Consider the following 135,041-nt stretch of genomic DNA (forward strand, 5'->3'; position numbering starts at 1 on the left):
AAGCACAAAAAGGCTACTGATCGGGGTGCCGCGGGACGGCGAGGAAGCGATCCGGGTCATCGTCGTCGTCGTCGTCGTCAGACGGAGGATCCTCAGTGACTGCCGGTAGCTGCTGGTCTGAAGGGCCTGCTGGTGCTGAGCTGACCGGAGGTGTAGCTGTAGTCGAGGCTGTCGTCGAGGCCCTGGTGCTAGCACTGCCTGGGAGAGGGTCCGTGGACGTAGTAGCTGGCTCAGCAGAAGATGTATCAACATCTGAAGTGGTGAGTGCTGAAGCTGCCGGCTGTGAAGACTGCTGGGCTAAGGACACCTCTCCGCCTCCCCCTGAAGGTAATGACTGTGGTACTGCGGGGAGGCCAACTGACTGCACCGCTGTGGGTGACTCCTGGAAAAGTGAGGTCGCAGGCAGAGGAGAGAAGATAGGACGACTCGCAGACCCGAGAAGTGCTGACAGTGAGAACATGATCTCCGGAGTCGCGGAAGAAGCTGGAGCAGTAGTGGCCGGAGCTGGTGTGACTGCAAGTGGAGGTGCTCCGGTGCCCTGAAGGCCTGACTGTCCTGGCTGCTGAGGGGCGAGTCCGGTGTGAGAATATAACTGTGAAATCATCCCGAACATCGCCATCATGCCCTGCTGCATCTGCTGGAACTGAGCGTCCGTCCTCTGAGAGACTCTATCAATAAGGCCGACGAAACGCTCCTCAGTCGCAGCTCGCTCTCGGGCGGCCTCCCTCTGGATCTGTGCAAGCTGGGCCTCATGGGCTCTCCTGGCCTCCTCCTGAGCACGGCGATCCTCCCTCTGCTGTGTGACCAGCTGCTGTAGTAGTGCGGTGAGCTCAGACGGCTGAGACACCTGAGACTCAGAAACTGTAGCAGTAGCAGCTGTCACTGGAGCTGGCTCTCCTGAACCTCCTGCCTCATGATCATGACTAGCTGGGGCTGGTGCAGGGAAGTACTCCTCATCCTCGGAGGAGTCTGACTCTAGGTCTGACCAGTGAATCTCATCATCTCCTCCGGGAAGCTGTGCCTCAGCAGCAAGCAGTGCCTCGTCCTCCTGGGCCACTCGGGCCTGTACCTCCGGTGACAAACGTGCCATGGCAGCTCTATCTGCCTGCCTGCCTCTCCTCCGGTCCGAAGGTGCTGTCGGTCTGTAGACGGGGAACCAGGGAACCTCGTCCTGTCTGTATACGGCACTGATTGGTGACTCAGCTGGCACTATCATGGAGCAAATGAAACTGATCCAGTGAGCATATGGGAACTGACGCACGACTCCCATCCCATCAGTGATGACATCCTCAATCTCTGCCAGTATGAAATCAACAATATCGAACGGCTCGTGAGTGAGGATGTGCAGTAGAAGCAGCTGCTGCAGACCTGTGAACCCCTCTGGGTAGCCACTCCTCGGGAGCAAAGTCCTCCGGAGTGCCATGTGAACTGCGTAGGCCTCAGGGGTCAGCAAGCTGGGGACTCTGGCGTAGGAAGCAGGGAATGGCTGACGGAAGCACTGAGAGATCGCCTCGTGAGAAGGTGCAATCCCGCCAATCATAGCCCTGCGTGGTGGATCGGCATCACCGTAGACCATCTCGTGCAGAGAGACATCAACAAGATCAACTCCAAGTATCCCTGCGAGTGTCGCTCTGGACAAACCAAACACCTGCCCCCCAAACATGAAGTGAACAGCTCTGCGCTCTGGGGCTATCCAAGCAGTGGCATAGAAAACTCTGACCCAGTCCTCAATGTATCTGTTCCTCTCAATCGAGAGCAACCTGGGCAGACCTCTGAAGTGCACAAAGTGCTCGCGGACATCTGCTCCCCCTGCTGCTGTCCTCAGTGAAACCCAGTCAAGTACTCTGTGCGGAAATATCCTGTGGCCCCGCCTCTGGTAGGTCTCGTAGAAACTGGCCTGTAGAAGTGTCCAGAATCTGCGATCGACCCTGCTGTCTCGCGTCACGGGGAACCACTCCTCCTCCTGTACACTCCATCTGAGCCTCTTGACCTTCGCCGCATTGGCCTTGGTCAAGTTCTGGAGCAGTACGCCTGGCTCCAGACGCACGACAGTGTCCATACGGAACACTGCGCGCTCGGCCGCTAGGGCCTCGGCTCGTCGAGCTGCTGCTGCTGCTGCTGTGGACCTGCGAGGCTCCTGTGGCTGGTGGCCTCCTCGCGTCCTAGGTCCAGTGCGACGCTCGGTCGCAGGAGAAGTCTCCTCTGGGGACGTCTGCCGGGTGCGGCCAGAACGTCGTAGAGCTGGTGACTGCTGTGTGTCCTGCCCCTGAGACTGCTCTGACTCTGAAACTGAATCGGACTCGGCCGCTGAAGCTGACTGCCCAGACTCAGACTCTGCTGCTGCTGCTGTCACGGCTCTGGTGGCCCTGGCACCCCGGACTCTGCCCATCCCTCTGCCTCTGCCTCTGGCTCTGCCCCTGGCTGGCGTGTCCCTGATCTCGAACGGACGAGCACGGCCAGACGCCTGCTCCTCGGCGGCCTTAGCCACCATCTCGGCCCTCTCGGCCTCCCTGGCTGCGCGAGTCCGCTTGCGCGCGGGCTCCTCGACCACTATCTCCTTCCCCTTCCTCTTGTCACGACCCATCTCGATCACACGACGCGACGCAACAAACTAGGGCAAGCGAATGGAAGCGCGGCGTGAAAGAGTGAATGCGGTGCAAGGCACGTGGGCTGCGGCACGGTGGAGGTGTGAGGCGTGAATCAGGAAATGCAGGTGCGGGCGCGATGACGTGCGGGCACGGCTGGGATAGCGCGAGCGGCGATGACGCGGAAGTGGCGGCGGGGGCGCGCGTGAAGGCACGGGCACGGGCGGACAGCGGCGGCGTGGGCGCACGCGGGCTGCAGGCAGCGGCGCGGGTGCAAGCGGCGGCGGCGCGAGGGCGGCGGTGTGGCGGCGGCGCAATGCGGGCGGCGCAAGGCGAGGACGACGGCGGTGGTGGTGCGAACCGAGAGCGGCGGTGGACTGCGACGGCGGCGGACGGCGGCGGCGAGTGGTGGCGTAAGGGCGGCGAGAACGAAGGCGTGCGGGTGACAGAAGGCGAGGGGACTGAGGTCGTGGGCGGCGGTGCGGGAGCAAGAAAGACATATGACATGTGGACCCCGCAATTTTTCTTATCGCCGGTTGATCCGACGCTTAGGTTTTGAGCACCGGTTGATTGCGTCGGTGTAGTTTACCAGAAACCCTGTTAAAACCATATCTGTACGCCGGTTGAACCGATGATCTGAAAAGTGAACGCGTCGGTTGAACGATGCAAATAACAGTTGATTTTCAGGTCAGAATTGTGTTCTGTTCATCGGTTGATCCGATGCTGCAAACTTTGTATACGCCGGTTGAACGCCTGAAATGACTGAGCTGTGGCTGTCACTTAGTAACGCCGGTTAAACCGATGGGTATAGATCCATTGAACGTCGGTTTAACCGGTGAACCCAAAAAACCCTCTCTCAGCTCACTTTTCTATGCTAAGTCCAATGAACTTATAAGATTCAACCAAACTCAAGTTAATGGACTTGCATAGGCGACTTTACCCCTCAAAATAGGATAGCTTAATAACTTAAATAGTTTTTCTTTTCAAAATCAAGGGTAAGTCGCAAGAGAGACAAAGTGTCAATTTAAAATGTATGAGCCATGTCATAGGAATATTGAAGGAGGAAAGCTTCAAACTCACAATGACCTTGCTCACTAGGCAATAACGCACCTAACACTTTACTCTTTTCACTTCTCATGAATTAAGATCTTGCACGTAAAACAAGTCTCATTTTCATCAAGTGATCTCCTTTGTGACCTTTACGCATGCAATGATAATGCAAATTACAAACACATGCGAAACAAAGGTAAACATGAGATGCACAACTATATGACAAGAAATGCATAACGAGAATTCAAGATCTACTTGTCAAATTTGATCCCATGGAAAGCTTCATCATGATGAGCCTTTCTACAAGCCTAGAGGAAAACAAGTGGACCACCACCTCTAGCTAAACCCTTGCTCATCACTATCTTGCCATGGTTAGACAAGTGTCCTATATGTATGCATTTTTCTATATGACATGGCAACTTACATGACGTTTGCCGCATCTAACACATTTAGCTCATTTCTTAGCCTAACAAAGGTACTCTCGTCTAAAGGTTTTGTGAAAATATCCGCCAATTGCTCCTCGGATCTCACACCTTGAAGGGAAATGTCCCCCTTGGCTTCGTGATCACGCAAGAAGTGATGGCGAATATCAATGTGCTTTGTGCGAGAGTGTTGAACCGGATTCTTGGCAATTTTTACGGCACTTTCATTGTCACAAAGGAGTGGAATTCTTCCTAGTTTCACACCAAAGTCCAAAAGGGTTTGCTTCATATATAGAATTTGGGCACAACATGCACCGGCAGCTATATATTCCGCTTCCGCGGTGGACAAAGCCACGGAATTTTGCTTCTTACTCGACCAAGAAACTAGAGAACGCCCAAGCAAGTGGCAACCCCCGGAGGTACTCTTGCGATCCACACGGCTTCCGGCAAAATCCGAATCCGAGTATCCCAAGAGATCTAAACTGGCGCCTTTGGGGTACCACAAGCCTATGCTAGGAGTGTGCTTGAGATACCGAAGGATCCTATTCACAGCAGAAAGATGTGATTCCTTAGGGTTAGCTTGAAAACGGGCACACAAGCACACACTAAACATTATATCGGGCCTAGATGCGGTAAGGTAAAGCAAAGATCCTATCATAGAGCGATAGAGGGATTGGTCAACCGGTTTACCGTCCACATCCAAGTCGAGATGCCCATTGGTTGCCATGGGTGTCTTGATTGGCTTACATTCATCCATCTTGAACTTCTTCAAGATATCTTTAGTATATTTTTCTTGATAAATGAATGTCCCTTCCTTCATTTGTTTGACTTGAAAACCAAGGAAGAAGGTCAATTCGCCAATCATGGACATCTCGAATTCCCTAGACATCATGGTAGCAAACTCATGGCTTAGTAAATCATTAGTTGAGCCAAAGATAATATCGTCAACATAAATTTGACAAATGAAAAGATCCCCGTTGACGTCTTTTGTGAACAAGGTGGTGTCCACCCTCCCGATCTTGAACCCTTGCATGATTAGGAAGTCACGAAGCCTCTCATACCAAGCCCTTGGAGCTTGTTTGAGCCCATAGAGTGCCTTGTGCAACCTATAAACATGATTAGGATTCCTCGGATCTTCAAACCCGGGAGGTTGCTCAACATAAACAAGTTCGTTAATAAAGCCATTTAAGAACGCACTTTTCACATCCATTTGATATAACTTAATATTATGATGTGAAGAGTAAGCAAGAAGGATGCGGATAGCTTCAAGTCTTGCGACCGGAGCAAAAGTTTCACCGAAATCCAAACCTTCGACTTGAGAAAACCCTTTTGCCACAAGTCTTGCTTTGTTGCGTACCACCACCCCATGTTCATCTTGCTTGTTTCGAAAGACCCACTTTGTGCCGATGATGTTCTTGTCTTTCGGAGGAGCTTCGAGGACCCAAACTTCATTGCGGGTGAAATTGTTCAACTCTTCTTGCATGGCCATCACCCAATCCGAGTCCTCAAGTGCTTCCTCTATGCTAGTGGGTTCAATACAAGAAACAAACGAGTGATGTTCGCAAAATGAAGCATGCTTAGAACGAGTTCTTACTCCTTTGGAAGGACTACCAATGATTTGACCAATTGGATGATCCTTGGAGATGCGACCATGCTTCACTAGCGGTATTTGCGTGGATGCTTGTTGGGGTGGATCATGAGTGACTTGTGCTTGTGGTGGAACATTTTGCTCTTCTTGTTCTTGGACTTGGGGTGTTGGCGTTGACACATTTTCTTGAGGTAGTGGATCAATTTTATCTTGATCTTCATCCACTAGGGGTGCCGTGGAGGTGCTTGGTGTAGATGAGGAAGGTCCTCCCCCTTGATCATTGCCTTCATGCATCTCTTCCGGCTTGATATCCCCAATGGACATCTTCTTCAAGCCTTCTTCAATCTCTTCATCCCCTACATTCTCATAGCCAACAACCTCCTCTTGGGAGCCATTAGATTCATCAAACTCCACATCACATGTTTCTTCAACTAACCCGGAGGTTTGATTGAATACTCTATATGCTTTGGAGTTTGATGCATAACCAAGAAAGAAACCTTCATCACATCTACTTTCAAACTTACCGAGCCTTTTCTTCTTATAAATGAAGCATTTGCAACCAAAGACCCGAAAGTATGATACATTTGGTTTCTTCCCGGTGATGAGCTCATATGGAGTTTTCTTGAGGAGTCGGTGAGGATACACACGGTTGGATGCATGACACGCCGTGTTGATTGCTTCCGCCCAAAACTTCTCGGACGTGCCATAATCATCCAACATTGCTCTTGCTAGGGTGATGAGTGTCTTGTTCTTTCTTTCCACCACACCATTTTGTTGGGGCGTGTAGGTGGCGGAAAACTCATGTTTGACTCCTTCTTCATCGCACCATTCTTCAATCTTCATGTTTTTGAACTCGGTGCCGTTGTCACTCCGAATCTTCACGATTGGGGAATTGTATTCCCTTTGAGCTTTTCTTGCAAATGTCTTGAAGATTTCCGGAGTTTCACCCTTATCGCCTAGAAACATGACCCAAGTGTAACGTGAAAAATCATCAACGATTACTAGGCAATAGAGGTTACCACCAATGCTCTTATATGAAGTTGGACCAAAGAGATCCATGTGTAGTAGCTCGAGCGGCTTGGAGGTAGACAACATCGTCTTGATAGGATGATGAGTTGCTACTTGCTTCCCGGCTTGACATGCTTTGCATAGCTTGTTCTTGTCAAAAGTGACGTCCTTTATGCCGGTGATCATCCCTCTCTTGTGGGCTTTCTTGAGGTTGCTCATGCCAATATGAGCAATTCTTCTATGCCAAAGCCACCCAAGAGACGACTTGGTGAAGAGGCAAGTCATGGTGCTTGTTTGCTTTGAAGAGAAATCCACCAAATAAATATTGCCATGCCTAAACCCCGTGAATACCAATGACTTGTCTTTTTCATAAGTCACTACAACACCATTCTTGTCAAAGGTACACGTTAGTCCAAGATCACACAATTGTGCAATAGAAATGAGGTTAAAACTAAGTGCTTCTACAAACAAAACATTTGAAATGGATAAATCTTTTGAAATTGCAATTCTACCCAAACCTAAGACTTTCCCCTTAGAGTTATCACCATAGGTGACATGTTCATGATCGCCGGGGTCTTCAAGTGAGGTGAACATGCTATCATTGCCGGTCATATGTTGAGAGCAACCGCTATCAAGTACCCAATGTTTTCCACCGGCTTTGTAGTTCACCTACACACATGAGAATTTATTTTTGAGTTTTCGGAACCCAAACAAGCTTTGGGCCTTGCACATGTGTGACAAGAGCTTTTGGGACCCAAAGTTGCTTGGGGAGCTTCTTCTTTGACTCCTTAGCAATTTTGCCAATGAACTTGGCCTTCACCTTGCCCTTCACTTTACTCAAGAGAAAATGATTATTTTGAAACATTGATGAGTAATTCTTGGGTAATTTAGGAAGAGGACGTGATGGTAAAGTGCACTCCCTAGTGTGGTGCCCGGTGACTTGGCAATGTTGGCAATATGAACCAACTTCCTTGATGAAGCTTGTCTTGATCTCCGGAGAAGGAATTGTAGCCATGTTTGGCTCCGGAAATGAACCAAGACCTCTCTTACCATAGTCACGGGCATTGTTGAAGAGAATCTCCTTGTGGATGTATTCTCCCCTTGAGAGTTTCTCCACACTACTCTTGAGGCTTGCCACTTGATCCATCAATTCCTTTTCCCTAGAAGAGGCAAGCTCGGGCACAACATTAGTGGCATATGCATCAATGAGTAGGTCATCACATGAAGTAGAAGCATTGACCGTTTCATTTACAACTTTCTCAAGACTTGGGTCAATTACTTCATAAGCAAATTCGAGTTCTTGATACTTGTGAGCCAACTCCCTATGCTCTTGTTTAAGCTTTTTGTGGCTCTCTTCAACTTGCTTAGCAAGTACAAGTGACTCATTGTGCTTTTTGAGCAAGTCATTGTACTTACTAAGTAAGTCGGAGTGGGCAAGCTCTAACTTAGCATGAGTGCTCTCAAGAACTTTAACTTTGCCCTTTTCCCTCTTGATGACGGATGTGTACTCATTGATGAGGTTAGTAAATTCATTAGGATCAAGCTCTTCATCACTATCATCTTCACTATCTACCTCACATACCTTGGTGTTACCTTTTGCCATGAGGCACATAGGAGGCGGAGGTAGAGATGATTCTTCATTGGTGAGGGCGATGGTGACAATGTCTTCTTCATCACTTGAGTCTTCGCTTGATGAGACATCGGTCACCCATTCTTGTTTCTCCACCAAGAAACTTTTCTTGGTGTGACCTTTCTTCTTTGGGAAGAGCTTGGTCTTCTTGTCATGGGTCTTCTTCTTCCCAAATCTCTTGTTTTTGTTCTTCCTCTCCTCTTCTTCATCATCGCTTGAATCATGGCGATGCTTACTCTTGTTGTCCTTGCTTCTTTTGTCCGGCTTGGGGCAATTTGGACGGATGTGTCCTTTTTCGCCACAATTGTAGCAAATCTTGTTCTTGACATCCATTGGCCGGAACATTCCCTTCTTGGAGTCAAAGTTGAAACCTTTCTTGTTGATCTTCTCATTCAAGCGTGTGAACTTTCTCATCATGAGAGCAAGTTCTCCATCATCTTCAATATCGGATGAGCTCTCATGATGATCATCTTCTTCATTGCTTGAGCTTGAGTCTTGTTTGACCATCTTGAGCTTGCGGGATTTGTTTGTCTTGGTTTTTAGAGCAATTGACTTGCTTGATGTTGGCTCTTCGGTCATACCAAGAATGCTCATTTCATGAGCGCGAATTTCCCCCACAAGTTCTCCTACTTCCATTGTGGCAAGATCCTCCTTTTGAAGCATAGCATTGATAATGTTATACTTGGGCTTTGGGAGGAGCATGAGGATCTTGCGGTTGATGGATGCACTGTCAATTTTGGATATTTCAAGTGCATTAATGTCCTTGACAATGACGTTTAAGCGAGAATACATATCATTGCAATTTTCATGAGCTAGCATTTTGAAGGAATCATACTTAGCTCTAAACAAGTGATATTTTTGTTCACGAACTTTGGTGGAGCCTTCATGTATTTCAATGAGTTCCTTCCAAATATCACTTGCTAGGTCCATGCCATTAACTCTAGCAAAGACCTCCTCACTAATAGCTTCGAAAATTGCATTTCTAGCTCTAGCATTCCATTTTAATTGGTCGGGGGTGGGTTCTCCGGTGAATCCGACTTTAGTTGCCAACCATACTTCGGGGGCAATCGCATCAAGGTATGCGGCCATGCGAACTTTCCAATAGGCAAAGTTCTTGCCCTCGAAGTGAGGCGGCGAACCACCCATCTTGGCCATAGCTCTAGGCGGTGAAGCCTAATGATCCAAATGAGCAACGAGGCTCTGATACCAATTGAAAGGATCGATGGACCAAGAGGGGGGGTGAATTGGGCCTTTTTCAATTTCTAAAACAAGATAAAGCAACCTTAACCTATGCAAAACTAGAAAGGCACCAATTCACCAACCGGATAACTAAACAACCTACACAAGCTAGATAAGATGAAAAGAGATAAAGCCTAGCAAGGTAGAGCTAACTAGTGATCCCTAAATCAAGCACATGAACGAATTGCATGAAAGATAATGCTTGAAAAGGTAAAGTGGACAAGGGACAACCGGATTTTTCCCGTGGTATCGATGTGTTGGCACACACCCCTAATCCACGTTGTGACACTCTCAAAGAGTATTGTCACCTCCCAAGTCACCAAGACGAGGGCGCTCACTAAGAGTCTCCGTTCACCATCCCGGTGTGGTGGAGATCAAGCCACGTACAAATCTTATCTCCGGGCTTCCACAATCCTTGGCAAGCTCCGCGAGAATCACCTCGATCACCAAGATCGCCTAGGTGATGCCAATCATCAAGAGTAACAAGCTAAGGCCTTCACTTGAGCAAGAACCCAATCACCAAGAATGGATGCACACAAGCTTCTCTCTACTCAAGTCCTTAATCTTGCTTCTTGAATGATTGAATGAACAAGTGTATGAAATGTTGAAGCTCAAGGTGGCTCTTGACTATAGTATGTGTGTTTGGATGTTGCCTAGTGTCAAGAGTAGTAGAATGACCCATTGGAGGGGTATATATAGGCAGCTCACACGAATAGAGCCGTTGGAGAAAAAGCTGCCAGAAAAACTGCGTAGCGCCGGTTAATCCGACGTCCCTCCAATAGTCATCGTCGGTTTAACCGGTGAATGTAAAACTCCCCTTTTGAAAAACTAGCCGTTACTGTTTGGGAAGATTAACCGTCGTTGCATCGGTTTAACCGGTGAGTGTAATCATCCATTGATCAACAGAAATACCAAGTCACTGGACAACTGCACCGACGTCAAATTTCAAATAGCGTCGGTTTAACCGGTGAGTCTATTTGTCCAATGATCAACTGAAAACCGAGTCTCTGGACAACTGCACCGACGTCCAATTTCAAATAACGTCGGTTTAACCGGTGTATTGACTTGTCCAGACCAGCTGACCTCGTTTAACCGACGTATAGAAAACTTGAGGCGTCGGTTAATCCGGTGATAAGGATTTTTCTGGTTTTGTCTTTTCTGACTTGAGTCTTGAATGAAATCCAAATATTTTTGAGATATAAGTTGAGAACCACTTATTTGAGCTTCTAGAAACCTGAGTGACCATTGTGTGCATCCATTTTCAAATGACCATGTCCATGCTCAAGTTACTAAGCCTAAACCCCTCTTAATAGTGCGATCACTACAAAACTATAAAACCTATACTAACCTAAGTGTCCTTCTCAACCTTATGACACTTAGGACTAGAAAGATCCTTAGTCTTGACATGTTATAGAGTTGAATGCCGAGATCGCCTTTTTGAATAATGAAAGTTAGGGGCCTCTTTTGACATATAACCAAATGAGCAATAATGATTTATAAAGCTGCACAAACTCATTAGTTACAATAATGGTTGTCATTAATCACCGAAACATACCTTAAGGGCCTAGATGCTTACAACAAGTGTTAATGACATAAGAAGATGACATAGGTTTGTGACTTCGTTAATCTTAAGATCTGTCGGCGTCTTTCAGAGGTCCTCTTAGGGTAGGGTTGCATATGTTTCACAAAAGAAACACAACAATATATTGTGAAAATATTTCATTATGGATCTAGCAATGCTAACCTTACACTATCAATCTGTATTTCCGATTGGAAGAAGTAGGGTAATCAAAATTAACTCTGGCATTTTGTAATGATTTCAAAATAACTCATAAAACATCATTAGAATTCTCCACAATAATATTGATCATAGATAATAGTTTCTGTTTCATCCTTGAGCAAATGTTCATCCTACAAAATGCTTTTTGTCTGAGCGTGCAAAAGGGAAACAGACAGACTACAGAGCGGTTGAAGACATTCGCCGTACTCTGCTACAGTACACCATCCCTTTCCCGAGTTCAAACAACCACTGATCCAGCGGCGGGCCGGCCTCCCATGCCGCCGCCGCCACGGGGACCACCTCACCACCGAGGTGCCCCCTCTCGGCTTCCCTGAGCTGCGCCCCCGGCCGCGGGAAATGGTCCAGTCGCGGCGGCGCGGCGGCAGCTACCGGTGCCCGCGCCGCGCCGCCGGCAGCGCGCTCCTGCTCTTCCTCCTCGCCGCCGTCGCGCTGCTCTACGTCTCCCCGCCGCCGGTCTCGGACCACCCCGTGGTCGCCTCCTCCCGCCGCCGCCGCTCGGCCCATGCTTTGGTATCATATCGCACTAGTGACCTAGCTGCTTCTACCTTTTTCTTTTCTCCACACCTCCCGATCTAACTCGTCTTGCTTTATGCATCTGTGCTCTCCTCGCGCGCAGCTGAACAGCTCCGGCGGCGGCGGCATGGACGAGTCCGAGCGCCGCGAAATTTCCCGTGTTCCGGTAAGTATAGTCTTCTTCAATTAGATTGAGCGCATCAGGATGTCATAATCTTTGTTCCATTTAGTAGAGTTGTGAGTTAGACACACTGCACCAGCACCTGTTTCACTGAGTTAATCAGTTTGGGTGATGTTTATCTAAGGAATTGGTGGGAAAATGAATTGGGTTCCATTTCATGTGTCATTTTTGGCTTAGAGATGGTGACAAAGCTAGTGGATTAAGTTACTTTTGTTATTGTGACTCTATAGGACTATAGGAGTAAACGTTGCATGCTCTAGTAGATGTTTGAGTTTAACTAGATTTTATTTATGTTGCCACGGAAAATTATTTTAAAATGCACACCTTTTGTCGGCAGAGTTACTGCATAATGATTTGGTTGCATTTTTTCTAAGCATGTGAAATTTAAGTTTTACTTTTGTAATTGACGAATTCATTGCAACATTTTCTAAAATGTAGATGAATGGTTCGACCGGCAGGGATGACCTTTGGGGTTCAAAGCTTGCTAGCAAATTTTATGGGTGCAGCAACTCAAGCAGCAAGTTCCTTGGTAGGCAAAATTTTTAAAACCATTTGTTGATTGAAATGTGGCATAGCTGCATAGGCCTTTTATCTGTTCCAAAGTTCTACAATGCTACAAATGCTAGGTGTTTAGTTGTAACTAATGCTTTTGAAATTCTAGAAATACTTTTGATGGTATCTCTTCTTTAATGGGCTGAGCTATTTTGACTTTATCTGAAGTAGTCAATGTTTCAAATTGTGCAGATTCAAATATTACTACACAAACAGACCGCTATTTGATGATTGTTACAAGTGGAGGCCTGAATCAACAGAGAACAGGGGTAAATGTCTCTTTTTCCAGAAATAATATGGAAGTGGATGGATCGGAGTATAGGGCAAAGCATGTGTTCAACCTTGTTATACATGTTCATGCACAATTTTACGGTCTCACCCTCTAATTACAGTAAGCCTTAAAGCTCTTGAGTTTTATTAGAATCTGCTCCAAATGCTGGGATTCTTTTGCCATGTTTCATTCTGGCAACTTTCTTATCATTTTCAGAATTTGGAAGAATAGGGATTTTTCAGGCAAAGTATGATACGTAGACCAATATGTAACGGCCCATAGCCATGAGTACAGAATTAACTGTTTAAACATAGATTTTGGTCCTTTTATGAGTTATGTTGTCCTTAACTTAAAATATAAATTTGGAGATTATTTCCTCAATGTACATCAATAATCATTTTTTCTCGAACACGCTATCTGTAATCATTAGAAATCATCAGTTGATTCTTATATTCATCCATACTTTTGCTGAGAGGTATATTTGTCATTACAGTGACATACCTCCTGACCAGTGCCCGAGAACATGTTGAAGCCTTGAAATTTGAGGCTTATCTCATTTTTACTGTCATGTTCAAATATTGAACCTGGAGGAGTGATTTTTTATGCCTTATTGATAACTTGTTGTACTTATATGCCTTCTGGTTTCATACTTGCTTCTATCTTTATAAACCTAATTACATATGTGGGCTCTTTCAGATAATTGATGCTGTTGTTGCTGCACGCATTTTAAATGCCACACTTGTTGTTCCCAAACTGGACCAGGCATCCTTCTGGAAAGATTCAAGGTTAATTTCGGCTTCTCGTGTTTCTAAGATGACTTGAGTGCATTTGGGCTGTATTTAATACAACTGTTGTTGCAGCAATTTTTCTGAAATTTTCGATGCTGACTGGTTCATCTCATCCCTATCAAAGGATGTAAAGATTGTGAAAGAGCTTCCTCGGATAGGAGGTAAACTTCGGGCTCCTCACAGAATGCGTGTTCCTCGAAAATGTACTGAGCGGTGTTACTTGAACCGTGTGTTGCCAGCACTTCTTAAGAAACATGTAAGTCATTGTATTGTAGCTGTGTTTGTCACCAAGACACATTAGTTTTACATGATGTTATCATGTTCCTTAACCAATTTCATCCACTTATGTATATCCTCCTAATTATATTATTTTTACTCGCCAACATATGTATGAAATTTTCTGTAACTATTTTAGATATTTGACTTTCTTAATTTGAGTACTAAGATTATTCTTTCACTTGATGCAGGTTATACGATTGACGAAATTTGATTATAGATTAGCAAACAGGTTGCAAACTGACTTGCAAAAGCTGAGATGCAGAGTCAACTACCATGCATTGAGATTTACTGCTCCAATACAAGAGATGGGTGAAAAGCTAATACAGAGAATGAGGGAGAGGAGCAAGTATTTTATTGCTCTTCACTTGAGGTGTGCATATATAAATTTCTCGTGTTTTAGCTCACATATCATTTCCTTTTAATACTAATTGAGAGTAAAATGGGTCTAATGCAAATAGTTTCTTACTTTCATTACATCAGTGGATCTTGAAACCCATTTATAGGTTCGAAGCTAGAACATAGGGGGTGCTTTCATCACCTGAGCTAGGATGGACACAACTTTGGTTTCCCTCTAGTGCCAATCTGATTGCTGACCCGAAGGCCTCAGCTCGTTGATGACAGAGGAGTTGAGGTGGTGATAGCACCTGGGGTGAAGTCAGAGTGACAACTGAAATGAGGGTCTTGATTTCCACTACCTGTGTATTAGATGGCTGTTGGTCCTATTAAGGCAGACAGGTATTCTGTAGCAAGCTGTTGTATGGATGCAACAAATGGTGCAGCATTGATAACTTTTGATTCGTACATAGACCTCTAGGCGCTTGGCTGTCCCGATACCTAGAAACATTTGTGCCAATAGTCAATAGACCACTACAGTAGAAGGGCACATGTGATATTAGTCTGAAGTTGCACGAGTTTTATATACCAAAGCTAAATCCTACAAATACCTTTTCCCAGTTCATGTACATTTTCTTTCCAATTCTTAATGATATTAGTCTTTTCCGTGTCCTTTCCGTAAACATTGTTCCTTTGGTAATGGCAGATTCGAACCTGATATGCTTGCCTTTTCGGGGTGCTATTATGGTGGTGGAGAAAAAGAGAGGAGAGAACTTGGTGCTATAAGGAAGAGGTGGAAAGGCTTGCATGTATGTATGCTACTGTGCTATCATATGGTAGGTACCTTGTAAAGCCCAGATCAAATTACCTAATGCAACATCTGCTGTTCTGTATTTCAGCCTAACCCAGAGAAAGGAAGAAGGCAAGGTAGATGCCCCCTAACTCCTGAAGAGGTGGGTCTGATGTTGAGAGCACTGGGGTACAGTAAGGATGTCCACATTTATGTAGCTTCTGGAGAGATATATGGAGGTGCAAGGACTCTGGCACCGCTTAAAGCTCTCTTCCCCAATCTCCACACAAAAGAAACAATATCTAGCAAAGAGGAGCTGGCTCCATTCTCTAAATATTCGTCTCGCATGGCTGCACTTGATTTCATTGTCTGTGATGAAAGTGATGCTTTTGTGGCTAACAACAACGGCAACATGGCTAAAATTTTGGCTGGGCGAAGGTGACCATTACTCTGTTGTTTGCACTTGTATTACTCTGTTGTACTGTAAGTGGTTTTGTCACTTGTCCTGACCATGTTTAGTGCTCACTGCAGGAGATATTTTGGGCATAAGAGAACAATCCGACCAAATGCCAAAAGGCTCTATCCCTTATTTTTGAGCAGAGGAAACATGTCATGGGATGCATTCTCCTCAAAAGTACGCATGTTTCAGAAAGGGTTTATGGGAGAGCCCAAAGAGCTTAGGCCAGGGAGGGGGGAGTTTCACGAGAACCCCTCTACCTGTATCTGTGAAAGGACTGATGGCAAAGCCAAATCTCGCAACGACCAAGTCTTGGATAGTAGCAGTGACCGAGGCAAAGCCATGGATGAGCAAGCAGTTCCTAATTATACTTTCGAAGAGGTGGGCGAATTTGAGGATGGTGACGAAGATGCTCCTGCAGAGAAAGGGATGGTTGACTTGGAAATGGACGATGATGCGTTGGTCAGACCAGAGGATCCTGAGCTGGAACAGATTCTTTCAGACTAGCTAAGTTACAAAACCGGCGTCAAAGAAATTTCCCAACCAATTTTGGGCTGAGTGATTAACGAATTTTGACCCCATGAAATTGTACATATTTTTTTTTGGCAATGTAAATGTACATCCTCCACCAGACTTAGCCTTCCATCTCAGTAGCGCAGTGTCTGATTCCTCAGTTTGTAAAATTGTGTGGCTTGTTGCCTGTTTTAGCTTGTAGCATGCGTTTTGCTTCTGTTTATTTCCTTGTGCAAACCTGTCAGTTCATGTTTGTTCCGCAGCAGGCGCAATTGTATGATCGAGTGGCGTTGTTACGCATGTTTTTCAGCATAACATGTTACCAGTGATGTCAACTGGCATGCCCTTTTATCCATGAACTTGGATTCAAGGACCAGGCAGTGAAGTAGTTTAAAACTTGTTTAACTTTGAGGTTTGGTTAAATCGAATTCAAAGGTTTTGTTTGAAATCACTGATTTCGACCAGGTGCCTTTTCCAAGATGGGATCGGACGGGTGTTTCTATCTGAAAGAAAGGCGATGGTTTGCGAGGGATCAGGAGAGGCATGTATCCACCGGCACGGCGGCGCTGCCAGTAGAAGTGACGGTCCAGACATTGAACGCTGCCGGCGGTCGCCCTCCTGGCTCCTGCTGCACCGGCACATCAGCAACGCCCAAGGAACCACGGCCGACCAACTCTACACGGCCATGGAGGCACAGCAGCAATGCTCCTAGGCTCCGTGGCAACTGGCTGTTCGTGGAGGCCCTTCCGCCTTGCTCTTGCGCTCGGCCCTCTCTCGCATCTCCGCCTGGCTCCACGGTGGGCTGCGCTGAGCCGCGGCGCCGGCCGGTAAGTGGCGCGACGCGGGCTCGGCTCCGATCGTAACGGCGGGGTTGGTCAGCGGCACCTCGACGGCCACCTGCTCCGGCGCGGCGCGGCGCGGCGCGACGCACCCTCCAATGTCGAAGCTTGGGCTCAGGGTCTCGGGGAGGAGACGGAGGCGGTGGCGTCGACCAAGCCGCGCCCCATGCCCGGCCGTGTGAGCCCAGCCGTGCTCTCGGGACAGTGGCGAACGGAGCGCGCGTCCCGAGTCAGCTCTCAGCTGCTGGAGTAGATCAGGCGGAGACGGCGGGGAGCCGGGGAGGACGCCTACGCCGGAGCCGGACGGCCCGGAACAAAGCTGCTCCGATCCAGGGGTCTATCTGCAAAATATTAGGGGTATATTTGTAAAATAACGGTACCTATATGCAAATATTAGGATCGCGATCAATTATCGCGATCGCGATCCAATACGAGGGTATTTTGCAAACTTGCTCCGGCTTCACGCACGGCGACCGCAACCAGCCGGCCCGCCAGGCATCCAACGCGAGACGCGGCCCTGCTTCCAGCAGCGGCGCCGGTCTCCGGCACACCCCTGCCTGGGGTCCTGCTCGGCTGCTCCTACGATTCTCTGCGTTGAGGTCCGGCTAGGTGAGCCGAGGCACACCTCCCGATTAGGCAGCAGCCGCAGGCCTGCGAGACATCCGGCCATCTTTCCTGCGCGCCGCACCCTCCGATGTCGGCGTCAGCCGTCAGCGATGGCACGGCGGCGCGGTGCTCGGCTTAGTTCCCAGCCGGCGTCTGCTGCGAGGGACACGCGCACGCCAACGAGCGACCGTCTTCGAGCTCCGGTGCCTTCTCCGTGAACGCGCTGCGGGGCTAGCGCAATGGGCAGCTACGTCACTGTGGAACTGATGGGGAGTTCGCAGTGGAGCGGAGGTCGATCCTGGACGCCGTGCTTCCTGCCGGCGAGGTCAGATAGCCAGTTCCACGCAACAGAATTGAGATTGGTAGGCTGAATGGCTGATTCGATCTCTTCTCTGCGGGCTGCAAATTCAACAACATTGATCGGTAGGTTGGATCCAGACGAGGAGTTCATCTGAAGCTAACAATTTCAGAGTTCCTCATGACGGCCGCATCTCTGAATTTCAGGATCTCACCTCACTCAGCATCAATGGAGTTTCTGCAGGCCAAGCTAAAGACAGAGAACCAAGCGAACCAGGTGGCCACAAACACAAGCTTACGACGCGTTCCTACGCTAACTGCAGAGCAAACGAAGCAGACGGAGCTCGCTCGGCGTGCGTCAGCGGACGTCCACCACCGGCTTGCCGGCGGCTTCAACGACAAGGCCCGGCTCGCGTCCCCGGCAGGCCGGCACATAGCACTCCGACGAGCGTCTGCTCGGGAAGGGCTCGCGTTCGAGGCGCCGGGGCTACTTGGTTCTCGTCGACGGCCCCGGCGAGGTCGGCGGTGACGAGGAACGCCCGAGCCCGAAGGCAACAGGGTGGACGGTGTTCCGTCTACCGTCCGGGGTGGACGGTAAATGAAATGCCGTCAACTACCTGGGCTTCTCGTACCCGTTGGATAGAATCGTGCGGTCTAGATCCCCTGCAAGCTAGCGAGGCCCTGCCGAGTTTCTCACGGGCTCTCGTCCGCTTGCCGCTGCCCCGGCCTGGACGACGACGCCAAGACACCGTGTCGCTAAGAGGATCGTCTTGCCGTCGCTGGCAGCCCCTCCAGGCCTGCGTCTTCCTTTATACTCATCCTCGTCGCCACTGGCGAACGCCTAGGCCTAGAACGCCGGCTGCACCTGGTTACCGCCCGGTAGCGGGAGCTCGAGCATGCGGTCCAACGCCGCTCGCCGGCGTCCGGCGTGCCCGCGCGGTTCGTCGCCGCAAGCCTGCAACAGCTGCAAACGCCGTCGAACGTTTCCATCTGGGCGAGCAGCCTCCCTAGCAAGCGATGCACCTGCAAGTCTGCAACACCTCGCGGCGCGGTCGGCTCCCGCGCTGCGTTCAAACGCGCGCGCCGCGGCGACAGGCGACTACGTGCACGGTGCACCTCGTCGGCGAAGATGATCGAAGCCTCAACGGCACGGCGCAGCAGGCACACTGGTGGTACTCCATCCGTGGACGTTCGCGCGACCGGTGTGGTGCGAGCCCGCCCAAGAGGAGCACGAGGACGCGCGTGCCGCTAGCTGCCTCTTCGCCGGTGACGCCCAGGAGCTCTATCGGCTAGCTTCGGTGGATCAGGCATCAGCTCAAAGACCCCTAGGGCATCCATGTCCTGCGCGGAAGCCGTGGACGCCCGCGATGGAGGTCAGCGCGGCGTGGTCGCCATCGATGGCGCCGGCCAACCCGAGCTCGGGGGGTGGACGTCGTTTCAATTACCGTCCGGGGTGGACGGTAAATGAAATACCGTCCACTCCCTGGACCTCTCTTGTCCGTTGGATGGGACTCGTGCGGCCTGGATCGACCGAAAGGCAGCGAGGCCCTTCCGCCTTCCTCTCGTGTTGACCCGCGGGCCGCTGAAGAACGAAGAGCTCCGGTGGCCCACGGCGGGGTTGGTCAGCGCGCAGCACCTTGACGGCCACTGGCCTCTGCACGGCGCAGCGCCCCCTCCAATCATCGTCGGCGTTCCCCAAGGCGCGGTCCTCAGCTTTACGGCGTCCGCGCGCAATAAGCGGCTCGCCGGCGGCACATGCCGGGCTCGCGGCGCGCTTCATCTGTCGGCCTGTCTTGCCGTCGCCACGAGATCATCCAGGACAGGCCGACGTCTCGCTCATCCCCGCTGCGATGTGAGCCGAAGCACCGCACGATTAGGCCTGCGTGACTTCCGGCCATCTTCCCTGCGCGCCGCACCCTCCGATGTCGGCGTCAGCCGTCAGCGATGGCACGGCGGCGCGGTGCTCGGCTTAGTTGCCGGCCGGCGCACGCCAACGAGCGTCCGTTTCCGAGCGCCGGTGCCTTCTTGGAGTACGCGCTGCGGGGCTTGCGAACACAGCAGCAGCTATGGCCTGTGGAGTCCGCGGTGGAGTGAAGGTCGATCAAGACGCCGTGCTTGCCCCGGCGACTGCCCCGGTCAGATTGCCAATTCTTCCACGCAAGAGAGTTGAGATTGGTGGGCTGATTCGATCTCTTCTCTACCGGCTGCAACTTCAGCAACATCGTCCGAACATCTTCCAACAACACTGAGATCGGTAGGTCGGATACAAACGAGGAATTCATCTGAAGCTAACAATGTCAGAGCTTGTCATGACTCGTGATGGCATTTCTGAATTTCAGGATCCCACCTCCTCGGCATCAATGGAGTTTCTGCAGGGCAGGCTAAAGATAGATAACCAAATGAACCAGGTGTCCACAATCACAAGCTTACGACGCTAACTACAGAGCAAACGAAGCGGACGGAGCTCGCTCGGCGTGTGCCAGCGGACGTCCACCTCCGGCTTGTCGGCTTCAATGACAAGGCCCGCCGGCCCCGGCGCACGGCATGCCGACGAGCGCGTGCTCGGGGAGGGCTTGGGGTCGGGGAGCTCGCTTTTGAGAATTGAGGCGGCGGGGTTTCTTGGTTCTCGTTGACCATGACGAGGAACGCCCGGCCCGAGCCCGACGGTGGACGGTATTCCGTTTACAGTCCGGGGTGGACGGTAGATGAAATACCGTCCACCCCGGGCCTCTCGTATCCGTTGGATTTGACACGTGCGGCCTGGATCGCTCGCAAGCTATCGAGGCCCCGGCTGCGGGAGCTCGACGCTGCGGTCCAGCGATGCTCGCCGGAGTCGTGCCCGCGCGGCTCGTCGCCGCATTGCATCCAACGATTCCATCTTGGCGAGAAGTCTATAGCACGCGATTCACCTGCAAGCGTGCACCACACCTCGCGGCCGGCGCAAGCGGTGGCGTGCATCAAACGTGCGGCCGCGGCGAGACTAGGGACCGCGTCCAACTCGTCGGGCAAGACGATCGACGGCACGCAGGCACACAGGCGGTTCTCCAGCCGTGGACGCTCGCACGGCCGGCGAACGCCGCCGCGGCGCTGAACCGTACCGTGTAGTACATCCGAGCAGCCGAAGAAGCAGGCGGGTCTCGGCATTTCAATCGTGCATGGAGGCACGCTAGCTGCTCCGCGGCAACTGGCTGACAGCCTGTGCACGGCTATCGCCCGAGGCGGCGAACGCCGCCGGCGTATGACGGGCGGTCGCCGGCCAGCCGGGCGAGACCTGTGTCGCGCTCGCGCACGCCGGTGCGCGCGTGGCCGTGTCCAACGACCGGCCAGCAGCCAGCTGCGGTGGATCAGACAGCAGCCCAACGGCCTCTATGTTAGCAACTCCAGCCCAGCGCCGAGCCTGCCGAAGACTGGGCCGAGACGTTCCACCAGGCCCGCAAAGGCAAACACCCGTGCGATATGCGTAACTGGGCGAGGCCCATGTAATGAACTATTAACAACTAAACCACTTGCCACACGCAAGCTGCCCTCTGCCTGAATCCAATCCCATCTACCTGTGCTTCCTCCCCAAATTCCCTTCTCTCTTCAATCCCTGCTGCTGCTCACACTCTAGGAAGCCGCGAACGCCCGCGGTGGTGGTTAGCGCGGCATGGAGCCGGCCAGCCCGACCTCAGGGGCTGGACGTCGTTTCGTGAACCGTCCGGTCCACCCCTGGGCCTCTTCTGTCCGTTGGATGGGACTCGCGTGGCCTGGATCGACCGTATGGCCGCGAGACCCTGCCGCCTTCCGCTCCTCGCGTTGAGCCGCAGAAGAAGGAAGAGCTCCGATCCATGCCCGAGACGCGCTAGTCACCACGGCGGGTTTGGCCAGCCCGCGGCACCTCGACGGCCGCCTGCCTCTGCACGGCGCGGTGCTCGGCTCGCCGGCGGCACATGGCCACGCGCACGTACGACGCCACCATCGCCGCCGCTGACTGCAGGTCACGACTCACGAGTCACCAGAACACGTACGGCGGCGCGCGGGGGGCACCGGAGCACGACGCCACGATTTGGCTTGATTCCCGGCCGGAGTCCGAGGCGACGGACACGTCACACTCGCACGTACTACAGTTTGAAGTGCTGGACACGTACCATACTCGGGGTCAGTTAGGTTTCCTTGTTGACACGGACCGGCGTTGATATATAGTACTACACGTATACGTGCACCCTTTCATCATCATCATCATCACGTATATAGGACCTTGATGATCATCTAAAGCACGGATTAGCCGGATTGTGGGACCCCTAAACTCCTAACCGGATCGTCAACTGGTGCGGGGGCGCTGCCGCCCATGGCCGCGCCGAACCACGCCGATCAGCCGCCGGCGTCGCCCACGGCTGGGCACGATGATCATCAAGGTGCAGCGCCGGATCAAGACCCTACTCGACTCCTGACCGAGCTGTTCGCCGGCACGACCCTTGGGAGGGTGCCAATGGACGCGCCGGATCACGTCGAGCAGCCAGCGGTGGCCGGCGCGTCTTCAGCATCTCCCGCGGCGGGCCACGATCCGGGCGTGACGTCATCAGTGGGTGAGGACCTTTCTCGGGACCTAGCCGCGGTGCTGGCCAAGGCGCGGCCGCTTGCGACGCCAGCGGCCGCGCTGAAGCACTTCTTCGAGCCGCCGCCGGCACCCGCTTCCGGCGTGGCCGCCGGCCATGGAGCCCCGCCGTGGCCGCGTACGATCGCGAGGGCGCTGGCGGCTGCCGGCTACTACCAGCCTCCTCCGGACCTCGACTGGATCAACGCGCGTCAAGGCGAGCCGGCGGGCGGCAGCACCGAGCGCGCGGCGCGGCGGCGCGAGGTCCGGCGTCTCTCCAAGCTCCCCACGGACTGCCTGCGCGCCGGGCAGGAGAGCCGCGACCGGCGGCGCCGGAGGGGGATGGTGCGCCGGTGCGTCCGCACGCTCCTCTCCCTCCACGAGGACCGCCGGAACGACCGCGTCCTCTCCGCCATGATGGCGCGCCTGGCGACGACGGAGTCGGGCGCGGGCGACGGTGGCACCACCGTCTCCGCTGCCCCTGGGGACGCGTCGGCGGCGGAGCAAGCTGAGCTGGCGGAGATGATCGAGAAGATGGAGCTGTAGTTCAAGGACTGATTGATGGAGATCACCTACTACTGCTAGGGTTTATGCTAATAACGCCATGGTTTGTCAGAGGGCAGATGGCATCAGAGAAGAGATTTACAGTGCACACACAGAACTACGTGCAGAAGTGGGCTCTGATTGCAGAACTGAATCCAATTTAGCCCACTGTGGTAGTATCCTCATGTTTGTTTTTCACTTTGCTATTTTCTGAACAATACTGTTGGTTAGGATTGGGGATATGATAATATTGTTGGACCAGTGAGCAGAGTGATTGTGACAAATTGTGTGCTCCTGCATGTATCCATCATCGGCACTACCCAACTCCAGTGCCAACCAGTGCAAGGTTTGACACTTGACAACATCATGCTCCAAATCTAAGTGGGTACCAAACTTGTTAGAAATCCTGTGCACTTTGTTTCTGAGCATATACTCTCTCCGATTAAAAAAAACTACTTATGTTTAGAACATGGAAAGATCTATGTGGCTTTGACTAATGTTTTCTATCAGACATTCACAAAATTTAATAGAATTATGAGACAATGGAAGTATCTTTCTAGACAACTGCATGTATATGCCTTCCATGTTTCTAGACAACGGGAATGCTGGATCGAGGCACATGCATGTTAAGGTCCTCGCTCCATGGATTCTGGCCAAACAATGGGGCTCTGATTATTTTTAATAGATCATGGCGCTGCGATAGTACCGGCCAACCTTGTCATCACAGTTGTAAATCGAAATAAATCCTGTGGCTTTTCTCTGTCGGAGTCCCGTGCCTTCCTGCTTCGTCGACCTGTTCGTCGTGCTGGTCAGGTGAGCCAGCAGGGACTCTGCAAACTCCAATCCAAGGTACCATGCCGCTATACTAAGCTCTCGTGATCCACTCCACTCCAAAGCTTGTCTGAATTTCTAGGCGGTTCCTGCTCATTTCATTTGATTTGTCTCGGCCTCTTGGTGCATGTGCTCCTGATGGACTCTTGGGTTTCTTTCTCCTTGGAAGCTTTCATCCTAATACAGTAACTAGAAAGGATCAGATACATGAGCACGTCCTGCGCATCTAGTACCCAGATAGCTCGCTCGCTTTCTTGGCTAGGCGACAGTGCTCTAGCCTCTAGGCAGGTAGCAGCCCGTGAGCATGTCACAGAGAAGCCAGAGAGAGAAATCCAAGAGCACTGTCCTTTCCCCCAAGCAGCCCAGTCCTCCTCTGCATGATCCATGGTGCAGGAGCGAACAGGAGGAGAGGAGAGATCAATCTCGATGGTAGACTGGTGCCTGGTGGAATGCTCCTCCGCTCCAGGAGGAAGACGAGGCCAGAACACTTTCCCAAATGGCCATCGGCCTCCCAAGTCTTCCTCCTTTTCGATGCAAAGTCCGCAGAGACGACGGCGACGCGTGGTGCGCGCGGCAGTGGTCGGCTTCCACGCGTCGATGCTGCGCCAGGATCCGATCCGGATGGCCGCGCACAAGTTTAATCTCTACCATTATTTATCTCTCATTATTAAAATAATCAGTAACTTTTTATTCGTCAATCGGAGTTATAATCAAAATCTAGGTAGAAAATCATTTCGGAAAAAAACTCAGATCCTCATTATATTATTATAAAATATATATAATGTATAATATATATATATTATTATATGCTAATTAATATATTTATATAGCTTCTTGTAGTAACGCACGGCTATATATACCAAACTTTTCTTAAAAACAAAAGCACAAGCTTAATTCGCATTAGGCTCGCACTATCTGATTAATCAGTAGGCACAGCTTCATGTGGTTGTGGTTAACGCACTACTTCAACCACAGCGATCTCTATCTTACACACACAGCTTCAAGTGGTTACCGTACGCACATCAGCTTCTAGACTGTTGAAGTTTGGAGGGAGTTTGCTTCTGTTCTTTCTTTCTTTTGCAAAAACAAGTGTAACCAGGGCAGAACCTGAAGGGATGTTCTTAAACAAACTTTACTGAATAATAATGATGTTAGCAAGGCACCAACTATACTTTATTCAAGAATCCCAACAACTCCTTGCGACGGGCCTAATAATCATTGCCAAATCCAACTACAGGTTTAGGCCCCGTTTGGTCCTATCACATCAAATTTTCTTTTACCATTTAAAATATTAAATAAAATATGTTTATACAATTTTTTCATAGATGAATGCTAATTCACGAGATGAATTTAATGAGCCTAATTAATCTATGATTTGTTATAGTGATGCTGCAGTAACTATTAATTAATCATGGGTTAATATACCTCATTAGATTCATCCCGCGAATTAGTCTAGAGATTTTACAATTAATTTTATAATTAAACTTTATTTAATACTTTTAAATGATAATTTTTTTTCCATGTGACAATACTAAACTTTAGCCTTCGGAACCCCACTCCCCTTAGCAAAATAAACTTGGAGCCGTTTCCAGCTTCAACCAAACTTGCATCAACTGATTTGTCTAGCCATGAAGATCAGCACTCGTTTGGATGGTTTGCCGAACATTTTTCCGAGACCATGATCATCTGCCCCCTGCATTTTCGTGCTAACATTCGCACAAATATGAGCAGGAATTTATTGCTCAAACTCTGATCAGCCAAACGTCTTTTTTTTCTTTTGTGAACAGGTTGGGCAGGTGCTCTGCCTTTGCATTGATAGTAGGAGTTCCTACTTAGCACAGGCTAAAAGTAGTAGAAAGGAAAGTAAAAGAAAACTCTGCACATTACACAATCCTACAAGAATCCCATCAGCCAAACTTCCTGAACTACAAATCCAACAAGACTCCTTTCAAGGCTGCAGCATCTTTTACACACATCCATCTTTCGCTGTTGCCACGAGCCGGCCAGCCACTTCCATCTTTCGCCATTCCTGCAGCTGGCAGCAAGTCATAAGTGTCCCTGCCGACCAACCACAAAGAATTAAAGACGCGAGCGAGGCCCGGAGGACGCCATTGCCGCCCTCCATCTCCTCCTCCTTGGCTTCAACTCCACTCCTCCCATGCTTGCTTTCCAACCCAAGGGATAACCGCCCGTCCAAGCGCCTCCACGTACGCCCCAACTGCACCGAGCAAGAACAGCAAGTAGTGGAGGACGACGTGGTCCGTTGATCTGCCCATCTCCATGGGGAAGCTTAGGTACTACTACTGCTCCTGCTGCTAGCCAATCACATGCTTATGTGCACACCCATTTCGGTAATGCCGCCATTACTACTGCTCCAAGCTTTCTCGGCCAGTTTTCTATATATACGCACAAACACATGCCCCTGGTTTCTTGCCTCTCATCTCTCTCGTATGCATGCGTCTGCGTACTCGACGGCCTGAAGCTGCAGGAGCCTCTGCTGCATGGGCCCTCCGCGGGCGGCCTCGCCGGCCGGCGCCGCCGTCGACGCCACCGCCGGCGTCAGGGTCAAGGTCAGCGACCGATATGTGAGTCCCCATATCCGCCGGCGCCTCAGCCAATTGGTTTTAGTATTGCAGGATTGGTGTGTTGATTTGATCGTGCAGGTTGAGATAAAAAATGGCATCTTTGAGCTGACGCTGTCCAACCCCGACGGGATCGTGACCGGTGTACGCTACAATGGTGTGGATAACCTCATGGAAATCCTTAACAAGGAAGACAACAGAGGGTACGGTACCAAATTCTGATTACTTTATGCTGCTTCGCTATCCTCTGGTTACTTCATTCTTTTTTATCTCCGCTTTTGCTATCATTTGTTTAGTTCAATGGATTGCTGCTAGTTGGATTTTGGCACAATTAAAAATGTACTTTATTCTTCAGTTAGTTAAGATTTCTATTGCCTATACATGAAAAATTGATGCTGAAACAGAGTTGACAAAGCGTAACTTGCTGCATGTTCTGTCAGGTACTGGGACCTTGTTTGGAACCCACCAGGACAGAAAACTGGCATCTTTGATGTGTAAGAGCTCTCTTAATTCACAATTCAGACTTGACTACCGGATCACTATGAATGCATTTTGCTTCTGATTTAGGGAAAAAAAATCCCAACTGAATCTGAACTGGAACATTCTTGTGCAGGATCAAAGGTACTGAGTTTCGCATCATATATCATGATGAGAACCAGGCTGAGGTCTCCTTCACCAGAAACTGGGATCCTTCTCTAGAAGGCAAAGCTGTCCCCTTGAACATCGATAAGAGGTGAGTGATGCACACAAAACATAACAATTCGGCAATTCTCATCAGCTCAATTCATCGGGCGAAAATGAAAGAGAACATGTTAAATGGAGCAAATATTTCTGTACAGGTTCATCGTTCTCCGGGGTTCTTCAGGATTCTACACCTATGGAATCTACGAGCATAAGGAAGGATGGCCTGATTTTGGCTTGGGAGAGACAAGGGTTGCTTTCAAGCTCCGGAAAGACAAGTAGGCCTAGCTATCTGAACTTCTTCCTGTTCACTGAATGTCTGAATGTTGCTGTCCATTGAAGCCATCTATGATTTGGTGCAATTTCAGGTTTCATTACATGGCATTGGCTGACGACAGGCAGAGAATTATGCCAATGCCCGACGACCGACTGCCTCCCCGAGGTCAGCCATTAGCATACCCTGAGGCTGTGCTCCTTGTGGACCCAATCAATCCTGACCTCAGAGGGGAGGTAAGCTGGCCTGACAGAGATAGAGATAGCTGGCTATCCATGGTGAATATCTGGCTGCATTCTAAATTTGAACATTGCTGATAATGTCTGTCAAGGTTGACGACAAGTACCAGTACTCTTGCGAGGACCAGTACAACAATGTCCATGGATGGATGTCATTCGATCCTCCCATTGGCTTCTGGCAGATCACTCCAAGTGATGAGTTCAGGACAGGAGGACCCCTGAAGCAGAATTTGACCTCTCATGTTGGCCCCACTATGCTGGCTGTAAGTTCAGGCAACCAGGCATTTATCATGATCTGGAACCCACAAAGAGTCTGAACCAGCGCTCATATTATTTGCTGATATGCAATTTATTATTCTGAATGTATTATCCCATCTTACTACAGATGTTTCTTAGCGCACATTATGCGGGGGATGACCTTTCACCCATGTTTACGAATGGAGAATACTGGAAAAAGGTCCATGGACCGGTATTCATGTACCTTAATTCCAGTTGGGACGGGAGTGACCCAACCATGCTCTGGGAGGATGCAAAAGTTCAGGTGACAATAATTCAGATTTCCTGGTCAAAAAAATAAATCAGATTTCAGACAAAGTAACTACCAGCTACTAGCTACTTATCTTTTCCATGCGCTATGAGTACTACAGAACTGTGAAGTAACTTTGTTTGTTTTATGTTTTCCCTTGTGTCATCAGATGATGATTGAGAAAGAAAGCTGGCCATATTCTTTCGCACTTTCAGATGATTTTCAGAAGACTGAGCAAAGAGGATGCGTCTCTGGTAGATTATTAGTTCGTGACAGGTATCAAGTGCCACCACTTTCCAGTTTTTCCAGCAACTAGTTTATAAGATTATAGTAGTTTGAAACTCTTTAGTGCTCCTGATGTAGTTAAATTCCTCTTAAACCCCTTATTAACCATCATGTCATTTAGGTATATAGATGATGGGGACCTTTATGCCTCTGGAGCCTATGTAGGCTTGGCCCTACCAGGAGAAGCTGGATCCTGGCAAAGAGAGTGCAAGGTAAACTAGCATGCCGTGTGCATTCCCTGTTTCTGTTCACATAAAGGAGTTGCTTTTTAGTTTCAGGGTATTCAGTTTATTCTCGCACACTGCATTTCCACAGGGATACCAATTCTGGTGTAGAGCAGACGTAGATGGGAGCTTCTACATAAGGAACATTGTAACTGGGAACTACAACCTGTATGCATGGGTTCCCGGTTTCATAGGGGACTACAAATTAGATGCTACACTGACGATAGCTTCAGGTAAGCATCTTCAGTTGGCTGGCATACATACATTCCTCTGGCAACTTTTAGCGGTCTCCTTATGTATTGAGTATTGATATGCAGGGGATGATATTTATCTGGGTGACCTTGTGTATCAACCACCAAGAGACGGTCCGACGATGTGGGAGATTGGAGTACCTGATCGATCTGCCGCTGAGTTCTATGTTCCAGAACCTAACCCCAAATACGTCAATAGATTGTACATCAACCACCCTGACAGGTCAGCTGAGATTGCTCTGTTGACCATGAACTGATCATCATTAATTCCTATCTTATAGTCTTCTGAACGGTCACCGGTAATTGCAGGTTTAGGCAATACGGACTTTGGGAACGATATGCAGAACTATACCCAGACAGTGATCTGGTGTACACAATCGGCCAGAGCGACTATAGCACCGATTGGTTCTATGCTCACGTTAACAGGTGTAGTTTGTTGTTTCCTTCAGATACAACTGCCTGCACAAAGATAAATATATGAATCTCTTCTGCCGAGTGCTAACATCTGTGCCTGTCTCCACATCAGAAAAGTTGATGAGAACACTTACCAACCAACTACATGGCAAATCAAGTTCAATCTTGACAGTGTGAGTCCAGGCAGCGCCTATAAGTTCCGAGTAGCGCTTGCGTCTTCGGCACGTGCTGAGTTGCAGGTGATTTCAGAAAGAAGACATTGGTCTTCCCTATCTTCTTCTTTCAGTTCTCTCTTGTCAGATGTCCTCACTGAAAAATCCATGCATGATCAATCTTCTTGTGCAGGTTTTCTTCAACGATAAGGACAGGGGTGTTCCTCACTTCGCCACTGGACTGATCGGCAGGGACAACGCCGTAGCAAGGCACGGGATCCATGGGCTATACTGGCTGTTCAACATCAATGTGGATAGTGCCTGGCTTGTCCAAGGGATGAACACAATCTACCTGAAGCAGCCCAGGAACCAGAGCCCGTTTCAGGGGCTGATGTATGACTACTTGCGATTGGAGGGACCGTGTGGTTGCTAATATGTTCTGCACCAACTAGCTGATAGTTATTGTGAAAATACAACTGTATTCGCTATATGACTCCAAATGCCTATGATTGGAGAAGTGTAACATTGTGGAGTTACATAGCTTAGGCTAGTTGAGTTTTCTCATTTGTCCGACCATTCAGTCTAAGCTGAGTAGCTGACCTAGCTTGTCTTACCTAGTTTCTGTGCACTTTTCAAGTAGAGAGTTGCAATGACCTAGTATGGATACGTATTTATGTATTAGTTAGCAGTATCATCCATCCTCTAATACGCACTGGTTAATTCTATTCTTTTTGTATGGTGCGAAGCTGTGTGGCCAACATGTTCTTCCTTTCTACATTCTGACATTTACCTCAGCATTTAAGCGCTGCAAAAGTGGGCGGAATACCATAACCAAATTAGGACAACATATATACTCAATGCATCTAGTTAAAAATAAGCCACGTTTAAATTTTGGACATCAATGTCTTTTTTTGAATATTTTAGAAGAATAAGTCCATATTTCAACCCGCAACTCTTTAGGTTGTCTAATTTTGACCTCCAACTCCAACACCGTCTAGTTCTCGATACCACACCTTTCAGTAACATCTAGTTTTGGCGTATGTGAGCCCAACCAAAACGGTTTTTTTAGAGTTAGCGTGGTATGGTTTTTTAATTTATATGTGAGAAAATATTTAAATGAGGAAAAAGATCATGGAGATACTTTTGGACACAATGAATCCAAAAAATAGCTACAGCTCATGAGCTCTACAATATTCAAATGACAATTTGAGGATTTATTGAAGATTTTAGCTTTAGTAATTTTTATGGGACTCTTGTTTTCACATAAAATTGAAAGGAATTATGGGTGTAGATCATTGGATTTTCAATCCTATGGCTGGCAAAAGTAAAAAATTACCAAACCATGATAATTCTATTATTCGCGCAAGACATTAATTAGCTTGTTATTGTTTGAGACAGAGATAGATCTGGTGTGGTTCAGGATGGTTATAGCAAATCATAGTGGGCGCTTGACGAATATATATGTAAGTATTAAATAATGATCGAAATATCCAAATGCAAGATGACAGGTATATACGGTTGAGGGATATATTGACTACCTCAGCCGCAGGGCATGGTCCTGACAAAAAGGGGGAGGGATAATAATGTTATATATGGCCTTGAATTGCTTTAGATGCTGCATTCTATTCTTTCTTTCTTTCTTTCTTTCTTTCCTTTTTATAGGCGTGAATACATAAGTTTTATGATTAGTCAAAACACTTGTAATCAGCACAACATTTTACCAAAATTCGAAATTGATCGATGAATCTACCCTTTGACCGGCAAAAAGAAAATGTTACTTAAAACAACATAGGAATTAATCAAGTGACTCACGTTCTTTTTCATGCTTCTCTTGCGATTATTACCACTATTAGATTGTTTTAGTCATACAATAAATGAAGCTGAGAAGGCGTCTTTGCTTATATTTCTAAAAAGAAATACTCCCTCCGTTTTCAAAAAGAATGCAACTCTCGCTTCCCGGGAAATTTAAACAATTTCAAATTTGACCAAACTTATACAAAAAATTAAAAATATTTATGTCTCCAAATTAGATTTAGTATGAAAATATATTACATGGTTAATCTAATTATACTTATTTTATAACATAAATATTAATGCTATTTTGTATAAATTTGGTTAAAGTTGAAATTGTTTGACTTCTCGGGAAGCGAGAGTTGCATTCTTTTAGGATAGAGGGAGTACAATATCCGCACTCGAAACTTCCTAAATTCAATGCTAGTTTTTTCTTTTTTGACCGAAGAGCTAACTACTGTGTCATGATGCCTTCAATCAAATGTTAAACAAAATGAATTATATTGTCAAATAAATTTTGACTTAAACATTGTCAAATCTCAAAATCTGACAAAAATTACCCAAATTAAAATTAAATAGTACCATCAGTACGAAATCCCTGCCCAGAGATATACCCGGGCCAGACATTACTGGCCAGAAGAAAATTCACTGCTTCAACCTGAGACCAATATTATGTAGCATGAGCCAAAATTAACTAATTAGACACCGATATTTAACGACATTTAACGAATGTAAATGGTCCGGCCTTTCTGCTAGTATTTTTTGGTCGAATTTCATGTTCTCCAGAAGCTACACTGCCCTACAATACATATCCCATCACCATTAAACAACACAGTGCAACATGGATCATGCAAATCACCTTTATATTCACCATGCAGCACCATGGCACAGAGGATGATGATGGTTGATGGCCTCATCATCTTCATCACCATTCACCAACCAATGCAACTCCATGAACCCTAGTCAGTAGCTAGGCTGCTGCTATATGCTTACCTTGCATGCAAGATCAGTCGAAGATGCTTGTCCATGGCTCCAATGATCAATGCATGCCTTGCCTTGGTTGCTTTCCATTCGATCTCCTACTACTTCATTTCTGGGTCCAATGAGCCCATGCCAATGCCCGCGGCGCCGTGACGCAGCGGAAGCCCCGCCGCGCCGCCCATGCTCCGCACGACGCCGCCGCCGACGCCAAGGAAGTCTCTCGTGCTCAGCTTCCCGTCGTCCATGCCGGGGAAGCCACCGCTCCCGGAAGCCGCCAGCGAGTTCATCAGGTCCCGGAACTGGCTCTCGTTCTCGGCCTGAGAGGTGCTCCTCGACGACGAGCTCTCCCCGGCCATGAACCCAGCTGCTCCGGCTGGTCTCGCGTTCAAGGCGCCGCCGCTACTCAGCCCCCTGAGCAGAGAGTTCACGCTGCCGCCGGCGCCGCCGCCGCTCGTCGTCGCGCCCATCTGCGCGGCCTTCTGTAACAGCGCCGTCGCCGACATCTGCGGCGGCGCCACGGTCTCGGTTGAGTTGTACAAGGATGAAGAGAATCCGCCGCCGCCGTCGCCTGCCATTTGGTTGCCCATTAGGTTCCCGGAGAAGATGGCCGCGGACTCGGTGTTGGCGCTGCTGTTGCCGTGCTCGCCGCCATCGCCGCGGCCGTTCCCTCCCGCGGTAGCGTTGAACTGGTCCGGGAAAACGAGGCGCGCGTCCTGGCCGCTGCTCGCGCCCGAGAAGAACCCCAGGTTGAGGAGGCCGTTGCTCCCCGGCTGGCCGTGCTGCTCCGGCAGCTGCATCAGGCCGTGGAAGGCCGGCTTGCCGTGGAGCAGCGAGGTGTGTCCCGGTTGGCTCTGGTGGCCGTCCTCGGCGCCGCCGAGGTAGAACGGCGAGGAGGTGGACGACGCCTGTTGCGCGCCGCGGAACGCTGGGGAGCCGGCCGAGGACGGCATGATGTGTTCGAACTGCGCCGCCGGATTGCCGCTGATGGTGGTGGTGGCCGAGGAGTGGGCTTGGTCTTGGAAGGAATGCAACTGAGGGGCGGCCAACCCGGAGAGGCCGAGGGCCATGCCGCCGGAGCCGTACATGCCGGCGCCGATCGGCGGCGCCCGTGCACTCTCCTGCGCCAGCGCGTCGCAGAACGCACGGTGGGTGATGAAGCTGTCCCTCCTGCAAGACCCAGAGCCAAAGAAAAAACACATCAGAGACTAATTATTAGGCAATTGATATTTGTAAGCTGAAGCTTGTATAGAAAAATATTTGCAAACTGATTCTTGTAAAAAAATATTTGTAAACTGAAATTACAGTGGTAATTCCTGCACTAGCACAGTAAATAGCATTGCAAGGCATGTTGATACAAGAGCCTAGAAAGGTGATTGAAATAATGCAAATTAAACACTTGGAAAATAACAAACTGAGATTTTAGTTATAACTAGCACAGTGCCGGTACGGTGCTAATTTTACATATACCTACATGAGACCATCAATTTTGTGCTTTTTTACACCTTTACAGGCCGTGTCGTAACGGCATGAGTCATCGATTGTCCGGATTCCGATTGATCTGTCCAGATTCTGATTAAGATTACGATTGACCTGTCTGTATTCCGATTAGGATTACAATTGATTTATCCGGATTTCAATTAGTATTTCAATTGACGAATCAAGAAATTATTGCTTATTTTAGAAATAGTAGAGATAGAGAGACATATCCGGAAAATGGTAGTTATAATTTACTAGTGTGCTTCAATTAGACATGGCTTTTTTCATCGCATTCAAACAATTAATGTTTGGAAATACCTTCTTGTATGAGTGCCTAAATTCTGGGAATGTTTTTGACCAGTTGTAATTTATTACATTTTTAGTTATCAATTTTTCTATTTGTATTTTTCCTATTTTCTTCTGATGCAATTTGGTGGGCACTGGAAATATAGAATTTTGGTGTGCTATGTGGCTATATGTTCAAACTATTGAGGTTAAAAATAGAGGCAAGCCGGCTTTCCAAAACAGTTGTAAGGTTTTTGAAAAAAAAATGTTGAAAACTTTTGTGTAGTTGTTGAGCTAAATAAATACCAGAGTTATTAAATTAGGTTAAGAAAATGTTTGCCAAGTTTATTAATTTTCAAGACAAACTGAACTACGCGTTTCAGAATCCTTCTTTTCTTAAAATACAGGTGTTGATTAATAAGAAGAACACGTTTCAGAATCATTGTAGTATTTCTCAGGAACTGCTGAACAGGTTTCAAATATCCCTGATGTTGAAAGGGTGTTCCCTATATAACTAGCTAGCTAGTGGAATTTCATTCATCACCGTACAAAGGACCAAAAGAAGTATATGACTTACATTTAACAGACTCTATGTACTACCCGTTAGTAGCTATTCTATAACATCTAATGAGTTTCTGAAAAAGAGCTGATGTTTTGTATGCTAGTGTGTAGATGTGAACTGCTGGGTAGTCTTTTGGGTTAACTGAAAGAATGAACAACTTTTCTGTTTTGGATGGGATGTCCAAAGTGCAGGCCATGACATGAACAGTGCTGTGCATCCAAAGGAAGCCAGAAATGGAAAGGGAAAATTGACGGAATTAAGGAATTGTCATGCCCAAATGCAGTTCGTACTCCTCCCTTCAGCTAGCTAGGATCCAAGAACATACTGACATGGGAAAATTGCAAGCATATCCTTACCATGAATACGTGATGCGTTTACATGCATGAACAGAAGCACAGCAAAAACCCTGTATCTATATCGAGTGGTATCTATCATCTTCCTCTCGCATCGGTCGCTTCGCCTGCATGTAGTCGTCGTTTCAGACGAGGAGAGACGACGACGACCGCCATGAAAAGAATAGAGAGAAGAGGGAGCAGTGAGTGTCGCTGCATGCATGCGCGCGCGATGCATCCCATCCGGGCGTCACGGTCACATGAGAACAGGCTGCCAATGGCCGTGCTGCTGGCGAGACAAGCAAATGTCATCACGTGAACAGGTGGGGATCCCGGCCCATCCATGGAGATGGAGGTCAGGAGGCATGGAGAGAGAAGGAGCAGCTAAGGAGCCCTGCAGGATGCGGACTCCGAGGAGAAAAAGGAGACTGGCTTTTGTCTTCTTCTCCAACTCTCAAAACGACCATGGCATGGCATCCACTGCAGCCGCTACAGAGAGAGGCAGGCACAGAGCCAGGAGGGGCGACGGACGGGAGCTAGCTATCAGTTCACGTGTGACCACCCCCCTTTCTCTCTCTACAATTCTCTCTCTAGGAGAGAGATAGAGAGAGAGAGGGAGAGAGATGGTCGAAAAAATCTAGCGCGCAAAGGGGGACGGAATGGGATGGAATCCAAGCAAGTCCAATTTCCAAACAAGAAAAGAAAAGAAAAGCGCAAGCAAGCAAGCAAAGCAAGAAGGCAAGACGCAGCTAGCAGCAAGGGCGCAGAAAGCAGTTCGCTTGCTTGCCGGCCAGTGACAGCCCTAACCCTAACTCCCATGCATCAAATCACCATGGATCTCGCTCGCATGCCTTTCCGTGCCTGAACTGAATCCGGCCATCATGACCCAATCATGCATACACGCCGCCCCCCAACCCATACCCTACCGCTTATTACCAGTACCAGCACATAAAAAGAAAAAAAATCAAAAGTACTTCTAAGTTGTACTAGCACAAAATAAACAGTAACGGAATTGCAAGTTTGGAAGAAACTGAAATTCTCGATCGATTGCTGATGAACCGAATCGAATCGAAGACGACGAAGACAACGGTCGATACCTGGAGAAGAGGGTGCCGCAGTCGCAGCGGTACTCGCGCGTGCCGCAGGTCTTGGAGTGCGCCTTCCAGTCGGACTGCACGGCGTAACGCTTGTTGCACTTGTCGCACTTCCACTTCTTCTCGCCGTGCTTCCGGCAGTAGTGCTTCTTGATCCCGGTGAGGTCGCCCAGCGCCCGCGACGGGTTGTGGTGGACGCACGTCGGCTCCGGGCACAGGTACACCCGCCGCCGCGTCTCCTTGGGGTTCTTCTGCTTCAGCTTCCACGGCAGGTTGTGCCCGCGCCGGTGCAGCTGCAGGTTCTGCTCCCGCTGGAACCCCTTGTTGCACACCTCGCACACGAACCGGTTCGTCGCCAGCAGCGTCTTGGGGGACAGCGCGATCACCTCCGCGTCGGGATCTGCAGGCAGGCCGGTGTTTTTTTTGTATTAGTATCGTATGAATAATTATTGGGTAATCGTCGAATGGAATCGCAACATCGAACGAAGGGGATCTCTCGGGGTACTTGCTTGGGTTACCGGGCTGGTTCCTCTTCTTCTTGGGTGCCGGGGCCTGCGCTGCCGGAGGAGGCGGCGCCGCCTGCTGCGGCAGCGGCGGCTGCATCTGCGCGTCGCCGAGTCCGAACAGGTGGGCAGCCGCCATGTATCGCGTCGATCTCAGCTAGCTGACGAGTTGATTGGATTGGCACGGCACCAGCACCACCTGCTGCTGCTAGTAGCTAGTAGAGACCGAGAAGCAAGCGAGCTACCGGCCGGTCACACTGGCCAGTCCAAGTCACGGAGTGTGGCAGCGTGACTGCTAGTGTCTCTTCTTAGCTTGGACAGTAGCCTACCTGACTCTCCGGCTTCTTCTGCACGACCGGTCGATCGATCTAAAAGACAAACGAGAGAAGAGGCAAATGGTGTGAGCTTGGCAACAAGTAAGCTGCTTGCACAAAGAAATCCACCATCTAGCTATGCGTGTCTATCCATCCAGGAAGGAAGGACTGACGACAGATAGAGATCGAGATGCAAGTAGTACATGTACTACGACGACACATCACTTGTTGACTGGAGGCTGGAGCATGCATGGACATGGATGGATGGATGCATGGATCTGTGTGTGCTACATACATACAACCCAGAGCCAAAGAGGACAAAGTAAAGTAGCTCCAATCGTCTCTACAAAGCAACAAGGAAACTAAAGCAAGCGGTGAAAAGGGAGAACCGAGGAGGAAGGAAGTCCAAACAAACCTAGCCGCGGTTGTTGCGCTTGCAAACAAGGCGTAAAAGAGGGGAAGCTATGCGTAGCACAAAGGGGGCTAGCGAGCAGGTGCAGAGAGGGCGGCCATGGAGAAAGAACAAGAGATGCAAACGTACATGCAAGAAACCAAAGCATCAACGACGACAAACAACGCATGCACATCTAACGCTAATCAAGAGAGGAATCGAACAAGAGAATTGATAAGATGAGCAAATCGAGGTTGCATCAATAAGCACGAACCGGATGATAATAGTGAATTCTGAAAGGCGGGCGATCGATCGAGGAGGGGGCAGCGCTACGCGGATCGAACTGAAGCTAGCAACCGGAGCACGCGCCCCTCTCTCGCTCTCCCTCTTGGCCGGAACACACACGGAAGGGAAAGAGGAGGAGGAGGTGGAAGGAGAGGGAGGGAGGAGCTAGCGGTGAGTGGTGGTTGGTTATGAGCAATACCCCATCACCTCACACACCCATAATCAGCTATTCAGGTCGATGGGTAAGGCAGCAAGCGCTCGCTGATCCAACTAGGAAAAGGGCTGGGGGTGAGCTAGCCATCGCCCATCGACGACAGTGACCTGGACGGTGGGGCCCGCGTGTGCCCTGTCCGGGACCACCTCAAGAGTCAAGATGCTCATCCCTTTCAACTCCGTAGATAGATGATGTTATATTAATCAGCTGTTCCTTGCATTGCTCATCAGTTACCCTAGCTATTTACAATTAAATCTTTTGAGACACAAATTAAAAGCAGTAGATCTCTATGTTTATACTACTGTAACCAAGATTATTTATATACGGAAAATCGACCTGAAAAAGGGAGGGTTAATGATAACCAGATACTGACTATACATCACAGTACAATGGTCTCTCTAGAGATGCAAGCATGGCCCTGGATAAACCACTGACTGAGAACCACACGAAATTGTTTCCTTTTTCCTTTGTTCCACTTGCACACACGTCCCATCCATGTTCTACGCAATTCCGGACGGGGATAAAAAGACCTCGCAAGCCGATGGTATTTTCTTCTCGTAGGATTGTGCTCCATATATGAAAGTAATTTAAATTAATTTTTGGCTTGACCTCATCGTTTCTTTAGTTACTTCTCATATCCCCATTATCCAGCTACACCAATTACACTATTTGCATGGGTTAATCAAAAATATTGATAGCAAAACTTAACAATTCGATCAAAGCCTTTGCAAAATTTATCTATGTTTTTTCTTGCTGGTTACATGAACATCGTCGTCATGGTGATGTCAATGCCATCCAAGAACACTGTCTAGGTTAACAAATACTAGCTGCCAAATTAAAGGCCCATTAGTTTCCTTTGTTATTTACAAATGAGTTCTTAATAAATACACCGAAAGAGAAGCAAGTAGTGTCTTCTAGCTGTGCAAATTAAGAACAGAAAAGAATATACATACCAATCTGCATCATACAATGCATCGATCAATTCTCGTGACCTTTTTCTCACGACATTCTTTGTCACGTACCATGCATGCTTGTCAGGGGCATGCATAGAGAGAGAGAGAGAGACCCATGTAGCTAGCTATATGATTGCATGTGATACCTGAGAAATTAAATGCAGGAGAAAACAAAACAGCATCAGCTTCATTCGTCTCATCTCCCCAGGAATTCCAAATTTGTTTTAGCGCTAGATCAATCGATGGCAGCGTGCGTGGGAAACGAAGAGAATTACACGGTGGCTAATTAAGATGGCAAGTAAATGACAAGCCATGTACTGTTAACAATATAATGATCGAGAACCGTGTTGTATATATATGTGTACACATGCATGCATGTTGTACTCAGCTACAGGACCAACTAACAATATGTTGCCAAACTTAGCTCTTGTCACGAGGTTCGTTGTACTACGACTCAAGGAGAATCTCTCTCTCTCTCTCTGCCAAGAAATATAATAGCAGAGTTTAAACGTGTGTCCTTACTGGGTGTGTCTCATCTTCATTCAAGAATAAATGGATCGGAATTTATTTTGTAACGGCGACAGTTTTCCTTTCATTTTAAAAGAAATAAATTGTGCAGTGTCTGTGTCCGTGTATATATACAGTGCACTGTTTGAGCTGAATTATCGATAGATCTCAAACATCACATGAGCATTGCGCATTTCTGGCGCCCATTTGGGCCAACCTTATCTTGTTTTGGTCATCTAATAAGAGATTAAAGGCCACTAATAATTCACAGCATATAACTAATAAGTTGAATATATCTGCAATAATCCCCTGCTTTAGTGGTTGGCGATGACCACTCTCCGTAACCCAGCTGACCAAATAGACAATGCAGAAAAGAACATTTTTGATGGCATACCTACTGCCGGCCTTGTGAGGTTAGGTAGCCTTGCATTGCTTTATTTGATTGTACTATATAGTTTTCGACGGGTCGATGCATGTGGAATCATAAGAAAAGGAATCAGCCAAAAAAATTCGATTGAAATAAAACTAGTAGCATGTTAAGCTCCAACCCAATCACTGTATGTAATGAACGCCCAAAAGGGTTGACGTCCTGCCAAAGGGAGAGAGATAAAATATGAAGTGGCATGCATGCCTGTCGTCTTGGGCTAGTCTAGCTAGCTAGGTCGACATGAGCTGAGGACTTGAGGTTCGTGGGGAATGAAGATCTGATGGCAGTGCGATGGACCAATGGTTTACTAGCGATTATTCGGAGATCAGCAGTATCATGAATAAAGTTTAGTGGTGAAAGCTACTTTTTTTTGGAAGGAATAGGGAAGACTACTTCAAATCACAGGCTTAATTTTTGTTTTTCATCAGAGAGAATGAAGCCGGTGACTTTAGCTTGCATGCATGGCCTTGTTGGCATGTTCATCAGAGTCCAAGTCGATGACTTTTTAGTTGGGCATGCAGCATGTCTTGCCATGTTGGGACTTGGCAGTCCACCAAGTCGTCGATGACTTTTTCCACTTCATATATCCTCCGACATAAGCGTGCCCCACTCGGATGTTTTGACCAGGGACGTTGACTTGGTTATTATTGACCATTTTTGTGCTCAATTGCTTATCAACAAATTCAAAGCTGCGGTCCAAATAGCGTCAACAATACTCCAAGGCTCCAACTTGAGTGTACTTTTGGTGCTACAAATCGCATGCAATTAATAGCAACCGACCTGCATCCCAAAATAATGCATGCATGCATCCGCTGCCGGCCGAAATTAAAGAGTTAGCTCCAACAGAGGTCGGTTCACTGCTGAAAAAACGATTTGCAAGGACGTCCTATATTTATATTTTTAGGACGGTCCAAAAAATAATCTGCTAATCTAAATGGAGCGGGATCACTGTAGCAATTCACTCGCCTCTGCAAATATATTTTTTAGGGGTGGCCGATGGCGTTACCCATCCTATAAATGACCATTATTTTTAGGGGTGGTGACGCCATCACCCGCCCCTTGAAATTTTTTTCTTTTTTATTTTTTGCTATTTTTGATTTTTTTTATTTCCTAAAAATTGATTTGTAGAAATCATTTTCAGAGGCGAGCGCATTACCCACCTCTGAAAATAGCATTTCTAGCTGCGAGAAGTAGAGGCAAGTACCGCACCCGCCTCTAAAAATACGTTTTTACCCATCCCTGAAAACACTTTTTGCAGTAGTGGTTTCTTACGTGTTTCATATGTACTTCCTCCGTTCCAAATTATAAATATTATATATGTAGGTATAGTATTTATCTAGTTGTAGAGAAAAAAAATATAACTATAGAAAATGTAAAATAATCTATAATTTGGGATGGAGTGAGTAGTAGGGAATAAGAGCTGGGTGACGACTGACAGTCTATCCTACACTGACAATCTATCATGATTTTTATCTACATACTGTATGTGGTGATAATGATGAACAATTGTCAATGACTAGATTGAGGGAAATCACAACTGGAGTTAAACCCAATGCTGAGAGTAATGATCAAAGTGGCTGATGGGATCAAGTCTTTTTATCCTATGCCCTCTCAGATATTGTTAGTCAGGAATTGTTGGTCTGGGAATCACTTTCACTCTTGGGAAATTGTTCTGTTGTACTAGAATACCGTAGACAACTGCAGCAGAAAACAAGAGGCAAATAAAGCAATCACCCTCGGCCACTTGATTAAAACTCTCAGCAAAACTCACGATTCTTGTAGTCAGTGGCGGAACGTGAGCTAAATTAGGGGGAAGGGGGGAATTTGAAATAATAGTGTGAAATAGCTAAGAAATAAAGAGCACTTGCATGTGTATATGCATGCATGGAGGCATGCAAGAGAGAAATTTTCATTGGAAGGGAGGGCCGGGCCTAGCTTGGCCTCCACTGTGTTCCGCTAGTGCTTGTAGTGTATTATTGATAGTAGTATTGTTGAAGCTTTATATCCCTAACTGTTTTCCATTGTACTCTTGCTTCCGTTTTTCTCAAGGGTTTCCTAGCTTTGTTCATAAGTTCAATATGTAGCCACGATATGAGTATGCAAGCTTGGCCTCGTTAGAAGAGAGGTGGTGTGCTAGATGAATTATCATTGTCCACCTAAAAATCGGTCGAGGCTCATGTTCACCCCTTGTTAATGCTCTTTGTGTGTGCAAATAGATATTTATATTTCTTATAGTGATAATACATGTCTATCCAGTATCTTAAGGGTTGTTTGTTTGGGATTTTGCTTTTCAAAAAATGGCTTCTATGGAGGTGTTCAATGCAAAGAGAGGATGTTATTGTGGATTGGCTTATTTTCAGTCAATCAAATATATAGTTCATGTAATAATATATCTCAAAACATACCATAAAAGCCAGTAAAAGCACCTCCGGGCCAGTTTTTATTTTAGCTTCTAATCCAAATACGTACAGGTTTAATTAAGTACTTCTTAGAATACTATTAATTTCAAAAGCATGCTATTGTTTTTAGAAGCCAAAAACAAAATAGGAAAAAAACAGGACCTCATCCATGGGTATATATGAATGAATGGACTGCAATAACCGGTAGTCTTTTGATAGGAGGATTTAGATGAGCTAGCATGAAGAGGGTGGAGGTACCGTCACAAAAGTTTTTTGATCGATGAATCAAGAAACGTGAAATGTGGTACGTTGTATAAGAATAATTTTAATACTATTATGATGAAAATGTATCTGCGTTCATGGAACGAGGAACTTGGCATGGTACCACGTTCTCTCTGACTGTGGGTGGAGGAAGGAAGGAAGGAAGGGATAAAAGAAGCCGATGAGCGACAGTGATCGGGTGGCTACGACGGCATGCATTGTTCTGACGAGGGATGGAAATTAGTCTGCGGGGCCCAGCAGGATGACACGTACGCAGATGGGGAATCCCGGCCGGCCGGGAAAGTGCATGCGACGGCATCCAAGGCAAAGACAGTGACGCAGCACCACCTTTCCAGGGCTCATCTTGCATTGGCGGCCCCTCTCCTTCTTCTCCTTGCTTGCAATGGTGCCAGCAGGGACAGACGGACAGTGATGTTACGTACACCATCCTCCTCTACCTAACCTAGCTATCGATATGATCCTTGCTACCTAGCCCCCCTGTGCTGCCCGTGCACAGTGGTCGACGATCTCTGATGATGAAGTGATGCATCGATTGACACATCGTCCAGAAGCTAATTAAGACATGTGTGCTGGGAACTGTTTGGGCAGGCCGTGATCGATGATAGATAGATGCTACGTGATGCATATGCATGTGCAGATTGAACACAAACACACAAGATTGGCCTATGAGATCAGCCCCTAAAAGGCACCGGCCGGTTTCATGATCCGGAGCTCGAGAATTGCATTGCTCTTGTACGAGTACTGTCAGCAGTACTTTTTTTTTGTTTCTTTTTTTCCTTGTGTGTTGTTGTTTATTTGCATTGGATCGACGATGCCCCCTCTGCTAGTACTACTTTAAACTATGTTGAATTTAGCTTGCATATTGCCGATTTCTTCCTTTTTCTCGCTTTTATTTCCTCAAGAGAAGGTCATCAGGCATGCGTTTATAATGTTTCTTTTTACTTTTAGTTTGTTAGGATTTCTGTCAGATCATCTGTTCGTTAATCGGTCATGCCTTCATCACTTAATACTCTTCGATTGTCAGTTATCAGGGTAGTTTCAGAGATTGTGGTTAATTAGGTGTATTATATTTTTTGGAGGAAACATTATTAGATGCAAACAAGATCATCTTATCTTAATACCGGAGGTGGAATGCAATTTGCATTGTTGGCTGCAAGGTTCTGAAAGTGTGCGCACACTTATTGTTTTTGCAGCCATTTGCTAGCTGGACAATCCAGAAAGCCAGAAAACAAAAGAAAAAAAGACAGTCTGCTGAAATAATTTGTATGTAAGACATGTTCTATTAGCTAGAATATGTTGGGACAAGTCTTTGTAGTGTTGGTCTTTATGGTCCTCGGCGTGGTGATCTTACTGCTCCAACCAAGACAGGATTTAGCATCTTAGACTAGCTTTTAAGGACAGCATCCAGGACAATATATTAGACTAAGCATCACTAGCTTTTAGACTAACATCTCGGCATATGCTTGGCTGTCTTGGCCAACTATAAATATGTACCCCCAACCCCTCAGGTTGGTATGGCATTATGTGAGAAATAAATCAGAAAATTGCCCCAACTCCTAATGTCATCCTCTCGATAAGAGTAAGAGTTTTTGATACTAACAACTGATATCAGAGCCATTCTATCCTGTAGCTTAAACATCTCCCGCTCATCTCCTTCCCACGCCTCCCTTTATCCTCAGCCGGCAGCAGGAACATCCTCAACCGGCAACAGGAACATCGACTGTCCCTGCTCATCCCTCTTCCCCTGCGCAGACGGGCAGCAGCTCGTCTAAGGCAACCTCTTCCCCACGCAGCAGCCCCCATTAGCGCGCCATGTCCGAAGCACAGTCTTAGCGCTCGGTCGCCTCGAGTGCGCGGCACCGGTAGGAGGCCGAGCTCGCTGCGGCAGAGGAATGCGAGCGAGTGGTGGCAGAGACCGCTGCGACGGCGGCGAGGGTGTCAAGGCTGGCGGCAGAGGAACTAGCAGCAGCAAGGGCGGAAGTGAAAGCGGCGGCGGCAGTGGAGATCAAGGCTCTACGTGGTAGTAGCGTCAGCAGCTCTGCCTCTGCTGACGGCAGCACCGACGTGGAACTCAAGCTGGCGAGGGAAGCGGCGGGAGGGCGGGTGGCGCAGTGAGCAGCCGCGCACCCCACGGGCGCGGTGGCGGCAGTCCAGACGGGCGTGGACGACATGGCAGCGCTCCTGACAGGCGCGTGCGCAGCGACCGCGCTCCCGGTGGTGGCAGCCCAGACGGGCGTGGACGCGCGCGGCAGCCGCGCTCCCGGCGGCGGCGGCCAGATCGACAGAGATCGCGACCTTTACAGGCGGTGCGGCTCTCCCTCCACGGACCGGTGCCATGGTCACCACGGGATCCAAGCTGTTGTCAGAGAAGTTAGCCCCAACGGTGGGTGGTCTACCCTCAGCAAGACCAACTATATCGAGTGGGCCGCGGTGATGAGAGTAAGGCTCCAGGTGCGGCATATGTGGAAGGCAGTTCGGTACGGCGACGTCGACTACAACGAGGATCGACGGGCGCTGGATGCTCTCATTGCTGCAGTCCCGCCCGAGATGCAGTTCTCGCTTTCCAAGAAGCGAACTGGAGGCCTGAGACACTATCGCTGCGGCATGCATCGGCAGCGACCGCGCCCGCAAGTCCACACTTCAAGCACTTCGCAAGGAGTGGGAGAATCTGGCCTTCAAGCTAGGTGAGAACGTTGATGACTTTGCTCTCCATCTCAACACTTTGCTGCAGAATATGGTGCAGCACGGCGATGGCACCTACGACGAGAAGAGAGCTGTTGAGAAACTCTCCCGCTGCGTGCGGAGAAGTACAAGCAGATCGCTTGTTCCATGAGCTGGTTTATTTCTTTGATGTATGCACCAGTACCATGCATGGTCTTTCGAAAACGTTGGGATTTACTATGTATCATGCATTCTTTTCGGTTAAAGGTTGTGAAATGTAGTTTGTGGATTGTGGAAAGCTCAAGACAGGGGAGCGGTATTTACGGATCAGGCCCACAGGCTCTTGGAACTAGTAGATACTACGGCCTCTCTGCATGCGTGAGCATGGAGCTCACCGGCGGCCTAGCTAGCCTGAACCTGAATCATCATCATGAATGACTGCATGACGCACGCAGCTTTTCTCTAGCTATCTCTCTCACGCATCTGCTGTCTCACCTCACGCATCAGCCAGGCAGCCAGCAGCCATTACCCCCACCGAGAGGCGAGAGCTGCTCATCATCAGGCAGCTAGCTGCTGCTGCAGCGTCGTCAGCTCGTAGCGGCCAGCCGCTGTCTCTCTCTTGGTAGCTTTACGACGACCTTTCTTCGCTTGGCGTTTCGCCGCAGCCAGCGCCGCTGCAGTCGCCGGCCGGCAGAGGCTGCACGCCGCCGCCTGTCTCTGCCTGCCTGCTCGAAGCAGCTAGCTAGCCGCTCCAATTCCAATCCGTCGCTACTGTTACTATACGTTGTTCACGAGGCAGCATGATGCCCCCATCGATCAGTGCTGCTGCAGGATTCAGGATGAATTCAGAGCCGTCGTCAGAGCTAGCTGGGGCGGATGCATGTAGGTGTAGGTAGCTGGCGGCCGGCCGTAGCGTATCGATCGACCTGCATGCATGCCTGTCGTCTGAGCTGTGGCCGGCGGGCAGGGTTTGGTTGACGGCTACTGCGCGGACGCATGCGCTCTCGCCTCGTTACCCTTGCCCCTTTTCTCTCCAATAATTCCGGCCGCGCCCAGAGCAGAGCACACGGGTACATTCCGACGTCTTGTCGTCCGCCATGGCCGGCCTCGGAGGCCGAGCCTTCCCAGGACTGCCGCCATGTCCTGGAAGGCGCTGTAGCAGCAGCCTAGCTAGGAGATGGATCGATCGATCGATTCATTGTAGATGCAGAGATGGCTCACGAGCTCGTACTCCCATGGACGCAGACGCAGACGCAGGCATGCAAGGGTCACTCGCTGCTACTGCTGCTGCTGGTTGACGTGTCGGGGACGGTCAGATGAGAGGTCAGCAGCTAGCTTCTAGCTAGGCCGGCCTCCCTCTAGCTCGAGCTGCATGCCTGAACGGGGGAGATGACCATGCAGGGCTGTCGTCCGGCCAACAGTGCTCGAGCTAGCTACTACACCCAGGGTGACGATTCCATGCATCCATGGATTGTTCTTGTTCAGTGTCCATCCACCATCCACAATACGACCATGCATGTCCTACATACTCAGATATTAGCATGCCTGCATGTACATGGCTATTCCTAGCATGTCTGCATGTACATGTCGACATGCATGCATTGTCCAGATACTGTTGGTCTATATGAAAACATGGAAGCTAGCTAGCTAGGTACATCCATACGCACGTACCAGATCTGAACCTACAGATCTGCCTACTTCTCTCATTGTGTTTACTATAGAGTTTAACAATTGTACTGACCAGGTCACTGGCTCCAAAGCAGTATGTAATAAGCTAATAGCTAGGATAAAGCTACCTTGAGCAAGCAAGTATACAGTAGTTCTACTGTAACTTAAATTACATATCTTAATTTGTAAAAAGATACTAATAACTAGTAAATAATATGAACAAAAAAATCACTATGCAAGCGTCGTCCGTGCTTGTCCGGGTGTTGGAACAGGGGGTCAAACACGAGTACTATGCATGCGGAGCTGGCTATCTGCAAATGCAGGGAGAGGGAACATGTCCATGTCTCTTCTCTCGTTTTTTTTTCTGAAAAGAAAAACGCAGGCTTTTGAGAAGAGAAGGGAACAATCAAAAGCCACTGCATACATGCATACTATATGATCGAAGTCATTCTTGTGTGATGTGATGACTAATATAAACAAATGAATGAAAGGGGGAAAAAGGCAATGGAGGGACTATGAGGTGATGATTGGGCTTTGATGATGCCGGCTGCTGCGATGCTAGCTGGTCGAAGAAGCAGCCAGCAGCTGAGAGCCTGAGAGATGATGAGGTGAGTGATGAGGGCGTCCGAGACAGAAAGCCCACAAAAAATCGCATCGATCACAACTTTCTGAATACTATAGTGTAGTACTAGATAGTTTCTCTCTCTCACTCACTCATCACCTTTTCTCACCTAAAAGATGGCAGTGGCTTCAGCGTGGACGACCTAGCGCTCTGGTGCACGTCCGATCAATGGACGAACCCTAGCTCACTGCAAAAAATGGTCATTTGTAATATCTTTTTTTTAAAAAAAAATGATGAACACAAGACATGCATGTTGGGGGTGTTTGGTTGGGTACATACATGCCCCACCCAGGCCCATGGAATGCTACGATGTGGTCATTCTGAGAACGAGGTGGTATTGTACGTGTCGTCCTTGGAGTTAATTAGCTTGGAGTAGGAACCGAAGCTTATTCAAGCTCATGCTTTGTTGAAGATCAGTAGCCATTTGTAGGATGAATCGAGTGCGGCTCAGTTGCCTAGGTTTTTCGAAACAAAATAAAGCCACTTGATTCAAAGTCCCAGGTTTAGCATGGATGTTTGCTTTTTATTTAATCTATTAAAGATTAGATCCCAGGAACAATTAGTACATGACCATCTGATGATATTCTTTTCGTACTTATGATGATACCCTTTCTGATTTTAACAAACATAAATGTTGTCATTTTCAACCAATTTCACAATCGTTGTTTACCATTTTAACAAAACATAAATGGAGTAGGTTACAATGGTTATAGCGTCCCACATGATGCATGGAACTAGTAGGCCTCCCATCTTTCTGATCAGAAGATGGGTGGGTGCAGTGTGCTTCAAATGACTTTTTTTTGAAAGGCACCCAGAAGAGTGCTTCATATCTTATATTTATAAAAAAAACATAGTTGGTACAGAAGGATCACTAGACACAAAACGACCTCTAAAGAAATAAAATTACACTGAAGAGCTCTATGGTGCTTCGAGTGACTTAATGTGTTTCATGTGCATCCAACTTGTGTAAAACAGTTGCAATGGAAATTAAAGGATACTCACTATATACATTATCCAGCAGTGTGCTTTGCTACCTGAACCCTTTGTTTTACAGGATACAACAGGCCGGTCCTTCTATGAGCATGCCTGACCACTGTTTGCCATGGTCAGTAAATTAGAACCGTAAATCTGAGCATCAATCATACATGAGGCTAGCTAGCAGGCCCATCTTCCTGCATGCGGCCGCTGATGAGTTTCAGAGGCACCACATTGCTTGGCATGCATGCGGCTTGGAGTGTGAGCTGCATCTGCAGGGCATATATGCTACGGCATTATTTAACGAATGCCAGTGCAGGGATAGTGTAGGCGTTGTTCTTGTTGTCTCGCCTTGGACTCGACTGCTTGGGTTCACCTGCTTGCTCCTTTTCCCTTTACCGGATCTCCGATCCCTCACTTGCTGGTCCTGCAGCAGCAGCATGCCCTAGCCTCCCTGCTGCTAGTATACTAACAAAATGTCGATCAGAATGAATCATCCCCACACCCACCTTTTTGAGTTTTGTCCACACACTCCGTGCATGCTAACCGTTAGTAAAACCCACGCCTCGTAGACCGTGCTAGTGTAATTCAGTTATCTAGCTACTTTTGCACTGCAAATGTTAAACTGATGGAAGTAATTGATGATGGCTAATCTGAAATTCCGCAGCTAGCTACTCTCCAAGAATTGCAAAAGTCCCCCCTCTCTCTCTCTCTCTAGTTCAAAGAAGTTCAAATGAACCTTGATTGGTTTTCTCTTTTAAATTCACTATATACTGCAAAGTTTTGGTCGTCGAATGCCTTGAACTGTGAAGCAAACTGATGGAGCTGTGCTACTGCTGAACCCTGTACTGCTGCCCATTCTTGGTGACTCATCATCAATCTGGGCCATCGTTTGCAGACTCGTCAGCGAACGGCCCACCGCTGGAGCCGAGCAAGCCCACACGCGCACAGCTGGTCGGCCTGAATTCTGTCTGGCCCGTTCACTGTTTCTTATTGGGCCGGCGGCCTGTTTATCCTCGGTGCATTCTGTTCAAGTCTCGGGGTCCGTTGGGAGGAAGGGGGCCAGCGACAGTGAGGTGTGGGACGACTCGTCTTCTTCCATTCCAGTAGCCACTTGAGAGGAGGGAGGGAGCGCCTCCGCTTCAGATCCGCCGACGAGTCTCCGAGCCCCACCAGCCTCCCACCCATGCGGCTGCCGGCGATGCTGCGCTGGGCCGCGGTGGCGCTCGCGCTCGCGGCCGCGGCGCTCCTCGCCGCGCCGGCCGCCGCCTTCTACCTCCCCGGCGTCGCGCCCAACGACTTCCAGAAGGTCCCCGCTCCCTTTCTTCTTCCCTCACTCGTAACGGTTCTCTCCGTTCCTTCCCGCCGGATCTCGACGGCCAGATCCAGCGTGCCACGTTTGTTGGCTGCACGTTACTGTCGGGTTGGGGGCCGTGGGGTTCGGGATCTAGGCATCCTGCTGGCTGTTTTGCTTCTGTGCGGAATAGAGTAATCTCGCGAATTGCATTTGGCTAGGTCACTTGTTTCGAATCTCTATGTTGAGGCGAAAAACGTTAAGTACTCTATAGTGTTTGCTTAACGTTATCGAATCTACATTTGAACTTTGATAGCACTCAAACTGAACAGTGCTGTGAGTACACTAGAATGTGAGGGCGCATGTTTTATTGTAAATGATACTTATGGTTTGAGTTTAGCAGCTTCAGGTGGTGTTTCTTCAACTATAGCCCTTTGTATCCCAAACCCTTTCTTGTTCTGTTTCTCTTGTTCAGTATTAAAGGGTAGAAGACAACTATAAGACATTAGCGTTTATGTGTCCATGCACTCTAGTAAATTCACATCTACTTCTAATGAACGATATGAGAACCCAGTATTTTCAGATCCTTAAGTATTGATCATGTATGTGCGACGAATAATGTTTATGGAAGCAAGTGTCAAATGTGTTAAAATATTTTGAGCAATAGGGCAAAAAATAATGTATCCCTCTTATGACCAGAGCTTCACACTCAACTCTTGATTTGTAGCCTTTTACTGAGAGATACATGTTGCATGTGCTCTAACTGGTATATACATAATTGTCTGCAGAAAGATCCACTTTTGGTGAAGGTGAATAAGCTGACATCCACAAAGACACAACTTCCCTACTCCTATTACTCTCTTCCTTTCTGCAAGCCAGACACGATTGTTGACAGCGCAGAGAATCTTGGAGAAGTTCTGCGTGGTGACCGCATTGAGAACTCCCCTTATGTGGTTAGTAATAGTTTACTGCTTGTCATGTATTCACCTTTGACATTTGTAATGTACCAAATCACTGAGTGTCGTCTATTCTGTTGTTTGGGCTGTAGTTTGAGATGAGGGAGCCCAAGATGTGCCAGATTGTCTGCAGAGTATCAATTGATGATAAACAAGCAAAGGAGCTCAAGGAAAAGATAGAGGATGAGTATCGGGTGAACATGTATGGATTTTATTTGTGATCCTGTGATTTTGATTGCATGACAAATGCTGGAGTTACAATGATGAAAATTTCTTCACAGGATTCTTGACAACCTCCCGCTAGTTGTTCCTATCGCAAGGCAGGACAGGGATGCTATTGTTTATCAGGGTGGATATCATGTTGGTGTCAAGGGCCAATATGCTGGTGTAAGTTTGTGTGCTCAGCTGACCGTTTTAGTTTTAACAGTGTATCGGTCTCCCTTTTTTTTAGCAGGTGCAGTTATCTTATTTGAAAATATATATGTTACAGAGCAAGGATGAGAAGGTCTTTATCCACAACCACTTGACATTTTTAGTTAAATACCACAAGGATGAAACTACAGAACTCTCTAGAATTGTTGGATTTGAGGTCAAACCATTCAGGTTTGTTTTAAGTTATTCTTGCCATATTTTATTTGTTTGACATCTGTTACACGCTGACACTATTTTGTTTACTCCCTTGTGTGTCTTTGTTATACTTCTGGTGCCAGTATTAACCATCAGTTTGAAGGCCAATGGAATGATAAAAACACTCGTTTGATCACATGTGATCCTCATGCCAGCAAGCTTGTGACAAACTCAGATACTCCTCAGGAGGTTGAAGCTGGAAAGGAAATCATATTTACCTATGATGTTGGCTTTGAGGTAATGTTTTTACGGCTTTTCTCCTTCTCTTTTGCAGTGTAACTCCCTTCATTAATAGTTAGTGATACATTCTAATGTTGAGTCCATTTTTAACATTTTCTGATTTCCTTGGCATTTCTTTACAGGAGAGTGATGTCAAGTGGGCTTCTCGCTGGGACACCTACCTGTTAATGACAGATGATCAAATTCACTGGTTTTCCATTGTGAACTCTCTCATGATCGTACTCTTCTTATCTGGGATGGTGGCCATGATTATGCTCCGCACTCTGTATAGAGATATCTCCAGGTACAACCAGCTCGAAACTGAAGAAGAAGCCCAAGAGGAGACAGGATGGAAGCTTGTTCATGGAGATGTGTTCCGCCCTCCTGCAAACTCTGACTTACTCTGTGTCTGCGTTGGGACTGGTGTTCAGTTCTTTGGTATGCTGCTAGTAACCATGATTTTCGCCGTTCTGGGATTCCTTTCGCCATCAAACCGAGGAGGGCTGATGACTGCCATGCTGCTCACTTGGGTCCTGATGGGATTGTTTGCTGGATATGCTTCTTCACGCTTCTATAAGATGTTTAAAGGATCAGAGTGGAAGAGTATCACCCTAAGGACTGCTTTCCTGTTTCCCGGGATTGCTTTCGGTATTTTCTTCATCCTGAATGCTCTTATATGGGGGGAGAAGTCGTCTGGTGCTGTTCCTTTCACCACAATGTTTGCCTTGGTCCTCCTTTGGTTTGGTATCTCTGTTCCTCTTGTATTTGTTGGGAGCTACCTGGGCTTCAAGCAACCTGCCATTGAGGCTCCAGTGAAGACTAACAAGATCCCAAGACAGGTCCCTGAGCAGGCTTGGTACATGAACCCTGCCTTCACCATTCTTATTGGTGGCATTCTTCCATTTGGGGCAGTCTTCATTGAGCTCTTCTTCATCCTCACGTCAATTTGGCTTCACCAGTTCTACTACATCTTTGGCTTCCTTTTCCTGGTGTTCATTATCCTGATCATCACCTGTGCGGAGATTACGATCGTGCTGTGCTATTTCCAACTGTGCAGTGAGGACTATAACTGGTGGTGGAGGTCCTATCTCACCTCGGGATCATCTGCAATCTACCTCTTCCTATATGCCGGGTTCTACTTCTTCACAAAGCTGCAGATCACCAAACTGGTGTCAGGCATACTGTACTTTGGCTACATGCTTCTGGCCTCGTTTGCATTCTGTGTGCTCACCGGTACAATTGGGTTCTGCGCCTGCTTCTGGTTCACGAGATTGATCTACTCATCTGTGAAGATTGACTAGGCTGGATGACATGAGACTGCAGATAGTTTGCTGTACGGTTATGGTGAAGCGGCCTCCATTTTCCACCCTGCGTTTTCGTGAATTCAGGAACTCTGTATTTTAGGTGTTATTAACAGCATAAACCATTTATGTCCACTGTGGTTCAGATCTGAGATGATACATCTGTCGCTATGGAGTTGTGTAAGGATAGAACACTACTGTCAGCTTCATATGGGGCAATTTTTCCTTGTATTGTAATGAACTGCTGTATAAATTCAATCCATAGCTACGCGCTCATAATTGTCTGTTATCTCTTTCTACCTCTGCATGATGATGGTGATACTGTTCTAATTATGGTTCTGGCTTCGTCAAGAAACTTTTGTGTGCAGTTCTAATGTCTAGCTTTTCAGAGATGGTTTGTTGAACTCTGCAATCTGTATGCTAAGTAGCGTTCATGTCGAAATTCAGAAACTAGTGATGAAATTGGCGCATGACCACACTGTTAGAATTGAGAATTGTCCGGGTAGTCGTCGCCAACAGAAGAACAAAACTACCAGAGCATCTCAAACAAATTGGTGATCTCCAATCGACAACAATGGCAGGCTGCTGTGTCAATTTGAGTCGGCAAACTCACGCTGGAAAGAGATGCTGAGACGAGACTCGATTAACCACTCCGGCCTCCGAGAAGAATAGATTCGTACGAAGCAAAGACGAAGAAAAAGAAAATCTGAATCTCCCTATCTTCATCTGTACTATCTAATGAAGCTTATACTGCTGCAACTTGGCTGCATCAAGAGATGGTCATCGTCTTCTCGCCGTTGCTCCCCTCCTTGGGCGACGACACCACTCCACAGCGATTTCGCCTGGGAGACTGCAAATCCATGTGGCAGTGGATCAGTAATGGCACTGCAATTTCGCCGGGGTCAGGCCTCTTGAGCACGACGATGTGATCGACATGCGCGTCCGGATCGGCGATGTCCCACTGGCACGCCGGCAGCGTCTCGTTCGCCGTGGTCTCCCAGCAGCCGCGCTCGGCCGCGCGCCGCGCCGCCGACAGGTAGTAGTACACCGCGGGCTTCTGGCACGGGCTGCGCGTATCTGGAGCACCGTACCGTTCCGCCAGTTCCGATCTCTCATCTCTTCTCCGGCGCGTCCCGTTCCGCCGGTGCCGAGCTCTTCTCCGGCGGCGCCCGCCGTCGCCGTGCGCTGGTAGCCAGAGGCACACCAGGGTCTAACCCGGAATCAGGGGGGTTTCTGAAAATATTGGGATCGCGATTAATAGTCGCAATCCGGTTAAGGGGGTTTTGTGTAAATATTTGGATCGCGATTAGTAATCGCGATCCGATTAAGGGCTTTGTGTAAATATTAAGGGGGGTTTATGTAAAATAGTCTGACCACGGTCTTGTTCCATCGGCTTCACCCTCCTCTCCCGCGAGCCCGCGCCGCGGCGTTCGCCATGACTCCTCCCGCTTCCTCCCGCCCGCCAACGCCGACGGCTTCAGCGGCGACGGCCACCACTTCGTCGCGGATAGACTCGCCGTCTCTCAAGGCCGCCCTCGCTATGGCTCTCATCCACTACAACCGCCTCCCCGGCAAAGCCGCCGCCATCGTCACCGCCGCCTCAGCCTCCGCCTCCGCCGGCACAACATCCCCGCCTCTCGTCCACTGGAAGCGCAAGGTCTCTTTCCCCTAGCCGCAGCACCCCTTGTACTGGGACCCTAACCTCCCCTCTCACGCTCAGTATCCTTCCGCGCAGGCCAAAGACCGGAAGCGCGAAATCATCCGCCTCCGGGAGGAGCTCAAGCTCCTCCAAGGTATGTACGTACGCGAGCGCCAATCCATCCGCCGCTCTTGTTCGATTGACCAACTCCCATTGCCGGCTCGTGTAAATTCAATGTGTTGTGGGATCAGACGGGGCGCGCGGGGAGGAGATGGAGCCGCCGGTCGCATCGTGCCGGTGCCACTTCTTCGACGGGTGCGGGGACCTGCTGCCGCAGCCGGGCGGCGGCGGTGGGGAGCACTGGGTCGACGAGGTGCTGAGAAGGAGGTTCCTCAGACTGGGTATGGCTTCGATTGTGTTTGATGTGCTAGTTTTTTGAATTTTATGTGGGGTTTTATTAGAATATACGCTTCTGTTCTGATGTAACAGTGAGGTGGAAGGAGAAGCGACGGCGAGTGGATCGATCACTTCCGAGGAGTAGTTTGATTGGTTAGTGTAACATGAATTTACTGAGTCATAATTTGATGTTGTGCATCCAATATTTTAAGTAACAACCTTACTTTGGAATGCAGTTCTTCTGCACCCCGTCAAAATACAGTAGAAAATTTTGCCCTGTTAACTTCTACAATAGGGTTGCAAGAGAAAATGTGATAATTGCTTGAGCTGTAGTTTCAATTGTTTCATTTGTGCAGATTTCAACAGTGAGGATGAGGTGCAGCAGCTTTGCATGTCGACTGATTTCCTCGTGGAGCTATCAGACAGCATTTTTGCCAAAGTAAAATTCTATCGACTGCTCATAACAAAGATTTCTTATTCTTCATTTCTAAAGTTAGGTTTACTTATGCAGAAAGAAGCTGCCCCCTCATTTGCTACATTTTCTCACCAGGCAGTGGACTTCATTCTTGGTAAGTTACAATCGAGCTGTTGTGTCATTGTGTGTTTAATGAATCTGACCATTAGTCTGATATAAAAATGTGATGCCATGGCCTTTATGGTATTCAATGACAAAGTTATATACCCACGTTATCTATTCAATCTATAATTTTTTCGACGAACTATTCAACCTATATTTGATTGAAACGATCTTTGGTTAATGAGCTTCACTGAATCACTATATTTGATTCAACCTATATTTGATTGAATCACTTCGCCTGCTCAGCTTCACTGAAGAACATTCTATCATCAGAAAGGGAGAAGGAGCTAGTTGGCGAGATAATCGATGATTTAGTGACTCGTTTGATGAAAAGGATGTGCACTGTCCCTGAAAATGCTGATACTTCAGATTCAGGTGACACTTGATACATTCTTAATGAGCTTCATGTATTTTGTGTATGTTTTTCCGCAGCAGTTTGATGTGAAATGGCATTTTTGGTTGATTCATTTTTTTATTCTGTTCATTGAAAGGCATGCGGCTCTTTGGTCGAGATAAACAAAATTTTAGGGCAGTGGACTTGATGTTCAATCAACTTGATTGGAGTTTGGGCACCACAGTTGCTGATTTTTTTTCATATTTTGTTGTGGCCACAGGCCTAGGCCCCATTGTTCTGTAGTAGAGCACAAGGTGCTTGATGCTCCAAGGATTTTTTTTTAATTTCCTGTGGACATATCTTCCTTATGAGAGTGTTAAGTTAAACTTGTGAAGTCACAGACGATATTCTCCGTGAGATACCAAATGCAAAATAAACTATGCCTTTTCCTTAATATTTCAGTTTGCAATACACCAGGATGCATTGCAGCTTGCAAGTTCCTCTGAACTGAGATTAGTATAAGTGATTATCTGTGCTTTACATATGTTCCACAAAGTAACATCGAGTACAATTTAGGTAACAATTGATTCATAATCCTCATGAAAGTGCAACCAAGTATGATAAATTGGTTGGAGGCTTCATTGCATTTATATTGCTTACTTAATTATATGCAAAACTTCTTAGTGTTTTTTTCATGATGATATAGATTGGATTAGAAATGAGAAAGGCAAGACATGGAGCCTTCAACGGAGGCTCTTAGCAGGTAGTTTAAGGGGAATCAAATTAACTGTTACTTATAGAACCAGTACTAAAAGCCAAACCAACAAGCTAACAAACTAGCTAACTTAATCCCCTAGCTAATAGATAATCTGACCAAACTGAAAGACAAAGCCTACCTTACACTTTTGCTGCAGTTTTGGGCGCCAACGTAGCATTGCCATGCTTCTTGCAGTGCTGGTACGTCCAACCGCCAATGGTGTCCCCAACACATGATTACTCTTATTCATGCTTTATTTTGCTCAGATCTGCTATCTATGTGGTCATATTATTACACTTTTCCTTCCTGTATGATCAATAGCATATTGATTTGTGTTCCTTTCGTTTTGTTCAATACTTTGCAGGATCAATCGACTGCTCAGATGCCCAATTCTCAGTGCAGCACTTGTTCCATAAGTTAGGAAAGGAGGAGTTCATTGGTCAGCGGGTAATCCTTGCAGTTTCTCAAAAGATCTCGAGTACATCAGAAAGGTTACTTCTGGTGGATCCATTTGATGATGCTTTCCCTGATATGCATGGCAATATATTCATCATGTAAGCTGACTTTCAATTCATTCTGATTTTTATTTCATTGGAAGAGTCCTGACTCCTTAAGTCAATCTTGATTGTCCAGTGTGTTCATTTTAACTTTCTCACTTGAGAGTCAAGAACAAACATTTGACTCCGTTGGCATTGAATTATGAATGAAAATTTAATCAACAGTTCGCATGTCACCTATTTCCTGATGCACAGTAATCCATATTTCTTTTCTTTTCTCGAATAATACTTCATATTTTAATTACGTGTCAGACTGTCACTGATCTGGTTCTCTGTATGTATCGGTAAGGCCTGCATTTTACTATTTGCCTTTTTTTGCAAGTTCTTTTAAGATTCACTCAAATATCTGAATATTATTTCCTTTTTGTTGGCTTCAGTCATGAATTTTCATTTAAAACAAGCTATCTCTGATATTTCGAGTTTTAGAACTAGAACATCTCTGAAGAAAATTCTATTGATGTATGATTGTTATTGTTTATCCGGATGGGATTCTTTCTATTTCCCATTAGAATTAGTAGTTGTACTCTAACTATATCACTGTATTTTGTGCCTGATCATTTTCTCCCATGTTGCAGGGTTCAGTTAATCGAGTTCCTAATATCTGATTACATGAAAGATTGGCTATGTCGCGAGCATTTTGACAAAAGTTAGTGCTTTTGTGCCCTTGACGGTCCTATTTTCTATTTGCTATGCTGTATGAATTGCATCAGTCGCTCAACATGATAGTGTAAACATCAACTCACTTGAGCTGAGGAAAACACATCATATCCGTTGGTTTTTACTTTGCTAAACTCTTCTGGTTGAAATGGCTGTAGTGAAATACCTTTCATTTATGTATTATGCTACTGTTGAAAGTACATTGATTGAATATTATGTTCCTAATCACAAATCTGAATGGGCAATTACTGAAATATTCAGGCAACCAATGCCATTGCAAATACTGCTCTATCATTGTGTGATATGTCTCACTAGAAGTGCCTAATTAATCTTAAATAAAATGTTCAGGACTTTTTGAAGAATGTGCCAGATCTATTCTCAAGGCACGCAATGATTTGCAAATCCTGGAAAACATGAACGGGCTGTATGTGGTGTATATTGAGCGTGTGATCGGAAGGTTGGCAAGGGAGGTGGCTCCTGCTGCACATCAGGGGAAGCTGGACCTAGAAGTCTTCTCTAAACTCATGTGCTGAGAATGTCTGCCTCTGACTTTTCAATGTATTTGCACACAAGTCATTCATTTTAAAGATCTCGCTACTTGTTTCTCCATTACCACTCGCATCTCACCTTCTGCATGTTGATTTCAGGTTGATTATCTAAAAAAGGCTGATCCAGCAAGTAGCTATATTCTTCAGTGACTGATTGGTAACCAAGGCATAGTCAAAACTGAAAAATATGTTTTATTAACTCCAATGTGTGAATGAGTAGTTACTGCAAACAAATGTGCTCTAATCCAAGCCATGATATAGATGATCCACTTAGACTATCACATATTTAAATTTTGGTTTATAAGAGAAACTTGGAATCAGTTAGTGGATCTATCTGTGTGGCCTGGCTTCGTTTCATGTCTATTGATAGTTGATTACTTTCTTTTTGCTGACTTCACTTCATACCATGTGAGTTTCTATAGATATGCTTTGCATTATCTGCAGATTATATTGGTGCATCTATAATTTCTGCACTCTGGTTCTTTACTATTTGCAGTTCAAAGAGAATAAAAGCATACAGTATTCTAAAAGTAAAAAAATGTAAGTTTTTACTCAAATACACATAAGCCATTCATATTCATTGGTATGCTTGCGCATGTTGTATCTGCTATCCCATAGTACTTATCTTGGCTTAGAACACGTGGTCACCTTGGAGCCTAGCTATTTCTTTGTGCTGTGCAGAGAGTGCTTGTTGTCTGTTACCTTTGGCTGTCATGTTGCTTTCACAATTTTCGTAACTTGTGAGACCGAAAGAAACTTACCATAGGCATGTCTTGGGGCTTTTAGTCAACAATTAACACCCCTTTCACACTTGTGATCTCATCTGAGTGCTCCTTGTGGCCAACTACATGATGACTTTCCAGAATTAACTAGGGTTGGCTTACACCTTGAGTAACTGGGAGAATAGAGCAATCTGGGACTGTGATCTGTACTTGTTCAATATATAGGTATTGCTACTTGTATTTTTTTTTGGGGGGGGGGCAAACAATTTTGAGCTGATAAGCTTTCATTCAGAATACTGATAAAGTTTTCGACCATATGAGACCCTAAATCTGTGTTTTATCTCCCTTCTTGAAAGTGGATGATATCTCAATTCTTTAACTTGAAGGGGTTTAATAAGGTTCAGAATTTCTCTGGAGTACAAGCTCCATTGCTGTTGCAGTAACATGCTAAGGACGACAAACACATTGGAAGATCAGGGAGAAATCAATTGTGCTCAAAGAACATAAGATTCTAGAAATGAGAAGCCTAAGTACCCTAAGAATGCCGGTGTGCTTTCAGTCCCATTTTGGGAAAGAATGTGCTTGCACTCTTCACCCTAAGACAAGGTGACAACCCTGACCAGCTTAGCTGCCAAATCTATGCTTGAGTAGTTACATCACCCTTTTAGTCAGCAACTATCATATCTCCCTGTCTCCACCTGTATAACAGCAACAACTAACATAAAACAAGGTACTGATAATTGAATTATCTCAGGCTCTTCCATGACTTTATCTTGGATAAGCTCAACCGCCCTCTTCGTCCATTGACAAGCCATTGTGCCTGATCAATGCAAGGTCCTTTTCATGGAGACCAATCCCATGCAGAGTTGTCTTGTGTCCTTTCCGATTTGCAATGACGTACACAGCTGTTTCATAGCCTGAATCTGTCCTTCAGCCTTTCTTCCTCAACGGTGAAAGATCTGAATCCAGGTTCCCCGTTTTATAGCCATCTTACCTTCAACGTGACTGAACCCAAACGGGTGCACACTACTTCAAAGCTTGAAGGTTAACTCGCTATTGAGCTGACCTAACTGGGTGATGAGTGAGGTGAAAACCTATCTGATGATCATCAGATTGCCCTTGACGAGCTCTCTGGAGTGATGGAGGTGGTTTATGTACTAACCATATTAATGCTTGATGTTCTAAATATGGAATTGACTATTAGGTTTTACCATATAATATATATTTGTAAAATCTAATATTGTTTTTGGGACTACATGCTATATGATAAGCTGGTCTACTGAGACAAGTCAAATATACCGATCTGTCCATAGCAATATATGGAAGTTGCAAGCATGCAGATAGAATTGGATTATGCACTGTGTGCCACTACCAGTGCAAGTGAGTAGTGACCTACAAGAAGATCAAGCTAAGAGAGGAGGCCACAAACACACAGGAACCTTTTTGTTTCTGATGTGTTTTTTGTGGTGTGTATGTGTTCAGCTGGCTGGCGTGCCGTACGTGCCTGCACATGTCATACGTAAAGATGTGAGCACAACAGAGAGATGATGGGTGTGAGATGACATGTTAGCTCTGAGCTCTTGATGGGGAGCTATATATGCTCATCGGTGACGAAGGAATCAGCTGGACTTTTGCCAAAAGTTGCTTTTAGTTAGTAGGCCATGCATGCATTGTCCTTCGTTTCTTGCATTATATTTTATCTTGATATATATAGCCACATGCCGCCTCCTTCATCAATCCAATTAGCATCATTTGGAAAGAAAAGAAATTGTAGCCACATGCATGGTATATAGGATTATTGTTGAGCAAAAAGATGGAGGCCAAAAAAAAAATATAGGATTACTAGTATCGATCAGGTTTATATAGTTTTCCATCCGGCCCGAGGCTCATATAGTTTTCCATCCGGCCCGAGGCTCGTGGGCCAGCCCACGACCTGGCTTTTTGGCGTGGTACGGGCCTTGTGCCGTGCCTGGGCCGACGCCTCGGCACATGGGCTGGCTCGGCCTGACACGATTAAGCCTCGGCCTGACCAAGCACGCGGGCCGGCCCGTCCCGATATGATTAAGCCTCGGCTTGACCAAGCACGTAAGGCCCACTAAGGTCCGGGAGTCTATGTGTATATGTATGTTTGAATGTGTATGTGTGAAAGAAAGTGTTTGAATTTGAGAATGTGTTAAGATTTCAATAAATTTCTTTTCAAATTTGAAATTTTGAGAAAATTCTGGATTAAAGGAGTTAATGGCTACATGGGCTCACGAGCTGGTCTGGCACGCATAGCCCGTATGGGATATCAGGCCGGGCCGGCATAGATAATAGACCTTCGTACCATACCTGGGCTAAGGCCTTACCATATCTGGGCTAAGGCCTTGGCACGTGGGCCGGCCTGTCCTAGCACGAATAATAATCAGGCCAATCAGACCGGGCCTAATCGTGCCAGGCTGAGTCGGGCCCGGGCCGTGCCGGACCGTCCCGGGCCGGACGGTCCGAATGGCCAACTATAATCAGATTTGCCTCTTGCTTTGCCTTTTGATGGAAGAGAACCATTATCTACTTTGATCGTCAGTTGAAAGCTATAAGAGTACTTACTGCTGCTAATAAACTGTCCATGCTGTAGTAGTATTATTCAAGTGAATCAATCTTAAATCCTAATCTCATGGAACGTACTAATTACTCCCTTCCTCCCAAATGATTAATTGTTTTGACTTTTCTAGATGCATAATTTTTACTATGCATCTAGATATATATTATCTCTAGATATATAATAAAATCTATGTATGTAGAAAAAGCTAAAACTACTAATTTGAGATAGAAATTATGGCGATGGCGACAAGATCAGAGAATGTAAATGAACGTGGCTGTCACAGGTGTTTGGAATTACTAGGCTGGGCAGGCGTTGATTGGAGCAGTGCAGCGTCCAGGAGCATCACAAGTGTACGTCCATCAGCGGATCTTGTGGTTGCATATACTAGTATATACATCACTTTTAAAAAGCCATGAAAGGTAATGCCTGCCAAGGAAGGATCACATGCAGATGCAGATCGATGGAGACCAACCTGTATCGTGCCATTTTTCGTCCTGTTTATATTACCTGTTTTATTTGTATATGTAGGCATGTACCGTGTACATATTCCTATGCTTGTTACTTTTTATATTGGGCACTTATGAAAAGCAAATCTTTTGTTTTTGTTCAGGGAAAAACATGAATCATTTTCATATGCAGGACATCTGGCATGTAATTATTAAGCATCTGATGATGCAAACTCCTCTAGTACACTCTTAGCTGGTCTACTGCATTTGGCTTGACGCGTGAGATGATTTAGCATGCCGTTTCCCAAAAATGACATTGCAACATGCATGTATACTCGTCCTGTGAGTGGGAGTGCTGGCTAATTCTCTTGCATGCTTAACATTTAAGAGAGCAATTAAGATTTGCGTGTCGTAACCATACTTAATTACTTGCCATCGCCCTGTCAAGGCATGCAAATCTAACTTTTTGCTCTTGCTTGCTAGCTTACTGGTTTTGAAGAATGAACTAGTATACTGTATATGGCCCAAGCAACTGAAATGATCCTGATTCACATGACAAACCGCGGTTTAAATAACTTCGTGTATATATACTACTTGACTTTACGTGTTTGATTCTTTCTAATCAGCTTTGATTTAATTGTTTATGGCCATTAAAAAAAACTTCAAACTAAAAAAGAACACACAGAATTAAACTACAAGGTATACATACATAATTAAGCCGAGTAACATAACAGAAGCTAGTATATGCATCACTCGCAACAGGAGGAAATAATCCAGCATGTAAACAATCCATCAGGCAGCGCTACAGCAATGGATCTTATAAATACTAGTGTTCTTTTGCTTGCCTTTCTTGGATGTGCTAGCTAGCTCATGCGGTTAGCACTGCACGATCAAAGCTTCCAATCATGGCATGAGCTGATCCAATTAATCATCCTATGTTACTGTACTGGTAGTACTGATCTGATGATTAATCGGACACTAAAGCAACCAGCAAGCTGCAAGAACCTAATTTAAAGCAGTTGACGAAATCAAAGCAAGCTTGCGAGTTGGATGCATGCGGCGATGCTTGAGCGCGCGTGCACTGATCGGCTAGCTAGCTAGCTAGCTTACAGCTTGAGCGAGAGGTCGATGTCGTCGGCGCCGTCGCCGGCCGCGGCGGCGGCCTGCACGCGGTACGCGTGCCGGCGCCCGCCGTCGGCGATCCAGCTCACGACGGCCGCGGTGGCGGCGGCCTGGTCCCCCGCGCCCCAGGCGTGCGGCGCCGGGTACCAGCTGCCGATCTCGGAGGCCGCCGCGCCCACGGAGGAGGAGGAGGAGGAGACGGCCGCGCCGGCCGCGACGGCGCCGGAGAGCTCGCGGCTGCGCTTGGCGAGGCTGCGCTCCAGCTTGTGCGCGTTCTGGTGGCCGCCCAGCGCCTGCGAGCTGAAGAATTTGCGCCGGCAGTAGGTGCACGAGAAGGTGCGGTCGGGCTCGTTGGCGGCGGCAGCCGGAGACGGCAGGTCGCGGTGCCTGCGGGACGCCGCCGCCGGGTGGTGGACGAGGCGCAGGTCCAGGTTGACGTCGTTGCCGGCCGCCGGCTGCTTCTCCATGAGAGCTTTCTTGGTGGCGATCGAGCAGAGCCGAGCGGTGAGCGAGCTGAGGTTGCTTAGCCTCTGGAGGATGCAATTCATCCACCTGCAACTGCAACGCGGCGCGGCGGTGCGTGGCACGCATATAAAGCTAGCCATGGTTGATTTGGTAGACGGCGTCAGCTGCCTGGACGTCTCACGTCTTTGTTGGTTAATTTGGCATTTTTGTCATGTCGACCGCCGTTGTAAAAGCCAAGCATTTAGGTTTCAGATACTCTATTATTCTCTTTAGCTAAAGTGTCAGGTTTAAAGGTCTCGTTACGTTTTCTTAATTAAGATCTATCCATCGTGCATGGTTTCCTACAAAGTCACTGTGAGAATCTTAAGCTCTAGATGGTGGAGAGTCTAATCATATATACCCTAATTGAAATAAACCTTTGTCTTGTATGATCAATCGATCGAAACTTATACTGACAGATGCCTTGATCCTAGCTACTAATTTGTACTTGAGATTGTCTCAGCTCTGCATCTTTGATACAACGTGATAGCCGCTACTACACACGTACAGCAAAAAGTTTTAGCTAGGCACCCCTGAATTCCAATATCGATCGATCTACCATACCATATGTGATGGTGATAGGAGAGATGAGCAGAGAATCCAAGAGTTAAAGGCTACTTACTATACACGGGTCAGGATTCAGGAAATGGACTTCAGGTGCAATGGCCTGCCCCTCGCTCGCTTGCTGCTGACCTGAGGTCAAGCTAAGCCATGCATAAAGCCAAGTAGCCGGCCGGCGCCTAGCCCTAGCGTGGAAAAGAATTATTAAGAGAGTTCAGCTTAGCCATGCATCTAACCCTACCAAAACAAGGGTTGCTTTATTTCCTGCTGCATCGCTAGCTAATTAAACCAATTCCATGGCAAGCTAAATGATTCAGAAGCTAAGTTACCTAGAGTTAGAAGGAATGTGTACTGCTGATTGTGGCTTAGTAGGACTATACATTTTTTTTCCTTCAAAAAAGGACTGTACATATTTTAAGGAAATTCGCAAATTACTTCTTTATGCATCAGATAAATTTGGTTGCTGTAGCATGCATGGGCAAAAAAATACAGCGGCTGCTGTCTATTAGTACGTACGTATTTCTGCATGTCTGTTAATTTGATCGAGCGCATCTCACTGCATACTAGGCAATCTCCGTGCTGACGTCATGCGAATCCATCAGTCGTAGAACAGGTAGAGATGTTCAGAGATGCCCGTGCAGGCTGTGTTGACGTAACGTGTAACCGTGATCGATTGACGTGAGAGAGGTGAAGTGAAGGACTGAAGGTCGCTGAAGATCTGCATTCTGCAGAGCGCAGTGCCCTGTGCCCAGCAGTGTGCTACACTGCCACAGGTGCGGATGGCCATTCGGACCGCTCGGCACGGGCACGAACTGATCGGGCTAGGGCCGGCACGACCAGATTATTGGGTCGTGTCGTGCCGCATCCTCAGTCCAAGCACGAGCCCACGACCCCATTTTTGCGCCGGCCCGGCTCGAAAAGCACTTATGTTTTAGCGTGCCGGGCTATCCTGGAGCCTATAAAGACCAAAACACCTTCCTCAGCCCCAAATTTTACAGTGAAGATATTAAATAGGATAAATATATAAATAAACACATGTAAATGTCTAAATATTCTAGTGCTGTAGCCCTCCCTTAACCGGCGATGCGTCGCCTCGCCGCCTCGGCGACTCCGTCCCTCAACAGCGCGCGGCCCCGCGCCGCACCAGCTAGAAGCAACACATACGCAAGACCTAGAAGAAGCAGAAGAAGGGAGGAGATCAGATCGAGGTGAATCACGAGTTCACGACACTAAAACCTAGATCTAGACTTAGGGTTAGGGTTTACTTTACCTGCACAGCCGGAGCTCGGAGCTAGAGAGAACGGCTGCTGCGACACTAGCCCGGAGCTTAAGAGGACGAGGGCCAACGGCGGCGAGAGTCCGAGCTGCAGTGTGGAGGTCGAAGCACGAGAAGAGGATGGGGAGATCTGAGAGAAGTAGAGGACAAACGAGGAAGAGAGAGGAGATGCGGAGTCTAGGAGAGTAGGAGACCTCACCGGAGCAGAGGAGGCGAAAGCAAGAGTGCGGTGGCCGGCAGCGGCGCAGAGGAGCAGAGCCGAGAGGGCGAGAGGAAAGAGGTGAAGATGAAGAGGCAGAGGCGTGGAGGCGGAAGGCGGAGGAAATGAGCTAGGGTTCGGGAATGGGGGGCGGCCGTCAGCCTGGGGGAGTTATATATGACTCCCCTAGGTAATAGGCCGGACCAGGCCGGTCGTTGGTTTATGGCCGTGCTAGGCCACCCGTCGTGTTGGGGTGACATCCTAAGCACGGCACGGGGTATCAGGCCGGGCCGGCACGAACATGAATTACTTGGGCCGAGCCGGGTTTGGGCCGGGCCCAAAAATTGGGCTCCGTGCCGGACTCACGGGCTTCGCACCAAATGGAAATCTATAGCTACATGAGGTTCTTGCTTTCTACTCAGGTGCAACAAAACACATATATTGCAGCAGTTGCATATCCATCGATATGGACCGACCTAAATGATAGTTTGAGAAGAAGGATACGTTTTTTATATGAATCTTTTTTAAAAATGATATTTTTCCATATCATGCTTGTTCGTGTTTAGATTATACTAATATAGTAATTAATATGTGTCCTTGCTCAATTATTTGACATGTTCAGGTATCCTAGACATGACGCCAACAGTAAGGAGGTTCATTCAATTATTTGGATGTTCACAAATTAGAGGAGGAAATTCGGTATTACGTATCTATCTATGTTCATGCATGCGTCGTCTTCTCTGTTTTTTTTTTCATTCTGAGGCAGATACATGGGCTACGTGTACCATGCTCCCTGCATCTGCATGGCTGAATGAATAGAGAACAGCAAGCAGACTAGCTAGGCAAGAGATCGAGGATAGAATAATTGCCTGTTGGTACTGATGTGTTGATACTACTGTTCATGGATGACATGCAGGAACTATCCAGCGATGCTTACATAGTTACAGTATACTATACATTTTTCTGACATTTTACTCCTACTATGCTTAATTTGTAGAGTAGTAGATGGATGCCGCCCTACACATAGTGCTCAGACGTACAGAAAACACTGTGGACACATGCAAGCATGAGCATGAACACCCTGACACTACAGTAGTGTCAGAGAACAAGTGCATGTACGCACGGTGACATGGACGTGTACTGAGAAGAGTCGAAGAGAAACCTAAAGCTGTGTAGCGCCCATTCCAAACTGTCCGGCAGCTAGCAGGCCCTAGCTTGTCTGCAACTAACCCTGGCATCTAGCAAAGTGTAAAATTACCAAGCATGAAGCATCGATAGCATCATCAGGTCATAGAGATCTTCTTCAGATGCCTTCCCATCTTATTTTGTTTTAAAATAAGATGAGTCGCAACTTTGCAATATCCTATTTTAACTTGTGCAAGTGCATTATATCGAGCGACTAGAGCTAGCTACCAAGGCCAATAATGATTCATGCATATATAGCCTATGCTCTAGTGCTTTTCTTTGTTCTAAAAAAAACTATGTCCAAGAAAAAAATAAAGAAACCATGGATATATAGAAATGAGTAGCTAGTATTTCATATGATGGTACATGGAAGAATCAAAGTATAATGCCACTAGCTATCTGGCTATCCCTATCCTGTTGTCAATCTATCACTCAATCATCTGGCTGAGGCTAGGCTAGGCTATATATAGGCAGCAGCTGCATGCCAGGATTGTACCGGCATGGGGGAGTCTCCCCTGCTAGATATTCAGAATCAGGAAAGGAATCCAATACCATCACTTATATTGCACAGCGATGAGGTGACATGCTCACATGCATGGTACTGTGCTGTACTTACACTGGTCACATATCACCAGCACCGATCTCAGCTGCATGCACACCTACACTAGTAGGCTGCTATAGTAGGGAGTAGTGCAGTAGCTAGCAAGTCCAGTCAGGTAGTGACGCTCCTCTCTGCCTATCCTGTATACTACTGTAGTTGACTAGATCTTCCGTCCATTGATGTACCACAGCAGCAGTTTCAGCCCATGAGACATATCAAAGGTAAAGGCCGTAGAACGACGCCCGTTACAAATATCCATGAGGCTGCTCCCGCCGGTCACGCTAGCATATGGTAGCAGCCAACTCGTACCTGACAGTCCAACTTTCTATTCACGTCTCGCTTAGTTATACACGTTCATACATGTTATTCGCTCAGGGATATAGGAAAGTGGAAGCGCCCATTATTAACTTCTGCCGTCCAGTCGCTTCATCTTCCACTGCAAGCTTCGTATTCCGCCTATAAGGCTGACTCCAGCGACGTCCGGTAAAGGATCCGGTTCTCTATTAACCGAGGATACTGTAACACCATATCACTCCAGCGCTATTCTCCAACGCGTGCTGTAAAATGGAGTCCATCGCCTGCGTCCCGCACAGACGAAGCCAGTACGGGCGTCCTCCATCGCGCTCGCCCAAATCGCATCTCCACGCGCGCGGGCTGCGGGGCGGGGCTGCTCGGGGCGGCTCGGGGCGGGGCGGCGCGGGACGGCGGCGCTGCGGGGCGCGGGGAGGAGGGGTCCGGCACGCGGGAGGAGGAGGAGGAGGAGGAGGGGCGGCGGAGCGGCTCGGGGCGGCGGCGGGACGGCGCGGGAGGAGGGGCGGCGGGACGGCGCGGGGAGGAGGGGTCCGGCACGCGGGAGGAGGAGGAGGAGGAGGAGGAGGAGGAGGAGGAGGAGGGGCGGCTTGGGGCGGCGGCGGGACGGCGCGGGAGGAGGGGCGGCGGGACGGCGCGGGGAGGAGGGGTCCGGCACGCGGGCGGAGGAGGAGGAGGAGGAGGAGGGGCGGGCGCGAAGGAGCGGCGGAGGAGGGGGCGGCGGAGGAGGGCGGGCGGCGGAGGAGGAGGGGCGGCGGGCTCGGAGGAGGGGCGCGGGCGGCGGAGGAGGGGCGGGCGGCGGAGGAGGAGGGGGGGCGGGCGGAGGAGGAGGGGGAGGGGTGGGCGGCGGAGGATGAGGAGGGGTGGGGGGCGGAGGAGGAGGAGGAGGGGGCGGGCGGAGGAGGAGGACGAGGGGCGGGCGGAGGCAGAGGGGCGGGCGGAGGAGGAGGAGGAGGGGGGCGGGCGGTTGGAAAAAAAGAAAAAAAATTGAGATTGTGGGGTATAGAAGATGGAAATAGAGGATGTTGTTGGAGTTAAGTTTGGTATAGAGAATGAAGTTGATGTGGAGGAAAAGGATAGGGGATGAGATTTAGAGGATATCGTTGGAGATAGCCTAAGGCTATCTCCAACCGTCATTCTTTATATCCTTCTCCATATTCTTCATTTACAGAATTCTCTACAAGATTCTCTCCTCTATATCTCATTTCTCTCCAACAACGTTCTCTAAATCTCGTTCTCTATACATTAAATCCTATATTAGAAACGTATTTTGTTCCAAATTTTTGTACGTACGTATTTATCATACCTCAAATGCTATGGACATATTTTATTTTTATTTAATTCAGTGTTTAAAATGTAAAGAAAAATAGAGAAGATGAGAGAGAATATCTATACATAGTGGAAACCTGTAGCGTTCTCTATTTTAAAGGACCATTTAGAGAACGCTGCTGGAGCAATAGAGAACGGAATCTTCTCTATATATAGGGTAGAGAACGGTTTAGAGGGCATCGTTGGAGATAGCCTAAGACCGTCTCCAGCAGTACCCGCATCGCCTCTCGTTTCCGCAAAATGGGGCACGGGGGGTACTGTTGGACCGTCCAGCAGGCCACGGTTTCGGTTTCGCATCGGGCGAGAGGGCTCCCCACGCCCCCCATTTTGCCGATATGCACGAGGCCTCGCAACGGATAGCGACCAACGGCCACTCCAGTCGGAGCAGAGGCGGCGCGCTGGATCTTCGCCGAGCAACCTCGATCTGCAGGGGTCCTCCTGGAGGCAGAATCCGTGCCGGTGTTGGATCAAGCCGCAAGCGAAGGAGGGCCGCATCATCCCCCGGCTCGCAGTCTCCCCCAAGCTGTGGTTCGTCCTCCAGTCGTCGTTCCCCACTCCGTCCCCGATGAGATTTCCGCCGCCTCTCTCTTTCGCCCACATCCGCTGCGTAGATAATTGCTCCCGTTGACGAAAGAGTCGTATAGCCGATTTGTTTCCTGAGATTCGGTAGACAGCTGTCGCGGGCGTCTCATTCGTACCTCCACAGATGGCTTCCATTCCCCCCACGTTCTTGCTTGGGTTGTTAAGCAGATCGAGAAGCATGTTGCCGAGGTGGAGAAGGCGCTCATGGATGCAACATCCATGGTGGGAGCCAACCCAGCAGATGCGCTTCACACGGCGGCCCACCAGATCCTTGACGCCACGGCTCACATGAACTAGGTTGCAATCTACTGCAACTGGTACATGGAGCACAGGTTGAGCGTGGCCAAGAGCACCCCTCCTGCTGGTCCCAATACGGACTCTGGTTTCGTGGTTCACCATGGCATCAAGTTGAATGAGCCGACGGTCGACGACTTGGCTTGTGACGCTCGCATCACTGAAGACGATCTAGCAGAGGCCAGGGAGATGGAGTCCAGTCCCAGCCCCGAGCACCGTCCCCTTTGGAAGGTGCTGAAGGACATGGGGATCGACTACGACAGCAACCAATCCAGAGGTTGTTGAAAGCAGGAATTGCATGTCCCTAGAGCACAAGTAGTGTCCATGTCCGGTGTAGGTAATGTGTAGTTGTGTGTCGTAGAACATGGGGATGCACGATTTTCTATTTTGTAAGTTATATCTGAAGGTGTGCTGATGCTGAAGTCCTGAATGTGCTCTGTTATGAATGTGATGTACTAAATATATGCTGCTCATGACTGTCTCGTGTTAAATGAAATAAGTTATTATGCATGTGTGCTGATCTGCCTATACGTGTTTCTTTGAGCCATGACGACTGAAACTTTGGGTTCTGCGGCATCACGCAGGTCTGCAATGGACAATATGTGGGAACAAGGTAACGACATGTGCTACACTGACCTACTGAAAGGACAAGGTTTCCATGGAAATATGCAACCCAGGAGCGAAGAGGTTGAAGGAGTGGTCGGTCAGTGTCAGCCTGCGTTGCCTAAAGCTTTAGGAAGACAGTCAGTTTGTCGAGGGAGAGGTGCTTCGAAGAGGAACAAAAACTTCTCCATTTCTGAGGATGAGGTTCTATGTTCTGCTTATCTAAACGTAAGCAAAGATCCAATAGTTGGAGTGAATCAGCCTGTAGGTTGTTACTGGTCCAGGATGGAGCAACGGTACAATGAGCACAAGAAGACAGCACAGGCAAGAACCATGTCTTCATTGCAGCATAGATGGGGGGACATCCAAAGGGACACATCAAGATTCTGTGGCTTCTTTGCTAAAGTTGAAAGAAGGAATGCAAGTGGCAAGAGTGAAGATGACAAGGTTAATCGTTCACGCATACTTATATAGTACCTTCATCCATTGTGACGTTACTGATCTGTACCGACCATGTGCAGGTAAAAGATGCTCTGGAAATGTACGAAGGCATTGTTGAACATCCCGCACCAGTGCTTGATGACACACTACCAGCAAGGATTGAGAGGCCAATGGGGCGGGACAAGGCAAAGAAGCAACGTAGTGGCACGTCCTCATCGAGCTCTTCTGCATGTTTAGAGGTGTTGCAAAAACTTTCAATGGACCGGTATGCCCAGGCTGAGAGGGCCGAGGAAGCAAACAAGCGTGAAGCTATGGACTTCGCTTCTAGGTCAGAAAGGAAGCTTCGTATCCAGGAGCAGCAATTGGAGCTTTCGAAAAGATCAATTGTGCTACAAGAGAAGATGATCCAGTTGCAGGAGAAGGATCGAACTGATCGTGTAATGACCCTAGATGTTGAGAAGATGACGCCGTGGGTAAGGGAGTACTACATCAACCAACAGAAACAAATTGCAGCACAAAGCATGAGTACTGGTCCTTCTGCTCCTTCCGGTAGTGATCCATCCAACAATATGTGACCACCTCCATGTGCATGTAATAATTGTCATCATAGAACTGTATTTGATTCAGAACTGTTTGTATGTTTCTTGGGACCGTTGTAATGTGCTCGTGTCGGAACTACTGTCGTTTGTTTGTAATAGAGGTTGCTGCTCGTCTTCGTTTTACAAACCGTTGGCCTCTGTTTTTATCTTTCAAAATGTTGAATACGTGCTTTCTCAGATTATACCACTAGTAGTACTGGCTTCAGTATCATACTAAAAAAGAGATCTATTTCTTTCTTGGTTGGATTATCAGGCTTTGTTGAATATTATCACGAAGATTAAATAGAAACTGGTAAAAGATGAACCAAAACCAAATCATACCTCCTTGATTATTTCGTGATTATTTGCATGTCAAAGAGTTCCCTCTATCTAGTTGCATGTAATCAACCGAAGCCGGCGATATGCGGCCACTTCATGTAACCATAGTACATACATTTCATACACATACGTACATATCGATGGCATACTCTTGTGGGATGCAGTGTGTGGACACTGTCCCTCCATGATTAACTAGTCCAGCTCATCACTAATTACAATTACATTCAGAACCTGATAACTTGCTTTGGATGGCTTCCGTGTTTGCCCATGGCCTTCTCCAGAGCCAAACTGAAATCACTCAACGGGTTCACCTCCATCGTGCAAATGTGTTTCAGAAAGATTCACTTCTCTCTTTGTACCTATACGAGAGCATTTATCAACAACCGAGAATAAGACTAGAGCATTTCACGTACTGAAACAAACAGAACAGATGGCAATAATCAACAAAGCCTGATAATCCAAGACAGTTCACGCAAATGCAGTGGAATAGCAACCGAATACTACCACGGAAAACAGACCGTTGCCCAATTTCAGAATATTTGTACAAGAAAACACCAGACACAACATAGAACATTAAGCATCGAAATTCCAAAACAAGCACAACATACTACTTCAATTACAGATGGTAGTTCAAATACATAATAGTTCAATTACATAAGTAGTTCAAATACATGGTAGTTCAAGTACATTCTCACAACCACAACATCTCCACCCCATCTTCACAGCCTAGGTCGATCCATTGAAATTCCAAACATGCTCGATGAGGTCAGCTTTCAACTCTTCGTTTGCAGCACGGCTTTGAATGAGCTTGTGACCTTCTATCAACCTGGCAATCTCTGAAATATTTCGAGTACCAGGTAATGAAATAGTTGCCTCATCACTGAAACTTTGATACTCTTCATTGGAAATGTGTTCCATGTTGGCCTCATACTGAATGCCCATGTTGTTTAGGATCACAACGCACTCCACAATGCAGTTGAGGTCAACAGGGTTCCACAGCCTGGCAGGACCTTTCATAATCCCCCACATGGACTGGATTCGACCAAAGGCACACTCCACATCTTTCCTATATTCAGATTGCTTCTGTGTGAAGTATTTGTGCTTGTTGCTTTGTGGTCTGGGTACACCATTAATCAGAGTTGCCCATGAAGGGTAAATGCCATCGGCCAAATAGTAACCCATATTGTACTCATTACCATTAACAAAGTAAGTCACAGGAGGGCCAGTTCCACTTGCAATGCTATCAAAAACAGGGGAACGATGAAGAACATTGATATCATTGCAAGACCCAGGCATTCCAAAAAATGCATGCCACATCCACCTATCATAGCTTGCAACTGCTTCAAGAATAATGGTGGGTTTCTTATGGTGCCCTCGGTACTGTCCATGCCATGAAGTTGGACACTTCTCCCACTCCCAATGCATGCAATCTATACTACCTAGCATACCAGGGAAGCCTCTTTGTTCAGCTTTGTGCAATAACCTAGCAATGTCATCGTCATTTGGCTGTCTACGGTAAGTGTCTCCATACTTCTCTATCACTGCTCTAGTGAAATGGTTTAAGCACTCGATCATGGTGCTCTCCCTCATTCTAACATACTCATCAAACATATCTGCAGCACCACCGTAAGCAAGCATACGAACCGCAGCTGTTACCTTTTGAATTATTGCGAAACCAGGCACCCCGGCATGGTTTGACCACCTTTGGAAGTACTCGAAATCTTGATTAAGGTCGTTGCTGATGTCTAGGAACATGGCTTTGCACATTCGGAACCTGACAGCAGGTGAAGTACAAGTGAACCCATGAACGAGGTGTACAACGGAGAAGACTATGACAATCAGGATTGCACAATACCTTCTACGGAAGATGTCCTCTGCAAAGACAGGAACATGTGCGAAATAATCGACCATGAGCCGGTGGTAACCAGAGAACCTATCTCTTGGAATGAATCTACACCCGACGAAGGAGCTGCGTCGCCGCTGCTCGTCTTCGGTGGTGCACAGGATAATGGTCACACTCATCTCGATGTCTACGGTGTCCTCGTCCTCCACTTGCTGGCGTCGACGGGCTCGCCTTCTCCACCACGACATGGTCACCACCGGCACCTGTACAAGTACGAATAGGTAACCCTACGCTGCTTCCTTGCCGGCGGCCAGAGACACTGTATCTACGTAAATCAAGGTAAAATCTAGGTAAAATGCAAGGCAAATCAAGTAGGGGTACCTCGGATCTGAGGTTCTAGAGCCGGAGATGGCCGGGCCGCCTCCTTCTCAGGCTACACCGCCACCTGGGCTCCCCGCCTCACGATGTCGATGAAAGACCGAACTCGTTGCTGCGGACTTCCAGACCATATACCGAGCACGTCTCGCCTTGGATCTGGCGACGGAGATGGCGCCGGCGCCGGCGTCGTCGCCTTCGCTTCACAGGCCTGGCGGGAGCCAACGACCTGTTGCCATTTGCGAAACCGGGATGGCAACCTGCTAGAGACCGAGCTCGATGGGGATTGCCTGTCGCGTGGGCCCCACGTCGCACGTTGCGGACTATGCGGAAGCGAGACCGATAATTGCTGGAGACGGTCTAAGTAGAGAACTGGTCGATCTCATATCTTATCTCCCCTTTCTTGGTCAACCAGCAACATTTGTTATTTCTCTCTTCACCTTCAATTTTCATTGCTCTGATCCGTTTTGCAAGACAACAGATTTTAAATTTTGGGCAATTTTCTAGCATTTGCTTTGATTGTATTGTTATATATAATCAAGATCCGAGGATCGTACAGGGGGAGCAGAGCATGGCCTTTGCCAGACCACCATCACCAGTCGAGGTGATCATCTCTAACCGGGTCATCCAGTAGTTGAGAGTGTGGAGCGGACAGCAGGACTGCGTCCTCACTGCCTACGTGACAAGGGAGCACTTCGAGCTATTCGTCACCACCAGCATCGTCGTCAAGCATGTCATCAGCGACTACAGCTGTCGGATCGTCTACGACGACAATTCTGGCTTAATCTTCTACGTGCGGCTTCCATACCCGTAGGATGTGGACAAGTTCCATGGTCACGCATGGAACTGGTGGGGAGAGTACGTGTCCCTCCGCCGTGTCAGTCAACTCCAAGAAGCTTTGTATAGGAACCTGTTGAATGATCGCCTCCCTCGACAGCTGCATTAGTCTGTAATCCTGTTCGATCAGTCGCATTAGTTTGTTCTATGTCTAATTTCATGTTATCTGGATATCTGTAATACGAATAAATTTTCTTTAAGTGTGCTAATTAATTCAAACGAATATACATTTTCAAGTGCATCATATGTGGTAACATTTTAAGAGATGAAGCTGCATGATATTGCTGATGCACTTGAAAAAGAACAATGTCACAGTAAAAAATAAGTGCTAACGGGCTTCATATGAAGCCTGTTACTGATGATTTCAAAGATAACGGGTGTCATATGATGACCGTCACTGATGACTTGTCAAAGGTAACGGGCTTCATATGACGCCCATTACTTATCAAAGGTAACAGGCGTCATATGAAGTCCGTTACCGATGACTTATCAAAGGTACGGTTGTCATATGATACATGTTACTGATAATGTCATGGGTAATGGATATATAATGATGCCCGTTGCAAATGTCAGATGATAGGTCAAGCTTTGTAGTAGCTTTGGTGTAGTGCTGTTTGATTGATGCCCTTGTAGTGTTTAGCTTTGTAGTGGATTTGTTGAGTTGTTGATTGTCTTGTAACCAAAACTAGAATATTTGGATCTTCTTAGTTGGGGTCTTAGCATCTTAACAAGTTCGCAACCTAAGCATCTAAGTATCTTAACAAGTTCACCAAATATTCCCCATCAAGGGCAAAAGATAATTAGTACAAACTAATCCTGAGATCAAACTAATCATCTAGCTACGGCATGTCGTACATATAGCTAGCATGCATCTAGTAAAAACTAATCCTACCTTCTAACTACGACATGCCGACTCCTCGTGTAAAGATTGATCACCATCTTCCGCGCACGATCAATTTCTGCAAGTCCCGACTCCTTGCGGCGTGCCTTGCATCGGGCCTGCCGAACTTTATCTTCATCAGTGCCGTAGACAGCCACATACTTAGCACGTATACGAGCCATATGGATCCACGCTAGTGCAAAACTCGCATGACGCATATGTTCCCGGGCACGAATGCTTAGAAGCCCGGCACGATCTACCGCTCTAATGACAATAGGGTCATACCCTGCACGCGTAATCCGTAGACGTGCCAAGCCCGATGCTCCAATGCTCGAGGCCAAACCATTGCTGCAAATAAATGGCAACAAGATTAATATATGAAATTTTGCAGTACATTTATTCATCTTTTTCATAGCATATCCATGTACCTTTTCATCACTAACATTGTTCTAATCATACCATGAATAGCACATTGTTCCAGCCCCATGAACTAACATTCATTTAACATCCATCATATCACAGCACATTCATCCATCCATGCATCCATAGGGCATACGTAGAAGGACTCACCTCGGTGGAGCATGCCGAGGCGCACCCAGTCGGAATGAAGGCGCGCTGGTGTGTGTGAGGGGGGGGAGCGGCGGAGGAGGCGCATCAGTGGAGGAGGCCGAGCCGGTGATGGAGGCTCGTTGGTGGAGGAGGCTGTCAGTGGAGGATGCCGAGTCAGTGATGGAGGCATGTCGGTGGAGGAGGCCGTTAGTGGAGGATGCCGAGCCGGTGATGGAGGCGCGTCGGTGGAGGAGGCCGAACGGGTGGAGGAGCCGGTCGAACCGGGTCCGCGTCGGGGAGGGGCTCCGCTGGTGAATGAGGAGCGGCAAGGCCCGCACGCCAGATCTACCACGCACGGGAATATCCGAGATAAAGAAGCGCCTCCATATATCCTGAAATGAACTCATTGTAACGGGCAAAGAAAGACCATTACCATTGTTCACCACATCGGTAACGGGTGTTAACAAACACCGTTACCACCAAATGCTCCTCGGTAACGGACGTCAAATGCCCATTACCATAGTTTAACAGATTGATAACAAGCGATAATATTGCCTGTTACCAATAATAATTGTAACAGGCACCGATACACTCTGTTACGAATATCTTATTGGTAAAGGGTTTTATTGTTGATCATACCAGGCGCGGACCTGAGGGTCTCATTAGTAATGGTCTTTATGAAAGTCCGTTACCGTTAATGTTTCATGTAGTGGACAATTTATGCCCGTTGCAAATACCACGTTACCTAATTTCGCTTTTTACGGAGTGGAAAGAGGGTGTACCTGTTGATGACGTCTCTTGTGAACTCAGGGACCAAATATGTATGTCACCGGTTCCGTTGTCAGGCAATGAGGCGATCAGAGTTCAGAGAAGCAAGCAGTCATAGCCCAGCAGTACACTTCTACGTCGTCGGTCGGTCGGTCGTCCGTCGTCATGCAATGTGAGATGGGACTGCAGAGCAGATGGACACATGATGCAATGCAACTTGTCAGGGCGATGCCTCCTGTGTTGTGCGATTGGTAAAGTTGATGGTCAGTTTGATCCATCGGTCTCGAAGCCTCGTTGTTGGATCGATGGACGCATCCACAGTTCGTTCCTTCTCTGATGAAACTTCTGCGTGCTGTCATGCAAATTAAAGATGGAGCAGGTCGATCAGACACGCAGAGGAACAAGCATGGTCGTCGTCCGGTGGTCTGTGGGAGAATCTGGCAGAGATCTGGCCGGCATGCAGCAGCCAGCAGCCACCAGGTCAGAGGTGCATTATTCATCCATGCTCGATCAACATGGAGATCACCAGATCAGACGTCGGCACGGCATGGCTGTGAATGCATCATCATCATCATCTACCCATCTACAACTTCGAGGGTAGCTAGCTGGCTGGCTTCTTGATAGATAGATTATTATCTCAAAGATGTCACTTCACTCCCGACCGAGTTTTCTCTAATTCTTTTTCCATGCCTGTATTCAAGTGCATCAAGTGCAGTGGAGGAATGGGGTGGGGGCATATGTAGCTAGGGTTGGCTCAGTACGTTAACAGCTCGCCAGCCAGTGCATTAACCCAAAAAAAACTAGTAAAGCCTGCAACCAATACAATTAATCGTGTAAACTGCTAAAAAATACAATCATGTAAACTGCTAAAAAAATACAATCATGTAAACCAATACAGCTCGAGATACTGCCAACAGTTTTCAGCGCTAGCGGTTTCGGCCTGCTGGCACGACCTTTTTCACCCGGTTTTTTTCTAAAAAGGGGATTAAAAAAATTCGAAAAAGGGGTGCCAGTTGGGGAAATTTAGAGAAATGGGTACCTCCCGCCCGCTGAACGAGCGGAAAGGGGCCTCCCGCCCAACCATAGGGCGGGAGGCTCAAAAAAAAATTTTCAGGGACCTCTTCGCGAATAAGAAAACTTTTCTTATTCGCGAAGAGGTCCCTGAAGTAGGCCTCCCGCCCGGCCAGTAGGCGGGAGGCCTCCCGCCCGGCCACTGGGCGGGATGCCTACCGCCCGGCCAGTGGGCGGCATGCTCCTGGTCCATTTTTGTTATATTTTTTCTTAGATTTTTTGTTTCAGAAACTATTTGAAATTCAGAGTTTTTTCAAATATAAGATTTATTCGCCATACTCTTATGTATGCATATAAAATTTTAATTCAATTTTACGAAGAAGATTACGGTATCTAAAACTCGTACGAAGATAGTTAAACGATAACGTTTGCAACGTAGAATCTAAATATTACGATAGTACAATACATGAAGCCATTAAAAATAAAATAATATGATAATGAACATTACAAATATTACAAATACATGAATCCAAATATTGTGTCTTCAGTCAATGCGGCAAATATTACAAATACGCATCCAGGTCTGATAGAATCTCAACGCAGCAAATATTACATATGAGCAAACAACGTTTAAATAAAATTACAACTAAATGATGCCTGATGACGTACTAGCACTCGATCGGCGACGTCTCCCACTTCTTGATGCAACCGGAGGTCTTCCATCTGTAGCATCACCTGTAGGGCCAGCTTCAGCACAACTGGGGTCAGCATCATTGGTTGGACAACGTTTATACGTGTGTCCAATCTGATTACATGCACTGCAGCGTTGTATTCTCGGACGGAGCTCTGACTCATCCATATCATTACGAATACGCCGTGACTGACGGCGCCCTCTCTTAACCCGTGATGATCTTGGATCTGGAATATATATAACAGGATTCGCTGTCTCAGTGAACGATCCAACCAAACGGAATCCATAGATCTCATACTGCCAGGTGCTAGCAATTGTCTCCTTTCTGAAGTAATGTGAAACATATATATCGACAGGATGTTCAATATCCGCACAAACAACCATTACATGAGAACAAGGTAAGTGCAGCAACTTGGGCCTCATGCATGAGCAACAACAAGTTCCATCAAACTTGAGAATGCACTCCTTTACAGGAGTTTGACGTCTCATGCCATGTCGCGCCCTGTCTTTAGGAGATACCTCAAACTTGAGCTCCTGTGTTCCACATTGCCGTACATGGTGTAGCCGGGCGCTTTCTGCCTTCTTAGTCATATATTCTGTTACCTTGAATCCAAAATTTCTGTCTGGATCTCGCATGAATACCTGATTTTTAGTGAACCGCTCCCGAAAGTAATCGGTACACCCGCGGACAATGAATTCAACAATTGCAACCAGTGGAAGCCCACGAACACCTCGCAGCACCCAATTGTAAACTTCGGCGAAGTTGGTGGTCATTATACCGTACCTTGCACCATCGGTATCATAAAGTAACGCCCACTTCTCCTTAGGTTCATTCTCAATCCATTCAGAAAATTTTTTCACCGCTGACCCAGACCTTCTGCGAGTACGTGCAGTATCTGTTAGCAAAGGGCACAAAGCCTCTGCTTCATCCTGTGCAGTTATGTTTTTTGATGCGTCCTCGGCTCTTTTCTTCCCGGTCAGTTCATCAAGTTTCAGCCACTGCTTGTTAAATTTTTGCTGATTCGTTTCCTTGCATAGCCTCTTGAACATATCCATAAGGTGCTTGTTCTTGAATTGCCTGAAAAAGTTTGCACCGATATGCCTCATGCACCACCTACTGCGAATATCACGCCACTTGGGCGGCTCTCCGATCTCCACACACCCCTGCTGCAAATCTAGAATTGCCCTCAGTATGCCGGCGTGACGATCATGAATCAGGCAGACATCTTCCCTATCCCGAACGACTGCAAGCTTAACCCGTTCCAGAAACCAGTACCAACTGTCTGTGTTCTCACTCTCAACAAAAGCAAAAGCAACAGGCAGCAATTGATTGTTTCCATCCACTCCAATAGCTGTCAGCATTTGCAATCTATACTTTCCTGTGAGAAAGGTCCCGTCGATGCACAGGATAGGCCGGCAGTGATGGAATGCGTTAATGCATGGACCCAAGCTGAAAAAGACCCGCTGCAATGTGTGGGGCGGACCTTCTCCTCTGTCTAGAGTTTTCAGGTCATAGTAACTTTCAGGATTTCTCTGACATAGGACGGCCAGCATTCGAGAAACATTATCATATGCTGCCTCGAACGTACCAAACCTCATCTCCAACACTTTTTGTTTTGCACTCCACGTCTTGCTGTATGAGATGGTATACTTGTACTTTTCCTGAATGTACCTGATAATAGACTTTGGTTCATATGACAAGTTCTCTACTATCGTCCCGTACATCTCATTTGCGATGTATTGCGACGTGAGGTTGCGATGGCTCTTCTGCACCCCAGGCAAATGACAAGTGTGCTGAGTGACAATGGAGCATTCCCAATAATCTTTCCATTTACCCTTATAGGCATGCACCCGCCATGGACAACCATCCTTCACACATACCACATCGTACTTACGAGATTTGCACTCGACTGTCTTAAACTCTCGCATAAGAGAGAGAGACCAGCACTTAACAGCTTCCTTCACCTCTTCAATTGAGTGGTACCTTGCACCCTGGATAATTTCATTCTCCCTGCAATCCGAAGGCCAGCTACATCCGTCATCTACGACAAGATGACTGAAGTCGCTGCTTACCCAATCTTGAGGCACATCATCGTCATCATCAGACGAATCGGCATTCATTGCTTCATCCAATTCACGTTCTTCATCTTGCAGCTGTTCAACAATAAAGGGTATGTTCTCCCCCTCATCAGCCACGCATTGAGGTGCTGCGGTGCCACCTGCCTCAATGTTTGCCTCCTCAACTTCTTCATCAATATTTTCATCCCCTGGAGCAGCTTCAATGTTTATCAAAGGGTTTTGGTGCACACTGACAAGGAGTACCAGTGGCCACTGCCAATGACTTGCATTTTGCAGATAAGTTAACCAGTCCTCGTTGCTTGCAAGTGGCATAAGCTCCCAGATCAAAGCGTGAGTGGTACGATTTATGACGCATTGAACACTCACAGTGTGTGTCTTCTGATTAATCCTTAATCCCCTCATTAACCAGTTGCATAGGGATTCAAATGTCCTCTCGTGCGGTCTGGTAATTCCTCTGACCGCACGGTTGAATTCACTTAAATCTACCCCATTCGGCCCATAAATCACATTTCTTTCTCCGTAATATATACTGAAAATACCCTTCTCGGAAGACATATCTGTCAATCATTAATAAACTAGTTATACTACATATTAATACACAACGAACGACGATCCTAAATTTCAGCAACTCTCAGATTATATTTTACAGATTCTAAACTATTCAGATTATAAATTATACTAAAAACAAATGAAAATACTAAAAACTATTCAAAACATAACTACTCTAAGAAATATTTCCTAAATTATAGTTATTTTCAAGTACTTATATGGCTAGAATGAGAATATACCTCAAAATCGACGTGTGGACAGGGCTTCGCCGCTTCCTCTTCTCTCTTCCTCTCCTCTCTTTCTCTTTTTTCTGATTTTTGCTGGATAAAATGGTATTTTTAGGGCAGGTTGCGGTTTATATAGCCTGTGGGGGGACCTCCCGCCCTACCAAAGGGCGGGATGCCCCTCAGCACAACATCCTGCCCTTTGGTTGGGCGGGATACGCTCCCAGGGACCTCTTCGCGAAGAAATTGTTTGCGAAGAGGCCCTCGGGGGACATCCGCCCGCTGGGTGGGCGGGATGTCCCCGGCCCGACGCGTCCCGCCCGTTCAGCGGGCGGGAGGCACCCATTTCTCTAAATTTTCCCAACTGGCACCCCTTTTTCGAATTTTAGTTTTTTTAATCCCTTTTTTGAAAAAAAGTCTTTTCAGCCACTCGTACAAATTGGGCCAGCACCAGCATATCGATTGGCAATCACGATCGGCCCAGCTATTCGGCGGGTGGGCCATCGTCTGCCTCCCTCCTCGTGGGCGAACGGCCCGACTTCTAAATCGTCGAGCGAAACAAGCCCATATTCGATGGTCATGCGGCTTAACGCGCGCTGGGGGGCCCAGCCACAGTAGCGGTGGACAGCCAGCCAGAGGGAGCGCCTCCGCTCCGCTCGCTTCAGATCCGCCGAGTCCCCCGAGCCCACCAGCCTCCCGCCCATGCGGCCGCCGGCGATGCTCCGCTGGGCCGGGGCGGCGCTCGCGCTCCTCGCCGCCGCGCCGGCCGCCGCCTTCTACCTCCCCGGCGTCGCGCCCAACGACTTCCAGAAGGTCCCGCTCCCTTCTCCTCCCCCCCCCCCTCCTCACCGAGTAACGGCTCTCTACGTCCCTTCCGCCCCGGATCTCGACGGCCGGATCCAGTGTGCCGCGTTGGTTGGGCTGCCTGTTTCCTTTCGGGATACGGGCGGTGGGGTTCGGGATCTGGGCTTCCTGCTGGCTGTTGCTTCTGTGGAGAGTAGGGTAGTCTCACGAATTGCATTTGGCTAGGTCCCTTGTTTCAAACCCCTAATCTATGCGACGAACCCTAAATACTATACGTAGTTGGCCTAACGTTGTCGAATTGTATATTTGAACTTTAATAGCACCGAAATGAGCCGTGCTGTGAGTACTCTACAATGTACCCACTTGTATTCAAAATGCCTGGTCGGTCCAATTGGTACCAGATTGTGAGGTCACATGCTTCATTGTACATGATGCTTATGGTTTCAGTTTAGCAGCTTCAGGTGGTGTTTTCTTCAACTTTAAGACTCTGTAACCCAAACCCTTTTTTGTTTCTGTTTCTGCTGTTCAGTGTTGCCTGGTGTAATAAGACAACTATAAGACATCAGTGTCTGACAGTCATTTATGTGTCCATGCACTAGCTAAATCTACTTCTACTTCTGGTGAATGATTTGACAATCCGGTATTTTTGAAACCTCAAGTATTGAGCATGCATGTGCTATGTATGGAAGCAAGTATCAAATGGTGTGTTGAAATCTTTTGAGCTATGGGGCAAAAAATAATCTATCCCTGTTATAACCAGAGCTTTACATTCACCTCCTGATTTGTAGCCTTTACCTGGGATATGTGTTGCATGTGTGCTCTGACCCGTACATACATAATTGTCTGCAGAAAGATCCACTTTTGGTGAAGGTGAACAAGCTGACATCCACAAAGACACAACTTCCCTACTCCTATTACTCTCTTCCTTTCTGCAAGCCGGACACGATAGTTGACAGCGCAGAGAATCTTGGAGAAGTTCTGCGCGGTGATCGCATTGAGAACTCCCCTTATGTGGTTAGTACATGTTTCGTGTTCGACATGTATTTTCATATTCACTTTTGTAATTTGTAATGTACCAAATCACTGAGTGTCGTCTATTCTGTTGTTCGGGCTGTAGTTTGAGATGAGGGAGCCCAAGATGTGCCAGATTGTCTGCAGAGCATCAATTGATGATAAACAAGCAAAGGAGCTCAAGGAAAAGATAGGTGATGAGTATCGGGTGAACATGTATGTATTTATATGTGATACTGTAATGTATTTTATATGCGATACTGTAATTTTGATTGCATGATAAATGCTGGAGTTACATGACGAAAATTTCTTCACAGGATTCTTGACAACCTCCCGTTAGTTGTTCCTATCGCATGGCAGGATAGGGATGCTGTTGTTTATCAGGGTGGATATCATGTTGGTGTCAAGGGCCAGTATGCTGGTGTAAGTTTGTGTGCTCAGATGATCGTTTTAGTTTCAACAGTCTATAGGTCTCCCCTTTTTTTGAGTGGGTGCAGTTATCTTATTTGAAAATATATATGTTATAGAGCAAGGACGAGAAGGTCTTTATCCACAACCACTTGACTTTTTTAGTTAAATACCACAAGGATGAAACTACAGAACTCTCTAGAATTGTTGGATTTGAGGTCAAACCATTCAGGTTTGTTTTAAGTTATTCTTGCCATATTTTATTTGTTTGACACTATTTTGTTCACTCCCTTATTTATCTTTGTTATACTTCTGGTGCCAGTATTAACCATCAGTTTGAAGGCCAATGGAATGATAAAAACACTCATTTGATCACGTGCGATCCTCATGCCAGCAAGCTTGTGACAAACTCAGATACTCCTCAGGAGGTTGAAGCTGGAAAGGAAATCATATTTACCTATGATGTTGGCTTTGAGGTAATGTTTCTTATGGCTTTTCTCCTTCTCTTTTGTAGTGTAATTCCCTTAGTTAATAATACAATCTAAGGTTGAGTCCATTTTTAACATTTTCTGATTTCCTTGGCATTTCTTTACAGGAAAGTGATGTCAAGTGGGCTTCTCGCTGGGACACCTACCTGTTAATGACAGATGATCAAATTCACTGGTTTTCCATTGTGAACTCTCTCATGATCGTACTCTTCTTATCTGGGATGGTGGCCATGATTATGCTCCGCACTCTGTATAGAGATATCTCCAGGTACAACCAGCTCGAAAATGAAGAAGAAGCCCAAGAGGAGACAGGATGGAAGCTTGTTCATGGAGATGTGTTCCGCCCTCCTGCAAACTCTGACTTACTCTGTGTCTGCGTTGGGACTGGTGTTCAGTTCTTTGGTATGCTGCTAGTAACCATGATTTTCGCTGTTCTGGGATTCCTTTCGCCATCAAACCGAGGAGGGCTGATGACTGCCATGCTGCTCACTTGGGTCCTGATGGGATTGTTTGCTGGATATGCTTCTTCACGCTTCTATAAGATGTTTAAAGGATCAGAGTGGAAGAGTATCACCCTAAGGACTGCTTTCCTGTTTCCCGGGATTGCTTTCGGTATTTTCTTCATCCTGAATGCTCTTATATGGGGGGAGAAGTCGTCTGGTGCTGTTCCTTTCACCACAATGTTTGCCTTGGTCCTCCTTTGGTTTGGTATCTCTGTTCCTCTTGTATTTGTTGGGAGCTACCTGGGCTTCAAGCAACCTGCCATTGAGGCTCCAGTGAAGACTAACAAGATCCCAAGACAGGTCCCTGAGCAGGCTTGGTACATGAACCCTGCCTTCACCATTCTTATTGGTGGCATTCTTCCATTTGGGGCAGTCTTCATTGAGCTCTTCTTCATCCTCACGTCAATTTGGCTTCACCAGTTCTACTACATCTTTGGCTTCCTTTTCCTGGTGTTCATTATCCTGATCATCACCTGTGCGGAGATTACGATCGTGCTGTGCTATTTCCAACTGTGCAGTGAGGACTATAACTGGTGGTGGAGGTCCTATCTCACCTCGGGATCATCTGCAATCTACCTCTTCCTATATGCCGGGTTCTACTTCTTCACAAAGCTGCAGATCACCAAACTGGTGTCAGGCATACTGTACTTTGGCTACATGCTTCTGGCCTCGTTTGCATTCTGTGTGCTCACCGGTACAATTGGGTTCTGCGCCTGCTTCTGGTTCACGAGATTGATCTACTCATCCGTGAAGATTGACTAGGCTGGATGACATGAGACTGCAGATAGTTTGCTGTACGGTTATGGTGAAGCGGCCTCCATTTTCCACCCTGCGTTTTCGTGAATTCAGGAACTCTGTATTTTAGGTGTTATTAACAGCATAAACCATTTATGTCCACTGTGGTTCAGATCTGAGATGATACATCTGTCGCTATGGAGTTGTGTAAGGATAGAACACTACTGTCAGCTTCATATGGGGCAATTTTTCCTTGTATTGTAATGAACTGCTGTATAAATTCAATTCATAGCTACGCGCTCATAATTGTCTGTTATCTCTTTCTACCTCTGCATGATGATGGTGATACTGTTCTAATTATGGTGATACTGTTCTACTTCTTCACAAAGCTGCAGATCACAAAACTGGTGTCAGGCAAACTGTACTTTGGCTACATGCTTCTCGCCTCGTTTGCATTCTGTGTGCTCACCGGTGCAATCGGCTTCTGCGCCTGCTTCTGGTTCACGAGATTGATCTACTCATCTGTGAAGATCGACTAGGCTTGCTGACATGAGACTGCAGAGTTTGCTGTACGGTTATGGTGAAGCAGCCTCCATTTTCCACCTTGCATTCCTGAGTTTTCAGGAAAGCTGTATTGTAGGTGTTAATGGCGTGCACAATTTATGTCCACTATGATCTAGAGCTGAAGATGATATACATCGTCACTACGGAGCAATTTTTCCTTGTATTGTTACGAACTACTGTATAAATTTAATTCATAGCTACTCGTTCATAATTGTCTGTCATCTATCTCTACCTCTGCATGAATCGATTGTGTGGTCCACTGAACACATGGTCCTGGTTGCCACAAGCCATAAAATTGTTCTGAAATTACAATAAGAACATAGCTCGGTTTAGAAGAATGTGTTCCGTTTGGTCATCTTCTCCTGAAAGTTAGAGATCCTTAGTGATGCTGTTTAAGAAGCAGAGGCATGTATGTTACATAGCCAGCTGATGTAGCGATCCTGATAATAGAGGTAGTGTATGCTAATAGTTTTGTCTTTCCAAACAAAGTCAGGCAGTGAGAGTTCAACTTGAGCAAACGGCGGACCGCGATGCTGAAAACGTTCAGAACTTTTGGTTACTACATATATTCAGAGATGGTTTGTTGATCTCTGCAGTCTGAATGCTACATAGACTTCATACTAGTATCCATTCAGAATCAAGTCATGAAATTGTGGTATCACCAAGGCCTTGTTCGGGTAGTCGTCAGCAGAAGAACAAAATTACTAGGACATCTCGCAAACAAATTGGTGGCCGCCCCGTGCTTGATTTGATGTCCACCACGCCCGCCCGCGCTCCAGCTTGGCGAGGCTGCCCGACGAGGAGGGCGGCTGGCGAAGCTCCCGCGCTCCCGTGCTCCCCGTCAGTGCGGGAGCTCGTGCTCCCACCGCGCAGCTCGCTGGCCAGTGCGGCGCGCCGCCGCAGCACCGAGGCGGAAGCCTCTGCCGCACAGGCCCGCGACATCCCCGTCCTCCGGTAACGACCTGGAGCCCCGTGCCCTGCGCGACAGGACCCGGAACTTGTACCAGCGCGACAGGAGCCGTCGTGCGTGGCGAACCGGTCGACCATTCCGCGGAGGACGGCGCGCGGGCAGGATACGCAGCGCGAGGCACCGGGCGCCGTCGTCGGCCGCGGCGGCGACGTAGCCGCGCCAGCACGCGTGGCAGTAGCGGTGCGGCGCCCACACTTCCGCCACCGCCTTTGCGAAGTTCTCGAGGCACGCCGGCGTCGTGCTTGTCAGCATCCAGAGCTCCTCGTGGTTATCCTCCAGTTCCATCCAATCCGCCGCCGCCGCTCCAGCACGGCATCGGCCTCGCCGCGCCAGTACTCGAACAGCCTCCCGGAGGCCCCGCCCGTGCGCGCAGGCGTTGCCCAGCACGCGGCGGCCCGCCGCCACCTGCTCCTACGCCTCCGCTGTTGGGTTATTTGGGTCTAATGGTGCAAAGGCCCGTTACGTAAATTCAAACAATTTCAATAAAATTTCAAAGATCCATTAATGCAAAGGTGTATGGCAACAAGTTAATCCCACCTTACCAGTGGAGTTGGAGGAAATCCAACTTAAATAGTTGGATGCTCTCCATGCTCGTGCAAATGTGGGTGAGAGGAAGAAGGAAGAACACGCGCCCTCACTTCGCCGGGCCGGGCCCGGCACGGGCTTCGAGCGAAGGGCGCGCGCACGCGACGTGCGTGTGAATGGTCCGCCAAAATTCAGACCAATCCTTGCGGAAATGCGGTTTACTTTTGCAGATTTGATACGCATGGGTGCCGGCTAGAATAGAATATAACAGACGATGCACAACACGCCTCGACCTGCCTGCTGCGCCGCCGCGTACGCTACTTCATCCCGTTCGTCGGCGTGCACCGGCGATCGGGAGAGCAGGTCTCCGAAATCTCGTCCTCAGCGATCCTGCACCGGGAGAGGGCGAATAAGGTTTTTGGGAAGCGCTCTGCGCGACTGCTCGAACGTTTCCACATCACCGTCCTCGTCGCCACGGCCGTCTTCCTCCTCGTCAGTGGGGCGCGACTCGGCGTCGTCAAGCGCGCGGAGGTGCTGATCGTCGCTGTCGTCTTCTTTACCCCGTTATTCCAGTCAGCCTAGAGACGTACGGTTTTCTATCCCTAACTATATTTTTCATACCTAGTATGATCTGGTTAGGGTTGATCTTGCTGCTGCAATATTTTATCTTAAATCACTTGATCAGAATGTTTACATATGCTCGTTTTCTGTACGCAATTTTCGTCATGGTTATGATTTATCTTCGGATTAATTTAAAACTAAAACTCTTTTTTCTATCAATCCAAAAACCTTATTATAGTAATTTCAGTTTCATGGCTGGATTTGTTGATGCTCTGGGGTCCGAGAAGTTCTCTGACGAGCACTTTAAGAGATGGCAAACGAGAGTGATTCTGTGGCTCTCTGCCATGAACGTGTTGTGGGTGTCCAAGGGCAAACTTGAGGGGCCTGTTACCCCTGAGCAGGAGAAGACCTTTACCGAGGCCAACACACTTTTTGTGGACGCTGTGATCGGTACACTTATAGATCGTCTACAGGATGTGTACCTTCATCACGTAGACGCTAAAAAGTTGTGGGACGCCCTGGAGGTCGACTATAGCGGCATAGATGCAGGTGCTGAGCTGTACATCATGGAGCAGTACCATGACTATAAGATGATCGATGGAAAATCTGTAGTCGAGCAGGCTCATGAGATACAGTGCATGACCAAGGAGCTTGAGCACCTCAAGATCAATCTACCCGACAAGTTTGTGGTTGGTGGCATCATTGCCAAGTTGCCTCCTTCGTGAAGGGATTTCACCACAACTCTCAAACACAAGAGGATAGAGATATCAGTGCCTGATCTGATAGCATCCCTTGATGTTGAGGAAAAAGTTCGGGCCAAGGATGGGCGATCTAAGGCTGCTGAGGGCCAAACTAGTGCCAACATGATCCAGAAGTCTCACGGCAAAGGTAAGGGCAAGGGAAAAAAAGACTAAGCCGCAGCCTACCACTACTTTCAAGAAGAAGTTCAAGAAAGGTCAAGGCTGTTTTGTGTGTGGATCTACCGATCATTAGGCAAAGAAGTGCCCACACCGCAAACGAAGGAAGTCTTCACCTGAGCAGAAGACTGCGAACACGGTCACCATGGCTGGAGTGGAAACCAGTGGGTATAATTCTTTACCTTTGGTCTTTTCAGTATTTCAATATACTAGTTGGTGGCTCGATACTGGTGCAAATATTCATATGTGTTCTGATACTACCTTATTTTCTTCTTACCAGACCGCTCGGGATTCTACAGTGATGATGGGCAATGGGTCGCATGCTACTGTCCGTGGTGTTGGCATGGTCGATCTGAAGCTTACTTCGGAAAGATCGTGCAGCTGAAGAACGTGCAGCATGTCCCTACTATCGGCAAGAATCTAGTTAGTGGCTCCCTTTTATGTAGGGATTGTTTTAAAGTAGTGATTGTGTCCAATAAATTTGTCATGTCTAAGTGTGGACAATTTATCGGTAAAGGCTATGAGTGCGGAGGCTTGTTCCGTTTTTCAGTTTCAGATTACTGTAATAAGTCCGTGAACTTAATTTATGATGGTATAAATGAAAGCGATGCATTTGTTTGGCACTCGTGTTTATGTCATCTAGATTTTGGCTCTATGTATCGACTTTCCACCATGAGTTTAATTTCGAATTTTTCCATAGTCAAAGGTTCTAAGTTCCATAGTTGTGTGGAATCTAAGCAACCTCAAAAACCTCACAAGGTGGCAGAGGAGAGATATTTGGCACCTCTAAAACTAGTCCATTCAGATATCTGTGAGATGAATGGCGTGTTAACAGAAGGTGGAAAAAGATATTTCATGACCTTGATTGACGATGCAACTAGATTTTGCTATGTGTACTTGTTGAAAACGAAAGATGAGGCTCTTAACTGCTTTAAAATCTATAAGGCTGAAGTAGAAACCCAACTTAAGAAAAAGATCAAACGACTTAGATCCGATCGAGGAGGTGAATATTTCTCTAACAATTTTGACTTATTCTGTGAGGAACACGGTATTATTCATGAGAGGGTGCCTCCCTATTCACCCCAATCAAACGGGGTTGCCGAAAAAAAGAATTGCACGTTGTCTGACTTGGTTAACGCCATGTTAGACACCGCTGGATTATCTAAGGCATGGTGGGGGGAGGCAGTATTGATGAAGCGTCCCCCCATCAGGGAAGACTTAAAAGTGTTGCTTTATCAGTCCCAGGAGGCTGATAACACTTTTATTACATCTGATGGTACATCACCGTACAATTCTGCGCGGTAATGGGCAGTGAAGCGCCACTATCGCGAGAATTACAACTAAAACCCACACCACTACACTAGCTACGAAAAGGGGATCATCAGAGTCTTGCACCATGCGGAGTTTCAGCGGTGGCCTTAACCACAGGCAAGACTGGGTGCAGGACGAAACCCTACTCGACGTCTTCGGGGATGTAGTCTGGATCTTCCACTGTAAAAGTAAGAATGAGGTGAGTACAAACGTACTCAGCAAGCCCAATCACACCTGCGGAGGGGGTATAACAGAATTAAATGCACGGGATACTCCAAGGATAAGGTTAAGGTTCATTTGCGGAAAACTCGGTTGTATGCAAAGGTTCGGTTAAAACATTTTCAAAACAAGTTTTCTAGTACCAAGGAGCACGTGTTATTGATCCATACAGGATCCAAGTTTTAAGCTGCTACCGGACTCCCCATCCGCCGTAGCACACGGCACAACTGCCGGACACTTTCCAAACATCTCACACCAATCCAACCATCCCCAGAGAGAAACACTAGTTATGTGACCACACCATAACTTGCCCAATACCGTGGGCACGGCTATTCGAATAGATTTTAACTCTGCAGAGGTGTGCAACTTTACCCACAGGTGGGGTACCACAGCACGATCACCTTAGTGTCGGTGCAGATCCCAGCAAAGCCATTACCCACCTTAGCTAGACCTGACTAGCCACCACGGGATCCATCAAGGGGTCATTCGACCTACCTCCGAGGTTTAACCGGGGCATAAGTCACACAGAGCTTATCCCTTCTCCTTGATCACCCGTTGCTCTCAGCTCTCCTGATGGCTATCGGACTAACTAGTGGGATTTATGCTAAGCCGTTGCCCATACAACGGTCAAGTGGTTTGCACGACAGGAAGCTAGGTGAGATGACACATCAACTCGGTCCTTAGGGGTGACAAGATGGATATCTCCCTTCCTCGCTCAACCACATAGGTACGAGCACACCAACGGCAATTCACACAGAAATGCCATCCATCTCGTCTGACTCATCTTTCAAAACCACATTTTATCCCTTCCCACACACACATTTTCTTTATAAAACCAGGTGGTCAAGGTATGGTTATCACAAACAAGGGTGGCTATCCTATTTTCAACAAGCAAAACAATGCAATTTTATAAAACAGGCCATTGGGTTATGTTTATAAAAATTAGGACAGAAACATCCATCAAAGGGTGGAATTGAACTTGCCATCGTCAAGTCCTTGCGGGAGGTCCTGATCAAAGCACTGTCCCTCGGGTTCGGGGTCGCAGAACTGGTCCTCGTTCGCTTGATCACACTCGGGAACTTCTTCGTTCACTCCGTGTCCTACGACGCAAACAAACAGGCATACAATCAAGCGAAAGAACTAAAAGCTTTTATCGTTGAGCTTGAATCGAAAATAATTTAGTTACGGAGGTAGGGGTAATATTTTTGGGTGGTTTCTTAATGGCATGGCTAGAACTATACTAGAAAGGGCGTGGTAAAGTTTCGGGTCGATCGGAGATCGTTTGGCGCATAAAATGACAAGTTAAAGATGGTTTCGGGGGTTAAACGAGGGTCCAGAGACTTGTTCGTAATTATCTAAAGAGGGTAGGGGCTTATTTGCGAACCCTAGAAATATTCATGGTATGCTAAAGGGTGTCGAGTATGATAGGCTTGGTTTGAAATGTTAAAAAGAGCAGGGTCTCTTTAGCAAAGAGGAGTAACTAAGGGAGGGGGGTTCTTTTTGGGGAATACAGGAAAAAGGGGGGGGCTATGGGCAAAATGCCCCCTTCTCCCTCCTCTCCCCGCACAGAACAGAGGAGGGGGGGGTAGGGCGCCGGCGCCAGCCCAATCCGGCCGGCCAGGGCCAAGGCCAGCTCGGGGTGAGGGGGATGAGAGGGAGGGGGTCACGGGGAACCAGTTCCCGGCCTCACCTCGGGCCGGGGTGGCGCGTGGAGGCGTGGCGACGGTGGGCTGCGGGCGGCGGCGGCGCTGGAAGCGAGGGAGGCGGCGGGCGGTGGCAGTGGAGGCTGTGGGGGGAAGAGGAGCGGGGTGGGGGCCTATTTATAGGCGGGATGAGGCGGTGGGGAGGCCGGAGTTAGGCGGAGGCCGGCGAGCGGCACGGAGCGCCATTAATGGTGCTCGGCCGTTTGCTTATGTCGCGATGCGTCGTGCGGCGAGGGCGCCGAGGTGCCGTACGTGGGGCTGTGCTGGCACAGGAGCAAGGAAGCGACGGCGCGCGCGGCGGGGCGGAGTGTTGGCGGCGGGCGGCGCGGCACGCGCGGGGAAGCGCTCGTGCGCGTGCGCGTGCGGCGCGGTGAGGTGCGGGCCGGGGGCGGGGTGCGAGCGACGGGCGGCACGGCGCGGCGCACGGCCACGCGCTGCGCGTGCGCGTGCGTCGCGGCACGGCCGGGCAGGGGGGCTCGCGCGCGGCGCGGCAGGGGCTCGCGCGCGGCCGGGGTGAGCGCGCGGGGGTGCTCGGGCATGCGCGTGTGCGCGGCGCGGGTGCGGTTGACCGGGAGCAGGCGCGCGCGTGCGTGAGGGAAGGAGGGGGGCGGCGTGGCCTGGAAGCCGGAGGCCAGGCGGCGCTCGGGAGCAGGGGAAGAGGAGAAGAGAAGGGAGGAGAAGGGAGGAGGAAAAGAAAGAAAGGAAAGAGAGGGAAAAAGGAAAGAAGAGAGAAAAGAAATGGGAGAGAGAAAAAGGAAAAGAAAAAGGAGAGAGCAAAAGAGAAAAAGAAGGGGAGGGGGGGTCGCGTCGGCGCCGATCGCGGCGGTGACCGCGGTCGGTCGGCCATACGCGTGCGTCATCCGCGCACTGCGCGAGAAAAGAATCGCGCCGGCGTTGATTGCGGAAAAGCGGTCGCGCGTGGTCGTCGGCCGCCGAGCGGTGCGGGATGGGACAACGGTCAAGTCCGGTGTCGGTCAGAGAGGGTTAGGGCTAGGGTTTTGACGACGAATGGCTTTTAAACGAGGCACCCTAGCGCGTGATTTAATTTGGTGAATTTTCAGGGCGTCACAATTGACTGCATGTCATGTCCTGAATAGAGTTTCTATGAAGAATAAGGAAAAGACTCCTTACGAGAAGTGAATTGGGAGAAGATCTTCACTCTCTTACTTGTGCACATGGTGTTGTTTGGCCAAGGTGAATGTGCCAATCAACAAAAAGCGCAAGTTGAGATCTAAAACTGTGGATTGTATCTTTTTAGGTTATGCACACCATAGCATTGCTTATAGATTTCTAGTAGTTAAATCTGAGGTGTCTAATATGCATGTAAATTCATTGTTCGAGTCTCGTGATGCTATTTTCTTTAAGAATATTTTTCCTATGAAAGACTTGCATGTTATATCTTCATTACCTCTGAATGAAACAGTGAATACAACTTCTGAATTTGTTGAATTTTCTGAGCATGATGAACACACACTTGAATCAAATCATGAGGAGATTCACAGTGATGCTCCTAGGAGGAGCAAGAGACAAAAGACTGCAAAGTCTTTTGGTGATAATTTCACTGTTTATCTCATAGATGATTCTCCCAAAACAATCACCGAGGCATTCTCATCTCCTGATGCAGATGATTGGAAAGATGCTGTCCGTAGCGAGATGGACTCCATTCTCTCCAATGGAACTTGGGAGCTGGTCGAAATACTGTATGGTTGCAAACCTGTGAGTTGCAAGTGGGTGTTCAAGAAGAAGTTTAAGCCTGATGGTAATATTGATAGGTACAAGGCTCGTCTTGTGGCTAAGGGTTACACGCAGAAAAAAAGCGAAGATTTCTTTGATAGTTACTCACCTGTTGCGAGATTGATCACTATTTATGTTCTACTCTCCCTGCCTACCTCGCATGGTCTTCTCATCCATTAGATGGATGTTAAGACAGCCTTCCTCAATGGAGAGCTGGAAGAGGAAATCTACATGACACAGCCTGATGGGTTTGTAGTAGAGGGTCATGAGAACAAGGTGTGCAAGTTGTATAAATCTTTGTATGGCCTGAAGCAAGCACCTAAGCAATGGCATGAGAAATTCAACTTGACACTCATATCAGCAGGATTTAGTGTATTACCGCTATGGTGGGGGTCAAGAAGTTATATTCTGTTTGTATGTCGATGACATACTGATCTTTGGGACTAGTCTTGATGTAATCAACGAGGTTAAGATATTCTTATGTCAAAACTTTGATATGAAAGATCTTGGTGAGGCTGATGTTATTCTCAACATCAAGCTGATCAAGGGAGAGAATGGGATTACTCTTTTGCAATCCCATTATGTGGAGAAAATGTTGAAACGGTTTGGCTATAAGGATAGCAAATCTAGTCCAACTTCGAAAGAACAGAAGAATTGGCAGAGACCAATTGAGATATTCACAGATGATTGGCTCACTCATGTATCTTGCGAGTGCAACGAGACCTGACATCTCTTTTGCTGCAAGCAAATTGAGCCGGTTTACTAGCAATCCAGGAGATGATCATTGGCGTGCACTTGAGCGCGTAATGTACTACTTGGTGGATACTATGGAATACGGGATTCACTATTTCAGCTTTCATGCAGTACTAGAAGGATACAGTGATGCTAATTGGATATCGGATCTAGATAAACTGTATGCCACTAGTGGATACGTTTTCACTCTTGGCGGTGCTGCTGTTTCATGGAGATCATGCAAACAGACAATCCTGACGAGATCTACTATGAAGGCAGAACTCACAGCACTAGATACAACTACAGTGGAAGCCGATTGGCTTCGTGAGCTCTTGATGGACTTACCTATTGTCGAGAAATCATTGCCGGCAATAATGATGAACTGTGATAATCAAACGGTGATTGTCAAGGTAGACAGTTCAAAGGACAATACGAAGTTTTCAAGACATATCAAGAGACGGTTAAAATCAGTCAGAAAAATGAGAAACTCCGAAGTTATCACTGTGGGTTATGTCCACACTGAGAAAAATCTGGCTGATCCGTTCACCAAGGGGCTATCACGCAATGTGATAGACAAAGCATCCAAGAAGATGGGTTTGAGACCCGTATAAGCTATTCCCTATTGTTAACCCAACCTTTGTGATCGGAAATCCCGTGAATTAGAATATGGGAAGAACAATCTAGAGGTTAGCATGAGAGTAACCTTTTATACTCACTCGAGAAGGATGCAATACTCTCGATTACTGCATGGCAGGTTGGCATTGGCCTTAATATATTATGTTGGCTTTAATTAGTAAAGACGTTATCCTGGAGAATGTTCTTGAAAGAATACACCTATATGAGCCCGACTGTTGGACGGTCGCAGTCTGTGAGATTCGGGTGATCTCTATTAAGCTCATGAAGAGACCAGGGAGTACGACCTATGTGCTCCAACCGCGAAGTAGCCTACTGGAGGTTAAGTATCAGTTTGACTGTAAGTGAAACTTATTTGCACAAAACTTGCTATTCAAGGCTTAGTCCATTGTTCAATTTGTAAATGAGTGCAACTTACTATTCTAGATAGAAGTTCAACTTAACAGTCTCCATTGAAATACCGGTATATCAAACAACAGTGGGTTGAGACAAAATCATAATGAGACTTTGAGATCTGGTGGGGATTGTTGCAATATTTGGGCCCAATAGTGCAAAGGCCCACTATGTAAATCCAAATAATTCCAATAAAATCTCAAAGGCCCATTAGTGCAAAGGTGTATGGCAACAAGTTAGTCCCACCTTGCTAGTGGAGGTGGAGGAAATTCAACTTAAATAGTTGGATGCTCTCCATGCTCTTGCAAGTGTGGGTGAGAGGAAGAAGGAAGAATACGCGCGAGCTCGCTCGCCTCGCCTCGCCGGGCGCGGCGCGGGCGGGCTTGGGCTTGGGCTTGGGCTTGGGCTTCGGGCGAAGGGCGCACGCACGTGACGTGCGCGTGAATGGTCCGCCAAAATCCGGTCCAATCCTTACGGGAATGCAGCTTCCTTTTGCAGATTTGTTTTGTCACTTTGAATCTGTTACGGATTTCACGCGCGGAATTTTTGGGACTTGTAACCGACTTGGTTTTTGGGACGCCAAAAACCATAGCGGTTCCTTCTTATAAATACGCACGGGTGCCGACTAGAAACAGAATATAATAGGCGACGCACAACACGCCTCGACCTGCCTGCTGCGCCGCCGCGTACGCTACTTCATCCCGTTCGTCGGCGTGCACCGGCGATCGGGAGAGCAGGTCTCCGGAACCTCGTCCTCAGCGATCCTGCACCGGGAGAGGGCGAATAAGGTTTTTGGGAAGCGCTCTGCGCAACTGCTCGAACGCTTCCACATCGCCTTCATCTACGTCCTCGTCGCCACGGCTCGTCTTCCTCCTCGTCAGTGGGGTGCGACTCGGCGTTGTCAAGTGCGCGGAGGCGTGCTGATCGTCGCCGTCGTCTTCTTTACCCGGTTATTCCGGTCAGCCTAGAGACGTACGGTTTTCTTTCCCTAACTATATTTTTCATACCTAGTATGATCTGGTTAGGGTTGATCTTGCTGCTACAATATTTTATCTTAAATCACTTGATCAGCATGTTTACATATGTTCATTTTCGGTACGCAATTTTCGTCATGGTCATGATTTATCTTCGGATTAATTTAAAACTGAAACTCTTATTTTTTCTATCATCCGCCACCACCTCGAGGCTTCCCCTCGGAGGCGTCCCTTCGCCGGCGGAGCCCGCCGTCGCCATGCACCGGACGCACCCCACAGTCTAATCCGGAAATAGGGGGGTTTCTACAAATAAAGGAGGTTTATTGTAAATAATTGGATCGGGATTAATAGTCGCGATCTGATTCATGGGGTTTACTGTAAATATTTGGATCACAATTAATAATCACGATCCGATTTAGGGGGCTTTGTGTAAATATTAGAATTGCGATTAAAAGTCGCCATCCAATTCGGGGGTTAGTGTAAATATTTTAGGGGGGTTCTGTAAACTATATTGACTACGGTCTTCTTCCAGCCCCACTCTCCTCCCGGCTCCGGCGTGCCCGCGCCGCCGCGATCGCCATGGATCCTCCTGTCCCCTCCCGCCCGCCAAAGACGGCGGCTTTGCCGGTGACATCCACCTGCGCGTACGCGTCCCTTCCGGCGCGAGTGGCGAACCACTCCACCATCCTGCGTAGCGCGGCGCGGGAGCACGCCGCGTCGGGGCACGGCAGCGCGAGGCAGCGGGCGCCGCCGCCGTCCAGCGCGGCGGCGACGTAGCTGCGCCAGCACCGCGGCAGTAGCGGTGCGCGCAACCCGCCGAGGCAATGTGCGCAGCGGGCTTCGCTTCCGCGCAAATGCCGCACGCCACGACCTCATCGTCGCGGTCGCCAGGGACGACGGCGAACGGGGTGTCGTCCAGGCTGACGGCGTCGCGGATCTGGTCCTGCTCGGCGAACCACTCCTCGTGCAGCCGCAGCGGGCTCTTCGTCTTCTCGGCGACGTCGTCGCCGCCGCCGTAGACACGCTGACACAGCAGGTCACGGACTTTGGCCCTGTTGCCGTCGGTGAGGTCGTAGACCTCGCCGGAGCAGTTGTCGTGGTCCTTGGCTTCCTTCCCTTGTTTCTAGATATCTTATATATGGCCAAAAATCGCAACAAGAAGATCGTGACATCACTTGATTTTCAACTCCAGCTTCAGATCATATCATAAAATGAACTGCTAAAGGTAGCAAATATGCAACGCTGAAAAGGCCTTAAATATTAGCCTAAAACTATGCTTTTCATTCGCTGTCAGATTATAGCAAGCGCAAATTTCAAATCCTGTCATGAGAGCTCACAAACATGTAAACCTCGCAACCATAAATCACAGGAGCACATGACAGCAAATTAAATGCCCCTCCCAGCAAACATGTATGATTATTGAGCCATTATTACTGTAGTTATCACAACCAGTTCACTTGGATAGCGTTTATGTTTGCTTACATAGGGAGGTGTCCTGCTCAGACATTACCCCAGGAAAAGAAGAAGAAGATAAAACAGTAATAGAACAGTAGATAAACGAGGGATTTTACTTAATAGTAAGCAAAATGGCCTTATTCATTTGCGATCGGACAGGGAGACTTACAGAGGCTTGCACAAAAACTGCAGCTCTCCTTAAGGCTAGCCACTAAGGAATCATCATATGATGCAAAGAGAAGGTGAGAAATACTAGGGAAGGAGGGGGGAAGGAGAAACTATTCAAGAAACTAAAGCTTCCATCCAAGGTTGGCAAAGATCTATCCTAGTGTACATGATTGCTGGACCAAAAGCGCAAGAAGCCATCTTCGCCAATGTCTTTGTTTTCAGCACCAACATCCCTGTATGTGCAGCCCCCAAGATTTTGATCAGGAAGCATGTGGATGATATTTCAAGTACAGCCCAACCGCATCGATCAAGAGTCCCTATGACAAACCACTCTGCTTAACTTCGACTGGCTTCGCAGGAACAGACGGATCACCCCCAGACGCTTTCTCGGACGAAGGGCTTACGGTCTTGGACTCACCAAGCCGCACAGCCTGAGCAAAACTCTTGGTGATATGCCCCACAAGGTCAGTAGGCACAGTCAAGGGCTTCTTGGGTTCAACAGCAATAGAAGTGGATATATGTTGCTGATGCAGCCGTGCCTTATTTTCCTGCAGCGCTTTCTCACGCTCCTCATAAAAGTCAAAGTCGTCAAGGATTGACGCATCATCATCATGGTTCTTAAAGATCTTTAGCATCTCCAGTCCTTGCTCTAGTTTCACCTACAATAGGCTCAAACAAGCACAGGTGTCACACTAAATAGGCAATGCATTAATATAGTCAAATTTCAGTATGAAAGTAAAATGGAAAACAAAGGCACAGAATATTAACAGCTGAAACGGAAGCATGAATGGCACATCCTAGCTAGTACACGATATGTATCTCATGAATAAAGGAGAGCTATGTACAACAAAAATAAAAAATGTAAATTAAGCAAATGGAGATAAGACTAGAGAGAGAGAAATCCAAGTACCTCCTGTGTGTCTCGGCTATTCGTTACAGGTTTATTGTCGTTGTTTTCAAGAATTATATGGCGGAAGAGATTATTGGGGACATCCTTCACTATGTGCCACTTAACAGGAAACTGACCAGTCCACTTATCTTGCTGCCAGTAATCCACACTTTTCTCAAAGTCCACTGGACCAATCATCTCAGCAACACCACAGAATTGTGCACTAGCATTTACCTGTATATTTTTGTATCAACTTTTCATTATTAGCCCGAGATAACAAGATGGGAAGTAAAAAGGACTGACTGACTTAAACAAAACAATAAGTAAGATGATGCTTTAGTTACCGAAAACAACAGAAAAATGGGGCAGTGCTCTTCCTTCTCCTTAGCTTCACGATAAGCTGAGTCCAGTTTCTTGTTTCCATTTGTGGTGCTAGCCCAAACACCATATTTGACGCTCTTGTGCACATTATCTTCACTGTATGATTTTATGATGAAAAATCTGGCATTTGTGTACTCTGTAACAAAGTCAGGCCTATTGTATAACTCACGACCAACTCCTGTAGAAGGCTTCTCATCTTTACTGTCACCCTCTGGTTGCTTCTTAGGCTTAGTAGCGCGCGGACCCCGACTTTGCTCATTGAGAAAGTCAAGCGGGCCATTGCAGCTGCAAATAAGGGCATTACCCCTTCCTCTTCTGCGCCCTTTCTCGATGGAGATGGAACTTCTACCATTAATGCCAAAGCCAGGGAAGGATCCCCCACAATTACTGGCCTGTGGGAACATCCCACCATGAGAGAAACCCCGTCCGTAGGAGTCAGCTGGGGATCCGAAACCGTAAAAGGGCTTCTGGTGAGGTGATGGCTGAAATCGAGGGAACCAAATAAATATCAGAAGGCAGATCTACAAGTAAGCAAATTCAATCATGCAGAAATACATTCCTGTCTCTTAGAAAATGATTTTTCAGTCTTTCTGAACATATGATAAGCATCACCACAAAAACAACAACTTGGAATTCCATGCAATTGTGAGTAACCCCCAAAGCAGTGACAGGTGGATGCAGGCAAGAGCAGAATTTGAGTTGCAGCTGGTGGCTACAATCAAGTCTGAGTTTAAATATCAACGACAGACATAAAACAATGAATATGAAAAGGCACTAGCTGGTATATACTGAAGGTAGGTTTTACATTGTTCTTCGTGGATTTAGTGAAGCTAAGATTTGTTTCTGAAGTGAAAAGCTAACCCCAAGATTCCCATGAGAGATAGTAAATTGTGCAAAAAGCTGCATCCATGAATTCTCAAGTCATATTCGAGGGAAGATAAACATAGGGTTAGCAATGTGAAGACAATACCATTCCTGAAGCCATTGGAAAGTTGCTTTGGCCAAAGGCTCCTGAAACACCACCAGCAGGTTGAGGTGAAGCTGCAGGTGATGGAAATGACCCAGTTCCTTCTGAAGATCTGAACCATTCTGAAAGATATAATCAAAGGGCACAAAGTTAAGGTCTCACCTAGAACACAAAAGACCTAAATCAACTGAACAAAGCACAAAGTTAGATAATAACCAGGTCTTGGGCCAAAAAGGAAGCTGTTCGGACTCAGAGTATGAGTATCAGCAATAAAACCTCCTTGTGTTGGATCAATCGGCATCATTGTCTCACCCTGTGATATTGGAGGAGAGCTTAAATATGGCAGGCCAGGTGGTACTGACTGCTGGTAGTAAGGAGCCGAGAAGGAGAACTGCTGAGGGGTGTAGAGCTGACCATCTCCACTAACAGCAGTAGGTACAGGTGTTGTAATAGGAGAATAATGAGCATATGGGTCATATCCATAGCCACCATGGAACATCAAAGAAGGGTCCTCATTGTACACAACCTTCAAGAAAAGACAAATTTAGAGAAGTGCTCTTTGGAAAAATTTTAACAAAGGAATTTTTTTCTACTTACTGTTGGACCCACTTCCAATCCTTCGACACTCATGTAAGGAGGATATGTGTCCCATTCTTGTGGAGGGTTTTCATATCCTGAGCCTGCTCATAGAGGGTTAACTATGTTATGGATCCAACAAGCATTCATCAATTGCGATGAGAGCTGCAAAATCAACAATATTAAATAAAACAAAATAAGTGACTCAAAGGAGTCCACTGAAAAACAGGTTTACATATTCTATTGATCTATTCCTGACAAGCATAGGTAGTTTCATAGACAAAGACATCAAGAGCACCTCCTAGTACATATGTCTCAAACTTTTGGTATAATTGCTTCTTTATGTTTCCCTAGGTTATTATTTCAAACTATACAGCGCAATGCATAAGTCCATGCTCTGTAACAAAAAGTGACGAGGGAAGGCAAAACATTACGCAAAGTGTGAAGAGAGGCTATAAGCAAGCTGACCTTGGTAATAGAATGGCTGCGCCTGAGAAGCATAAAAGTTGTGTGGATATGCAGCATTATGGTCCACATCTATGTTGGATGTGCCAGCTTGGGTTTGGCCTTCACTTGGTATATCGATAACATTTGAATCAACTGAAATTGGGGGAAAAGTTGCTTTCTCATCCTTGCTGGGAACATGCTGAGGTAGATGGTTGATACAGTCAGCAAACAATGTAAACAAAAAGTAAAGGCAATGTATTGAAAAGTAATTACCTGCTCTTTTGGCTTCTCAGTGAGACCAATCTTTTGATCGACATCAGCTATTGGCTCCTGCTTGTCCATGGAGCCTGAAACAACAAGGTTCAACAAGTGAGGATATCCAATGCTAAGCAGAGTAAATAATATTGCTGCTACCTAGATACCCTTTGTTCTGGCCCTACCAATTTCAATTTTTTTTAAAAAAAGTTGCTATGCCACAGATCTATATGGAGTAAGACTAATGTCTACTTATTTAAGTAGCAAAAAAAGATAATTGCTTCCACAGCATATTTACATCCAGATACCATGTGATCCTACATGCGATGCATGCTGCATTTAATTTCTAAGGAAACATGTCGATCGTAGACAAAAGCATGCATTACAATCACCGGCACTCAAAATTCCCGTACTTTGTTGCACGTGCTTGGCAGTTTAACCTACATGGTTATGACTTTGAAGTTAAGATGCATACACGATGCACACAAATCCTATGATCAGTCGAAACAAGACCAGATCACAACTAAGGCCTCAACTAAGGCCTCTCCAAAAAATCTAGCCTCATGACAGGGATGGACACCCTGCCACAACCCTCTGCTTTACCACGGTCTGCACCAACCATTAACATGACGTACACTCCTGGCTGCTAATTGCTTCTGAAGCCCGTTCAGGCATCTAAAATCACGTCCAACCCACCCGAATTGACTGTGCATCGCTACGGAAAGCACATACACGTGACGCTTTCTACACCGTACCCAACCAATTAAACGTGACATTGATACACCCGATGCGTACGAACCTGTAAACGTCCCGTTGCTCCTAACAAAAAGGACTCGCAATGCGTGAAGCGGAAGCTTGGGCGATTCCGCCGTGCCTTCGCTGCTGGAATCAGGAGCGTACACCATGTCAAGCAAGAAGCCCGATCGACTCAATCGCAGACTCCTGATACCAAGACCGATTTATTCCGTAACTCGAAATCACAACATTGGCGACGCCTGAACCTGAATTCGCATAAGATCTTACGCACGCACAGTGACCCGGGGGGGGGGGGGGGGCAGACGCACAAGAATTCGGCGACAAACCGGATGGATCGAAGAAGAAAGATTTTGGATTTGGAAGCTCCAATCAAATCAAAACAAAAGGATGGTGCATCAAAACGAGAAACGGACAGCCGATCAAAGCGAGGTACAGCTCCCGTACATACCGGCAATAAGAAGGAAGGAGCCGATCAGTCGGGGCTGGGAGGGATCTCCGCTCCAGCGAGCGTCGAGGGCGCCTACTACGATAGGAGGGGGAGGAGGACCGGTGGGAGGACGCCCGGATCGGCGCGGAGGCCGGCGGATCTGGCGATCGGATCGGGCTCGATCGGGATCCCACACCTGTCTGCGGCTCGTGATCTGATGAGCGGATGGAGGTGTCGAGAGGCGACGGGACCTCCCCCTTTTTCTCTCTATTGCGCGGTTTTTTTATTCCTAGTATTACTTATAGGTGGCGTTAGGATTTGGATTTTCAAAAGAGAGAGACAAGAACAAGCATTTATAATACAAAAAACACAACTTCAACTTTCCATTCCACAAGGTACATCCGATCAGAGTAATCCAAAGATTATTCTTGCAAATTTTACTATCTTTCTTTTCAAAGTTGTGATTGATAGTCGAAGTATAGCTATAAACTGACGAATCGTACAATAAATTTGGAACTAGCACAGGTATAATCTAAGTTGGAACAAGCATTTATAATTCACAAATCGAGGTACTGAGTATGTGAGTGCATTTGAAACTAGTGTGGATTCACCATCCAAAATCAATACCCACAAGATCTAAAATCGGATAAGTGTTAATAAGTTACATCATTTTTTGCTTGAACAACTATTAAGTTGGCTGAATTTACTATGAAATTACCAATCGCCAAGTATAATATATACAACGTGTTGCTGACTTAGCCGGGCAGGTAGAGTGTACAACCGTGCAAGTCAAGTCAAGATCCATCCAAGAAGAAGACGCGCCAGATGCAATTAATTTCGAGTAACCTTATCTTTCCGTCCCTTGATCTAGGTTTAGATCCCATCTAGTACGATTGATCTAGCTGTTTAATTAATCCAGATTGGTGGCTGATCGGATCTAACATCCAGGCTTAAAAGTTTCTTAATTTCAATTAACTCCAAAGGTTAAGAAATGAATGCGCAAAGGTACGGCTGTGTGTTGATTAACAGTGTAACTAAAAAAAAAGGAGGACGAGGCCATAAGGTCCAGGCTCAGAAGATCATGACTTACTACTTGTCAATTTCACTGCCGGACAGACGGTGTGAAGTCGCTGAAAACGAAATTTAAGATGACAAGTGTTTTCACTGTAGCATTTCACAGAAAACGAAATTTAAGATGATGGACGTGTTCATTTTACCATTTCACAGAAATCCGTTGTAGTCTAGCTGGTTAGGATACTCGGCTCTCACCCGAGAGACCCGGGTTCGAGTCCCGGCAACGGAATTTTTTTTTCCCGATCTCTCTTTTTGTCCTTTTTGGTGTCCCTTCGTGGGCCGAGGAACAAGCACCCAACAAGAAGACAGGAAAATCTCCGAGGGGCCCAGGCGGCCCAAACCATCATCACTTCCCTCTCCATCCCTCCTGGTCAGCTCTCTCCTCCCCAGCCGCCACCGCCAGCCAGCCATGCTGCGCTAGCTCGCGCAGCCGCGCTACCCATGCCCAACCAATCCTCCTCCCCTCCCCTCAACTCCCGTACTTAATCCCTCCTCGTTCGTGTCGTTGCGTGAGCCGAAGCGCGGCCATTCCCATCCAAATGGCGGAGGCGGGTCCCGGCGGCGACAAGCTCATCCTGCGCGGCCTGCAGTTCCACGGCTTCCACGGCGTGAAGCGGGAGGAGCAGACGCTGGGCCAGAAGTTCGTCGTCGACGTCGACGCCTGGATGGACCTCGCCGCCGCCGGCGAGTCCGACAGCATCGCCGACACCATCAGCTACACCGACATCTACGGGTTAGGTTCCTCTCGCACGGCTGAACCGCTTCGTTCCTGCTTGTTCACCAGCATCGGTTCGTGCTTCTAGTACGGACTGATGACGATGGTTAGGAATTAGAATCACCTTTCGGGGACCTCGATGAACCATGAACATGTATGTGTGGTTACGGTTTGCTTTGCAGTTGGAGACCTTGAATTGAACATGCCTGCAAGTAATTCAGCCTTGCCGTAATGAGCTCAGTTCGTCCTAACCTGCCGTTTAGTATGATTGATGAAGGGCAAGGAGATTATTGTGCTTTGGTGGACATCATTCATTCTTTTGCTGGAAATTTACTCTGTCCATTCAGCTATGCAAGTATTACTCAAAATTTAGGACCTGAAGTTATGGTTTCAGCCTGCAGGCAAACCAAGAGGCTTCATCAGTTGATAAAAAGGGACACCATTTTACAGACAGCCCATGCGTTTCAGAATGATTCGTTTCCAAATTTAGTCACCAAAGTTGGAACCTTACAGTTTCCGGTTGTCACTAACATCAAATGTGTGATTGATTTTACTGTTTACGCCCCTTCTGAAAAGAAATATGTGATTGTTCTTATTTACACCGAACCCAAATGTGTTATGTACTCATGTGTTCCTCTAGCTGGTTATGTAATAACATTTTAACTTGTCGGCGCAGTTTTTAAATTTTGAATGGAACCCCATGAGATAAGAAGAACAAGAAGTCCTGAATGAAACTATTGCCAGGTCTTAAATTTGGCTAGTCCTTTCTTTCCCTTTCCTGGGGAGGGCACAAATACACGCACTTCATTACTTCAGAGTCCAAACTTGTGTCCCCAATAATGTGTCCTCAGAGATTTCCTGATACTGAATAAATCTGCTTTGCGCCTCCTCTGCAGGATTGCTAAGGATGTCGTCGAAGGCACGCCGCACAACCTCTTGGAGTCGGTGTCTCACTCGATCGCAAAGGCCACGCTGCTCAAGTTCCCCCAGATCTCCGCGGTCCGGGTGAAGGTCGGCAAACCTCACGTCGCGGTGCAAGGCGTTGTGGACTATCTGGGCGTGGAGATAACGAGGCACAGAAAGAAAGCGTGAGATGAACAACCTGCTCGATCGGAAGCACGAGACTGATTTGACTGTGGAATGGGACTTGTTTGATTGCTGATAGACGATACTGCTGTTGGTCTTGCTACTGTAATCGAACAGTCCACACTTGTTCGCATCATGTTTGATGAACAAGATTTGGCTGTGCTGTTGTGTGAACTGAAACGGGAATAATCGAATAACAATTACAACAAACATTACTTTTCTATTTTTAAACAAATTGACGCACTTCAAACATCACCTTCTATAGTCCATGGTGGAGTTACAGTTTTGAGATACAAATGAAATGCTTGCGAAATGGTTGGCCCGTGAATACAAATGCGGAGAGAGAGGTGCTTCCATGCTCTTGAGGAAAAAGTATGAGAGGCATTTCAAAAAGAGAGAAGAAAAAGATAGTACCTACCAAAGGAGAAGAAACACAAAATCCATGCTCAAAAAGGCGGCCAATGGTTTTAAAAAGCAGCCCATGGAATGGAAGTGGTTGGGAACTGATCGATCGCCGCTCTTCCCTAATCATTCAATTCCCTCTCGCATTCATCCGTCCTGTTCTGGTCTACCTGTACTGTACCAAGCTCCCTGCCCTACACGTAACATACTGATCAGGACCTCAACTATTCCTCCTGCTCGCATTGGCCTTCATTCTTTAACCATCATTTTACTCCTCCCATCATAAACTCCGCCCCAGGGATATGGTTGTTTATGTGTTGGATTAGAGCATGATTCCCTGCACGCTTTATGGTCAAGGAACAATGTGTGTACTAGTATATTAGTATTAGACATGCTCCTACTATCACTTAAAGCAGCTCAGATCACCTGTTCAGATTATTTTATACCAAATATGTCTACCATTACCATGACACTAGAGTGGAACCATGTACCAAATATTTTCAAGACATACTATTATCTTATAAAAAAATAATGTGAATTGTGGTTAGTAAGTTCCAACCACAATCTTACCGTCTGTTTGTTGCCAAGCGATCACAATTCCAAGACAACAGCCGGACGGGACGCAATCCTCCATTGTCAAACTCAAATCTTTTCTTGGTTGGTTGATCCTCAACTAACCTGCACGAAAATGGCAGCGCAAACCGGCGCAGTCAAAAAAGAAAAACAACCACCAGAAAAGAAGCAAAAAAGAGAGAGGAGAGAGAGTGCGTCCGCTCCTCGGGGTCTTGATTGACTCTTGAGCTACTCTACTCCCCAAAAAGCAGGGCAAAGGACTCCCCTCTCTGGTGCGGTGGTGCCAGAGAGAGACTGGAGAACTGGAGGAAAGTGAAGCGGAAGGGAGGAGTAGCGGCGAGAGGAAGGCGAAGGGGGCCATGGCGAGGAAGCATGGTTGGCAGCTCCCCGCGCACACGCTCCAGGTGCAATTCCCCTCCTCTTCCATCTCCCTTGAGAATTTTACCGCAGGAATTGGCTGAAAAAAAAAAACCAACGTATTCGGTCTCATCAGTTTGGAGATTTGTTTGCGAGTGGTTTTCACTCCTCGGCGTAATCTGTCACAAATTCACAATCCTCAGTTCGTATGTGCTACGGCCTACGGAGAGGGATACGCCTAACGTGGTGTTCAAAATTTAACACGCGGGGTGCAAGTGCAATCCTCGAAACAATGCTGCTGCTATTTTTTTCCCCCACCACGAACGCGCGATTCTGCTTACAGTATAACACTGGGGAGAAGCATCTTAGATACGACACCTCTCGTCTAGCACTTTGATTTCTACTGAAAGAGCTGCAAACGAAAGAAACCCTTTTTTTTTGTTTCAGATATACTACTAGTAACTAGGAGCAAGCTACTCTTAGCTGTAGCTCCAGTAGGGATGGCTTTTGTTCACGTTGTTGGTTTGGTGATTAAGCTACTGCCTGAAGGCCTAGATCATGTCTAACACTGGTGATGGTGAACCTGTTGTATATTCAATGATTATGGAACCACGTACACAGTGCTCTGATGGATAGCTCCATATCTAACTTTCTAACATTTAAAAACTATGTCTCAATACTGCAATCGGTTTGTGCTTCTGACGAATCTTCAGACTGTTTAATATTTTCCAACTATCAATCTGGCAAAAAGAAGGAATGAAGTTACCAATTATTCCCCAAAGGGCAAATATCATCATGCTAAAAAGTTACAGGCATGCATTTATGTTTTATAGTTTACAGTGCTATCTTAAATTAGTTATGTACTGTTAGTTAAAAAAATAAATTGCATGCAGTTATTTTCACCTCTACACAAACATTATGTTATCTGCTCGCCTTTTTTTCCAGGATTATTGTACTCTGATAAAAATCCCAAACTTGTCCAAGACGTTCTGTTTTTCATCTTGCCAACGGTGGCATGACAATTTTCCTAATATATTATGGAACAGGTTGTCGCAATTACGGTTTTCTTGCTTCTGGTGGTTGCATTTTATGCGTTCTTTGCACCATTTCTAGGGAAGCAAGTCCTAGAATATGTTGCAATTGGCACCTATACTTTCGTGGTAAGCCAGCCAAACTGCACCTACATTGTATTTCTTTGTCATTTAAACGCATTGATGGCATTGCTATAATTTTTACTTGCATGAATTCTGCCAGGCATTCGCTGTTTTCATCCTTTATATCCGGTGCACTAGCATAAACCCTGCAGATCCTGGGATCATGTCACAGTTTGAGGATGGCTTCATTGATGCACCTGGAAGTACTGCTGACATACAGGGCAAGGGCACAAATTTGCCAGAAAAAACTGATACTGCTGCTGGAACAAACTCCCCAACTTGTAGGAGCTCTCTAGATGGCTGTTCTAATCGTGGTGGTTTAGCTGCTGGAGACGCAAATATAGATCTAAGGTCCCAACCACCAAGAAATTCAAGGAGCTGCTTACTTGGAGGGCTTGTTTGTGCTTTGTTTATCAAGGAGGATTGTAGGAAATTTGATGATTCAGAGAATCAGGTGGACGGTGAAGATGCCTTGTTTTGCACATTATGTAATGCTGAGGTACATCCATGTGCAGCTGTTCAATGTTTCAACCACACAGCAGCTTTTGCCTTATCCTTAGTCAACACGTCCTATCTGTCTTAGCTGCCACACAACTTGGGTCAAAAGTGAAAACTTGTGTTGTCAGGTCTTGCTGACTTGCAAAGAAAAATTTTCAGGTTCGCAAATTCAGTAAACATTGCAGAAGCTGTGACAAGTGTGTGGACGGATTTGATCATCACTGTCGGGTATTTCTTACACAGAAACTGCACGCACCTTAAAATTTTAATTATGAAAATCTCATGTTTGGATCCTTGGCAGTGGTTAAATAACTGTGTTGGACGAAAGAACTATTTCACTTTTCTCGCTCTGATGACTACCAGTCTCCTATGGGTATGTAAAGTGACTTTGTGTATTATTTAATCTCTAATAATTCAAGTACTTGCTAAACTATTTTATCTTTCGTATTGTAGCTTGCTATTGAAATTGGAGTAGGCATTGCTGTTCTTGTCATATGCTTCATCAACAAGAATTCAGAGAGAATTATTCAAGACAAGCTTGGGAATGGCTTACCTCGTCCTGCCTTTGCTACCATTGTAGTAAGTTCTAGCACATATTGTCAATACTTTAATATTGTAATTTAATCTTGCTACTACATTATCAATTGTAATGAATAGATTTCTAGAACTGTATACTTCTTTAAAAATGTGACAATTCTATAGTCATTGTTTCCTGTTTCCATGACTTTGTTAGACTAAGACTTTGCTATTGGTTGACTGATTGTAAACTTCTTATGTGCAGGCCTTTTTCACTCTTCTTTCTCTAGTTGCTTGTGTACCTTTAGGAGAGCTTTTCTTCTTCCACATGATCTTGATCAGAAAGGTTTGTCTCATAATTTTCACCATGAACAATATGCATAAAGAGGCCATCTTGTTTCTTACTATATTGCTTTTTTTTTCTACGTAGGGGATCACAACTTATGAATATGTTGTTGCAATGAGAGCTATGAGTGAAGCACCTCAAGAGGAAGAAGACCAGGAGGAGGTAAACATTGTTTACTCCCCAACAAATTCAGCCACTACCGGGTTCAGTGGTGCTAGTTCACTTGGTCTTCACTACAAGGGTTCATGGTGCACACCTCCAAGGATTTTTGTTGATCAGGTAATTTTCAATGGTTCAGACTGCTTTGAAAATTTGGGTCCGGCTAAAAAATTGCATACTAACTTTGAACATTGGGTAAGAAGCTGCGTGATGGAAACGATGTGTAACCCAAGAGGTGTTCTTTTCTAATTTTTCTGCACTTCCAACTCTGAAACAGGATGAGGTGATCCCACATTTGGAGCCAGGCATGGTACCATCAACCGTCGACCCTGATGCTGTTGGACACGCTGAAAGAGCAAACAAAGCCAAGAAGCAAGTCAAAATCAGTGCCTGGAAGCTTGCAAAGCTGGACAGCAATGAGGCAATGAAAGCTGCAGCGAAAGCTCGAGCATCATCCTCTGTCCTCAGACATATAGATACCCGCAGAGGTCCAGGGTCTAGCCTTAGCTCTAGCGGCAATGCTAGCATGAGAAGCAGCATGAGTGCTGATTACAGTGGGAGTGCCACAAAGGAAAAATGGGCTGATATAAAGCTGTCGTCTCTTCATAGCTCCTCGTATCCTCAGAGCCTCGCAAGCCAGGACGACTATGAATCAGGCACGCAGAGTGCTAGCAGCATAAGCAGCCCAGTCCGCACACACAAGCCTGCGCCTCACACTCAGATTAGTGTTCCACCTCGTGCGCCCCCACCACCTTCAAGGCCTGCACCAATGGTACCGAGGCCGCCACCTGTTCCAACCACACAGATATCCAACCCTGTGTTCCAGTCAGCAACATCTTATGTCCGGGAGAACAGAAAAGCATCAGTTGTTTGGGATCAAGAGGCCGGCCGGTACGTTTCGGTGGCACCCGCACCCACAAGACCAGGAGCTGCTGGTGGTGATCAAGCAGCAAGAGCACCTCGGTTCTTGGCAAACCCAGGTGGTGAGCTAAGCAATCGCGGGAGAAATCTCGCGCCCGTGAATGCCTCTTCCCCAGCATTGCCATCGGGACAGCCGTCTGAGAGGTTGGCATACACTGGGCAGTCGATATTCTTTGGCGGACCGCTTCTTGGTGCTGCTGCTGCTGCTGGCACTCGGAGGAGTGATGACGCGGGTGCAAGAGCACGACCCGAGGAAAGGAGGGAGCTCACTGCCCACCAACAACCTGACACTGGGGGAGAGAGGAGGCGAACCGCAGAGTCCTTCCCGGTGTTTGCTCCACGAACGTTTCAGAAGAACCCACCACCGTTCAACAGGTGAGCTCAGGGTACTTGTTTGCTGATAGATCACTACCGACAATGGGGGTAAGATGATCGCTGCAGGGTGACATGGTAAGAGTTCTGAACAATTGATCACCAAAGATTGCCAGCAGAGCAGCATCTGTCGGAAATCCATCGGAAAGGGCCAACAGGGCTGATCTTTACAGTGAAGCTTGACTGGAATGAAAACTGGAAGCATGACAGTTAGAAGAACCGATCGGTTGTGATGTAAATTCTTTGCTCGTTAATTACGGGTAGCATTTTTTGTCCAACTTTCTAGTGCTTGAGTGCTCAGGACGAGGGTGTCTGAAATCCATACCATTCCAAGAAATCCTCACAGTTTATAGAGATTGCAATACATCTTATACAAAGCTTTATGGTTTCTTATTCGTTGTCATTGAGCCCCAGTATCTCTTTTACCTCGATTGCTTTTAAATATTCATTAATACTACGTATAATTCTCCTGAGTATTGTAAAAAAAAACACGGTTGTCAGGCCAGTTTGGTTAGGGTGGGTGGCGTCAAAATATACGAGAACAACGGTGGTATTCGAACGTGAATAGTCTGAGCAGAGCTGTTCCAGAAATTCTCTCATTTGCCACGATTAAAATATTGATCGATCTGTACCACTGGTCTGCTAGGCCGTTTATAGATTAATTAATCATATGAATTCTCTGTTTTCTATGGAAACCTAAATTACAGTCAAATTGCCGCATGGAGACAGGATAAAACAAAAATTAGCGCTCCAGGAATTTTTTTTGACTTCAAGCCAAGTTGACTTTTGTTTGACCAAATGGAGCATCAGCATGACGACTTGGTAAGGAAGGGCGGGGACGGGGGAGGCAGTTAGCGAGCGAGGCCGGCAGGCAGCAGCAGGCAGCCATGAGCGGCGGCGGGATGGAGGTGGAGGTCCGCGTGGTGGGCGGCGCGCGGAGCTGCTTCGTCGCGCTCCCGCTCCACCTCATCCACGCCCTGGAGCGCACCTCCGCGTCCGGCGACCTCCCGCCCGTCCTCGCGCTCGAACTCCGCGGCCCCACCGGTGGCCGCTGGTCCCTCGCCTGGTCCGGCGCCGCGTCCCGATCCCGCGCCATCGAGGTGAGCGGCCCCCAACCAGCCCCGCTATCCCGTTCCTTACGGCAGCCGTAGCTTTGTCAGTTGATGTCCGGCAGTCATGAACTACCAGTAAATCCTCTGTTGAATTGATGCCTGCGGTCGGGAATCGGGGATTGTGGATGTCGAATTTATCGACGCTGTGTATAGTAAATTTTGGTACTGGGGAGTGGGCAGAGTGATTCATTGGTCTTAGCTGAATAGCAGTTTGACTAGAGACTTCAGAGTCGCAGGGGATCAAAATCATCGAGCTCTTTCCTACTTCCTTGTCGGTTTTGTACTGCTTTCGGCATCTCTGCATACAGAATTGTGATGACCATCTCTTGTCTGTCCTCAATTTGTTTACCTCGCACACTCTTATGTAGCAAAAGTGCAACCTGGATATCTGCAGTATCATGACATCAAATGGTGTGTCTTGCAGGTTGCACAAGAATTGGCAGACTGCATTTCACTGCCTGATGGAACTATAGCACAGCTGAGCGTAGCTCGCTCTCTGGCCAAAGCTGACTCAGTCAGGATAGAACCATACAGTGAGGATGACTGGGAGATAATAGAGAGCCGTGCTAAGTTGGCTGAAGAAACAATCTTGAAGCAGGTGGTCTTTTGTTTTTCAGAAAAAGAAAATAATCAACTTGTTCTGTTATTCTTGTGTAGTCCATCATGTTGCCACTTTTCACTTTTCGTATAGAAATTTATTTATTTCTTCTTGAAATCAGGTAGGCATTGTTTATGAGGGTATGAAATTCCCCTTGTGGTTGGATGGCCATAATATTTTGAAGTTTGTTGTGATGTCATCTTGCCCAGAGAAGTCAGTTGGTATACTTCTTTTACTTTGTCTGCTAACTTCTACATTTTTGTTACAGCCATTAGTTTTATAATTTGTATTTCTTTCAGTACCCTTTTAACTTATTTCAGTGATAAAAAGTGATGTTTTCTTCATACGCTGTTAATTTTATGTGAAGTTGTTTTGAAATAGGTCAGTGAACACTTGTCAGTAAGTAATTTTGTTGTAATCGAGGTAGAAAACAATTGTTGTGTAGCTTACAAAAAACAAATACTCTTTAGCTTCTGAGTTGTGCTTGCAGAAGTCATTATTTATTTACCTATAAAGTAATTGTGCAGTCCAGAGTCTGTTTTGTTGGCAGAAAGGTTAGATACTTTTAATATCTTCTTGTCTATTTTCACATTTACTCTGAAAACTGGCATGAGTTTGATCCTCTGATATCCTAAGATAACTTCCTACAGCACCTAACCTGGAGCTACCAATCTACAGCATAATTCATGCAGGGTGCCTAATAGGATTATGTTTTGTAAGGTTTATGTTATCTTGAATCAAACATGTTACCTACTTTAACAATCTTACTAGTGTGGAAGCAACTAGATTTCCAAACTCGATATATACTAGTGTGTAAGCAGGGTGCTTAATTAACATCTTTTCCCTTCTTATAAAATGTTTCAGAACTTTAGAATCAAGTTTGATACATTCATGCATGTAAGATGTCTAATGAGTACCTACTAGACCTAATTTATGCCTTAGGAAGAAATACTGAAGATTGTTTAATTCTGGGAAATCATTCCAAAGTTCTATATAACGTTATGTGATTTTAGTAATCTCATAAGAGACAATCTATTCATTAAATGTTTCTACTTTTTTTAAGTTGTCAATTTTAATTTCTTCTTATCTGTTGCTAAAGATCCACTGCGTTTTTCTTTCTTTTAGTTCAACTTGTGCCAGGAACTGAAGTTGCTGTTGCACCCAAAATACGCAAAGAGCCTTCTCAGGATGTGAAAAAGCAAAGTGCACTGGAGGAACAAGTTAAAACAAAGGCATTCCTGCGTGTTCAACCGGCTGATAGGAAGCATATACATACATTCAAATATAAAGGTGTTGACATAGGGGTGGTTCTCAGCTATGCTGTGCTAATACACCCTGATACAGCTACAAGCATTTCGGTTGGCAATCTCCAATTGGTCACTGTTTCACCTAAATCATCAAAGAAAAGACCCGCTCAAAATGGCAAAGAAGTTGCACAAAAGAAGGGAATGTCAGTAGCTAAAGAAAGAACCCACGAAGTTGTGGTTTATATCTTACTCTCAGACTCTGTTGCCAAAGGGCATGTTATGCTCCCCTACTCTATTCGACACTTCATAAGTGCTGGTGTACACTCATGTGAGTGCACATGTCTTTCTTCCATTTACCTAGAAGCATCCGACTTATAGTCTTTGAATTCAGATCTGAGGACAAAGTATTTCCTAATAACTATTTTATCTGTATGCTGTTGCATTTTTTCTGCTCTTTATTTTACAATACTCTGAAAAGGTTTTTGCTGATCCTAGGGGTGTATATTAAGACATACTCAGCTAATGTCACGAAGGATGAGCCCATAGCGACAATATCTTCTTTAAGGTTCAAGATGCATGTGAAAGATGCCCATGGTAACAGCGAATTAGTCACTCAGGATGCAGACACTTCTAAGATAACCAGAATTCCTCCAGAAAATGATGATTTCTTCCAGGAAGCTCATTATGGTGAAAGCAAAAGTCTTCAGGGTGCAGATATCGAGAGCATTTCTGAGTCTGTGTCAAAGCAGAAGTTTTTTATTAAACATTGGCTTCTCGGACAACTTAAGGAAATGGGTTTACATGCTAGCCATACCGAGATAAGTTCAATAGTTTTACCAGCCAATGTTGTGCTCCATTTTGAGGTGGCATATAAAAAACCAAACAGAGGAGTTGAATTACTATACCTGCTCACATTTACTTCTGAAAACTCTAGTTTTGACAATACACAACTCAAGGTTGAGACTGCTTGGAGTGCTCCAATTGGCAGTCCAGAAAATGTGGAACTGCATTTCAGGAAGTTGGAGTTGGGAGAGCCTGTATCTTTTGGTTCCATAATGGATAGTAGTGCGACTGATGATTTCAAGCTGACACGATCTTCTTTAGGCTGGATGGAGAATGCAATGTCAGATGTGACAAAAAGTAATACTCTTTAACCAGATAGCCAAATAGTTCGTTTTATGCATCTATTTGTTGTTTGGCTACTGCAATTCTTGCTGTTGGCAAGCTGACTTGATATGATTCCCTTTCTGAAGGATTATCTGTGCTCTTATCATCAACTAGCCTGAGGTTATTTAACAGACTAAAGTTCCCCTTTCCTGGACATGTTCTTGTCTATGGGCCTCGAGTAAGTAACACCATCTACTTTATGTTGTAAATCTTGACATTATATTGTGTTTTCAGTTTTCATGCATTTGTTATTTACAGCTGTGTGGCTAATTTTCTGTTTCAGGGTTCTGGGAAAACTGCTTTGACCAGGGCATCTGCAAAATACTTTGAAGATCATAAAGAGATATTGGCACACGTGTAAGACACTCTGTGGAATCTTATTGTTCTGAGTTATGTTATATTTCTTCTTTTGAAGAAAGCAACATTGTGACCTAAATCTTAATTATATCATATTTTTTTTCAAAGAGCAGAATATACAGAGATTGTTCCAAACTTGCCCTGGGCAAGGCTAAGGAGACAAGGCAAGCAATTGAGGACAGCATTTCTGAAGCGCTGCTTCATTCACCTTCGATCATCATATTTGATGATCTGGACAGTGTAGTTTCGGTCTCTTCAGATCCTCAAGTTTCTCAATCGTCCAGTTCTTCTGATTCTCTAGTAAGGTATTTGGCTGACATTATGGATGAGTACAAGGTGAGGAGATGTTATGACAATTGTCTTTATTCACATTGTTGAAATTTATTATAAATATGCTTTGATTGCGATTGTCTCAAAGTTTCTTTTCCGATGTTATCTTTTTCCCTGTGATAGTTATTTATTATTTTATTTACTTTTGCTTGCCATAACCACTTTCTAGGATAAGACTCGAAGTACATGTGGATATGGACCTATTGCATTTATGGCTTCAGTTCAATCACTTCAGAGTCTTCCTCAAGACTTAACCTCTTCTGGTTATTTCCTTTTCTACTGTTCTTCAAAGTCCGGTGGTTGAGCCTGAGACTTCAAATGTATAAGAATGTTTTTTTTCCCACAGGTAGATTTGATTTCCACATTGAGCTTCCTGCTCTTGCAGTCCCTCAGCGCAAAGCACTTCTGAAACATCAAGTTGAGGAGCATGAGTTGCAGTGTTCTGAGGAAGTTCTGTCTGAGATAGCATCAAAATGTGAAGGTTATGATGCATATGACTTGGTAATGCTAATTTTTTTTTTCTCAAACTGGTGGGAGAGAAATGCTAATTTTTATCAATACTTTTGTCTCATGAACTTTTTATGATTATAATTATGGAATATTCCTTCAACAAGCAAAAATGGTCTAGCGTACATATTTTTTTTTAATGAATTTGGTGGGTAAAGAATACATCCTGTATATATACTATTTTATTGCAGGAAATTTTGGTTGATAGGGCTGTGCACGCTGCTGCTTCTCGGTTTGTTCTGCCTTCTAATGCCTCTCCGAACTCTGTGAAACCAACTTTGGTGATGGAAGATTTCTCAAAGGCAATGCACCGCTTCCTTCCCGTCGCAATGCGTGATCTTAGAAAATATGCTCCTGATGATAAAGATGGTGGCTGGGAAGATGTTGGAGGGCTAAATGAAGCAGTAACTATTATTAAAGAGGTGCACATTTCTTGCTTTCTTGTTTTAAGGGTGTTCATCTCATCAATATGCTCCTGAAAAACTAACCATTTTTGGACACCTTTCATTTGGTTGCCTGTGTAGATGATCCTACTTATATTTGTATTCCTTCTTGTAGACTCTTGAATTGCCATCCAAATACCCAAATATATTTACCAGGGCACCTGTACGGTTGCGATCAAACATTCTCCTGTATGGACCACCTGGATGTGGCAAAACTCACATTGTGAGAGCTGCAGCCGCAGCTTGTTCTTTGCGATTCATTTCAGTCAAGGGCCCAGAGCTATTGAATAAGTACATCGGTTCATCTGAGCAATCTGTAAGGACGTTTCTTTCCTTTGAGCATTGCATGAATGTTTCATGTTTTTTCCCTTCTTACACTAAAGATATTTGAAGGTGTAGGATATTTCCTTGTCTATTTGAAGGTGTCAGTCATCATGTTTCTAATGTTGATAAACCAATTCCAGGTTCGTGACTTTTTTGCAAAGGCAGCTGCAGCAGCACCTTGCCTGCTATTCTTTGATGAATTTGACTCCATTGCACCCCAGCGAGGAACCCATAGTGCTGGAGTTTCTGATCGTGTTGTTAATCAGGTAACTAACTGTCTCCTTGCCTCTAATATGAAAAAATCTCTAGGTTGATTTTTACTTACAGGAACAAGAACGATCTAAATGTCCATTTGATTGATCATATGCAGTTCTTGACGGAACTAGATGGTGTGGAAACTTTGACTGGAGTATTTGTATTTGCAGCTACGAGGTTAGCTCCGTGCAAGCATGATAAATGTCATAGTTTTTGCAGACCTAGTCTTCAGCTCTTCTATTATGTACTTTTACAAAGGGATGAAATGTGCTGGAGAGTTCCTTTTCTTTTATTGCTATGGACTATATTGACCAGCCACAGAACGTTTTGCTTAAGAGCTTTGCAAAGGGTGAAAATGCTGTGGAGTTTTTCTTTTTGGCTAACGTTAGGGAATTTGACTAAATAGCTAGCTTATTTAGTTAATTTGTGTTGCCTATTCTTATGGGATGGCTTATTATTTTGTGCAGCAAGCCACAACTAATTGATGCTGCACTCTTGCGGCCTGGAAGGTTTGATCGTCTAGTCTTTTGTGATTTTCCTCGATGGGATGAACGTTTGGAAATTCTGAAGGTGCATTCCAGGACGGTGAGTCTTCTCTTGGAAACCTGTGGTTGTTGCTTCTGTCATGTTTTCTTGTGTCTAATTTCACCAAACTTTCCAGGTGCATTTTCTTTGTATGTTGCATCTTTAGAACAATGCTAGCTTTCGTCTTAACCAGTTTTCAGCTTCTCTTAGTTGGGCCTCATTTCTAGTTTTGCTTTTAATTTTCGGAAAGACTTCAAGCTGAGAAGTGTATTTACGCATTTCATGACAGTGTGTTTTTTCATTAAGGTATTAGTATATTGCTTTCAATGCTTGCTTTATGTCTTTTGTTGGTATCAGGTTTCGCTGGCAGGTGATGCCAGTCTGGAAGATGTTGCTTCTCTGACCGAAGGATTTACTGGTGCTGATCTCGCCGCTATTCTAACGGATGCTGGGTTGGCAGCAGTGCATGAACTTTTGGACAACCGGGAGAACGGGGTCCCAGAAAGCGAACCGTGCATCAGCAAAGAACTTCTCATGTCTGTCACTAGGAAGGCTAGACCTTCTACACCTGCAGACGATAAGAGGCGGTATGATAGGGAGTTTGGTGAATTTGTGTCATCCAGGAAGTCTATTTCCACAAAGGTGCACCTCACATCCAATTTACATCATCAAACCATTGATAGCTGTACTGGAAAAAATCGAGAATCCTCTAGTGTTTCTTGTTATGAGATTCCGTGAATAACTAGTGGCAGCATTTGGTGCAGGCAAGAGAGTCGAAAGGCAAAAAGGTCACACTAGCTTGAGTCTCTCCAACACATCAGCGTATTGCGAAATCGATCAGGTAAGGTTGGTCAGGCTATTTATTATCTAATTGGACGGAAGTCCACGAAATATGATGTTGTCGAGCATTTTGATGAACTTCTTTCTACAATGAAGATGCTTATTCAGGTTACTCTTATCTTATGTTCAATGGTGCAGCAGGAGATTGCTAGGCACCATGGTTGTGAAGCAGGAGCTTTGTGCTTGACTTTCCTCCGAAAGAAACAACATATACGAAGACAACTAACCAAGGTTCACTTGTGCTGTATGCCGAGTGGAGGACAGCCATTGAAAAGGAACCAATGGCCGAAGGTGCTCCGACCAGATGTTGATAGCATTGTCACAATTCTTTGTACGACGGGGTATAGTATAGTACATAGAAATGCTAACAGAAAACATACATGTTAATCCTTGGCTCGTCTGTAAAGGATGCTGTGACACAGAGGCACGGAAATGTTGTTTCTCTACGGGTGGAGCTGATTGATCCAGCTATTCTCTGTGCGCCGAATCGGTGATTGATCTAGTTGTGCTCAGCTCGGTGGGGCTTTTACCATGGCCCTCTCTAGCCACGGGATAATGAAGGATTTGCAAGGGTTGAGAGTTGATTGGGGGGAATAAGTGGGTGCCACCACTTAGCTCTCCTGAATAAGCACCAGTTTTGTTGACATTGTAATGATTTTTGGATAGCAGAGCTGGTTGGTGAGTGGCTGCTTTTTGTTTGTATCATATTGGTTTTGTTGTGGTTGTTGCGGAACAAAGAGTTCAGGAACCCTAGAGTCCGCGAGCTCCCCTGTGCTATCAATCTCCATCCTAAAAACTAAACTATAAACTAAACTATGTATTTAAAAAGTCAAAATAAATTGTAATTTAGGATAGAGAGAGTATCGAAGAAGGAGGAGGAGGAGGTTGCTGACGACCGAACCTCCACTCCAGGGGGCTGTTCTTCTGTGATCATCGTCAGGAGCCGGTCGAGCTCTGTTGGTTGGACCCTGCTGGTTTGTGGAGACGGAGAAGGCCCATTGTAAATGCAAAGCCCAAGCAGCAAATAACGTTGGCATTGGCGCGAGAAATGTTGTGGGCCTAATTGTCATCCGGACCGGACCGTGGATTTGGTGGATAGCCCAACAACGCAAATACACGGCCCGCCAGCACCCTATTAGTGGGCCCGCGGTGTCAGTAGGCATCCAAGAGGAGGGAGGCGAGGGCGAGCCGACCCCGACCGCGACCGGCGTGGAGAGAGAGAGAGACGGACACAGGCGCAGCAGCGGAGGGGGAGGGAGAGAGATAAACCAACCAGGCGGAGGGGGAAGGCGAAGGAGCGCTCGTCGGCGATGGCGTCTGGGTGGGGCATCAACGGGAACAAGGGCCGCTGCTACGACTTCTGGCTGGAGTTCAGCGAGTGCATGAGCCGCTGCCGCCAGCCCTCCGACTGCGGCCTCCTCCGCGAGGACTACCTCGAGTGCCTCCACCACTCCAAGGAGGTGAGCTACCCGCCGCGTCCGTCTCGACCCCTCTGCTCCCGCCATTTCGTTCGATTCGTCGCCTCCGACTCCGAACCCTAGCGTCAGATCCCCGCCATCATCGTGTAACTTGTATTCGACCGCCTAGGCTAGATCTGCCGCGTTCTTCACATCCCTTCTATGCCAGGCTCTGATTTCTCGGTCTTGGCCTCTCTTGCCATCACCTCGGTCTCTGTGAATGATAGTGCGGGGAAATGGTTGAGGCGTTTTCGCCTGATTTTGTAGCCGAATTTGTTAACGCAATTCGATTTTGGAGGTTTGACTTCATGCCCATTGTATTGGAAATTCACTATAGCCCTGCTCGGACATCCTAGGGTATTGGATTAATTGGGCTCTGACTCCATTATGGCTTTAATTGGACAGGTTAGCTTGGGGGTTCTACAGTATGTTGCAATTGCTCATGCGCATGGATAAACTTAATAGTAATGGAAAACTCCTGAAATGGAGACATTGCGGTATATTTTCTGTAATATTCTGGAGTGTTGTGGTCCAAATTTCCTAATACAGAGTATTTTGGTTCCTTTCTCTACATATAAGTTGTCAAATCTTGCTTCTTGTGATTGGATAGCTGATTCCAAGGATTAATGTTCCAGGATATGACTAGAAAATGAAAAGGCACAGGAGTAGAAATCACATTCGTCATGGTACTTCTCAGCATAGCATGTCCTCTGAAATGTAAAAATGGATAAACCCCTGATTCCAGAGAACCAAGAAATATTCTGAATTGTTGACTACTGATGAATCCAATTACAAGACAAGTGAGCAACAGATTAGAATACCTATATTTGTCTGAATTCTGTTGTTTCAATAATTGTTATGAGCCTTTTTAGGGGGGAACGAATAATCAAGATGAGCAGATTTCAGAATGTTGACTGAACCCTTTGTGATTCTTCTTCTGCAGTTCCAGCGCAGGAACAGGATCTACAAGGAGGAGCAACGTCAGGTCAGAGCTGCTGCTCGCAAGGCCAAGGAGGAAGCTGAGGGAGCTCCTGCTGTTGCAGCTCATCATTAGTCTCCATGTCAATTTTAACGTGTGTCGTTGTTTTCTGTCTACTCATCTTTGGTTCGGCTGTGATGCTAAGAGCAAAGTAATAATCTTCCATCTTTCTGTTGGACTGCACAGAATTTTTTTTCCCCAGCTCACTCCATGACTTGTTCTATATCAAGACTTTAGTAAAAAGGTCACGGTCATGAAGTTTCTACTTGTTTGGGGATATTGAGCAACAAATGGTGTTTGAATCGAGCATTAAACATTTGCACATTTACATCTCCGATCTCTCTTGATTTTCCTGTGGCATTGGAAGAGAAACATTGTGCCTTTACTCGATATGATGGTTGATTTTTGTGGGATGGGTTCTGGCTGTTGCTTTGCACGCCCATCCCGAAATTGTTCACCAGCCGGAATAGTATCCTAGTTCATCAATTTGGTTCTGAACTTCGAATTATGGTTGAAGATAATGAGAAACGTTTGGCGGTTCTTCAGAAATGTGCTCTGATTGCCACATCATGCCGTTGGATAAAATAATCGCCTACTTATGCCATTTTTATGTTTCAGTCATCCCGATATTTGCAATCGGTTTCACCTGGTGGTGTATTTAATTTTCTCATGGAGGAGACAGAATCGGAGATGAGACCGTAGCAGTTGCAGCTGAGATATTTTAGTTGCTGAACTTTTAGAGATTTAGGGCCTGTTTGGATGGGGTTTAGTCACCCCCTCTTAATCCATTTTTAGTCTTTAGGGAGCCAAACACAGGGACTAAAAAAAGACCTAAAGGCATTAGTCCTTTAGCCCCCAAGGGGGTGACAGGCCCTTAAGACGTCGAAATACAGTTATCAAACCCGAACTGGTAAACATATTGGCAAGATTTACACCTACTGATTGGCTAACAGCATCACTGCATCAGCTCCTAGAAAATTTAATGAGAAAATTTGAGAAAGAAGAAAAAAGGACTCGGAAATTGTACAGCCATTCCACAAGTCCATATTTTCATGTACAACGTTTTATGTCCTTGTTCTCAAGCTAACCTATACAAGACATATGCTATCAGAAAAAAAAAAGTGAAAAGAACTATTATTCTCTTTCCCATTTTGCATTATTTGCTTCTTATATGAATCAATTGCCAAGCTATATACAACACAAGGACTAATTCTCAGTCCCAGTGGTTCCTAACCAATTGCTAACTCCTAATGTACAAGGCCGAATTTCCTCAGAGAAAATTTAGCTGAAGCCCACCAAAGACTATTCGAATACCAATGAAGGAAACTGTTGCTTTCCACGCTTTCTTTTGTTGTTGATGCAGATTTGGAGTAACCAGACACTAAAAGCAAAATCATTGAATGAAGGAATTTGTGAATGCAGCCATGCGGGTCAAATATGCACTGTTGAGTTGCTTTCCAAGTGTTCTTTTACTGTTGATGCAGACCTGGAGGTGCCAACCACTAAAAAAATCCATTGGCAACTGCAGGTACACCTAATACCAACATAAACGGCTAACGATCAACTACTCTGGACCAAAATAGCAGTCTTGTATCGATAACCGATCAAAAGCATCAAAATTTGCCTTCAAACCAACAAACTGGCTTCCAAGCTGTGCACATGGAGCATCTGGCCATCTGCACCCTTCTCTTGTGCGGAAGGGGCACAATGACTCGCAAAAATGGTCCCCCGGTGCTTCTGAGACCAGGCTGTCCTCAATTGCAGAGATTGATACAGAGAAGCCACCATTTTCGTCTTCTTGATCCCTAACATCTGTGCCTCTTCGCAATGAACATGACAGCACTTCAGTTCTATCCTCCTGGTTTCCACTTGTCGAAAATTTGATTGTGCATCCTATAGATTCTATCGCCTTTTTAATGGCAGCATTCTCCCTTTGAGCACTTTGAGCTGTGGCTAAGGCTGTGTTACTTGCACGTTTCTCCCTCTGCAACTCTTGTTTTACAGATTCCATTTTCATTTTGATATCTTTTGCTCTCAATTCGGCGATGTCCTTTGCCTGATCATTCCATCAGAAAATAAACATCAGGGATAGGATATCTGGGGCATATAACTATATAAGCCATTTTTTAACTGAACATCATAATACTTAATTTCACATCAAACCATGAACTTAATTTGTCCTTAGCTCTTGTTCCAATAATTTCACATCAAACCAAACACATGATATGACCTCACCTATGTTGCAATAAAACGGACATAGAATAAAATAAAAGGCTATAGATAATTACCTTCATTGCTTCTGCATATTTTTTAGTCATAGCATGCCACTGGGATTCAAGATCACCACCTTGTGATTCGATGGGGCATGTCCATCTCAAATAAAACTGGGGCCAAAGGGTTGGAGCAAGTGCTGCCGCAGGGGGCAATAGTGCACCATTATGCTTTACTGGGTCATAGAATGGATTGTAGTGCTCATGGAAGCTGCCGCCAGAAGCTCTTAGATCAGCCAAATATGACCACATGCAACGACAAGAGTTCGTGACACCAGATTGCTCCCTTTCCCGCTCACTTTCATTTCAAATCAGAAATTAGCTATGCCGAATATTATACGAGAAACATAAATTAAGAAGTACAGGTGAAAAAAGGAATCTAACACTATTTTATTACCAAGATATATGCAAGTGTGGAACAAAAGAACAACATGCTCTGGGGTTTTGGGAATAGAACTCAGTAAAAGTTAAATCTTGTGGATTACACAATTTGAGAATGGACATGATAGCTTCTAACTAGGATATAACGCTACTGCTGGCCAAGTTAGCACGAGAAATAGAATATGCTGCCTTTTTTCTCCTAATCAAGTAAAGAACGCAGATATATGCTGCATGGTATCATGGAAAACAGTGAGCAACATAGAAATAATTCAAAATGTGAATCATGACTTGTTATAGAGGATTAATAAAAATATAACTTTTAATTCCAAAGGGCATGTCAGGAACAAAAAGAATAAGCTCAAATCAGAAAACAGCCAAGATGGGAAATATTTACCTGTTGCATAAGAAGTTTCCAAAGCGGCATGATAATACACAATCCATAAAATCAACTAGGAATTTCTGCAAAAACGAATCAGTTTAAAGATTATGAATGTTTATGGAGACTTGTAGCCAACCCTTCTAATTGTCAAAGAAAACGAAGACTTACAGAAGAGAACTGAAATGCAGATGGGTACAGACGTAGCAATTGAGAGATGCAGTCGAGCCACTGAAAATGATATACCGTATTACAAGTCAGATCAAAAAAGTTCGCATACTAAAGAAAATAATGGACGTATCCAAAACAGGTAAAAATGCAGGAATAACATAACAGATAGACCAACTGTAGAAAAGAGGGTGTTCCATGTTCATAACGAAGCACTTCACTAATTCCACTAAAAGGCTGGCACTAATGTTCTTTTCTCAATTGGTAATTTTGTAGAAGACTAGTGTTTGACATGCTGCTAAGTGCCAACTAACGTAGTTTCTAAAACAGAAACCTACTGAAGTGCATGGTTTGATCTGCAATGCTGTACTAAAAGCTGAGAAGCATTCAGCCATGAACAAATCCATACATCCATACTGCAGAAGAGCATATCTTAAAGGCAGTAAAGTAAAATAAGTTGTCATCACTGAATCAGAAGTTCAGAATGACAAATTGGCTATCAACACGTCAGAAGATATCAGTTATTCCTTGAGATGCAAGGATAACAATTATTGACAAAGTAAGAAGTAAAAGATAATAGAAAAGTGGAACAGCATTGGCAAGCTACCTGTAACAATATTGGTGAAGAGTTGTTTGATGTCTGGGATTGAGCTGAAGCATTGGAGGATGGTCCTGATGGCCCTAATGCGTTCCTGCTTGGTGAACTGCTTAAATTCCCAAGGGAAGGTTGCCTTAATAGCTCATACTGTGAACCCCCATTCTCAGCTACTGTTGGAACTCCCATCCTCTCTGCAAATGGATGACCAAATGCTAACCAGTCCTTTTCCACAAGGGCCTAAAGCAGTGTGGAAGTGTGTTATCAGTAATAAGGAAGGGAGTAGTGCTGATGCATAATTGAAGCAAAAAAAAAAATCAGATAGCAGTTATCAAGTATTGAGCACTACCAAACAGGAATGTTTAAATAATTTCAAGGCAGATTTATACACTATGAAATACAAGCATATCAACACAAGCAGCAAAATGGGGAAATAAACCATGGTTTTTGTTCCTTTTCCATTTTGGTGGAAAAAAGAAAATAATTGAATCACCATATTTGGATGAAACACTCCAAACAAGACTAAAAGTTACCATCGAAGGATAAATGAGAGAATAGCTATTTTGCCACCATGGGTTTACAGAAATCTATTTACAGTTGGTACCTGGAATCCACTGAAAGTTCGATAATAGGGATCAAGCAATAAGCAAGAAAGTGCAACCAACTGGGTTGTACGGTCCCATCCATCACTGCAGAAATAAAGTAGCAAAAAGAAATGCAATCAATTAGATGCTACAAAGACAAAGGAACAAAGCTATAGAGATCACACAGGATCCTAAGATGACATTCAAAGCTTCATTCATTCAAAAATACACTGAGAGGATTGACAAGGGAAACTGCTGGTTACAGGCGCATCCTAGTTAAAAAAGGACAGAATTTGAATTAAAAAGCTAATAAACTTTAGCAGGGTGATATGTGTTAGATGTATATACATCCTAGTGTATTTTCTCACTAGTGTAGGGTGCTATTTGCACTTTGTACAGAACCATATCTGGCCCTTGTGGGCATGGTAATACACTTGAGTTCCTATTCATAACAATATGATGAATCACCAGGGTCTTTTAATTCCCAGGGGCCTTTTTTTTAACTTGGCATAAACTTACAGCCAGCTTGCAAAAAGGCAGGTGATTTTTCATACAATAACCATACCAACTGTTTGGTCATACATCGGTCTCCATAGAGGTAGAGCTATGGCTTATGTCATCTACACCAAACAAAAAGTCCAAGCACAAGGGTGAATTGTTGGCTCCTTGACTAAACAATTAAAGGTAGATATCCCCAAAATTTTTCAGTGAAGGTTTCTCTTCTCTTCATGGCATATCCAAAAGGCAAAAGATTTTAAAAAAAAAAGTCATGACAAATACACACAAATGCCAGTATTACAGCTAACTTCATAGTTTGTCAAACATGCAGTTAGACGGGATTTCAGTACACTAGTAAGTAATAACCAAGGAAGTGCAGTGGCCACATGATGCAGATTTTAGGGATAACCCTGTTATAGATCAATAAATAATTTATGAGGGTTCCAAACGCTTAGTTAAACAGCTGTTATAGATCAATAAACCTAATCCCTAGGAATCTCACCTAAGCCCACACTGATATGGGTTTGCAATAGATACTCAAATGTCACATTGCATGCGTGCCAGGTCAACACAAGCAAGGAACAACAAATCATCATGGTAATTTCCTCACATTAAATACGTTAATGCAAGTTAGAGATGCTGAGGGATTAAAAACCTGCAATGGACAAGAACTGTTGCTGCTTCTTCCGCAATTTGTGCAGCAATCCACGAAGCACCAACCAGAATATTTTGGATGTGGTTTAGCCATTCCCCTAGCGTTGAAGAAAATGATGTCATGCTATTTAGATTGCCTCCACCCCACGTTGATCCACGATTCCTCTGCCAGAAAATAATTAAAAAAAACTCAGCATGTCGTGTGTGTTTTGTACTTGATGAGCTTGCAGATAATTCAGCAAAATAGTCAAGCCCTTGATATCTGTCAAGCTGTAGTTTCAACTTTTAAGCAAAAGTATAGATTGTCTAACTCGTTTGGGACAGATTACAACAGATAAAAGATGCAACAGCAGCTAGCCTGGTGCTAGGTTACTAGCTTGCAACAGCTGTTCCATAGCATTTCAGAAATATCCATGCAGAGCTATGGGCATGTACAGGCATGACACCACATTCCCAAACAAAGTTCTTGTATGCATTACAGGAACAGATGACAACCTCAAAAGGGCGTACTACATCAGCAAGGCAAACCATCAACTTACCCGATCTCCAACAACAGATACAGCTGAAGGGGTTCCATTTGACGAAATTGAGCCATGAGCATCCACATAGTCCCTAAGGCGAGAAAGACTATCTCTCATTGTGTGGATGTTTTGTATTCCTAGAAAAAGAACCTGGTCCCAGATCCAGTGAATTAAAGAGAATAAATAGTTTCTTCTCTTCACTGTTGATGGAAGAAGAGAAAAAAAAATATGTATAATGCAAAGGTATAGCTGCAAACTAGATAACTATCGCATCTAACATTACCTCAGATCTGGGGTAGTTAGAAGATGACTCTGAACCCCCTCCCTTTGCCCCATTTGCTAAAGCATTTGCTCTTGGCCGGGCATCAATTATGTACAGTTTCCTGTTTTAGAGCAGAAGCAGAACACTATTTAAGTTGTTCATTATGAATATATCTCTAAAAAGGTCAAAGAGTATAAGCATATTCAGAAAGTGCATTAAAGAAAAAAATGTCCCAAGAGTTAGTTGGTATCTGCTCTTATTACTTAACTGATTCCCCTTTGTTAAAGACAAAATTAGGTAAAATGCACACATCCTTTAGATCAGTATGTGCCTCAGTTCTAGTGCTTAGTGCCATAAAAGAAAAAGGGCAAGAAAGCAAAATCTAAAAGCTTAGTATTATCTTTCACAGATTCTTGAAGTCCCTTTTTACACAGAAAACTATGTATCAAGATATATATAGAGTGAACGAGTTATAGGGGATATAGTAAACTTATAGGGTACAATATTTTAATGGATGTCAGTAGTAAGAGAATAGATATAGCATAACATGCATACTACGATTACCTTGGAGATCCTTTATCACCAGTGGTTCTGCTGCTAAGAGCACATACAAGCTTCTCATCAGCATTGCTGCAGAAAGTGTCCTAACATTAGACCAATGAAATCAAAGAATAGACATCATATGTTCCAGACAAATTAGATAGATATAAACTCACTTCCTAAAGTTCATCATCAATCCAACCATTGGCTGAGATGACCTCGCCAGAACAGCTCCAGACCCTGTGATGTAAACAGGTTAAATTTTTTTTCCTCATGTCTGCCTCAAAATTCCTTTTTAACCATTAAAAACTACACACTTTACCCAAAAACGAGTGATTAAATAGAGGTTTGGTCAAGAACATGAAAGGATCCCTTTGAATGTTCTTAAGAAAATCCATTTAACAAAAAAAACTCAAATTTCTAAATACGCTTGAATAATATACTAATACCAATCATCCTTTTTACACAAACCCTACAAAAATCCAACTTACTCATTCAAGCTGGAAATAAGTTGATCAAGCACCAGGATTTTTAAGTTCAAAGTAGCTATTTTGGGGGTTGCTATCTGTTTAAACCAAAAGAATCCCAGGAATAGTTGCACGGATATGATTGCAAGCTACACTACAACAAAAACACTAATAGTGGTGACTGTGGTGGTGCTTGCAAGAAAGTAATGCTACCATCAGGCACAGATATATGTCATTCTAGAAATAGAAGAACTGAGGAACCATGCAGTTTTGAAACATTACATATTGAGATCTTTCCAAATATTTATAAGTGTGTTTTTAATTTCGTAAAGTAAGTATAGATTCGCCTCGAAAAGTAATTTTGTAATATTATAGGTTTACAATATTGATGGGTTTTAATATATTATGGTGGAAATGAAGGATCCAAGTAACATTTGGAGATCATGTCGATGTTCAAAACAATATGTTTTTGTGGCCCAAGGGAATAATTATCAACAATAACAGACAGTATTTCTCAATGGCGAAGTTGCTGACTTTCCGACAAACATGACACATGCATGAGAATTATCGGCCCTCTACAGGTCTATTGAAGTAGGGACCTTAAGATAACAGAGAGGAAAAGATTTATCCGCTAAGGACGATTTTTTTTAAAAAAAACAAAACTTGAGTATACGTACCAGGGTCGCACCATGAAATAACAGGCAAGCGTTTGCCTGATCGAAAAGTAGAAGCTTGAAATAAATCTTCATCACTAAAGGACAGTAGACAAATGGTAGTATCAGTGATTTATAAGTGTGTTTTAAGAGAATAAAACTACCACATGTTATTATCAAGGGCATGAAATACCTTATGCTCCTTGGTACAATCAGTTCAGTGGGGTAAGTTGAACACAATGAATAACTAGAATTAACTCTAGTTAGCCTCCACCAATCGTTAGACAAAGAAACTTCCTCAGCTCCCCGTAACTGCGGTAAACTTTTCCTAAAAAGACGGAAGTATTCTCTCAAGAGCCGCCACTTTGGCTCAGAATCATTCTTAATGGTGGATGGATCACAAGAAAATGCATATAGGTCCCACAAATTAGCAGGTTTAGTGTATCTCCTCAAAGCATCAAACACTTCGTTTTTCTGAAAAGACAAGCATCAAAAGTAAACCACAAAAGATTCAGAATGTGTGGCAAAATAATATGCTCAAAGAAACTACAATTACGTATACAATCAAATCAAAATACCTGCTTTGTTTTGGGAACAAAAGCAAACACAATGATTCTCATGTCTTTGCCTGAACAAAGGACAAAAATCAGTACAAGTTCTTTTAGCAAATGTCGTAAAATAGTAATAGTTAATTATCATTAGAAAGAAAAAATCTGTAGATTCATGAACAAGAATAGAAACAAATTAATTGCAAATATTTATATTATAATGAAAAGCACTACACAAACTTTAAAAACATTGTAAATACAATGTTAAACATTATCATAAGGAGAAAAACTTGTAGATCTGTCAAAATATAAGTAAGTAAACTAATTGTAATCATCATACTTGAAAAGTGTTTCAAGAGAAAAGTTGAAGCTTCTTGCCTCTACCTTTCTAATCCAAATCTTCTGGCCAAAAAGGTTTGATGGGTGCCATTACAATATTATCTCGAGAGACAACATTCCATTTTTCACAAAAAATCTTGAATTAATGACGAGGTAGGGTTGCAGTTGGACATATAACTATGCTCAAAGGTGACTCAGTACAGAATACAAACTTACCGATGACTTGAAGAAGTTCACGGGGCCGGCTCTTATCAGAGAGGTGGGGTAGGGGTTGGAGCTTCACATCCTGCAAAAGAACTGGTTTAGTCAATAATTTATAAGTTTGCATGCGTTGTGGTAGCACAATTTACATAACTATAATCCTGGGCTGATAATGTGAACATGGGAAGAATAAAGAGGCCATACACAGATTACTTATAGACTTACATCATTTAGCTTCTCAATTGTTGTCAGCGGAATGGTACCCAGCTCTATGACACATTTTTTTGCTTGGCTCTGCAAAATGGTCACATGATTAAACAAGAAAGAGGGAAGTTGGACAGCATCTCTGACTGCATGATCAGGATGACCAATTGAAAATATTTAAAAAAAAGGAAGATGTGATCAACGAACAGAGCTGGTCCGAAAAAAGCCAGAAGAAAAATTATCTCTGGAAATCAATATTGCAGGCATAGTGATATTGTATCGAAGTGCAGGAGACATCAAATCACATGAAACTATTATAATCGTCATGATATGATTGCTTACCACAAAGAGAAGTCGGAAATTTGTCACTGAAAGTGTACCAGCCTCACGGATGTTTAGCAGAACAACTCCATGGCCCTAAGTAAGGAAAGGTGAGAGGAATCAAATTCAAGATGGACATATCCAAGTAAAAGGGCAGCGAAATCAATCGGCACAAGGTTGAGGTTTATGTCAGGAAATAAATACGCCATCTTTTTTATGAACTTGAGGTAAGTCACAGATTTCTTTTAAGGAGAAAAAAGTAACTTGGTTACCCCCAAACTCAGTATGACATGGCACGCTATCATGACTATGCGGTTACATTAAGATGTCCCGTATTCTGGGTGTTGAAAAGTAGGCAAATACAGCGAGCATGCTGCACCTACTATCACTGTAAACATGGTATATGACAAGCTTTTGCAACACACCATTAATACTGATTTCAAGTATATACCAGAAAGAAATTCTCAAGGATGGTGTATTCACCAAAAAAAAATGTGCGTTCACTAAAACCTCATCAAATTGTTTTTGGCACATTTGCTCAAACGGAGCATTTATTTGTTGATCTGGTTTTGACAATCGGATTAGTATTTCCGGTTTCATCCCCCGAAAAGACATCATCAGCCATACTCACACCATACAATCAACTCTGGAGGAGCCCTTAATGCTATATGACAGTTTTCCCATCTAACATTAAAATCTACATTAGGTATGTCATTGCTCTGTTAACTCCGAGAGAATCCTCAGCCCCCTTGACGCTGAGGAAGCCAGTGGAAGTCATGAACGATATTTTCTTTTGTTTTGCTTTTTTCCTCCCTAAACTGACACATAGTGCAATGCATGTTATACAGATCTATCTATTGCTCCAACTATAATAATCTCCGCTAGTATAGTAGTATGTAATGATCTGATGGCACCTGCAGTTGCATACGATACATGAAACGGCACACGGATCAAAAGTTGCAGACAACAAAACCTACAATGTTACCATGGTTTTCATTTGCAATTAGGGTAATTGGCAAGTGGTTCCCAGTGACAGGCCAATGTGCATGATGAGGTAACCCGAGGGCAAGGCAACCCGGACAATGAATTGCCGTTACAGAGCACGAATTGACTCATCAGAGCCTCTGGAATTGTAGACCACCAGGTAGGTCAGAAAAATAAAATTGCGGTTACCTGGGCGATAACCGCCTCGTCCTCGAGCAGGAAGTCGTCCATGCTCTCCTTGACGGCCTGGCCCAGCCTCCGCGGTCTCGGATCCTGGAAGGCGAGAATCGGCAGCACCGCATCAGTACGAAATTCCAAACACCACGCGCAAACCAGCCCTAGCGTCAAGCTCCCGCACGCCCGCGGCCGCCCACGCATGCAGCGGGGACTTGCGGGGCGCGCCCGTGGCGTCGGCCCCGTGCCCCCGGCCGTACCGAATTGCGAGCCCCAGCCCCAGCCCCGCCTCCCGCGCAGAACGGGACGCGCAGCGAGGCGCGGGCGCCCAGGCGTTTGCGCGAGCGCGCGGGCAAGGGCGGGGGAGAGGGGCGGGCAAGTGGTGGCGGGGCGCGCCCGAGCGAGAGAGCGGGCGGAGCGGAGCAGGGGAAGGGAAGGATTGGCGTTACCTCGATTTGGTTCCAGTCGATGGCGTCCCAGCTGCCGGAGCCATCCATCTCCGGCGAGCCGCGGCGGCAGCGGGTTCCGTTCCGTGCCCGCGGCGAGAGAGAGGAGGAGAGAAGAGCGGTGGGGACGAAGAGAGAGAAAGAGAAGGAGAGAGGGATGCGTTTGGTCTGTCCGCCCGCCCGGTTCGGGTTGGGTTGGGTTGGGTTTGGCTTGCCCGGTCCGACGGCGGTAGCGTGACGCGGCCAGGAGTTTGGTTCCACCAATCTTGGGCGATGCTACAAGTTTTCGTTCTCCATCTCCTTTTTTTTCTTCCTTTTCCGTACGAAAAGAAAGCTTCTGTTTGGTTTGATGATGGTGATGGGATCTGATCATTGCGGCTGAGTCCTTGAGGGCGTGGTTGGCATTATCAGCGTGGCGAATCGACTTGGGCCACTAACTTAAGTTAGTTACTCACACAGTGATGCATGCGATATAATGGTGAAGAAAATAGATGAAAACAAGAAGAAGAAAAAAAAGAAACAGGGCGACGACCACGATGGGACTCGAACCCACAATCTCCCGCTCCGGAGGCGAGCGCCTTATCCATTAGGCCACGCGGTCGCTGATGGAAAGGCCCGGTAATGAACTTATATAAATGGCAAATCAAATTGTTTCTGAAAGAGACCTAAACTGCATTCTTCTCAGCACAGCCGGACTTGCAGAGGTAGCGCCAGCACCGGCCAAGGACGCACGGCGTCTGGAAGAGCGGTGAGACGGTCAGCGGGATCAGTCAACGGACCCGCAGCCATCGCAAGAGCTTTCTTGCGCTGTCTCGTCAGAGGCGCCATCGATTCGATCCCTTCGTCAGAGCCCGTCCGTCGCCGCGGAGGCCAGAGCCGATCGAACGAACCGAGCAAGTGAAGGTCGGGAGCAAAGCACGCGCGAGCAAGGGCTAGCGAGATAGCCAGCCACTCGCCTCAACGGCGGCGCGGAGAGAAGCCTCTCGCCTGATCCTCCCCGAATCTGATGTGGCCTCTGGGTTGCGCGATCCTCCTGCGAAATCCCGGAATCTGGAAACGTGTAGGAGAAGTAAGGTTAACCACAGCCGGAAATGATTGTGCGCAACGCAACGCGAGGCGGAGTGTGCGCGGCGGCCGCCGGTCCGGGAGCGATATCAAATTTTGAATCCCAGTCTGCCACTCGATGCTTCTTGGGACGGAGCAGAGCCGAGGAGCGGAGCTCTCGTGATCGGGCATGTCCTCAGCAAGGATGGGAGCTTACTTCGGCTGGAACGGATCCTAGGGCGGACGGTGGCGGCGGCGGCGGAGGCGACCAGCCAGGGAGCTTTATGCAAATATTCGCTCGGATTTTTTACAAAAGGACCACCAATTTGGATCGTGATCCAATTTAGAAGATTTTCTGAAAATAGCCTATCCTAAACCTTACAAAATGACCTCTGATTTGGATCGGGATTATGATTTGCAATCCAAACTAGGAGTGTTCTGCAAATATTCCGGACGCGTCGGAGAAGATGATGAGCCCGGCCCACCTGGCAACGGCGAGCTTGTTGGGTATTAACTTTTGTGTGTAGGCAGCATCTAGGATGAAACAGACTAGTCGTAGATTACGGTCACACTACGATTACTGCCTGCATACAGCCCCTGAACTAACGTCCGCTCTCTTATAACTTGTGCCTGGTCTTGTACCCGGCGCTACTTGATTGTATCTTGTTCACTTGGGACATCTATTTAAATCAAAACTCAAAACTCACAGCAGCAACCGGGATCCAGTTGGAGCCGTAGTGCATACAACCTTAAAGATTAAGGTGTATGTTCATCCTTTCCTAGCTTAGTCAAACTGCTCGGTTGAGACCGATAAACCACCCGATCGGAGGCGGATTTCCAACACTCGCACCTCCGCGATGAATCCAGCGGGAGACTCCTGGTCCTACTGCCTACACGCTGCATCCGGCTCCCCTCACGGTCCAAGCTCCTCCGCGGGGTTCGCCACAGCCGGCGGCACCCAGGCAGCTAGATCGATTAGGTGTTTGCCGTTCACCATGTTTCCCTGCAGTTCACCATGTTTGCCGTTGCTACTGACTGATAGCTGATGCCCTGAGACCGTGGCGGTGAAACTGAATCGATTAGGGATTGAAATCCATTTCGGGGAGAAAAGAAGCAGCACCACACCCTGGGAGGGATCTGCAGCTTGCTGCTCGTCACGGAGTCACCTTGTTTCTCAGGGACATTTTGCTTTCCAAGTACCTATGCTTATCATCAGTTCCATTCACCTTCAATTGGGCTAGTATGCGTGGCATTGACAGTGATAGTGAAGAGACCCATGAGACTGATGTCTGCAAGGCATGTGAGGACACCATGGCTTCATTGCCACCAATAGTTAAAAGGGTACAGCACGCAGCATCCACCTGCCACCGCTGATGTTAGTCAAGATAACAAATGCTGGAGCAAGTCTAAGACCAATGGCTTTGATCGAAGTGTCCTGCTGCTGCTGATTTTACCTCCTTGGCCATCACTTAGTTGGGAAGATGAGGTGTTGACGTGAGTTTTGTTGTGATCTTAGTGCCACCATGGCCACCACCACAAGCGCATGTGTTGTTTGGAAGTCCATTACTTTGATGAACATCATTTTTGTGCATTTGGGCAGGAACATCATTTC

At 46.4% G+C, this 135,041-nt stretch overlaps 14 protein-coding genes and 2 non-coding genes across 22 annotated transcripts; 10 read left to right on the plus strand and 6 right to left on the minus strand.

The window, feature by feature from the left end:
- Nucleotides 1–11,468: 11,468 nt before the first annotated feature.
- On the plus strand, nt 11,469–16,253 carry LOC112898457 (O-fucosyltransferase 6-like). The gene is made up of 10 exons (XM_025966783.1): nt 11,469–11,833; nt 11,940–12,002; nt 12,456–12,546; nt 12,762–12,838; nt 13,537–13,625; nt 13,701–13,884; nt 14,096–14,277; nt 14,947–15,049; nt 15,140–15,468; nt 15,562–16,253. Exons 1-10 carry the CDS (start codon nt 11,660–11,662, stop codon nt 15,992–15,994), a joined length of 1,725 nt encoding a protein of 574 aa, XP_025822568.1. The 5' UTR covers nt 11,469–11,659; the 3' UTR covers nt 15,995–16,253.
- A 7,313-nt stretch (nt 16,254–23,566) lies between these two features.
- LOC112897059 (probable rhamnogalacturonate lyase B) lies at nt 23,567–30,062 on the plus strand. The gene is made up of 17 exons (XM_025965247.1): nt 23,567–23,707; nt 25,477–25,983; nt 26,172–26,274; nt 26,353–26,474; nt 26,712–26,765; nt 26,885–27,004; nt 27,111–27,230; nt 27,321–27,462; nt 27,558–27,728; nt 27,851–28,006; nt 28,161–28,267; nt 28,398–28,488; nt 28,592–28,733; nt 28,818–28,974; nt 29,061–29,177; nt 29,278–29,404; nt 29,511–30,062. The coding sequence occupies exons 2-17, from the start codon at nt 25,970–25,972 to the stop codon at nt 29,748–29,750; spliced, it is 1,983 nt and encodes a 660-aa protein (XP_025821032.1). The 5' UTR covers nt 23,567–23,707; nt 25,477–25,969; the 3' UTR covers nt 29,751–30,062.
- A 1,602-nt stretch (nt 30,063–31,664) lies between these two features.
- LOC112897081 (protein indeterminate-domain 5, chloroplastic-like) lies at nt 31,665–37,579 on the minus strand. 2 transcript variants are annotated; one of them, XM_025965277.1, is made up of 4 exons: nt 37,321–37,579; nt 36,357–36,709; nt 35,842–36,238; nt 31,665–33,256 (listed from the first exon to the last, which is right to left on the minus strand). In XM_025965277.1, exons 2-4 carry the CDS (start codon nt 36,478–36,480, stop codon nt 32,191–32,193), a joined length of 1,587 nt encoding a protein of 528 aa, XP_025821062.1. In that variant the 5' UTR covers nt 36,481–36,709; nt 37,321–37,579; the 3' UTR covers nt 31,665–32,190. The 2 variants fall into 2 exon arrangements, with proteins under 2 accessions (XP_025821062.1, XP_025821061.1); XM_025965276.1 differs by having other exon boundaries at nt 31,799–33,256; nt 36,348–36,709.
- An 11,534-nt stretch (nt 37,580–49,113) lies between these two features.
- Nucleotides 49,114–52,725, plus strand: LOC112897942 (transmembrane 9 superfamily member 9-like). Its single transcript, XM_025966348.1, has 7 exons — nt 49,114–49,348; nt 50,122–50,286; nt 50,382–50,491; nt 50,571–50,676; nt 50,780–50,892; nt 51,000–51,153; nt 51,279–52,725. The coding sequence occupies exons 1-7, from the start codon at nt 49,226–49,228 to the stop codon at nt 52,434–52,436; spliced, it is 1,929 nt and encodes a 642-aa protein (XP_025822133.1). The 5' UTR covers nt 49,114–49,225; the 3' UTR covers nt 52,437–52,725.
- Nucleotides 52,726–53,842: 1,117 nt separating this feature from the next.
- LOC112897944 (protein MULTIPOLAR SPINDLE 1-like) lies at nt 53,843–58,855 on the plus strand. 3 transcript variants are annotated; one of them, XM_025966352.1, is made up of 11 exons: nt 53,843–54,093; nt 54,172–54,229; nt 54,327–54,476; nt 54,565–54,624; nt 54,828–54,910; nt 54,983–55,040; nt 55,322–55,423; nt 56,504–56,693; nt 57,272–57,342; nt 57,702–57,911; nt 58,001–58,855. In XM_025966352.1, the coding sequence occupies exons 1-10, from the start codon at nt 53,872–53,874 to the stop codon at nt 57,884–57,886; spliced, it is 1,179 nt and encodes a 392-aa protein (XP_025822137.1). In that variant the 5' UTR covers nt 53,843–53,871; the 3' UTR covers nt 57,887–57,911; nt 58,001–58,855. The 3 variants fall into 3 exon arrangements, with proteins under 3 accessions (XP_025822137.1, XP_025822135.1, XP_025822136.1); XM_025966350.1 differs by having other exon boundaries at nt 55,295–55,423; nt 58,001–58,852; XM_025966351.1 differs by having other exon boundaries at nt 55,295–55,423; nt 57,702–57,890; nt 58,001–58,852.
- A 3,901-nt stretch (nt 58,856–62,756) lies between these two features.
- Nucleotides 62,757–63,239, minus strand: LOC112897945 (zinc finger protein 36-like). The gene has a single exon (XM_025966353.1). It carries the CDS (start codon nt 63,237–63,239, stop codon nt 62,757–62,759), a length of 483 nt encoding a protein of 160 aa, XP_025822138.1.
- A 9,060-nt stretch (nt 63,240–72,299) lies between these two features.
- LOC112898398 lies at nt 72,300–73,664 on the minus strand. The gene has a single exon (XM_025966721.1). It carries the CDS (start codon nt 73,662–73,664, stop codon nt 72,300–72,302), a length of 1,365 nt encoding a protein of 454 aa, XP_025822506.1.
- An 8,322-nt stretch (nt 73,665–81,986) lies between these two features.
- On the plus strand, nt 81,987–86,103 carry LOC112897943 (transmembrane 9 superfamily member 9-like). The gene is made up of 8 exons (XM_025966349.1): nt 81,987–82,192; nt 83,033–83,197; nt 83,301–83,410; nt 83,512–83,617; nt 83,722–83,834; nt 83,925–84,078; nt 84,198–85,211; nt 85,724–86,103. Exons 1-8 carry the CDS (start codon nt 82,082–82,084, stop codon nt 85,865–85,867), a joined length of 1,917 nt encoding a protein of 638 aa, XP_025822134.1. The 5' UTR covers nt 81,987–82,081; the 3' UTR covers nt 85,868–86,103.
- An 11,844-nt stretch (nt 86,104–97,947) lies between these two features.
- LOC112897071 lies at nt 97,948–103,182 on the minus strand. 2 transcript variants are annotated; one of them, XM_025965264.1, is made up of 10 exons: nt 102,907–103,182; nt 102,502–102,584; nt 101,721–101,794; nt 101,469–101,646; nt 101,022–101,104; nt 100,641–100,950; nt 100,428–100,546; nt 99,421–99,939; nt 99,098–99,310; nt 97,948–98,846 (listed from the first exon to the last, which is right to left on the minus strand). In XM_025965264.1, the coding sequence occupies exons 3-10, from the start codon at nt 101,787–101,789 to the stop codon at nt 98,505–98,507; spliced, it is 1,833 nt and encodes a 610-aa protein (XP_025821049.1). In that variant the 5' UTR covers nt 101,790–101,794; nt 102,502–102,584; nt 102,907–103,182; the 3' UTR covers nt 97,948–98,504. The 2 variants fall into 2 exon arrangements, with proteins under 2 accessions (XP_025821049.1, XP_025821048.1); XM_025965263.1 differs by lacking the exon at nt 102,502–102,584 and having other exon boundaries at nt 102,907–103,163.
- Nucleotides 103,183–104,115: 933 nt separating this feature from the next.
- On the plus strand, nt 104,116–104,188 carry TRNAE-CUC. The gene has a single exon. It is a non-coding gene; the product is annotated as a tRNA-Glu (tRNA).
- A 106-nt stretch (nt 104,189–104,294) lies between these two features.
- LOC112897079 (dihydroneopterin aldolase 1-like) lies at nt 104,295–105,970 on the plus strand. Its single transcript, XM_025965272.1, has 2 exons — nt 104,295–104,692; nt 105,571–105,970. Exons 1-2 carry the CDS (start codon nt 104,499–104,501, stop codon nt 105,764–105,766), a joined length of 390 nt encoding a protein of 129 aa, XP_025821057.1. The 5' UTR covers nt 104,295–104,498; the 3' UTR covers nt 105,767–105,970.
- Nucleotides 105,971–106,873: 903 nt separating this feature from the next.
- Nucleotides 106,874–111,446, plus strand: LOC112896169 (probable protein S-acyltransferase 19). The gene is made up of 9 exons (XM_025964085.1): nt 106,874–107,139; nt 108,139–108,252; nt 108,347–108,745; nt 108,904–108,972; nt 109,046–109,117; nt 109,198–109,323; nt 109,526–109,606; nt 109,691–109,885; nt 110,043–111,446. The coding sequence occupies exons 1-9, from the start codon at nt 107,095–107,097 to the stop codon at nt 111,063–111,065; spliced, it is 2,124 nt and encodes a 707-aa protein (XP_025819870.1). The 5' UTR covers nt 106,874–107,094; the 3' UTR covers nt 111,066–111,446.
- Nucleotides 111,447–111,910: 464 nt separating this feature from the next.
- On the plus strand, nt 111,911–119,468 carry LOC112896943 (peroxisome biogenesis protein 1). 3 transcript variants are annotated; one of them, XM_025965065.1, is made up of 18 exons: nt 111,911–112,158; nt 112,595–112,768; nt 112,890–112,989; nt 113,894–114,343; nt 114,511–115,155; nt 115,269–115,360; nt 115,466–115,539; nt 115,653–115,875; nt 116,039–116,132; nt 116,216–116,370; nt 116,568–116,798; nt 116,935–117,135; nt 117,284–117,409; nt 117,514–117,575; nt 117,866–117,983; nt 118,281–118,565; nt 118,688–118,764; nt 118,902–119,468. In XM_025965065.1, exons 1-17 carry the CDS (start codon nt 111,946–111,948, stop codon nt 118,724–118,726), a joined length of 3,282 nt encoding a protein of 1,093 aa, XP_025820850.1. In that variant the 5' UTR covers nt 111,911–111,945; the 3' UTR covers nt 118,727–118,764; nt 118,902–119,468. The 3 variants fall into 3 exon arrangements, with proteins under 3 accessions (XP_025820850.1, XP_025820851.1, XP_025820852.1); XM_025965066.1 differs by having other exon boundaries at nt 118,905–119,468; XM_025965067.1 differs by lacking the exon at nt 111,911–112,158 and having other exon boundaries at nt 112,643–112,768; nt 112,894–112,989.
- A 470-nt stretch (nt 119,469–119,938) lies between these two features.
- LOC112896337 (NADH dehydrogenase [ubiquinone] iron-sulfur protein 5-B) lies at nt 119,939–121,546 on the plus strand. The gene is made up of 2 exons (XM_025964279.1): nt 119,939–120,223; nt 121,164–121,546. The coding sequence occupies exons 1-2, from the start codon at nt 120,074–120,076 to the stop codon at nt 121,272–121,274; spliced, it is 261 nt and encodes an 86-aa protein (XP_025820064.1). The 5' UTR covers nt 119,939–120,073; the 3' UTR covers nt 121,275–121,546.
- A 664-nt stretch (nt 121,547–122,210) lies between these two features.
- Nucleotides 122,211–132,436, minus strand: LOC112897025 (phosphatidylinositol-3-phosphatase myotubularin-1-like). Its single transcript, XM_025965189.1, has 19 exons — nt 132,389–132,436; nt 131,955–132,038; nt 130,803–130,877; nt 130,482–130,550; nt 130,272–130,341; nt 129,747–129,796; nt 129,362–129,642; nt 129,193–129,266; nt 128,225–128,288; nt 128,073–128,138; nt 127,530–127,629; nt 127,265–127,396; nt 126,727–126,890; nt 125,594–125,678; nt 125,002–125,229; nt 124,398–124,457; nt 124,245–124,309; nt 123,488–123,767; nt 122,211–123,255 (listed from the first exon to the last, which is right to left on the minus strand). The coding sequence occupies exons 1-19, from the start codon at nt 132,434–132,436 to the stop codon at nt 122,764–122,766; spliced, it is 2,487 nt and encodes an 828-aa protein (XP_025820974.1). The 3' UTR covers nt 122,211–122,763.
- Nucleotides 132,437–132,913: 477 nt separating this feature from the next.
- TRNAR-CCG lies at nt 132,914–132,986 on the minus strand. Its single transcript has one exon. It is a non-coding gene; the product is annotated as a tRNA-Arg (tRNA).
- Nucleotides 132,987–135,041: the final 2,055 nt, after the last annotated feature.

This window comes from Panicum hallii, chromosome 6, assembly GCF_002211085.1.
Source record: "Panicum hallii strain FIL2 chromosome 6, PHallii_v3.1, whole genome shotgun sequence".
NCBI classification, from domain to species: Eukaryota; Viridiplantae; Streptophyta; class Magnoliopsida; order Poales; family Poaceae; genus Panicum; species Panicum hallii.

What these genes read in the sequence shown, in the direction of transcription:
- LOC112897945 (XM_025966353.1), bottom strand. Translation starts at nt 63,239, where the DNA reads ATGGAGAAGCAGCCGGCGGCCGGCAACGACGTCAACCTGGACCTGCGC.
- LOC112897059 (XM_025965247.1), top strand. An exon ending in TTGGCCCCACTATGCTGGCT is followed by an intron (nt 27,729 to 27,850) that starts GTAAGTTCAGGC and finishes ATCTTACTACAG; the next exon opens with ATGTTTCTTAGCGCACATTA. An exon ending in GGGAGGATGCAAAAGTTCAG is followed by an intron (nt 28,007 to 28,160) that starts GTGACAATAATT and finishes TTGTGTCATCAG; the next exon opens with ATGATGATTGAGAAAGAAAG.
- LOC112897079 (XM_025965272.1), top strand. Translation starts at nt 104,499, where the DNA reads ATGGCGGAGGCGGGTCCCGGCGGCGACAAGCTCATCCTGCGCGGCCTG. An exon ending in AGCTACACCGACATCTACGG is followed by an intron (nt 104,693 to 105,570) that starts GTTAGGTTCCTC and finishes CCTCCTCTGCAG; the next exon opens with GATTGCTAAGGATGTCGTCG.
- LOC112897943 (XM_025966349.1), top strand. Translation starts at nt 82,082, where the DNA reads ATGCGGCCGCCGGCGATGCTCCGCTGGGCCGGGGCGGCGCTCGCGCTC. An exon ending in TCAAGGGCCAGTATGCTGGT is followed by an intron (nt 83,618 to 83,721) that starts GTAAGTTTGTGT and finishes TATATGTTATAG; the next exon opens with AGCAAGGACGAGAAGGTCTT. An exon ending in TTTGAGGTCAAACCATTCAG is followed by an intron (nt 83,835 to 83,924) that starts GTTTGTTTTAAG and finishes TTCTGGTGCCAG; the next exon opens with TATTAACCATCAGTTTGAAG.
- LOC112897081 (XM_025965276.1), bottom strand. Translation starts at nt 36,480, where the DNA reads ATGGCGGCTGCCCACCTGTTCGGACTCGGCGACGCGCAGATGCAGCCG. An exon ending in GAACCAGCCCGGTAACCCAA is followed by an intron (nt 36,239 to 36,347) that starts GCAAGTACCCCG and finishes GCCTGCCTGCAG; the next exon opens with ATCCCGACGCGGAGGTGATC. An exon ending in TGCGGCACCCTCTTCTCCAG is followed by an intron (nt 33,257 to 35,841) that starts GTATCGACCGTT and finishes TGGGTCTTGCAG; the next exon opens with GAGGGACAGCTTCATCACCC.
- LOC112896169 (XM_025964085.1), top strand. Translation starts at nt 107,095, where the DNA reads ATGGCGAGGAAGCATGGTTGGCAGCTCCCCGCGCACACGCTCCAG. An exon ending in CTGCCTTTGCTACCATTGTA is followed by an intron (nt 109,324 to 109,525) that starts GTAAGTTCTAGC and finishes TCTTATGTGCAG; the next exon opens with GCCTTTTTCACTCTTCTTTC. An exon ending in ACATGATCTTGATCAGAAAG is followed by an intron (nt 109,607 to 109,690) that starts GTTTGTCTCATA and finishes TTTTCTACGTAG; the next exon opens with GGGATCACAACTTATGAATA.
- LOC112898457 (XM_025966783.1), top strand. Translation starts at nt 11,660, where the DNA reads ATGGTCCAGTCGCGGCGGCGCGGCGGCAGCTACCGGTGCCCGCGCCGC. An exon ending in CTCAAGCAGCAAGTTCCTTG is followed by an intron (nt 12,547 to 12,761) that starts GTAGGCAAAATT and finishes CAAATTGTGCAG; the next exon opens with ATTCAAATATTACTACACAA. An exon ending in AGAGGTGGAAAGGCTTGCAT is followed by an intron (nt 15,050 to 15,139) that starts GTATGTATGCTA and finishes TCTGTATTTCAG; the next exon opens with CCTAACCCAGAGAAAGGAAG.
- LOC112897944 (XM_025966350.1), top strand. Translation starts at nt 53,872, where the DNA reads ATGACTCCTCCCGCTTCCTCCCGCCCGCCAACGCCGACGGCTTCAGCG. An exon ending in TCGTCCACTGGAAGCGCAAG is followed by an intron (nt 54,094 to 54,171) that starts GTCTCTTTCCCC and finishes CCTTCCGCGCAG; the next exon opens with GCCAAAGACCGGAAGCGCGA. An exon ending in TCGCGAGCATTTTGACAAAA is followed by an intron (nt 57,343 to 57,701) that starts GTTAGTGCTTTT and finishes TAAAATGTTCAG; the next exon opens with GACTTTTTGAAGAATGTGCC.
- LOC112896943 (XM_025965065.1), top strand. Translation starts at nt 111,946, where the DNA reads ATGAGCGGCGGCGGGATGGAGGTGGAGGTCCGCGTGGTGGGCGGCGCG. An exon ending in TTCTTGTCTATGGGCCTCGA is followed by an intron (nt 115,361 to 115,465) that starts GTAAGTAACACC and finishes TTTCTGTTTCAG; the next exon opens with GGTTCTGGGAAAACTGCTTT. An exon ending in GTTATGATGCATATGACTTG is followed by an intron (nt 116,371 to 116,567) that starts GTAATGCTAATT and finishes ATTTTATTGCAG; the next exon opens with GAAATTTTGGTTGATAGGGC.
- LOC112897025 (XM_025965189.1), bottom strand. Translation starts at nt 132,436, where the DNA reads ATGGATGGCTCCGGCAGCTGGGACGCCATCGACTGGAACCAAATCGAG. An exon ending in TATTTCATGGTGCGACCCTG is followed by an intron (nt 128,289 to 129,192) that starts GTACGTATACTC and finishes TTTACATCACAG; the next exon opens with GGTCTGGAGCTGTTCTGGCG. An exon ending in CTGCATTTCAGTTCTCTTCT is followed by an intron (nt 124,310 to 124,397) that starts GTAAGTCTTCGT and finishes TCGTTTTTGCAG; the next exon opens with AAATTCCTAGTTGATTTTAT.
- LOC112897942 (XM_025966348.1), top strand. Translation starts at nt 49,226, where the DNA reads ATGCGGCTGCCGGCGATGCTGCGCTGGGCCGCGGTGGCGCTCGCGCTC. An exon ending in CGCCCAACGACTTCCAGAAG is followed by an intron (nt 49,349 to 50,121) that starts GTCCCCGCTCCC and finishes AATTGTCTGCAG; the next exon opens with AAAGATCCACTTTTGGTGAA. An exon ending in CCTATGATGTTGGCTTTGAG is followed by an intron (nt 51,154 to 51,278) that starts GTAATGTTTTTA and finishes ATTTCTTTACAG; the next exon opens with GAGAGTGATGTCAAGTGGGC.
- LOC112898398 (XM_025966721.1), bottom strand. Translation starts at nt 73,664, where the DNA reads ATGTCGTGGTGGAGAAGGCGAGCCCGTCGACGCCAGCAAGTGGAGGAC.
- LOC112896337 (XM_025964279.1), top strand. Translation starts at nt 120,074, where the DNA reads ATGGCGTCTGGGTGGGGCATCAACGGGAACAAGGGCCGCTGCTACGAC. An exon ending in GCCTCCACCACTCCAAGGAG is followed by an intron (nt 120,224 to 121,163) that starts GTGAGCTACCCG and finishes CTTCTTCTGCAG; the next exon opens with TTCCAGCGCAGGAACAGGAT.
- LOC112897071 (XM_025965264.1), bottom strand. Translation starts at nt 101,789, where the DNA reads ATGGACAAGCAGGAGCCAATAGCTGATGTCGATCAAAAGATTGGTCTC. An exon ending in CTGAGAAGCCAAAAGAGCAG is followed by an intron (nt 101,647 to 101,720) that starts GTAATTACTTTT and finishes CATCTACCTCAG; the next exon opens with CATGTTCCCAGCAAGGATGA. An exon ending in GATTGGAAGTGGGTCCAACA is followed by an intron (nt 100,951 to 101,021) that starts GTAAGTAGAAAA and finishes CTTTTCTTGAAG; the next exon opens with GTTGTGTACAATGAGGACCC.